The following is a 122,305-nucleotide window of genomic DNA, read 5'->3' as shown; positions in this document are numbered from 1 at the left end:
CTACAGTGTTAACAAGCATTTCCTTTGATTTGACCTGGTGACCTAGTTTTTGACCCCAGATGACCAAATATCAAACTTGTCCATAATTTTATTGAGGGCAACATTCTGACAAAGTTTCATTAAGATTAGGCCAAAATTGTGACCTCTAGAGTGTTAACAAGCTTTTCCTTTGATTTGACCTGGTGACTTAGTTTTTAAACCCAGATGACCCAGTATCAAACTTGTCCAAGATTTTATTGAGGGTAACATTCTGACCAAGTTCCATTAAGATTGGACCAATATTGTGACCTCTAGAGTGTTAACGAGCTTTTCCTTTGATTTTGACCTGGTGACATAGTTTTTGAACCCAGATGACCCAATATCGAACTCATCCAAGATTTTATTGAGAGTAACATTCTGACCAAGTTTCATTAAGATTGGGCCAAAATTATGACCTCTAGAGTGTTAACAGTCAAATTGTTGACGACGACAGACGGATGACGACGGACGACCACAAAAGCTCGCCTTTGAGCACAAGCTAAAAACAGCAAATTCTCATGCGTTTCCAGAACACATTCTGTGTCAGTAATTAAGTTTTAAAGCCTTCTTAAGAACTATAGCATTTATTTCCAGATACCTAAAAAAATAAATATTTTTTTTGTTGTTGAACAATCTGGAGGCCAGTCCCTTTAAATACAAAGTTTTCTAGTTGAACATTTATTTCAAGATTCATTGTTAAAAGTAATGGACCTGTAATGACAATCTGCGATAACCATTATATACCCTCCATATGCTTCGGCCTTTAACAGAAAATTACTTTTCATAACAACCCAAGAAATGCTGAAATCGGAGGATATGTAAAGGGATGGACATCATGGATCTGCTACCTTAACCTTGTTTTTTACCTTAACCTTGTTTCTTACTGTCCACCCCCCACCAACCCCCCGCCCACCAAAGATGGAGCAAATGTCAAAGGATCTGACATGTTAGTGATAATGATCAACGAATGAAGTAATGCTTACAACAATGAAGGTTGTTCTTTTGCTCTGGATTGTCCATATTTTGCATAAATCCATTCACTCAGAGCAATTTGTTTTTATCTAAATATTTCAGCTATCACACATCAAGCAACAGTGACCACCGCTCAACCAGGATGAGGGTTTGGAGCTTCCAGCAGTGTACAGCCCTCTCCTGGTATCATGTGACGACTCGAAGATGTGACACCCACTGACCAGAATTCAGTGCAATCAGCTGATGAAGGCTATGTGAGATAGCCCATATATCCAGGCAAAAACAAACTGCTCTGAGTAAATGGATTTATTAACAAGAGCTGTCCGTAAGACAGCGCGCTCAACTTTTCACAGTGCTTGACTCTGAATTAGAGCTTTGCCAGTAAAAAAAAATCCAAGTTAAAAAGGGACATAACTCTGTCAAAATTCAAATCAGAGTTATTGGAATTGTGTCTCCTGGTGCTGACTTTGATAGCAAATAAATACTTTGAGTTTCAAGTCAAAAGCTTAATAGTAACAGAGATATTTGACTTTATCAAAAATTTTAACAAAAAATTCTAAGTTAAAAAGGGGCATAATTCTGTCAAAATTCAAATCAGAGTTATGGGGATTGTTTCTCCTAGTGTAGACTTTGATGGTAAATAAATATTTTAAGTTTCAAGTCAAAACCTTTGATAGTAACAGAGATATTTGACTTTATCAAAAATTTTAACAAAAAATTCTAAGTTAAAAAGGGGCATAATTTTGACAAAATTCAAAACAGAGTTATGGGGATTGTTTCTCCTGGTGTAGACTTTGATGGTAAATAAGTATTTTAAGTTTCAAGTCAATAGCTTTGATAATAACAGAGATATTTGACTTTATCAAAAACTTTAACCAAAAATTCTAAGTTAAAAAGGGGCATAATTCTGTCAAAATTCAAATCAGAGTTATTGGAATTGTGTCTCCTGGTGTAGACTTTGATAGTAAATAAATATTTTGAGTTTCAAGTCAAAAGCTTTAATAGTAACAGAGATATTTGACTTTATCAAAAACTTTAACCAAAAATTCTAAGTTAAAAAGGGGCATAATTCTGTCAAAATTCAAATCAGAGTTATGGGGATTGTTTCTCCTGATGAAGACTTTGATAGTTAATAACTATTTTAAGTTTCAAGTCAATAGCTTTGATAGTAACAGAGATATTTGACTTTATCAAAAACTTTAACCAACGGCGCCGACGCCGGGGCAAGTGCAATAGCTCTACTTTTTCTTTGAAAAGTCGAGCTAAAAATATGAAGTTGTGCTTGATTTATTTTGAACAGCTGACCTGTTCTTAGAAATCTGGACTTTAGCCAACATTTGAAAAGCTGACAATTACAAGATATTATTTTCAAGAAACATTCTATCAAATCAAATTCAATAAACAAATCGGGAAATTTTCAACAATTTTTAATATTTCATTTTCAATAAATACATAATATTCTATGATTAAAAAATGTTTTGTAGAAACATAAACGTCTCTCCGGCATGCACACAAATTTGTTTTATGGGGACACATTTCCGTCAATTGCATAATTTCAAACACGTTTCTATAAAACAGTGGTTTTTGTCCCAGACATTGAAATAAATATATACAGAAATATAGCATAATGGTGAGAATTTCTTTCTAAAGTGAGAAAACGTACAATATATCTTCCAAAAATAGCAACACTTTATTTTTTACAAATTAGATAAGTCAGTTAAAATCTCCAGTACAAAAGTTGATTATGTGACCAACAGTTGTCACAATATATGACGACCTTTATTAAATTAAAGGTAAAGATGTATCACTACAATCTGAACCATGATTCTTTAAGGACAATGTCAACACATTCAGAATTAAAACAAGAGGACCATGATGGTCCTGAATTGCTCACCTATCCCCACATGACCCAGTGTTGAACTGAGTATGACGTCATTATTTCTATTATTTGACATAGTGACCTAGTTTTTGAGCACATGTGACCTAGATATCATCAAGATAAAAAATTCTGACCAATTTTCATGAAGATCCATTGAAAAATATGGCCTCTAGAGAGGTCACAAGGTTTTTCTATTATTTGACCTAATGGCCTAGTTTTTGAAGGCACGTGACCCACTTTTAAATTTGACCTAGATATCACCAAGGTGAACATTCTCACCAATTTTCATGAAGATCTCGTGAAAAATATGGCCTCTAGAGAGGTCACAAGGTTTTTCTATTTTTCGACCTACTGACCTAGTTTTTGACCGCACATGACCCAGTTACAAACCTGACCTAGATATCATCAAGCTGAACATTCTCACCAATTTTCATGAAGATCCGTTGAGAAATATGGCCTCTAGAGAGGTCACAAGGTTTTTTCTATTTTTAGACCTACTGACCTAGTTTTTAACCCCACGTGACCCAGTTTCGAACTTGACTTAGATATCATCAAGGTGAACATTCTGACCAATAATCATGAAGATCTCATGAAAAATATGGCCTCTAGAGAGGTCACAAGGTTTTTCTATTTTTAGATCTACTGACCTAGTTTTTAACCCCACGTGACCCAGTTTCGAACTTGACCTAGATATCTTCAAGGTAAACACTCTGACCAATTTTCATGAAGATCCAGTGAAAAATATCGCCTCTAGAGAGGTCACAAGGTTTTCCTATTTTTAGACCTACTGACCTAGTTTTTGACCGCACGTGACCCAGTTTCGAACTTGACCTAGATATCATCAAGGTGAACATTCTGACCAATTTTCATGAAGATCCATTGAGAAATATGGCCTCTAGAGAGGTCACAAGGTTTTTCTATTTTTAGATCTACTGACCTAGTTTTTGACCCCACACGACCCAGTTTCGTACTTGACCTAGATATCATCAAGATGAACATTCTGACCAATATTCATGAAGATCTCATGAAAAATATGGCCTCTAGAGAGGTCACAAGGTTTTTCTATTTTTAGATCTACTGACCTAGTTTTTAACCCCACGTGACCCAGTTTCGAACTTGACCTAGATATCATCAAGGTGAACATTCTGACCAATTTTCATGAAGATCCATTGAGAAATATGGCCTCTAGAGAGGTCACAAGGTTTTTCTATTTTTAGACCTAATGACCTAGTTTTTGACCCTATGTGACCCAGTTTCGAACTTGACCTAGATATCATCAAGGTAAACATTCTGACCAATATTCATGAAGATCTCATGAAAAATATGGCCTCTAGAGAGGTCACAAGGTTTTTCTATTTTTAGACCTACTGACCTAGTTTTTGATGGCACGTGACCCAGTTTCGAACTTGACCTAGATATCATCAAGGTGAACATTCTGACCAATTTTCATGAAGATGTTATGAAATATATGGCCTCTAGAGAGGTCACAAGGTTTTTCTATTTTTAGACCTACTGACCTAGTTTTTGATGGCACATGACCCAGTTTCGAACTTGACCTAGATATCATCAAGATGAACATTCTGACCAACTTTCATAAAGATCCCATGAAAAATGTGACCTCTAGAGTGGTCACAAGTAAAAGTTTACGGACGCACGGACGGACGACGGCCACCGCGTGATCACAAAAGCTCACCTTGTCACTTTGTGACAGGTGAGCTAAAAAAACATATTACAGACAACATGTAAGTAAAATATACTTTGTAGAAAAAGAACCTACAAAACAGTAAGTCAGAGAAACTGTATGCATAAAAAATTTAATAAGTGAAATAATAAAATATTCTGGGCCTCATTTGTTGTCAGCCAATCCAAAAAAACAACTTCCCACATATTTAATCAGTCAATTGCTGTTTGCAATGGTCTACCAAAAAATACTACCTAATAGCATACAGATTAGAATTAAAGGGACATGCTTGAAGATAAACATAAAAATCTAGTATCATTCAAAATAGGATAAAAATATATTACAAATATTACAAAATACTGAAATGATAAATCAATGTTATATCTGCTGACTAATTTGTGTTGGTGTGACCTGTAGCCCCACAAACAAACTATTCACAAGCTTATGTTACACAAGTTCACTTAGATTTCTTCTATTCTTGTGTGTGTGGCACACACTTTTGACAGTTTCTCTATGTATTCAACATTACTTTGCATATTTCATATACATACTGATTTCCCAGTAGTTTCCAGACCGAAATCGCTATTTTTTGCCTGTAACTTTCAAACAAAACATAGTAGACACATAAAATTTTCACAGAAAAAACCTAGGTTCTTCATTAACACCATGTAGAATTCTTATTACACTTGCGTTCATAACACAAATGTAGATGAGGCCTCAAAGAGGGCAATTAATTCCATTAATATTAACATCACGCTAAAATGACGGGATGTATTGAGCAAACTGGCAATATTACAAAAAAGAAATTAAGAACTTTTAATACAATTAACAACTATTTTCTAAAAAACAACAAGTCCGGTCTCAGAATTGGTAGTCTAACGCCCTGACCACTCGGGCATGGACACTGATGCTAAAAATTTGATTGATAGACGGTATAATAGGTAAATCCCTGTCTATTTTGGTTCCTATTTTTAATCGATGATTGAATGCCGTAGTTAAAAGAAAAGGTCGAATTTTTCTGACTTTCGTTGTTTTATTTTATTACTATCAGTATGTTTTTGCTGTAGTCTTTAAACGGGAGCATCAATTGACTGATGTTTACCTTCAAGGGACCTCAATTTCTGCGCATGCGCACTGTAACTGGAATTCCCCTGCGGATGACAATCACTTTTGTAAACATTACATCAAAGTAAGTTAAAACAACCAGGATTTTCAAATAATAAATAAGTTTGGTAATGCTAGGTTTTCGCTGCTAGGTAAAGGCAACAAATGTCTAGATAATATGATATTGTTACCCAGATGTTTTACTATGGCATAAAGTCTATACAGTACGAAATGTGAAAGGTCCGGAAAACTACTTGGGTCCGGAAACTACTGGGAAACCAGTATCCCCTAGAACTCACTGAATCATTATCATTAAATTCTTTATTAACATGAAACCACTAAAGAAATTTTTTGAAAAATTGCACAAATCTAGGGGCATGTCACTTAAAATCTGCATAAATAGCAATCCTGTTACTAAACATACATACATTTAATTATCAATATATAAATATTCATAAAATATTGTGTACTGAAATTTACATTTTGCACCAAAAAAGTCCTATTGCATTTTCAGTTGCAAACATGAAACAGAAAAACATTCATACATATTATGTATAAAGCAAGATTTTATTTACAATCTTGAGGTCTGAAATATATTGCAGTGCATTCAAATTGTATTTAAATCAACCTAACTTCTACTGACCTTGCTAAAAGGTGAAAATGTCAAAAACTTACTATTTCAAAAAGCAATATTTCAAAACATTACATTGAAAACAAGTGGGAAAAAACTGTTACAAAAATCAAACAAAAAGATATAGCCATCTTATTAAATAGAATAAAAGGATTTTAGTTCAAGATACAATTTACAGTTGAGGTACCCCAGTAACACTGAAAATTTCATTTTGACTAACAAAATAATACTTTCTTATTTTAACTTATAAATACCAAATATGGTAGTGTCAATATAACCAAACAATGATGTCAAATAGCTTAAATCGATTTCAAAATAAAATTTAAAAATAACTGTGTTTCATCACATTATTCGTTGATTTTTGTAAGTTTTCACTTTGGTTTAGAATACAGAAATCTCTAACTGATAACGTTTTTTATTATTGATAATTCTTCTTTAATTTAATGCTGAACCAAAAAATTTAAAACGTGTGTAGAAAATCTTGGTAACTGGCAGGCTTGGTAACATTAATAAGAATCTGTAACTGGTTATGAGTGTGGATGGAATGTTATGCTCATAGCTGTAGTACGGTAACAAAAAGGCTCTGCCAAGCTGCCATCAAATCAACAATCTGAGAGTCCGATATTCCTACTCGGGTGCCGGCAACCAGACACATTCTCTTCCTTGCATAATGTATTACACTTGTACTACTAATGACAGAGAATTAATTAAACAATTGAGCCGCGCCATGAGAAAATCAACATAGTGGGTTTGCGACCAGCATGGATCCAGACCAGCCTGGGCATCCACGCAGTCTGGTCAGGATCCATGCTGTTCGCTAATGGTTTCTCTAATTGCAGTAGGCTTTAAAAGCGAACAGCATGGATCCTGACCAGACTGCGCGGATGCTCAGGCTGGTCTGGATCCATGCTGGTCGCACACCCACTATGTTGGTTTTCTCATGGCACGGCTCAATTTTTGTCTGCACTAATTTCATTACTGTAGTAGTATATGAGTGTATGCATTAAATTTTATTCATAAATGTAGTTGATTACAAGGTTATTTATTATCATCCAGTATCTGGGATGTAAAATGTGTTTTGCCATCATTGTTGAAACTTAGACAATATTGTACGTCATTATGACTCAATGAAACTTCAGAAAATCATATACTTTTAATTCATTCTACAAACATACCCAATTCTCAACAATTCACTGAGGTACACATATATGCATGTACTGAACATGTGAATTTTGAAATGACATAAACTATTAACTAAGAACACTTGATAAGAGTAACTGACAGTTGTGACTTTTTGAAAAGAAATAAAACATCAAGTCTGATATAAACAAAATATAACTATACAGTCACCTGAAATCACTATGAATACAGTGTAATAGATAAAAACAATGTAACAGTGATGCATGAAATATAATATATATGTCAACTATAAACAATCTGTATACAATTTGTTCATTGATCTTTGCCTAGAAGTTCAATCAAAGAGTGGAGAATCTCAGAAATTTGTCCAATTTGTAAAACACATAATTTATGCCCCCTCACACAACCCTCTCCCCCCATATAATGTTCTGTTGGCAGTAACTTTTTTCCATGTAATTTTCACTCTGAATCATTCTTTGACCTTGACCTTTGATCAAATGTTCCTGACACAAGAGGAATTCTAGAACAAGAGGGATCATCTACTATTCACTGGATATATAATTTTATGAATGCTGACTGATGTATGTCAAAGTGGGAAAAATGTTTTCAGCCTAAAGGCCACAGAGTCCATGACATCTGACCTAATGATCTTTCAATTTAAGATCTTCTACTGACCTGAGGTAATCATCCTACGAGTTTCTGGCATCTGCAGGTCCAAGCGTTCTCTTTAATTAATTACTAAAAACTGTTTTCAGTCTCGATGTTACTATAACCTAGACCTTTGACCCTAGAACAATGTGGTCAGTCATCTGCTGACTGCAGGCTATCGCCAGGTAAGCACTCTTTTATTACTGATCATAAATCGACACCGGATGAATCACACAACATGAGCAAAACAATATACCCCCATCTTCTTTGAAGGGAGGGCACAATAAACAATGTGAAATTATCTATAGCCATTCTGTATATCTGAACAATATTTTTATTCTAATCTCTTCAACAACAGACAAAAAACAATTTAATGATCATAGACAATTCCATCTATGCGATGGGTAATGGAAGTACAACAATTTTGTTAATCTACATGAATACTATTAATCTCTAAAATCTTACAAGCAACTAGATAGAAAATACAGTGAAACCTGTATATAAAAGCCATTCTTGACAGAGCCTTGAGTGGCTTTTATTTGCAATTGTCTATACCTAAAGGTTTAAATTGAAAAAGCATCAAGTGGCCTTTAAAGCGAAGAGTTTTTTATTCAGATTTAAGGTGGTCTGTATACCTGTTTTGTTTTTTTTGAAAAGAATTGCTACTTGATTATGTTGTTAACACAAAGTAATACAGTCAAACCTGTATTAAAAGACCTGTCATGAAATACTCTCTGTCTACAGGTGGTCTTTATGCAACGGTTGAAAAAAACTGCCATTTTTGAAGCAGGAAATTAATCCTGTGATAATTAAAGCTGGGTAGCTTCTGTTCACAGGTGGTCTTTATGCATATGTTAGGAAATAAATCTAGCTATAATTAAAAGAAGGTGGCCTCAGTTCACAGGTCTAATGATTTTTTGCTTCTGTAGGAAGATACAAAGAAACACTGACATGAATAATTCATGTTATCCCTGACCATTTAAACTTATACTGTCTATGACTGGATTGCTTAAAATCATACGTAAGTCGCACGTTTTGCTCATGTCCTTTCCACTTCAAGCGATTAGTGTTGTTCTGTATTTCCAACTTAGAAGTGTTGTTAACAGAGGATATATAGTATTATCCAACATATACTGATGAATGCAGTCATCTGTCCATACAACATCCAGCCAACACTATAATTATCATCATGTATACTTCTCCTTTGGTGTATGTGGTGAATAAAATCTTTGATCTAAATTGACCTATCACAGAAAGCTAAAGACCAGTTTACAGTACTGGCTGGGTTTCTAATGAGGCTATAATCCATTAGTTCTTTGAGCTATTATTTCTTTGTAGTGGTCTACTAATAATTTGAAATACGACACTAGAACTCCTGACATGGCCTGGTCTATTGCAGCTTGCGGCAGCCAACCCTGAAACAAAAATCAAAGTCTTACATGTTTCCGAAGAGCAATTTTTTTTTGACTGGTCTTGTAAAATCACTGGTGCCTGCTATAAGAATAGCCTTGAACTTTTACACAAAAAAAAACCCACATGGTTTTCATTGACTTACCGTATGAACCAAAGTATAATGAACAGCGTATAAAAGCAGCCACGATTCCAAAATCCTGAGAAAAAATAACATTTTTGGTCTACTTTTTGGTTTACTGTTTTACAAAAACCATGGTTTTTTTAACCTATTGTAAGAGAAACATTATATTCTTATTCAAAGCTCATGGCTTTTGCTGCCATAAACTTGCAGGGAAATGATTCTCTTTTGGCAAAAATAATTTAGAAATAAAAATTGTCGTATCTGGTCAGATAGGCAAAAAAAATTTATTTTTGATATGTTTTGTCATCTATTTATTATGTGATGAAAAATTCCCAAGAAAACAATTTATACACAAAAGCTTTCTTAAAACATATTTTTAAAACAACTGTGTTTTATATCTGATTCCTATATATTCAATGTATGTATTTCAGTTTACACAGATTTATTTTCACTTTAGTTACAGAAAAACATGGATCTTTTCTGAATCACTCTCAAGAAAAGCAGAACCATACTAATGACCTCAGTGAGGTTCAAACTCTTGACCGTTGGTCAGAGCAGGAAACACCTCATCCACAACTAAACCATTTAACTTTGTTAGCATAAAAGATCAAGGTCTGACCAGAAATGGATAGAAGTGCATAATTACAACTTATATAATCACAGGATAATTTTTTCTGTAAAATATGAAAATCCATGAATTTTTGTCCTAACAAATAAACTATAATAATTCTTGCCAACAAAAATGGACAATTTACAGTACCGGTTTTCGCCGATATTTTCGGGTTTTCAAGCTGGAAAAAAATGTTAGAAGCTCTACCTTGGTATATATTACGCATCCCTTTGAGAAAATGAAAAAAATCGTAAAAAATATATATATTTAGAATAAACGGAGGTATAACACCAACCTTAAGATTAGTGTTTACTATCCACGTAAACAAGCACCGATCTGGTTCATTCTCCACGCTCTCAAATACCCAACCTCCGGGACCATTATCTCCTCTGAAATAAGTTAAAATGTTTATGATATAATCATATATTAATATGACAGTCTTCTTAAAAAATGTTTATCAAATATATTTCAGAATGGAGAACACTGAATGGTTTTCTCCAGCAATTTTCTCTTGTCTAATTCTGAGAAATCATTCATATGGGAGTAATTCTCATGGTTAAGTCAATCCATGAAATCCAATGCTAATGAAGAAATTAGATTTCCATTCATTTTATGAGCAAAAATTGAAATCCACACATTCATATCCCTACGAAATAACTGTTTTTACCAAAGCCGCAGAAACTTGTGCCAAACAAATTGAATGATTTAACAGTGCCAGCTAAGATGTGTATAAAATTTATAACATCTACATGTATCTCAATTACATTTTGTGTGCTGTACTTTCAGCATTAAAAAGTAACTCGACATGATTTATATTTCATATGTGAAATATTTTTCTTTAAAACACGAGTGATGATAACAGTGTATGACTAATACATCCAGGAAAGGCTTGACTGAATAATATTATAAAGTGCAAAAAAGGGACAAAATTTCAAATCAACAAACTGGACATGAAACTTTTGATATGTGCATGCAAATTATGTTGATGTTGTATACCAAGTTTCATTTGAATTGGACTGAAGCTTAGTAGGAGCTGAGTACGCAAGTCAGCATGACAGACAGGCTAACATGGCTCCTGGTCTTTAACATCAGGAGCATAAACAAAACATTCAAAAGTTGTCATGCTTTTAATGGCTATGTAACGGACAGCAAACAACGAGACATTTATGATAAAGTCTGTCTATATCTCTCAGATCAGGAAAGTCTTGTTCACGATATACAAAAACAAGAGTACCACCTACAGGTGCCATCGCTCGTCTGCAGGTGCTGGACAATATGTAAGAAAAGAGTTATGGTTCAGATTTTCAAAGTACAAAAAGGGCCATAATTCTGACAAAATGCATATCAGAGTTATGGTTCTTGGCCTACATGGTCCTCTATGATGATTAGTGTGCAAAGTTTCAAAGCTGTAGCTCTTACAATTTTTGAGGAAAGGTGGATCTATACAAAAATTTTAACCAACACCGACGATCAAGTGACAACAACACCTCTTCGATTTTTTCAAAAATCAGACAAGCTAAAAATTATATTGGTATAAATTCTGATACTAATGATAATTTGTAGCCTGCATTTTAAACTAAAGAGAAACATTTGATGCGCATTTTACATGTACCGATGTTAGGACACTTATCTGGTATTGACAGATTCTTGTAGAAATTAAGATCAAGTTATAGGAGAGGCTAATCCAAACAAGATAATAAAAATTGTATAACTGCTAAAAACCAAAAGATCTAGAAGAAAATGAAAAAGTACTTGTTACATAAACCTTTATTAATATCATCTTAAAAAGCATGTCTCTAATCGTAACCTATTTCTAACATTTGCTATATGTGTAGACCACTACTTTATATTTAAAGATAAAAAGCTGGTTTCCACTAATTGGCCTCAAAAAATTATATATAAAACTAGTGCAAAAGAATTCATATCCAAAGAGGTGATATCTACATAAAATTTTGAGGAAGAGTGTTACATAAAATTGTATCTCTACCATTAATAATAGTTAATAATTATAATTAATTATTAATAGTTAAAGATGATTGTCAACTCTATTGGTCATAATTATGGTGACTTTTCAGCTTTTGGTGGTAGAGGAAAACCTTAAGTGTCCGTCTGGATAGTATTTAACCCTTACCATGCTGGACACGATTGGTTCTGCCTTTGCGACTTGTGTAGATCATGATCAGCCTGCACATCCACGCAGTCTGATCATGATCTGCACTGTTTGAGTAATGTGAGTAAGTACAGCTGACAAGATAAGAACAGCTACTGTCACGAGATAGAAACATAGAAGAGATATAATACATTCTACAACAAGACATTAGATTTAGTATGTAATATACTGTTCACCAATGATATTTATATACTTAAAATATGTTGTTCATAATTAGTTGGTTCCTTTTTATGCAAAATATGTCTCCTCCAAAAATGCACATTGTAGTTCTAATATCAAAGAAATCATTTATTACATGGGCATAAAATTTTGTGGGTTTAGGCCAAAATTGGACATAGATTTGTGGATTCTATGTTTATGGAATTAAAATAATATAACAGGACAGTTATTTTCTTTGGGGTTTTATTTTTGTGGACTAATGGAAGCAAAGTCCATGAAAATTAGTCCCATACATACAGTTATGATTTTTATATAAACAAGATGATATTTGACCTCTATATATAACCTTGAACTTAAATATACATGACTAAAATTGACTTATCATGGAAATACTTGTGTCAAGTAACATAATACTGAGCTAAAAATGATGTTAAGCAAACACGAAACTGTAACTACACGACCTTTGATTTAACTGAAGGCCCTCAACATGGCTAAAAGGTATGCTCTCTATATTGTTTCTTGGAAATATCTGTGCAAAGAAATTCAAATCTTCTCCAAGAGGTCAAAAAGTTATAGTGCTGTCACGTTTGATTCATACCTACAAATACAACCTTGTCATTGACCAGACATTGCTCAAAGATGCCTCTTAGCTAGTAAAATATCTAATAATGCAAAATTCTTTTTGAAGGCTTTTCTTATATTTCACTTTGTATGGACATAATTATCACCTGACGTCAAAATAATGCATGAAACTATAAAGTTTGAAAATATATGTCACACAAATGTTTTCGAATATTTTTGACAAAAGATCATTGGTTTACAGCATAATATTATGTATTATACATATTATATATATAGAGATATATATTGCTAGTAGCTTGTGCAATGGGAGAGAAGCACGTCTAGGAATCCTCATACCTCACATATTTTTTCTGCACAGGCATATCTGCATGAGGACAACCTATACCATATGATATATACATGTCTGGTTCTATCTGCAGCCATTGGCGAACATTTATAAAATCTCGTGCCGAGACGAGGCCGCCAGCAGCCTCAGCCGATATGTTGTACGTTATTTCAGTATTGTCATCTATTACCTGAAGCGTCTGTAAATAAGATACAAAACAGCATGCGGGTTACACACACATTTATACAAGATCTACGTCTGTTAAGTTTTTGTATCGACACGTACCTGACATATTTTTTAGTAGGAGGCATGTCGGAATGGGTGGTACTGATACTGACTGATAAATACATTGAATTGTTGTAACACATCCACTGACGCAGACTAACAAAATCTCGTGCTGACACGAGACCACCCGCACCCTCAGCTGCAATATTGTACGTTATCTCCGTGCAGTCATCAACCACTTGTAACGGCTGCAACAAAACGCTAAATGGCTGCAAACTACATATTCAACATAAAATATGGTATATATATTAGACAACTGAAAATTGACACTCATCCAAAAAAATCATTTGACCCTGGAAGTTTTCATATTATTTAACTGATGCCAAAAAGTTATTCTGTCTTCCCAGTTGATTATCAATTGTGAGTCACAAAAGGCTTATATACACCAGTTTTATCAACAAACATGATGAGCAATGAAGACCCTAAGTTGCTCACATGACAATAATTTTCTAGACTTGATTTGAAAAATATGCATTTAGCATTCCAGAGAAAAAGTCATCTACAGGTAAGGCAGATATCAGAGAGGTCCACATCACAATGCTAGACAGTAAGTTGGAGTCATTTTGTGCAGCAGTTTTAAAGGAAAAAGATGTTTAAGTAAAAACGGTGATGGGAGAGGCATGCTGGATCATCCACCTTCATTTGGTTCTGAAGTGAATTAAAGAATTAGTCAACTACCCCAATTCTTTCCAAAATTTGAACCTGCTTATCAATTTTCTGTTGCCTTACATAGTAAGCCTAAGAAGTAAATATCTAAACTAGATACTATTTCATAAGGCACTACTTATTATGTCTACATGGCTATAGATTCACTATAACTTAAGTTAGTGTCAAAGCCATATGTCAAACAGTTTACACAAAATATGAACTAATACGAAAAACTTAACCAAGATTTGTAAGTTAAAAGGGGCCATAATTCAGACAAAATCCTTGATGGAGTTATGTACTCTTGCCTAGAACTGGACATGGTGATGGTACAAAAGTGTTGAAGTTTCAAAGCTTTATCTCAAAAGATTCAGTCAAAATGTGGACTGGTACGAAAAACTTAACCAAGGTGTGATACAGAAAAGCTTTCCATGTGATTAAATATTTTGATATGGTATCTTCAATCTTGGCATTCTTTGCCCATTAATACAGCTCAAATAACCATGTGGCTGTGCTTACCAGCCAGGAAATGCTGAATGTCATTATGGGTCCAACACCTTAGGATGAGTAACAATGCTGCAGTTCTGAAAAGGTATTGTGAACTCAATAATAAACTGATACTTTGCTGCTAGCCAAGTCTATAAAATTGAGTTATGAGACCAGTCTATAAAACTGAGTTATGAGACCAGTCTATAAAATTGAGTTAAAAGACCAGTCTATAAAACTGAGTTATGAGATTAGTCCATAAAACTGAGTTATGAGACCAGCCTATAAAATTGAGTTATGAGACTAGTCTATAAAATTGAGTTATGAGACCAGTCCATAAAAAAAAAAGTTCTGAGACCAGTCCATAAAAAAGAGTTATGAGACTAGTCCATAAAAAAGAGTTCTGAGATCAGTTTATACAAGAGGGTCATGGTGACCCTGGATCGCTCACCTGAGTAATATCAGCTACATGTTTCAAATGTCAAACTGATGACAAAATATTAAGAAAGTCAGTAGGTCACATTCATGGTCAATGAAATTCAGTTTTATGATTTGTGTGCAAACTGTGTATGTCATCAAAATTTCAAGGCTGTATCTTAAAAAACAAGAAAGTAGGTCGGTCAGTAGGTCAAGGTCACAGTCAAGTGACATCATATTACTTGGGGTCATCAGGTAATTATAATTAAACAGTCTTGGAATAGGATCAGATGATTGTTTAAGTATTTTTCCTATGTAACACACATAATAACTGAGTGACCCCAGGGCGGGGCCTCTTTTAACCCCAGGGGCATAATTTGAACAATTTTGGTAGAGGACTACTAGACAATGCATCATACCGAATATCAAAAGCCTAGGTCGTATGGTTTCAGACAAGAAGATTTTTATGCTTTTTCCTAGTATATAAGTCTATGTAAAACTTGGGACCCCCGGGTAGAGGTAGAGGACCACTAGATGATGCTACACACCAAATATCAAAGCCCTAGGCCATGTGGTTTTGTACAAGAAGCTTGTCAAAGTTTTCCCTATATAAGTCTATATAAACCATGTGACCCCCGGGGCGAAGCCATATTTGACCCTAGGGGGATAATTTGAACAATTTTGGTAGAGGACCACTAGATGATGCTACACACCAGATATCAAAGCCCTAGGCCCTGTGGTTTTGGACAAGAAGATTTTTAAAGTTTTTCCAACCAGAGTTCTGCATGGAATTCAATTCTTTGAATAATTTTGAAAGGGAACCACCCAAGGATCATTCCTGTGAAGTTTGGTGTAATTCTGCCCAGTGGTTTTCAAGAAGAAGATTTTTCTAGAAAATGTTGACGGACGGACGACTGACGACGGACACTGAGCGGTCAAAAAAGCTCCCCAGGAGCCTTTGGCTTAGGTGAGCTAAAAAAGAGTTCTGAGACCAGTCCATTAACAAAAAGAGTTCTGAGACCAGTTTATAAAACTGAGTAAGGAGACCAGTCTAAGACTGCAGCTATGTCACTGACTCACTGGTCAAATTCTGGATTGACTACAGAATCAACCAATCAGATGCTGGAGTTTAAGACTGGTCTGCTTACTCAATTTTATAACCTTTGGGCTTGTTATATATGTATCTTTCCTATCTTGTATACACAGTAAATTAAGGACTTGCCAAACTATCTTTGACTTATTTCCAGAGTGTGTTTACATTTCATTTTACTCGAAACATCTTTCTAGATATAAGTATAACTAAAACATAATTGAGCCGTGCCATGAGAAAACCAACATAGTGGGTTTGCGACCAGAATGGATCCAGACCAGCCTGCACATCTGCGCAGTCTGGTCAGGATCCATGCGGTTTGCTTTCAAAGCCTATAGCAATTACAGAAACCGTTAGCAAACAGCATGGATCCTGACCAGACTGCGCGGATGCGCAGGCTGGTCTGGATCCATTCTGGTCGCAAACCCACTATGTTGGTTTTCTCATGGCACGGCTCATTTATGGTGATATAGAACAGTTGGTTATAAATATACATTGGATTTTTTAAAACAAATCCCAAAGAAAGCTGTGACAGACTAAAAGCAAAGAGATATAATTTATGGGAGTAGTAATCAAACATGCAAATCTTTGTAATGCGTAAGTATATTTGAAAACTTTGTATTTTCTCAAACTAAATCTTTTAAACATGTGAATTTGCAAAAACCTATAAAATGTTTAATATGCAAATTAAAATATATCTGGGAATGCTCATACTTGACACCTTGTATTCTTAAATCAGTCATTAGACTCTCTACTTTTAAGTTTCTCCAATTATAATACCTATGAGATGGTTTCTTAAGAAGTTGATTACCAAATACTCACTCTACTTTCCAGTATAGTTGGGTTCCATTTCGGAGAGTCATTTAAGGTATTCACCATATCTTGCCAGAGATCATGTGGAGCCATGTCAATTACACCCTGAAATAAACAGATAATTGCTACACTACTACTATCATTAAATTTCTGACTCAAAGGTTGTAAAGATGTTAGGAAACCTAACGCTCAAATCTAAAGCATTATATTGACTCTGAGCATAATTCTGAAAATGACCCATGGCATCGCTGCAACTGGAAACTGGTCTCATAACTACGGGCACAGCATCCATAATCCTGAAACCAGTCAATAGCAAGGTTGTATTGTGAGAAATGTCTCAAATATTATTTCTTTTTTTTTCACATTAAGATACATTTTGTTGGTTTGTTCTGTTGCACTGACACAATTAAGGTCATATGGCAACTTTCCAGCTTTGATGGTGGAGGAAGACCCCAGGTGCTCCTCCGTGCATTATTTCACCTGGGTAGAACCACCAGAACCACTGACCTTCTGTAAGCCAGCATTTAATATACCAGCACAGTGATTGCAGAATGTGATTTCTGATATTATTTCATGTTTCTTGTAGTAAGAGTAAATAAAAGATGAAAAACTCTAACCACTGCCAAATGAATGGCTTTTAAATCAATGATTTCTTTTTTGTAGACAAACTAGCATCAGACCGTTTGTTTAGTTCATAGGAGATAACTTCTACTGCTATTAAAATGTTATGCAATTATGTCCCTTCCCTTGTTAGTTTATATGTTTAGCCAAGTTTTATTGAAATGATTTAATCATTTAAAACTTTAACTATATTCTATTACTGTGTAGTATTTTAGGGATGCCCATATTAGGAGTAGTATAAAAGCTACATAATATTATACACAACACTGTTTTTTATATCCGGCAAAAAAATAGAATCAGAGAAAAGATAGATGTGTGAACATGTCTTAGGTCAACACAAAAGGTAGCCTTTAACTTGTTTTTACTGGGATTTTTTCAAGTTTATCTGAACTTAAAAGTGTTATATGAAATACTGTTTAAACAAACTGATAACAACTTGTGTAAACAACTGGCAACCTTTTTTTTTGCCAAGTTTTAGACAACTATAAATTATGAATTCTATCTGTTTACCCATTTCTTTGTTTAAAATATAAATGTTAAGCAGGTAGGGCCACTTGTAAGCTTATACTAAACCTTGGCAAAAAATGGATACCGTATTTGTCCTCTTTGATGTGCCTTGTGCAAGTAAAGTTGCTCTTAAGACACTTAAAAAAGGAGTAAACTTTCAGATACTGGATCAGATGTTTATGGACTACCCCCTAAACACTGAGCTATATACAGCTATATAGAGTGAGTTTGAATTTAATGAGAGTCCCATCTGCCTGTTAAGGCACTGTACAGCATTACGCTATGTATAAGTATGGAACGCCGACATGTAACTGGGCAAGAGAATGTTTGAACCCAACAGGTAAAGATAATGTGCCTCTATGCAATTTCCATATAACAGAAGCAAAAAATTCAACTAATTTTGAAGCCAAAAATGGGTCACTGTTCACAGAGAATGAGACCTAAATGACAGTGACCCAAGAGACGTGGTTGCTGACAATACAGACAGTAGCAAGGGTCTCTCTGACAATTACAGCCATATAGAAGAATTTCCTGACTGTTAAAAATGAAGACAAAAGAAATGTGTCTCAATTATTATTTCATATAAAACATACAACATATTACAAAGAAGAAGACAGCAATTCTAGTCTATATTTCTTGTAATTAAATCACACTCTTCTCCTTTAGTTTACTTTTCTTGTGCATTAGGACAATGTTAAATTAAAGCAGTTTAAATCAAACAAACTTGTTTCTTAAATTAAAGGGTACTTCAATACTGGAATTTAATATGTTTACTAAAATATTGTTCAATGGATATTACGATATACTGAATCAACAAGCAAATTTGATCAATTGGTATCCCCCGCCGAAAGGGTTTGTGGTGAGGAATGGCAAAAAAATTTATCCGGCAAAAAGTTAAAGATGTTAATAAGATGCAAATAATTTCATTAGTCAAAATCAATTTAACAGAAAACAAATGTTTAATTAAAGAGTACATAATAAATGTATGATACTTTGATCCTGACTAAAGAATTTATTTTGAATGGGATATGCTTACTGTAATAAGCTTAGCTTTTAAAATTAAATGCAGTTAATTGAAATATGAGCTTGAAATTTAACTGGAACGAAATATTGTCTTTGAGTGGTTTGGCCCCAGGTGTTGCTGTTTAACATGTACATGTGAACTTAAAAGAACAGATGTCCTTAAGAGAACACAGGTAAGATATCTTGAACATGACTGAGGGCAAGGTTTGTGCAGTCACAACTTAACATGTTGAAGGTTTGAACATTTAAAAAAAAAAAAAAAAAGGAATGAAAATATAAATATATATATGTATATATATTTATTTTTTTAGGGGGTGTGGGGGTGCGGGGGAACGGGAGAGGTAACAAAATTTCACATGCTGATTATAAATATTGAGGGGGGGGAAAAAAAAAAAAGGGTAAAAGGGTGAAGTTTAGTGGGGGGGCAGAGGATGCATGATCAGTGGTGGGCTTGACTGGGTGGAGGATTGAGGTGGGGGAATGGTACAACTTGTATGTTGATAAATAATCATGGAGGGTTTGAAAAAAATCTAAAGTAAGAAATGATTTTTTTTTATTTATTTTTTTTTGGGGGGGGGGGGGGGGGGGGGGGGGGGGGGGGGGGGGGGGGGGTGGGTTGGAAAGGGGTTGACCAAGGCAAGTGGGCGACCAGGTGTGGGTGCACAACTTCACATGTTTATAATAAATGTTCGCAAAAAAGAATGAAAGAAATTTAATGAAATTCTGCCAAATGGTAAGTTTGTTATGTACAAATATGTGGATTTTTAGATAATTAAAGGGCAATAACTCTTAAGTTACAAAAGAAATCCATACGAAATTGTGTGTGCACAACCACATTATAGTGCTCTAAATTCTGTTAAAGTTTCAAAGTTCAAGGTCAAATATATCAAAAGTTATGATGCAGAAATTGCCATATCTACAGTACCCTATACAGATAACACTAGAAACTTCTAAGGGCCATAACTCTGGTGTTACTTGGGCAATCTGTCTGAAACTTGATGGGCCCCATAACCTCATAGTGGTGAACATGTATATGAAGTTTGTTTGAAAAAAATCTAAAATAAGGAATGAATTTTTTTGTTTTTTTTTTGTTTTGGGGGAGAGGGGGTCAGGCGATCGGGAGGGGGAGGGGTGTGATCAAGGTAAGGGGGTGACCAGTGTGGGTTCACAACTTCACATGTTTACAATAATTGTTCATGGAAAAGAATGAAAGAAATTTAATGAAATTCTACCAAATGGTAAGTTTGTTATGTACAAATATGTGGATTTTTATACAATTAAAGGGCAATAACTCTTAATTTACAAATAAATCCAAACAAAATTGTGTGTACACAACCACATTATGGTGATCTAAATTCTGTTCAAGTTTCATAGTTCTAGGTCAAATATATCAAAAGTTATGATGCAGAAATTGCCATATTTATAGTACCCTATATAGTTAACACTAGAAACTTCTAAGGGCCATCACTCTGGTGTTACTTGGGCAATCTGACCTTAACTTGACGGGCCGCAAGAACTTATAGTGGTGAACATGTATATGAAGTTTTAAATAAATATTCCCAACCATTTCCTAGATATGGCTCCGGACAGACGGACAACGCCAAAACTATATCCCTCCGACTTTCGTCGGGGGATAACAAATGTAGTGGTGACCAAATCTTTAACTGAAATTTATTTTTTGCGGGGTATGTAAATTAACATAGGAGCAGTTATAAGGACATATACAGTACTGTATATCATTAATAAGGTGGGGGACTAATTTTCGTGGATTTCGTGATTGAGTCAATCCACGAAATTTAATCCCAACGAACAAGTAAAATTCCCATTCATTTCATGTTTAAAAGTTGAAATCTACAAATTCATATCCCCATGAAATTGCCGTCTTGACCAGAACCACGAAATTTCATGCCCATGAAATTAAATGATTTTACAGTAAACCCAACAGGGAATAATCATTAAAATCAACAGATTTGATAGATATATATTAACATATTTTAAAGTTAATTATTTTAGTCTGCTTTCTTTGTCATACAAAGAGGAACACAGTCATGACACTACCACGGTTCAATCCCATGACAGCGGACTTACAAAGGGGAAACTATACTACAGGCAACCTGCAACAGGCAAAAAGGACCTGGTACACATTATATTTGAAGGTGTAATATTTACCTGAAGTTTGAAGATTTTCCTGCCAAATTTTTTGATGTTTTGACTGTATATAATCCCTTCTTGCAGATTTTTACCCGTTTCTAATTTCCACCCATCCATACTAATCATTTCAAGAAGAGCCGATTTTGCTTCATCAAGTAATTGATTGTAGTGTTCTGCATCCTGAAACAATAAATGAATGCTGTTTTTCAGTAATTTACTATAAAGTAATGAATTTAACAGTTACTTACAAAAACTAATGAATTTGACAGGTATTTACTACATTCTAATGAATTTAACATTTATTTACCACAAACTGATGAATTTAACATTTATATACCACAAACTGATGAATGAGTTTAACATTTATATACCACAAACTGATGAATTTAACATTTATTTACTACAAACTGATGAATTTGACATTTGTTTACCACAAACTAAGGAATTTAACAGTTATTTACTACAAACTGATGAATATAACATTTATTTACCACAAACTAATGAATTTAACAGTAATGTTGTCTACAATAAACTAATGCAGGTACCTTAAGTAAATTTTTAAACAAAGGATTCTAAAAATACACAATTTTATGTCCACCCATTATTATCCCCGTACAAAGGCAAAGGGATATAGTTCTGGCATTGTCCGTCCCCCCTTCCATCTGTCTGTCCGTCTGGAGCCATACCTAGGAAGTGGTTTGGAATATTTAAATAAAACTTCATATACATGTTCACCACTATAAGGAAATGTGGACCGTCAAGTTTCAGTCAGATTGCGAAACATGCCCCACCCCCTCCAAAAAAAAGAAAAAAAAATTCATTCTTTTTAAAAAAAAATCATACCTTCCATGAATATTTATCAACATGTAAAGTTGTACCCTTCCCCCACCTTGCTCCTCCACCCCCTCCCCCCTCCACCCAATTTTTTTAATTCCTTTTCTTTTTAATTTTTCAAACCTTCCAAAAACATTTGTTTTCTGTTAAACTGAACCTTACTAATGAAATTATTTGCTTCTTAGTAACATCCTTAACTTTTTGCCAGATATATTTTTTTGCCATTCCTTTGGTGGGGGATACCAATTCATCGACTTTGCTTGTTATCATAGAATGGGTATTTTTTGAGTAACTTTTATTTTGCAGTTTGACAGACAACCTGTGTTTATAAGAATTTGACCTTTTTTACAGATGGTTATACTTCTGAATATAAACCATAAATCCAACTCTTAACAAATAAATTTTAACAATCATAAAACTACCAGCATGCAGCTAGTATTTGCTTTTTTCTGTGAAGGTTTTGTATGAGGGGGAGGGATGGGTTATTACAGAAGGATGTTTATAAAGGGGTAAAAGATATCTATCAATTATCTTAAAGACTTTCCAAATGAAAGAAATTTGTTTATAAAATATACAGTAAACCTCGCTTATAAGGAACAGCTAGGGACCTCTAAAAATTGTTCCTTATAACCGAGGTTCCTTATATCCGTATAGCGAACTAGTTCCTTGTTACCGAGGTTTGTATAACGAACACAATTTGTATAGCGAACACTATTTGACTGACGTTTCATAAGGGCTAAGTGTTCACACTCCGTGCCGACCTTGAATCTTTATGTGAGAAAGTTGCATTTCTAGTACCGGTCCTATCCTGGAGAGATGGTAAGGTAAACTGCCTGCAAGTATATGACTGAGTGTTGAAACGCGGCGTTAAACCTAAACCAAGCCAAAATGTTCGTCGGTAAGAATGACCGTAATTTATGTTTATTTTTTGTCGTAATTTCTATCTTCTTTTTAGAGAGCGCTACATGATGACTATAAGATATGTTGCAGTTACTCCCCTTACTTTGCTTGACTTCATGTTATCTGAATAGTCATCAATACTAATATAAAATAAATGTTCAATTTTTTATTACAAAAATGTTAAATAAGACTACCCATTAAAAATTAAAAGTAGGTTATTAATGACATACAGTGTATTACTACTAAACAACGGTGCCATACATACGGACTGAAGTGTAAATTATACCTATGATTTTGCTATTGTCCATTTTAGCACCTGCTATAATTTTTACAATTGGAAATTTGGTAAACTGGACTGTTTGCCATTGTTAATCACGTGTAATTAGCACATTTATTTAGGATTTTCGTTCACTATTGTTAACATAAAATACCCAATACATGTAACTGTCGAACATGATCTTGAGTAAACATAGTCTACTATCGTTTAGTATTTGGTAATTTAATGATATTATATATTTTCTTTTTATTGTATCCTTGAATTAACAAACTAAAGATCATAGAAATGAAAGAATTTGTGTTTATTCATGTGCATGAAAGCTGACGTTGCTCTGACGTCATCAGTGATTCTCATGTTTATTTCCGGTTTTCAATAATTTTTATTCTTTTTGTCTGTTCGCTATAACCGAGGGGTTTTTCATTGCATTTCGTACTTTGGGCCTGGAAAAAGTGTTTCATATAACGAGTGTTCCTTATAACCGAGTTCCCTATAACCGAGAATTTTTACATTAAATAAAGAAGGAATTAGATAGGGGAATTGAAAACTGTTCCTTATAACCGAGTGTTCCTTATATCCGAGTTCCTTGTAAGTGAGGTTTACTGTATGTTATACTTTTCAAGCTGATTGTCAGATACTATTTTGAATTATCTAATGTGTTAAACTTTTCAATATCATATGTGATAGTAATATTGTCTTTTTAAAAATTTTACTCAAAGGTTGCCGTTAATTCATAAAATGATTTTTTGTTTCCATATGCAGAGTCCAGATTTCATTCTATGTTATCCTGAAGAAATGACTTTATGCCATTACTTACTGTTTATCAAATGTGCAGAACTACCTTAAAATATGTGCTGTGTCGCAGTGTAAAAAACCATCTTTTAAATGACACTAGACTACACAGATGTGCAGGCTGATCATGATCTACACTAGTTGCAAAGGCAGAATCAATCATGTCCAGCATAATAAGGGTTAAACACCTCTACTTTTTATTCAAATTGAACATAATGTAGTTTATGTGTCCTGGTAACAACAATCAACATACATGCATGGTAACATGACTGGTACAGGCTAGACTGTCATTAACATTGTAGTTCTTTACAGAGTCCTACCCAGGGACAACTAATTTAATTTTCAGTTATTTTGAAACAAACATAAACTTGACCTCACAGTCAGGTTTATTTCCAGTATTTGTTTTATTTATTACTTCAGGTCACAGCATTATCTATACCATTAGTATTATCAATGACAAATTTACTAAAAAAATTGTTTGTAAAATATCTTAACAGCATGACTGTGTGCCCTTATAATTATATTTACAGAGCTAATTTATTTTATAAGTACAGGGTTCTTCAGAAATTGTTTCCAGTGACAAAAATTACTAAATATAATTGATATCTCCATGAAAGTAAATTCATGAAGCCTTTACATTTTTCAGTTACCCCCTAAATTAGAAACGTTCTCTAATGATAAACTACACTTACACACTTACACTTGCTTTTTACAAATCGCTTATCTTTTGAGTCCAAACAGGTCCATCTTTTATACATCAATAATCATACTTTCAAACATATAATAGATTGATTTGCGAAAATCAATTTTTGATCAAAATTTTTTATTTCTTTATTCTGTTGGGTTTAATGTCGCACTGACACAATTATAAATCATATGGTGACTTTCCAGCTTTAACAGGGGTCCTGAAATAAGCTGTCCGAGTTGTCCGATTCGTGGATTCCTCGGTCCGGACAAGCAGTTTTTAGAAGCTGGCTTGTCCGGGGACAAGTAAAATTTCTGTGGTAAACATTTTATGAAAACGAAACTAATCGGCGTCATCTGTGATTTCCGCATGCCTAAAGGCAATATCTAATCTGTTTGTGATCATTTATGACCCTTAAATTATCAAAACAAAAATGTATGCAGCCATTTATAGACACGTGGACTGGTTTACTACATCATTATTGGAAAATTATACGTGAAGTTGAAAATAAATGCCAGTCTGGGGATTCCCGTTATCTACTTTCATTTTTGATTTTTAGAAAATCGATAAGCTAGGTTGGCGCTATGTAAAAAAGTTTAGTAGCCAAAATTTGTGGCTTAATTTTTCGAGTCGATTGTTTTGACATTTAACAACTCGGACAGCTTATCTCTGCACCCCTGAAAGACCAGTGCAGTATTCAGTGAATGTTATGGGACCAGGGTAGAAATTCTAGGCATACTGAGATTATTTTTGTCAATGGCATGTGTTCAAGTGTTCTTAATTATTCTCTACACACTAAACTTGCTAGTCATAACATATTTTCAAGTGGATGTTCTAGTCACTTAGCTTGCTAGTCATAACATATTTTCAAGTGGATGTCCTAGTCACTTAGCTTGCTAGTTATAACATATTTTCAAATGGATGGTTCTAGTCATAACATAAAAACTTTATATGGGTGGTTTTCAAAATAATGAAGCAAAAGTGTGACATAGGGGTTAAAAATTCAAACTCATTTCTTATGGTGGTCACCTATTTTTTATGATAGCAAATACTTCAAATTTGAAGGAAATAACTTTAGGAAAGTGTTGAGAAATGCCAATCAGAAAATATTTCAGCCTTTAATTCGAAAGTTCAGTGAATTTCCAGTAAGATGGGTGATAAATGTTGCATGGTTTTATGACAAGGAAATATGTATAACAGTATTTTTTTCAACATAAATGATAAGTAATGGGTGTATGTGTATGGTTTGAAACTTATTTAATCATATGTTTGTGGACATTGGTTTTTAAAATCACCCTTTCTGCAAATATCTGACATGAAAATAAACCTTTACCTAGAAAAATTGTTGCAGAATGCAATATAACTAACATATAATTATAAAACCTATATTTTTCTCACATTTTGCATGTTTATAAACCACATGCCAAATTTCAAGAATGTCCAGTAATTCTAATTTCTAGAATTGTCAACTCAAAATTGAGTTATTTTACAGATGCACAGGGGACACATACTGAAAGTCAGTGTAATATTCATCCATTATTAGTTTTCTATTCATAAAAAGACTAACGGTAATCAACTTTAGACAAATACTATTAAAAAAATAGTTTATTCCACAAAATAACTACAAAATTGAAAATTTTCACTACAAAAACATGAAAATTCAACAGAATGTAATGCTTTAAATGAAAAATAAGTGACTTTAAATATAACTAACACACTGAAATCATTTAGTTTACATGAACTGCTTATTCAGAGTAGAAAAATGACAAAATGCCATGCATGATAAAACGGAATAGTAAAATTCATACATACTTTATAATTTTACTAAAAAGGGTGCACAGGGGACAAATTGTGTCAAAATATTTATTCATAGAATATGTTCATGGTAAGTAAAATTCTTTTAACTACACAATATTTACTAGTGAACATTTACATATGTAGGTAAACTTAAGAGCTTAAGAAGCAATAAACTTGATGTTTCCACTTATAAACTTGAAAATTGGCAACTTCAGAAAAAAATGCAAACAATGAATTTTAAATTGTCCAGAGTTTCTTATATAATGCTAAATTATCAAGTAATGCCTAAATTTTGCATTTACACTGCTAATAATATAGAACTGCCACCATAAATTACAGTAATGCTATGATAATTGATATATGTGAAAAAAGGGTGCACAGGGGACGTCACTTTTGGCTTTGTGAATATTTAACAATCTGTAATATGTGAAGTTGAATGCTGCTTTTGTATCTGTTGTAACTCCCTTTCAAGGAAAATAAAGTAAAATCCCATTTTATTTAAAGAATAAAAGAAATCTGACACTTAACAATTGAAAAGGTGCACAGGGGACATTTTTAGGTGTATAGAAATTCATCAAGTTTTTGAGAAAGTTGATTTATTAAAGAAAAAAATCATACTGTGTCTTCACAGCTGAAAGGATAAAGATCTTAGAAAAACATTAAGACTTTAGAAAAGTAATAGGGTTATGAAATTGTAGTGTTCAACAGTTTAATTTAGTATTTTTTTCACTATTTTTTGTGAAGGGGGTTCCATCACAAGATGTGAACTATTGGTAACAATAAGATGTATAGTATGAAAAAGAAGTATTTTATTTAAATGTGCAGAGTTTAAGTTACATAAAAAAGTCAAAGCTGTAACAATAAAGCATGATTTTAAAAAGTAAACTACAGTTGAAAGCTATACTTCATGTAAAATGTCACACTTTTTTGGGTGCACAGGGGACAAAATTAGCTATATATTTTAATATAACTTTAAAACTGCTTGAGCCATCAAGATAAAATTTCACACATTTATTGATTACATTGATTTGGATATAATTTGCTCCAAAACACATTCTAAAACTAAACTGAATTAAAGTAAGGTGAGAGAGAAGAAAAAGCTTCATTATTTTGAAAACCACCCATATAAGTCAAAATAGAAGTCAGCAGAAGTGTATGTTTGTATTATTTGTTTATTTAGTAATGATAATGCTGATCCTTTCCTTTTTAAACTAAAAAGTACGGACAAGTTCTTCTTAGGTACGGACAAGTGGATTTGTGGGCCCAACTTGTCCATGGACAAGTAGACTCTGAAAATATTTCAGGACCCCTGGCTTTGATGGTGGAGGAAGACCCCAGGTGCCCCTCTGTGCATTATTTCATCACAAGCAGGCACCTGGTAGAACCACTGATCTTCCGTAAGCCAGCTGGATGGCTTCCTCACAAGAAGAATTTAGCCCTTAGTGAGGCTTGAACCCACACTGGTGAGGAGCAAGTGATTCCAAGTCAGTGACCATAACCACTCAGCCACGGAGGCTTCGATTTTTTTTATTATAAGTGATCATCACATTACCAATATGATAAATACTTTGGATTAACATAAATTATTAGTTTTTAATCACTTAAGCAAAAAATATTAGTTCGGTTGGTAAAGTCGCTAAACTGGACATAAACTGCTCAAGGGTGATTTATTATGGAATTGTCATAAAGAACCTGGTAGATTTTAGTACATGCCTCATATATCATGGCACATCTCTGGTGTACAGACTACAGCAGTTGAGGATCAGAGAATAGAGAGGCTGCAATTTCATACCTGTAGGGGTACGCGTATATATACTACTTTATGCAAATAATGTCAGACCTGTCAAAATTCAGAACACTGCAAGCTTTTCACAAATATACTCTATACATGTACTGCCAACTTAAACATTGTTCTAAACATGTAGGTTTACCTGAGCCAGTGGTTCCATTAGTTATTGGCCAAATTTAGCTGGTGTATTTTTTTATTTAGGATTATAAAGAATTTTCTACACAAACATTTATGCCTCTCTAATACGTCAATAATCATGTTGCTATATATAGCACTGCTTACCTCTACCCTCATACAAAGTTACCCTTTAGGTTTTTTGTATTAAAACATTGCCTCCATACGTGCATGCTGGGTGCTTACTACGGATGCAGACGTGCTCTTTTGGTGCAGTGTCGGGTTCCTAGTGCCAAGAACTCAAAAGAACACCTCTTTCTACATTTTTTTTTTTTTTTGATTTAGTCACAGATGTCATATGGCTACTTCCACAGAACTTATAGCGTGTGTTTATGGCTTACTTTACAGTAAAGCATGGACAATACTGTACTGTGGTAGAGCTGGGCAACTAAGCAGGTGGTCGCAGGTGCATTCATCTGGTGCAAGCATGGGTATTCCTGCTGCCCAGATCTCAAAGTACACGACTTACCGCAGAACTAATGGTACTAGTCACACTATACAGTGAAGCATCACTTGCCTTTCTGCTGGTACTACTCGTGATTGAACTCTGGTCATGGTGGCGGCGGTGATGGTGATGATGGTTGTGATGGTGAGTACTATGACCATGTTGAACTCCATGAAGATGATCCCCTTCATCTTCAGATCCTGAGAAAAAAAAGAACGTGCATTTTGAAAGAAGTCGGAAACACTTAAACATAATGCTTATTTTTAGTATTCTCTAAATAGTCAAGCTAACAATACATACTGTAAAAAGTTGACTACATATCGCACATATACAACCTCGCCAACCAATTTCAATTTTGAAATTAGCAGACTTTTAGCCTTGTGAAATCATTATGATTTTACAATATATAAATCAAAATTGTAATCCTAAACCATTTAGATTCCATAGTCATAGATTAAAAAATCAAATAACTGAATTATTGATACTGATACAATACTGTGTTTAATGTTTCACAGGAAAAAGAATTGTTATTGATTAATAAAATTGCCTTGTCATTTCTCACTAGAATGTTATTTACATATTAAATACAATGCTTATATTACTGTTTGATCGACCGGTTCCGTAACAGGATTTTTCACAAACTACATCATTCTAAAGGCTCTGAGAGTGGTAGTTAAAGAATCTTTTTGAATTTTTTAAAATATCTTTTAGAATGTCATTTATTGCCAATAAAGTAAAAATCAGGCAAAATCGAAATTTTGAAAAAGAAATTTTTATAGAAATTTAACAAAATTTTTGCATGGAAAAATGTTGCTTTTCATGCTAAATACCAAGCTATCTTTAAAGTTTTACAGCTATCTTTCAACAAATAAAGCCCAAACTGATTTTTCTTATTTTTGTGTATACAAAAAGGTTGAAACTTTCTGTTACAATGTAAAATGACCCCCAAAAAATCATTTTTTGATGATAAATTGAAAAATATTCAAGACACTTTGAAAACTTAAAAGTACCTATTACAACCCTCTGAGTGTTTTAAAGAAAAATCAAGGAAAAATTTTGTTGCTGAAAAGGCAGATCAAACAGTAGTATTGATTTAAGCTGCCATCAATTTCAGGTTTTCTTTTCAACAATTTGTTGCTACATTGTTCATGTTTTTCTTTCCTGTGCAGGTCATTTAGTTAATAATCAATTAACTAAATGGACAATTCTATTTAAGTTAACATTGCTGACTTTACAATAAATAGCAGAGATGAAGTGGTGACAAAAATTTCTATGCAGACTTTATAACTGCATATAAATCAAAGGGCGATAACTCAAAGTCATTCAATTATTAAATCTTTAATAATGCATATCTAGGCTTGATAATGATCATTCCTATGAAGATTCATCGAAATCCCACCAACAGTATTGGGAGAAAATTTCAAAAATGACATATAAGGGGTCATAACTCTGCAATATATAACCTGAGAGAGATCTGCTGAAAATATGCACAACTAGGCTTAATACTACTCACTCCTGTGAAGTTTGATTGAAATCTGGTGAGGGGTTATTGACAGTGAGTGCTGACAAGCTAAATGAAGACTGACAGACAGACAGATGGACAGATAGACAGTGAAGGCATAAACAGTAATATGTCTTCCCAAATAATTGGGGCTGGTGGGGGGTTGAGGGGGGGGGGGGGGGGGGAAACAATAAATTGTTTGGTAGTGTTTGCATAAATAAAGATCAGTAGTTCTAGGAATTAACGAGTTATACCACTTCATGACTTTACATGTAGGGAGATAACACTTCAGTATTTCCCAGTATCATGATTTTAATAAGGATCCTATATGATATTTTGATAATTTGTAAAGTACTTCTGTTCAGAGAATTCAAGTAGTAAATTTTTGTATCCATTTATAGTATTAAACCGATACTTTATAAACTACCAAGGTTTTTTCCTATGAAATCTACAACGTTATCAGCAATGCTTTGCCTTTTCCCAGTTCACCTGAAGATGTTTTGCCATTTGTTTATCACTTTTGTTATATCAAGCACTGGCATTTTATTATAATCAAACAAACCTTTTATACCTGCAAGCACTTGTCCCTACCTTAATTTAATTCTATGTATTTAAAGCATGCAACTGTAGCTCACAATTTTTCTTATATTTTTTCGGTAGAATTAAAGTCCCATTAAAATTTCTTCACAGTTAAACTTTGAAAAAGCAACTAGCTCACAATTTTTCTTATATTTTTTTGGTAGAATTGAAGTTCCATTAAAATTTCTTCACAGTTAAACTTTGAAAATGTAGCCTTCAGTTTGAACTGATGGGCAAATAATTTTTTGCAAAGAAATTTAAGAAGTTTGAAAAATATCATAAATGAGTAAAACATGTGTGACAATTTTAAAAAGATAAACAAATTTAACATTTTACTGTAGGAATAACCATGTTTTTTCATGTCTTAACATCTGCAAAGTCCTGAGGGATTGGTTGGTGGGTGGGCTCTTGCTGTGAAATGGTACTAAACACATACTAGGATAAAGTGGAAGATGAGCTGATAGATATATTAAACATGTTTATTATTTAAAACTGATATATGGATGAACACGTTTTTTGCATAAATATGTTTATATCATTTATAACTGATATACTGATGAACACATTTATGATATAAACACATTTATCATTTACCACTGACATACGGATGAACACGTTTATCATTTATAACTGAATACAGATAAACACGATTAACGTGTAAACACGTTTATCATTTATAACTGAGATACGGATGAACACATTAATCGTATAAACAAGTTTATTATTCATGACTGATATACCAGTGAACACATTAATTGTATAAACAAGTTTATTATTCATGACTGATATACCAGTGAACACATTTATCGTATAAACACGTTTATTATTTATAACTGATATATAGATGAACACAGGTCTCTCTATTCATGCGACAATGATCTGTCCGTAAATAAAACGTTTTCATTTTCTTCATCAGTAACTAGCTCACACATTAATTAAATAATAAATGTGTTTATTTTGAACTGCTCAACTAACACATCATTCAGTATATATTCCTGACACATTAAAACCTGTACCAAAATATTAGTTATTCAACTGTGATGAGAGATAAGCAAACAATCATCAATAAAATTTAATAATGAACGATAATTGGAAAAAGGTCATAAATCTGGATCATCACAAAAAACACATTCCTGTAAAAGATTCCTTAGCTCTTAAATCTTGTTCAACGGTGTCTCTTTGGCAATTTGATGGGCACTCATGAAGCAGGTTTAGCATTTTGACGTTGATGCATGCAGTTAAAAGACTACATTCTGCAGTTTGTTGAGGGACAAAGTTGCATATTTAAGTAAACTACTTCAGAATTCCTAAATTATAGCAAAAATTCACACACAAAATTAAGCATCATTCTTTTCAAAAATGACAAATAAATGACAAATATAGACCCAAAGGTATCTTCTTTAAACATTTTCTTTTTTTTTTCTGTCATTTTTTCCGACACTCTTCCATTAACCCGTATCATGTGATTGCGTATGACACGACTTAGTCTGTCCATCTGTGCAGTCTGATCATGATCTGCACTGATCGCCATTCAGACAGTATCTTTTTGGTAGCATTCCTTTTAACAATTAATGGTACTGTCCAAATTGAAAGATTGACAAATCCATTATAGAAATTTAGCAGGGTAAGGATTAACAAAAGCCTTTTATCATGACTACCCAAGACCCTTACAAATCTTCTTTAAAAGAACATATTAAAATCTTTTTATTTTTTTCTGTCATTTACCACCACTATCAACACTAGCCTCTTCCATTCACAAAAAAAACCTTTTATCACAACTACCCTACATATTTAGTACTATTTATTGGAACCTTTAATCAACACTTCAAATACAACAATAAATACTAATCAATACAGTTTTTAACACCTTAAACTGCTCAACTGATTACCTTTCTTTTTCTTCTTCCAACCCGAGAACAATCCATGCATTTTTAATTTCTATAATAAATAATTCCTTAACATACAAGATGGTAATTCCACTATTAACCAACTTTTCTGACCTTTAACCTTAAAACTTTTATAACCATTTAAAGTTGACATGAAGCACTACCCCATGACAACTCCAAATACATAGTAAACATTAATTTAATGACAAGTGTACCACAGAAATCAAAGATTTGGGCTATTAGAAAAAGTACTGTCGTACTATATATAGACCAAGCCTTTTCAATAAATACCCAATATACCCTGATATTTTTCCAATATTTAGCAACTATCATGGACTTGTGAAATAAATGCATGTAACTGCATGTTTTGATTTCAAGTCAATATTTGTGACATTTCTGCTATATACAGATTAATTTAAATCTTGACCTGACAAAAAAAAAATGTACAATTTTAACATTATGAAATGATAAATTAAAATGAAAATTAAAGTTAAAATTTTATATTTTTTATTTATTTTTAACTGCTTTGAAATGCCTTTTAGAAAAAAAAAAGCAGATTTAAATCATTATTCTGAGTATTTCTAAGTGTCATCCAAGTTTACAAGGCACAGACATTTCTTCAGTATATCCTCAAGATTCTATAAAGGTGAAATAGTTTTGGTCTAAATGTGAAATATAACTTCTTTAACTTAAACACTTGAAAAAATCTTCTGATTAGACTGAAATCCCTGCATGTATTTTTTTTTTCAATTTTACAGTACAGCCATTATCAGTTTTTCAAGCCCTGGTATTTCATTTAAGTGTTTGGTTGCTAAGCAATGTTTCCCCAAAAAGTTTTTAATATTGTTGGTCCTAATTTGTTAAAGGAAGTGTTTCATCCATTCAATAAAAATCTTCTTTACAGTGGGATTAAAGGTGGGTAATCAGACTTTTGTCGAGTAACGGATTTGTTATTAAACTTTAACATCCTATGGTGTTTAACATGTTAGATTTTAAATATGCCTCCAATGCCAATGTAATTACGCAATCTCTGCATTTGATGTATCATCCAATCAAAAACTATGTCTGTTGTAAAAACAAGTCAAGTTAAAATAAAAAGGAAAGTGGAATACTGTAAAACTGTTAATATCTGTGGGGGATTGATTTTCAATACCTCAATCCACAAAATTAATTCCCAACAGACAAATAAAATCTCCATTAATTTTATTTCAAACATATGAAATAAACAAATTCATATCCCAGTGAAACAGCACATTTGGTCAAAACCTCAAAATTTCATGGGCATGAAATTAAATGATTTCACAGCATGGTATTTTATAGCAATTTCCAGGTTCTATCCTGATCTGGCATCTTTTTAATTAATTAATTATTACCTCAACAAAATGTGAGAAATATTGTTACTATATAGAACAAGTTCAATTTTTCTTCCACTATGCCACCAGTTTATCCCCTTAAAGAGATATTTAAATGCTTAAACAGTTGCTACGAAATTTGCATAAAATCAATTTTAATCTATACCATTTGCATTTATGAATATTGAGTTTGTTGAAAAAAAAAATCAAACAATACCTATAACGTAATAATATACCAGTGCTTCACATGCAAATCAAGCTAACTCACATTTACGCATATCAGATAAAACAATTTATCATTTATAAGCAATGTCATGCTCATAATTCAAAAAGTACGTATGTCCTGAAACAATGTGTAAGTTCACTTAATAGTGATACAGTCGAACTTCGTTAACTCGAACTTGATGGGACCAGCAAAATTTGTTCGAGTGATCGGTTGTTCGATTTATCAAACAAAATTCATTATACAAAGATTTTTCACCGGGACCTTGCGACAAGTTTGAGAGGAGGGTGGTGTACAAATTAATTTTAATTATCTGAATTCGAGTTAACGAAGAATGACTGTACTTTTATGGAAGTTTGGCCCAAATCCCTGGAAAAGTAAGGAGAATGACCAGGGCAAGCCTTTAATTTCTGATGTGCAATACACAGAGTTCTGTAAAATTTCATTGGCCATAACTTCTTAACTTGTTTTGGTACATGTACTGTGAAATCACATATTTTCGCTGGGTCAAAATTTGGCAAATCTGAAATATTGAGTTGTTAGCAAGGTTTTATATTTTCTAAACTGTAAAAAAAATTCTGCTTGTTTCAGCTTTTTAGTAAGTTGGTGTCAATAAGCGTTACCTATAGAAAGGTATGTGTAACTGTTAAATGTATATTTATCTATGATACTAGTGCCGTAAAGATCGATCTCTATTAATTGATGGATGTTTTAACGCATCTAATTTTCTGTAAACCGTGTCAGCTCCAAACCTCTAATCTACATCCCGAGGCATAAATGTCATTGTTTAATTAAACACACTGCAAGCACACAAAAAAAGGTATTCTATGGGTTCTAATTTAAACAGTTAACCTGTTTATTTTCAGGTGCAGTCAATTTCCTTTTGCGATTTTCAATGTCTTTAAATCTTTCTATTCGTCTTCAAATGATACAATCACATAATAGTTACGGAAAATCATAGACAATATCCGATTTTAGTAACAATGATCATTTCCATTTGATAAGCTGAGGAATGTTTGTGTAATGATATTTTCGTGATAAGCATTTTACTGATGGTTAATATTTACATGAGAAATAATATTTGCGGGGTGAGGGAATTCATGATTATAGTAAAAATTAAACTCTGGAGAACATCTCTACTTTTACAGTATATGTAGAGACAGACCCTAAAATTTTCAACAATAGAAATACATAAAATTAAGTCTAGATATTGATTTCTAAGTCCTTGAACAAACCAAAAATGATTTTACAAATGTGAAATTTATGATAGTTTTGTTAATAGCAATAACAGAAGTTTCAATATTAATTTAAAGATGTGATAAGCAAAGAATGACAACTGAACTCTTGCCTAATAAGCAGAGATATCTATTAGTTTACTTCCCTTGCAATTACACAATTGAGTAAAAATGAAAATGGTTTAAGACACAATATCATATTACCTTTTTGCACAACAAAAACATTTAAGATTTATTCATCTGTGTTTGATTTACCCTTTAAAACCAACAAAGTTTACAGCTGTAGGTTCAAAGATTCTTCAGGTATTGATTGGAAACCAAATGGTCTACCAAAGGATTGACTTGACCATGACAACATACCCTTATTCGTTCAACAAGTGGGATGGAAGGGAGGGGGCGGCCAACACATGTAAGGGACATGTCCAACAGCTGAAAAACACAGACACAGAACCTTCAATGAATGTGCATGGTATTTTTGCTCAGATCATTTATTGTTTCTCTAATAAAAACACCCAGGTTGTACACCAGCCAAACTGCATCAATGTATGTTAGCCATTAGCCTGCTGGTGGCAAGTGATCCTGCGATTGCGACCAATGCAGACCATGATCACCCTGCATGTCCCTGCATGTCCGTGCAGGCTGATCATGGTCTGAACTGTTCACTATTCAGTCAGTAAATTTTCAGTGAACACCCCTTCAAATACCGGTAATAAATGGTAATGTCCAAATTGAACAATGGACCAGTCCATTTAGAAATTTAGCAGGGTAAAGATTAAAGCATATACAGCTAAGCTCTCAATATCAAACCGCTGAATAAGGGAATCCCCAGAATTAAGTTAGTCCCTGAATTAAGACAAAATGTCTTAGCCTCGAATAAGATGTTCTATTGAAATCCTGAAATTTTGTAAGTGTCAAGTGGTATTATTATACAAAAGGGATTGGGTCTGTTGTTAAGTGAGCTTAACTGATCTAGTACTTAGGTATTCATTTCCCTTTAACAGTACATCATAGTCCGGCTAAAATTTCCGGGATTAAAATATGTCAAACAAGAGCTGTCAGAGGACAGCAACGCTCAACTATTCAACAGCCTTGTCAACTGAATGAATATAAGTCGAAAAAGGGGTATAATTTTGTAAAATTGCAAAACATGGTTATGGAACCTGTACAATGCATATCAGCTAATGACAATGGACAATTGTGTAAAGTCCCAATCCATTCCCATAAGTGGGTACTGAGAAACCAGCTTAGTACAAAAACTAAACCAAAAACTGCTAAGTCAAAGAAGGGGCATAATTTTGTAAAAATGCAAAGCAGAGTTATGGAACCTGTGCACTGCATGTCATATCATGACAGTGAACAAGTGTGTGAAGTTTCAATCTATTCCCATTAGTGGGTACTGAGATACCAGCTTACATACAAAAACTTAACCAAAAACTGCTAAGTCGAAAAAAGGGGCATAATTTTGTAACAAGAGGGTCATGATGACCCTGGATCGCTCACCAGAGTAATATGTTTCAAATGTCAAACTGATGATTTTTAGAAAATTTTCCAATGTACAATCAAGTAACCCCTAGGGCGGGGCCAATTTTACCCCGGGGGTCATGATCTGAACAAAGTTTGTAGAAGTCGACTAGGCAATGTTACATATCGAATATCTAAGATCTAGGCCTTCTGGTTTATTTTAAGCAAATTTATGAAGATTTCCCTATGTACAATAAAGTAACCCCTGGGGCTGGGTCAATTTGACCCTGGGGGGTCAAGATTTGAACAAATTTTGTAGAGGTCCACTAGGCAATGATACATGTCGAATATCTAAGCTCTAGGCCTTCTGGTTTATTTTTAGAAAATATTGAAGATTTTTCTATGTACAATCAAGTAACCCCATGGGGCGGGGCCAATTTGACCCCGGGGGTCATGATTTGAAGAAATTTTGTAGTCTACTAGGCAATGCTAGATGTCAAATATCTAAGACCTAGGCCTTCTGGTTTATTTTTAGAAATTTTTTGAAGATTTTCCTATGTAAAATCAAGTGACCCCTGGGGCGGGGTCAATTTTGACCCTGGGGTCATGATTTGAATAAATGTTGTAAAGGTCCACTAGGCAATGATACATGTCGAATATCTAAGCTCTAGGCCTTCTGGTTTATTTTTAGAAAATATTGAAGATTTTTCTACGTACAAACAAGTAACCCCATGGGGCGGGGCCAATTTGACCCCGGGGGTCATGATTTGAAGAAATTTTGTAGAGGTCTACTAGGCAATGCTACATGTCAAATATCTAAGACCTAGGCCTTCTGGTTTATTTTTAGAAATTTTTTGAAGATTTTCCTATGTAAAATCAAGTGACCCCTGGGGTGGGGTCAATTTTGACCCTGGGGTCATGATTTGAATAAATGTTGAAAAGGTCCACTAGGCAATGCTACATGTGAAATATCTAAGCTCTAGGCCTTCTGGTTTATTTTAAGAAAATTTTTGAAGATTTTCATATGTAAAATAAAGCGACCCCTAGGGCAGGGTCAATTTTGACCCCGGGGGTCATGATTTGAACAACTTTAGTAGAGGTCCACTAGGCAATGCTACATGTCAAATATCTAAGCTCTAGGTCTTCTGCTTTTTGAGAAGAAGATTTTTTAAAGTTTTCCTATGTAAAATCAAGTGACCCCTGGGGCGGGGTCAATTTTGACCCCGGGGGTCTGATTTGAACAGATTTTGTAGAGGTCCATTAGGCAATGCTACAAGTGAAATATCTAAGACCTAGGCCTTCTGCTTTATTTTTAGAAAAATTTTGAAGATTTTCCTATGTAAAATCAAGTGACCCCTGGGGCGGGGTCAATTTTGACCCTGGGGTCATGATTTGAACAACATTAGTAGAGGTCCATTAGGCAATGCCACAGGTCAAATATCTAAGGTCGAGGGCTTCTGGTTTTCGAGAAGAAGATTTTTTAAGATTTTTCTATATAAAATCAAGTGACCCCTAGGGGCGGGGTCAATTTTGACCCCGGGGTCATGATTTGAACAAACTTGGTAGAGGTCCACTAGACAATGCTTCACACCAAATATCTAAGCTCTAGGGCTTCTGGTTTTTGAGAAGAAGATTTTTAAAGTTTTTCCTTTCGGTTGCCATGGCAACCAGAGTTCTGCATGGAAGTCAATTCTTTGAACAATATTTAGAGAAGACCATCCAAGGAACATCCCTGTGAAGTTTCATCAAAATTGGCCTGTTGGTTTAGGAGGAGATGTTGTTTAAAGGAAAGTGTGGACGGACGGACGCCGGACGGTGAGCGATCACAATAGCTCACCCTGAGCACTTTGGTTTAAACAATATTTTATTCAGTATAATTACAGTTGTTACAATAATACATATAGCAACATTAAGGATTGAGTAGGAAGCTATATTAGCTTTTTTAAAAACTCTCCTCTGGTGAGCTAAAAATGCAAAGTAGAGTTATAGAACCTGTACATCGCATGTCAGATCATCACAGCGAACTAGTGTGTGAAGTTTCAATCCATTCCCATTAGTGGTTACTGAGATACCAGCTTACATACAAAAACTTAACCAAATCAGGACGCCGATGCGGATGAACGCATTGGCGAGTTCTTTGGACAGTCGAGCTTAAAATGAGGAAACTTTAAAAATCAGAAAATACCTCACTTCACCTTTTAACAAAGTTTCAATACCTGCACATATCTCATCAAATCTGACTTTTTTTTTCACAACTGTTTTCTCCAAAAAACAGGGAAGGTGAAAAATCTCATTCCTACATTTATTGTGTTTAAAAAAGCGGTACCAAAAGGCCTCCTCCATCACTGCATGATCAATTTATTCACTGCACGATCAATTTATTCACAGACTTTGTTAGGCTAAAATGCATTTTTCAAGGGGACATAATTCGCAGGTTTAAAATTACAAAGATCTAAAATACGGAGGAATTTTATACGTGGAATTCGATTATGTGTATACTGTCGGAACTACAATATTTGCCCATATTGATTTCACAGTAACTGAAATAGTAATATCAGTACCTGGCAGTCTAGGTCTTGTGGACCGACTTCCTTTTTTGTTTTTATTGGGTTCAACATAACACCGATAAGGTGACTGTCCAGCTTTGATGGTCCAGAATACCCCAGGTGCCCCTCCGCGTATTATTTCATCAGAGAAGGTAGAACAGCTGACCTGCCTTAAGCCAGCTGGATGGTTTCCTCACATGAAAAATTAAACACCCCGAGTGAGACTCGAACCCACATCAGTGAGGGGCAAGTGATTCGAAGTCAACTAGAGCTATCACTGAAGGTGATGAATGTACTCCCCGCACGCACTGACACAGTACATTGCAATCTGACGCACACAAGATTGCACAATTATGTGGACTGTATGTATATAGACTCTATAATAGTATAGTAACAAAAACCAAACTCTCATAGCTCTGCAGAAAATTCTTCTGAAAGAACCTAAGATGCACCATATACAAGACAGTTTCATTAAATTGGGTGCAATGGTTCGGGAGATTTAGCGTGCCCAATATTGCATATGCAGACTCCATGTATATAGCATAGTAACAAAAAACAAAGTCCTATAACTCTGCACAATATTTATCTGAAAGAACGTAACATGCATTATGCACAACTAGGTTTCTACTGATCACTTGTGTGAAGTTTCATTAAATTGTGTGCATAGGTTCAGGAAATTAGGCATGCACAAGACTATGGTGTACCATTTGGGTCAAAAGTCTGAAATCGCTCGAGCGATACCATAATACACGGTAAGCGTGTAAATTTACACGCTCACCGTGTAAATTTATATGTTAAGCGTGTTTTTTACACGCTTAGCGTATAAATTACACGCTAAGCGCGTAAATTTACACGCTCACCGTGTAAATTTACACGCTCAACGTGTATTTTCGTTGACCCGATTCTAGATTTAGAATTCGGGCGAATAGACCAATCAAAATTTAGTTTAGAACTGCAAAAATGACTGCATTCACCGCGGACCAGTAGTATGATCGTCTTCTGTATCCATATGAAAAAATACAGACAGCAGTAGTTTCTTAAACGAGTGTATATTATTAAATGGGTAATAATTCATATCTACAACCAAATGGAGAACAATTTCATTGAAAAAATATATACTATTTATTTCCGGGTAGCCAACGACCGGCTGCGCGAAGTCCCAGTTATGTATATGATGCGTACCTGTAACTAACAAACTTACACTGAAAAGGATAATAATTTATAACTACAGCGAAATGGAGAATTATTTCATTGGCGAAATGAATAATATTTATTTCTGGGTAGCCAACGACTGGCTACGCGAAGTCCCGGTAATGTATATGATGCGTACCTGTTACTTACAAACTTATAAATGATAAACTGATAGTAATTTATAACTACAATGAAATGGAGAATAATTTCATTGACGAAATGGATAATATTTATTTCTGGGTAGCCGACGACCGGCCGCGCGAACCCCATGTAATATTTATCATGCGTACCTGTAACTAACAGAGTTATTACTGAAATGAATAATAATTTATAACTACAACGAAATAGAGAATAACTTCATTCACAAAATGGATAATATTTATTTCTGTGTAGCCGGCGACCGGCCACGCAAAGCCTAGGAAATATATATTATGCGTTTAATTTTTTTTTATTAAACTTCGAGTTTAATCATATTTTATTGCTTATTACTGTTTACATTTATACTAACAAACATCAAAAATGTACATGTACAGCCAAGAAAATAAACAAACAGGTCGGGCCACAAGTACATGTAACTATCAAACTTATTACTAAAATGGATAATAAATACAACGAAAGGGAGAATATTATTTCATAGCCGAAATGGCTAAAATTTGTATTACTTAAATGGAAAATAATTATATATGGAACATTTGAAGATCAATTATTTAAACCAAAGTGTTTCTCTTATTTCCTTGCTCGACCTCGCAGAACTTACAACCTGCCGCAATAAGCATGCATGATACTTGTAATATAATTAAAAGTGGAAGTTGAAAATGAAAATGAAATAATCAATTAAATCCAGCCTTTCATTTTGTATCCACTTATACTAAAGTGGGGATCAATTCATTCCGTATTCAAAAATAGTAATCATCATAGAATTGTTATTTATCATTTCTATTGATTTTTCGAATTGCAAGTTTTTATTTGAAAATATCAAATGGCAGCGGTCAGATTTAAGAGAGAGAGAGAGCGAGAGAGAGAGAGAGAGAGGGGTGGGGGAGGGGGGGGGAGGGCGTGTAGCAGGGAAGGGTGTTCTAGACTTGAAATCTTGTTCTATTTTTTTGCGGAATTCATCTTTATCATAATTATTCTATTAAATTACGGATAATGACGTTGCGCAGCACGATATATTTTCGATAAGAAAATGATCCAGCATGTAAATATAAGAAATTTATATTAGCAGGAAGGTCTAATACGTATCAGGTGTTCCAGATATTAGGTATTTCCCATCAGTAAGTAGTTAAAGTCCTTGATTCATATCTAACGAATTTACATTTTTGTTACTACACTTTCATCGTTTTGAAAATAATATAGATTAATCCTTCCAATTAATCTTGTTTATTCTGGCTAAATTCCAATTTAATTGTTTGTTTGTAATTTTGCATCGGTTGTCATAACGCTAAGTTGTTGCTATGGTATGTATCGCGAGATTTCGTAGCAGACGATAATTTATAAGTAAAGTCACGTGTTTGCCGTGCTTCCGATTTGCCATTCAGCACGAGGCCGTTTTAAGAACAAGACATAAATACCAAATATGCTAAGCGATAGTTATGCCACGTGGCAAAAAACAAGAAGTGTTGGGTACCGGCAAGGTATAAGAGAAACGCCGCAGATGGGATGGAGAATGTTAGAGGTAATTTTATCGACTTCCAGCAAATTATTTGAGTCTCACGGTCTCGTGTGTCAGCAGTCATTTCGTAATAGGAAGACAGAAAATTCTGTCCTTTATTGAATGTAGTAATCAAGCTATTACCACAGATTACAATTCGGTTTCAAATTGCGGTACATAGGACCGCGTAAACAAAGGAAATGAGACTTTTTTATTACTCAGATTTTATGATGCAGAATATTAATACTACATGTTTACTTTAGAATGTTATTACTTTGCATGTTCATTCGAGCTTAACACACACAATGTATATATATATATCTATATATAAAAATAAGTAGGGGCGAATTGAAGGGTGCGGTGGAGTTAGTGGATTTCACTCCTAGGTTTCAAACACCGGTACGATAGAATGTCGTTTAAACAACTGTTAATACAATATTGGTTCAATCGAACGTCGAAGGGATACGTTACATACCTTAATTCAGCCAGACAAATTGCGTGAACTGCTGAATCCTTTTAAAATTAGTCAGTATCCTATAAATCGGAATTGCGTGAAATTTTATCAAAATATTTTAAACAAATAAATTTATTGCCCACAAAAGTTAGGTCACCACGTTTGTTTATAAATTAGAATAGGGAGCTATGAGGGCATGCATTGAGCGGCGGGTGACCGTAGCAAGCAGTAGGTACATGAAAGAGCCCTTTATAGGAAATACCCGTAGAGCAGAAATTTAGTAATCAACCAGACGAACACAGTTGCAAGTGTCAGCTTTGCGCAAGTAATAAACAGAAACATCGCGATCCGTATGCGCCGCGTATATATACAACGCGCGCATGGTACCTTCGTTTTACTATTAAAAGTTTAATATTTCTATCACCACTTGTGAAATGATAAAGTTTGAATTCTATAGCTAACAGTTAAAATAAGATAATGAAAGAAATACAGACACAATTCTACAAAAACGGTCGATTTTAATGAAATTGCATGCTTACGAATTTATACAGCGCGTTCTTTAATTTTTCGTTTGTCCAAATAATAAATAAATGTAACATACTATATGCATAAAGCTCAGATGTTGGACTGCAAAATGCAAAAATCAGAATGGGAAAATATTAAATAATGAACGTATTGCAGCAATTTAAAAACTTAGCGTTAACTGCTATTTAGCAAAATTTTACACATGTTAAAGTACATACACTGTGTAGTGCGCTTTCCTTGATTAATAATGGAATGGTCCGTTATCTCGGTAGTGTTATTCAGTAAAAATAGTAATTCAGATCTAAATATAGCTAGGTAAATCATTTTGATCACCCTATTTGGCTGACGAGTCTATAAATAGAATTTTTGCGACTTAGCATAAAGTGTATTAACAGGATGTCGTAACGCTTTGGTAAGTTTGAATTGATTTTATTATTGTTGTTTTTAGAAAATATAGGGATAAGCAGTTCTTGTCAGTCAAAATAATTCGACTGTCGGATTGTTGTATGTTTGTGATTGGCAGTCCAAACGTCAAAACTGTTATATTAAAGACCAAAATAATGGTTCACAGTCATATATAAGTGACTGGTTTTATCGCCTGCGGGTAGGCACAGTACTGTACAAATATTGGTTTATATCATCAGAACAATTTGTAATTTTTTATTTTTACATAAGGCAATGAAGAATTGAATTCCTCTTCTGATAAATTTAAGTTTTATTGGAATTTATGTCCAATTCGTGAAATAATCGGAAATTGCTTCATTTATTTTGGTCATCAGAGTGTTTGACGCGAGTAGGGATATTGCCCACATATATATTTATACGGGTGCTAGTTTCTTTATAAAAATAAATAAATAAATAAATAAAAACATGAGCTGTCACTGGTGTTGGATGGTGCCCCACAGCGCTTTGGTCTTGTGGCCCTGACCTTTGACCTGGTGACCCCGGGGTCGCGGGGGTCGTATACTCAATAAGTACTTTCAGCATGTGAAGTTTGAGCATCATGGGTGCAGTGCTTCGCGAGTAAGGCGTCTTCAGGCACAAAGTTGACGTGGCGGGCGAGCGATCTAACTAACGGTCTGACAGTTGAAAACTAATATTAATCCCTAATAATTTAAATTTTAACAATATATAAGTCTAATGCGATATTTGGTACAGCAGCATTTCAAATTATTTGAAGACGAACAGTATAATGAAACAATAAGAAAACATACAACATGATAATGTGATATTACAGTACTTTATTCAAAATCGAAGTTTTGATATTCGAGGCATTTTATAATACATTGCTAACTTGAATAGTACTTTGTATCACTTCTAAAAACTTGAACATACTTGGTCTTGTAGGGTAATACTTGGAATTTGTTTAATATAATGGTTATTGGTCCAAACTTTTCCGGACCTTGTTCTGACTAGTTGTATGGTTTTCTTTTTCTTTGTTTGTATGTTTTTCTGGACTATTTCGCGTTGGCGAAACACAATGTAACAATACAATTTAAAAACATTGTTCTCGAACGTATCAATTCGGTTCAAATCATAATGCATTCATTTGAAACTAATCGTTGTTATACTTCGGATACGATCAGTATACCTTTTGAATTTAACAACTGAGTCGGCCCTAACTCATTCGAAGGCAAATTCGAGTTGGGAAGGCCCACAATTTGTTAATAAAAAATTAAAAAAAAAAAAAAAAATGGTAATCACGCTACTCGATATCAATTTCCGGTGTTATTGCGCAAGTGCACATCTTTCCGTAGGTTTAAGACTTTTTAAAACTTTTAAACGCATAGTTTTTGTATTGGCAAGGCTACTGATTTAGCTAGAAAAGGAATCTTGGGATCCGTCTTTATGGCTAAGGGGTACCTGGTAAGTATATGGTACATGGAAATACCTGGTTACTGTATGGTACCAAATGGGTACCTGGTTTTTATATGGTACATGGAAGTACCTGGTTTGGGTATGGTACCAATGGGGTACCGGGTTCGTATATGGTACATGGAAGTACCATAAGGTTTTATGCAGGTGGCGCTCGTTGTCATATGTCATACACCTAGGATTTGCATGTCACACATTCAGTATTAATGTCATCTTTTTAACGAAGAATAATCGGAGACTTTATAAGGTTAACCCGAAGTTACCCAGTAATTTGTCCGTCGCTTGCTGGTGCAAGAGAAGTGTGTGTCTTTAGGGCTAAAAGCACGCGATACAATTGCTTGCTCTCGGATAATAACAGTTCAGTCCGTTTTGGAATATTATCATGGGATTCATTGAATGAACGTGTTCTATAACTAGTATTGTAAGAATATTTGGGGGAAATAAAAAGAAATTTAAGTTATTTCTTTGTTATTTTGTGGCGGAAAATTCTTACGTCTGGGTGCGACTAGGGCATGCCATACTGAGTTGTTAATCTGGTTCGTATATGGTACATGGTGTACCTGGTTATTGTATGGTACCAAAGGGGTACCTGGTTTGTATAAGGTACATGGAAGTACCTGGTTCGTATATGGTACAAAATGGGTACCGGGTTCGTATATGGTACATGGAAGTACCTGGTCCGTGTATGGTACAAAATGGGTACCGGGTTCGTATATGGTACATGGTAGTACCATATGGTACATGGAAGTACCTGGTTCGTATATGGTACAAAATGGGTACCTGGTTTGTAAATGGTACATGGAAGTACCTGGTTTTTATATGGTACCAAAGGTGGTGCCTGGTTCTACCTGGCTTTGGCGCAACGAGGTTCAAATTATCTAAGGCATGCCCGGGTCGCACCCTTTGTGAGGATTTTCAACTTCAATCGCCATTTAACGTTTGAAGTTGTAAGCCACTATGACCGTCTTTCAATCCACACTTACCCTAAACGAAAAATAAACTTGTGTTTATAATCGGAAGTGTTTTTATTTTCTTTTAAACATGAAAGCTTAGGTTATATGATGGTACGTCAACCTAGGAATTCTATCCTAGAATAATATAGATTAATCCTTCCAATTAATCTTGTTTATTCTGGCTAAATTCCAATTTAATTGTTTGTTTGTAATTTTGCATCGGTTGTCATAACGCTAAGTTGTTGCTATGGTATGTATCGCGAGATTTCGTAGCAGACAATAATTTATAAGTAAAGTCACGTGTTTGCCGTGCTTCCGATTTGCCATTCAGCACGAGGCCGTTTTAAGAACAACCCGCCCACCGCACCCCTTTTTTAGCATAATTTAAATACTATTTCGTTTGTTTTATGATACTATAGATTTTCAATCAATAATTATATGGTAAAGCATTAGGCAGTTACACGTTATATGCAATACTTGCCTATTTGCAACATTCTTGTTACTTTTTTGCTGCCGAGTTTTTCTCACTCTTTCAGAATGCTTTACTTTTTATGGCATCAGATGTTAAAGCACATGAGTCAAGAAACGCTATAACCAGACAGAATCGACACAATATGCTACTTTTGAAGTTCAACATCATAGTATCGCTCAGAAGCCAATGATTATATCATTCAGCCTTATTCGGAAGGATCACAGGATACGATGAAACCAGTGACACTGTGATGGAAATGTATTCTGTACTGGTTCAAAATATCTATATTGACCGTTAACATTCACCAGCGTTAACTTTTACTTGTGTTTAAATGTGCTTATTTAAAGAACTTGACACTTTAAGACATCTTTGCCTAATTGATGATTTTGATTACTTATACCATTTGTAATCAGATGTGCATGGTGACATTTAGAAATGATGTGAAGTGCCTGCGTTTAGGAGATACATATATTCCTGTTTGTTAACTTTTACTTAGGTTTAAAGGTGCTTATTTGAAACACTTGACTCTAAGACATTTTGCCTAGTTTATGATTATGATTACTTATACCATTTGCAAATCAGATGTACATGGTGACAGTTATAAATGATGTGAAGTGAGTGCGTCAAAGAGATACATATATTCCTGTTTGTCATTTTAAAATTGCTTAGCTTGTTATCTTAAGCCGGTACCAGAACTTATAACTTTAAACTCTAAATATTTTCTTTTACTTTCATCTCTTTTATTTATTTTCTCTCTTCTAATCTTTCTTCTGTCATACTGGCGGAAGATTCTTACGTCTGGGTGCGACTAGGGGATGCCATACTGAGTTGTTAACTGTCAATTACTAAATCTTTTTGCATACTCATGGGTCCCTGACCAGCCGCCACCATTTACCGGGGTTGGTGACACTCGTGGGTTCAAAATTCAATTTTTTCTGGTTCATTTTTTCGAGCATATAAGAATTGGCCAGAGAGCGAAAAGGGCTAGGCGTTCTTATAGTTGCTCAACCATTTACATAGGTTACATTTGTTGTTATTAGGTTTATGTTGCGCCAATGGTATCTGGTTCGTATATGGTACATGGTGTACCTGGTTATTGTATGGTACCAAAGGGGTACCTGGTTTGTATAAGGTACATGGAAGTACCTGGTTCGTATATGGTACAAAATGGGTACCGGGTTCGTATATGGTACATGGAAGTACCTGGTCCGTGTATGGTACAAAATGGGTACCGGGTTCTTATATGGTACATGGTAGTACCATATGGTACATGGAAGTACCTGGTTCGTATATGGTACAAAATGGGTACCTGGTTTGTAAATGGTACATGTAAGTACCTGGTTTTTATATGGTACCAAAGGTGGTGCCTGGTTCTACCTGGCTTTGGCGCAACGAGGTTCAAATTATCTAAGGCATGCCCGGGTCGCACCCTTTGTGAGGATTTTCAACTTCAATCGCCATTTAACGTTTGAAGTTGTAAGCCACTATGACCGTCTTTCAATCCACACTTACCCTAAACGAAAAATAAACTTGTGTTTATAATCGGAAGTGTTTTTATTTTCTTTTAAACATGAAAGCTTAGGTTATATGATGGTACGTCAACCTAGGAATTCTATCCTAGAATAAATGTCCATTAAATTTCCAAATATATTCTTATAGATTTTAGAATACTAGATATCTTGTGAAATTTTTATTTTCGTTTCACAAGACAGCTCTGCCACGTGATATATTAATCCGTGTGCGTTCATATATAGTGGCATTGATGACCGAAGGCATTAAATTGTATCATATCAAAGCCATCTTATATGCTTCAGTAAATTTTATGATCCGCTCTAATTAGGGAACCTCAAAGGGATCTTGATAACCTAGGTGACATATGTTTTATCATGTCATTTTGCATAATAGTTACGTAATGATTTCCGGTAGATCACTTAAAACAGCAACTTCAGTGACATGGAGCCGCTCGATGCCCCCTCCCTCCAATTATGTACATGTCATTCAGGTCGGAGAAAAATAAATACTATTATTATTTATATATATATTATTTGAAGTTGTAGAAAAAATAGATATATGATAACAAATGACATTTTTAAAATGTAAAGTACAAGTTTTATATGTGTATGATGTGTGGAATTAGACTGGAAATGCTTGTTCTTTTCTGACGAAAATAAGAATAAAGCAGGCTTTTCAGGTGAGATATGATAAAAAATATACATGTCATGTCTTTAATCAAAGCATATATACTGTAGAATAAACTACTTGACTGAAATCATCTTTACAGTGGCAAAACAATTCGTAATATAATGAAAATATTATGTATGTTTCCTTAACAGTAATAATTCAATCATAAACTTTATAAATATCTTCCTTTGTAACATGTATTTTGATTGGCAAATTTATTTTAAAGTGTAACTCAAGCGAGCGATACACGCTAAGCGTATAAATTTGTACGCTAAGCGTATATTTTACCCGGTAAACGCGTAAAAAATACACGGTGAGCGTGTACTTTTATAGATCTACCGATTGAAATACACGGTAAGCGTGTAAATTTACACGCTAACCGTGTATTATGGTATCGCTCAAGCGATTTCAGACTTTTGACCCAAATGGTACGCCATACAAGACTGCATATGCAGACTTTATGCATATAGAATAGTAACACAAAACAAAGTCTCCAAACTCTGCAAATTTTTTTTCTAAAAGAACCTAACGTGCACCATGCACAACTACTGTTGTTACTGATCACTTGTGTGAAGTTTCATTAAATTGTGTTAAGGGGATGAGTAGAGTTGGTGCGCACAAGATTGTGTCTACTGACAGACAGACAACCTGAAACCAGTACACCTCCTTACAACTTTGTTGTTCGGGGGATGCAACAACCTTAACTACTCGGACACTACGGCCCTGTGCTGACTTACCTTCAGGCGTGTTAACAGGTGAATAAAATTCCCTTGTATCTTCTACTGAGTACCTGTCTGAACGTTGGTGGGACAGTAATGGTTCTCTTTCATCGTCCGAGTGGTGAGCTGAATAATAAATATTTAAGACTGCATGACACCCTTCATAAATATTATAGCATAAATGCATTATAAATCATTATACAGTCATAACAAGTGCTGTCTGTTGACAGCGCACTCGACTATTAGAAGAATTGATGTAAGTATGGGTTCCCAGTTGTTTTTCGAATGGTCTAGCTACAAGAGGTGATGACCCTGGATTGCTCCAGTAATTGGGGCTACAGCCTCTAGAGTGTTAACAGGCTTTTCCTTTGATTTGACCAGGTGACCTACTTTTTGACCCCACATCATGGCATAAATATCATCAAGATACCGTAGATACCCATGTATAATACGCACCCATGTATAATGCCCCCCCCCACCCGATTTTAGCCCAAAATCCTGGGAAGAAACATTTTTGGTCAATTTTGAGGTGGATGGACACCGGTAATAAATTTTATCTCCGCGGTGGAGAGCAGCATCGGTCTCGCGGTACTATCGATTTTTGTTTTCTCGAAAATAAAACAAGTAAAATATTAATATATTTGCTCCTTTACCTTTTTTAATTAACTATTTTGAATAAATAAATAGCAGCTGAATCAATATTTCAGAATGGTATCTTTCAAAATGACATGAGCTTCTCAATTCAAACCGATAACAAAAGGTGTGATAGTCTTTTTGTCACAATCAAATAGCCAGTAATTACCGGCAATTAACGTATCACCTCGTGTCAATTATGTTGTTCACAGTTTGATCTTGGTTAAAGATAATTCTCGATCTTTAATTAGTATCATAATTTTTGTGATGAGGAGTAGTTTCCCTTTACCAAAATGGCGAACATCGGTAACAAACTTGTTTTGAAGTTGGAAAATTATCTATACCTGTGTATTATGCGCACCCACGATTCGGGGGTGGTCCAGGGGGGTCAAAAAACTGCGCATTATACATGGGTATCTACGGTAAACATTCTGATTAAGTTTGATGAAGATAGGATCATAAATGTGGCCTCTAGAGTATTAACAATCTTTTCATGTGATTTGAGCATGTTACCTAGTTTTTGACCCCACATGACCCAGATTCGAACTTGACCTAGGGATCATTAAGATAAATATTCTGATCAACTTTCATGAAGATAGGGTCAAAAGTATGGCCTCTAGACTGTTAACAAGCATTCATTCCTTTGATTGAGTGGATGACCTAGATTTTGATCCTACATGACCCAGTTTCAAACTTGGCCTAGGGGACATCAAGATAAACATTCTGACCGAGTTTCATGAAGATAGAGTCATAAATGTAGCCTTTAGACTGTTTGAATCCACACGAATTGACCTTGGAATCATCAAAATAAAACATTCTGACCAAGTTTTATGAAGAGAGGGTCATAAATATGGCCTCTAGAGTTTTAACAAGCTTTTCATTTGATCTGAGAAGGTGACCTAGTTTTTGACCCCACATGACCCAGTTTAGGAAATGGCTTAGAAATCACTAAGATAAACACTCTGACCAAGTTTTATGAAGATAGGATCATACATGTGGCCTCTAGAGTGTTAACAAGCTTTTCGTATCATTTGACCGAGTGACCTAGTTTTTGATCCCACATGACCCAGTTTGGAAACAGGCCTAGGAACCACTAAGATAAGCATTTTGACAAAGTTTTATAAAGATAGGGTCATACATGTGGCCTCTAAAATGTTAACAAGTTTTTCCTTTGATCTGACTGGGTGAACTAGTTTTTGACCCCACATGACCCAGATTCAAATTTGACCTAGATGTCATCAAGACAAACATTCTGACCAATTCTCATGAGTTTCAAACTTACACTGTGGACTCTAGTGTTGACAAGATTTTCCTTTGATCTGGCCTACTGACCTAGTTTTTTACCCCACATGACCCAGTTTCACACTTGATTTAGAGATCATCAAGACATCTGACATATTCTCATGAGTTGCAAACTTCAAATACGGTCTCTCTAGAGTTTTAACAAGATTTTCCTTTGATCTGGCCTAGTGACCTAGTTTTTAAGCTCACATGACCCAGATTCAAATTTGACCTAGGGGTCATCAAGCCAAATATTCTGACCAATTCTCATGACTTTTAAACTTAAACTGTCGACTCTAGAATGTTAACAAGATTTTCCTTTGATCAGGCCAAACTGACCTAAGGATAATCAAGACAAACATTTTGACCAAGTTTCATGAAGATAGGGTCATAAATGTGGCCTCTAGAGTGTTCACAAGCTTTTCCTTTGATTTGACCGGGTGACCTAGTTTTTGATGCCACATGATCCAGCTTCGAACTTGACCTAGAGGTCATCAAGGTAAACATTCTGACCAATTCTCATGAGTTTCAAATTTAAACTGTGGACTCTAGTGTTAACAAGATTTTCCTTTGATCTGGCCTACTGACCTAGTTTTTGACCCCAAATGACCCAGTTTCAAACTTAATTTAGAGATTATTATGTACTTTTGCCTAAAACTGTTTCAAAGCTATATGACAAAATGTTTTGTCAAAATGACTGGCACGAAAAACTATATCAAGGTGAGACACCAACATCAACGCCGTTGTGAGCAGGATAGCTCTCCTTATTCTTCAAATACACAAGCTAAAAATTATACTAACACACCTTGCAGCATTTTGCTTAAAAGTTTAAGATACAAAATTCGAAAACTTGCATAGGCCTTTACAGCGAAACACTGCTTGAGGATCTATAATATGGATATAGTGCCATGTAAGGCTCAGAGCAGAAGCAGTGGTCCAGTGGTAGCCAGTTTGAGCCCCTGCTCCTCCAACTAAAATGACTAACATTGGGATAAGAGTCCTGTATGCTTTACATCAAGCATGCTAAATGACCTGGGAAGCTTCTGGAATTGGAACATCTTCTGTATCTTGCACTATCCTCCCAGTAACATTACTAACAGTTTCCTGGAGGAGTCGCCCATATAGGTTACCAGTGGCGACTATAAATATGCTTACATTCAACTTGTAAGGCTCCCATATTTACAGAATTTCGCAAACATTTACATGATCTTTCAAACAATATCATTTAAATGGCCTCTAGTCATGACTCTAGATGGCTTTTCCTCTTCTATAACGGAGCCATCTAATATCATTTAAAGTAAAACACTCATTCAGTTTTATGAGCAAAGACTTTAATGGTTCAGAGGATGATATTTTTGTTTAACCAAGTAGAAATTTTGTAAACGTTTAAACTTTGCTCAAATGCTTTGTTCTGTCGGGTTTTGACTTACAGGAACAGTTTTTCTACACTGTATGATTAAACCCTGATTTTTTTCAAAACTTCTGAATATAGTTAAAAAATTTAGCAAATCATAGGGTCATATGAAATCATATGGTCATATGCTGGATTTTTTGCTAAACAAATTTGAAAAGATTGGACCTCTCGCAAGTTTTCAAAATGAGAGTCTATGGGAATATCACACTTTTAAACATTTTTGGTGAACAGAAATATTTCTACAACGCAGATTTTAATGGAACTTTTCAAAACTGTAAATCCTGATATTGTATTTAATATGTTGAAATAACATGTGTAGGTCTGTGAGCTTATTTTTGAGATATTTGCCCACAATTTCAAGCAGATATGCAGGCATTAAATCGAATTATTTTACATGTCAATATTTTTTGTTATCAAGTTTTATCCGGAGAAAGATAAAAATGATGTCATTTTCGTAAATGTACATGTGGGATGACATTTATATGCAGGATAATTTTCCTTTCCATAAGCCAGATTCTAACATTATATTATGTTGTGGATGAATGGCGTTAGGACTTCCAGTTTAAAGATGCAGAACTATCGTAATACATCTCACCTCTTTCTAGGTCACTCATCAAAATGGAAGAATTTTTCTTCTTCTAACTAACAAATAACATGTCTCCATTAGCATCAACTTTAAACATACTGCAAAAATAATTAGCATCTGTCTGCACTTAAATTTGTGCCAAAACATCTTTTTACTTGAAACTTAAAATGTGGAAAATTTACAGATAAAATTAACCCTTACCATGCCGGACATGATTGATTCTGCCTTCGCAGCCAGTGTAGATCATGATCAGCCTGCAGATCCGTGTACTCTGATCATGATCTGCAATGTTCCTATTCAGCCAGTTTCTTTTTGGTAAACACCCCTTTTAACAGTAAATGGTACTGTCCAAATTGGACAAGTTCATTAGGTAAGGGTTAACAGAGGTTTAATTTGTTTCTTAGGATTGAATTTTGCAGATTTATGCATCCACAAATTAAGTTCACCATGAAAAAGTGTAATGGTTTTAAACGCTTAACCTTTACCCTACTATATTTCTAAAATGGACGGGTCTATCCTTCAATTTGGGCAGTACCACTTATTATTCGAAGGGGTGTTCGCTGAAAATTTACTGACTGAATAGCAAACAGTGCAGACCATGATCCATACAGGCTGATCTTGGTCTGCACCGGACACAACGGCAAAATCACTTGCAGCCAGAAGGCTAACGGTTAAATTACTACTTACTTCTATGTCTTAATCTTTTTTCTGTAGGTACAACCTTGAAGTCCAGCATCCACGTTTCAATCCAAGCCAATACAAAGCACACTATTAATACTATATAACTGAGTGGATTCTTTCCACCTAATAAAGAATCATTGAACTGAAAAGACAGTATAAAGAATGTATTAGCAAGAGATGTTTTCAGTCCTGGGTATGCAGGTAGCCCTGTTGCTTAGCTTAGAAGGGACAGTACAGATCTACGGATCATGGGGTTGTAGGTTGTTCCCATGCGAGGTGTATGTTCTCTGTGTTGATTTGATAAAAGACATTGTGTCTTAAATTATTCGTCCTCCATATCTGATTCATGTGGGGGAAGTTGGCAGTTACTTGAGCAGAACAGGTGATATATTTCAATAACTTCAGCCAAAATCCCTTGAAAACTGTAGAAGTCATGTGGGGAAAGATTTTGGGAAAGACGCAGAATACTGACTCCTATAGGCAAACACTTGTTATTATGAATATGTTATTATAAGTTTCTAGATCAATTATATAACTTAATTTCAATTTATCTCAAACATGTGAGAGTCTCTTTATTTTAGGCAAGCAAGCACACATGGGCAGAACTACAAACCTTCCAAAAGTCGGCTGGATGACTTCCTCACATCCCTCACCAGGTTCCTAACTCACAGTGGTGAGGACCGTAAGTTACAAAACAAATGACCCTAACACTTGACTTATCAGGCCCCAAGAAGGTGTCATTTTTATATCACAAAGATAATTATTAATACCCCCACAGCAAATAAAATATTCTTACCTCAAACAAAAAACATTTAAAAAGTAGATATATACATGTCATACTAGTTGATATCTGAAAATAAACAAAATATAAATGTAACAAAAGACCATGAGAACTCAAATGAGTACCAATTATAAACACTGGAACCAAAGTAGAAAAGAAATTGCTCCTATATTCATATCCTAATAAATACATTAACCCTTTCTATAATGAAGTTGTCCATCTTTCAATTTCGACAGTACTATTCATTGATAAAAGGGGTGCATAACAAGAAGTTACTGAATGGCGAACAGTGCAGATCATGATCAGACTGCACGGATGTGAAGGCTGAGCATGATCTGCACTGCTCGCAAAGACAGAATCACTTGCCGCCAGCAGGCTAAAGTTAATATGATATCAATTTAACTAAGAAAATTGAAATACCTAAATGCACTGAAACTTGGAAAATTTCCTTTCATGAAACTGAAATTTCTCAATAAATGATCTCAGCAATGTTTGACACATGCCTTAGTCCAAAAAGAGAATGTATCTCAAGACAAGAGTGCCAGAATGTCACAATATACACCCGTCATAGCAAATTTTTTTACACTAGCACCTGTATTTGCATATGATGGAATTTTTTTGGTCAATTATAAAAAAGTTATAATATATAAGTTATTCATAGAAACAACAAAGGGAAGTTAATCCTAAAAAAAAATCAATAATAGTAATAATAATTCTACATATTATAAAGTCCACACAAAACTCCATACCAGATAGAGATAGGTCAAAATACACCTAAAAACTGGATGAAACATGCATGCTGTACCACAGAAAAAATGGTCTCTACTTTTCCCTACGACCAGTAATAAAAAAGTTACAATATAAGCTATTTATAGCAAAAACAATGGTGGGTGGTGAACATTTGCCCCAAGTTACATCAAAATCCCTCAATGCATGAAAAAGAAATGCCCCAGACAATGTCATTCTTAAATTGACCTTTGACCTCTAAGTGTGACCTTGACCTTAGACCTAGGGACCTGGTTCTTGCGCAAGACACTTTGTCTCATGATGCAAACATTTGTGCCAAGTTACATCAGAACCCCTCCATGCATGAAGACGAAATCTCCGGACAAAGTTTGTGGATGCTGCCCGCACTTCCGCCTGTTCCCATAATACGTCCTATCTTTCAGATGGGCGTATAAAAATAATAATCAGAAATGAAAGTACTAAAATGTGTATGTCCTTTTCATGCTTAAGAAGTATACTAGGTCTGAACTAGATGAATGCAAGAGATGGAGTCGAGTACAAAAGGAAGAGTGATGACTGGATGGAATAACAGACAATTCAAACACTGTATGCCTCCCTCGCCTTCAGCAAGGAGGCATAAAGGAGGATATACACTTTTTTCAATACATCACAGATAACAAATGTGCAGCTTGACCATACTCAAACAAAAGGCTTTGAAATTCCATACATTCAAATGTTCTACCACCCTACCTGTTGACCACTAACGTTTTTTTCTCCTCCACTCTATTACTGACATTAGGTAGTCCATAAGGACAGAGTACTGTAAGGCATTTCTCTGAGTATTTTCCAACACAGTTTTACATTTGGCCTAGATGTCAGAGTCAAAACAGTGCAACCGGACAGGAACATAAACCCTGAACCTCAGCGTACCATTTAAAGTCTCATCCATCAAAGCTATGGGTCACTACACACATTCCCAAACAAGCATTCATCCAGTAATAAACAAAAATACTTACAGCTATAACCCACCAGTGACTTATTCTAAAAAGAGCATATGCCAGCATAATAAATGTAAACCTAGCCGTAGAAATCATCTGAAATAAAAAAAAATATAGTCACATAATAAATAAACCACAAGGAAAATCTTTACAGAATTCTGCTTGAGCCCGTGCAAGGGGGCATGAGGGGTACTGCAAATTCCAACAGTCTGCTATCATGTTACTTGGTTTCATTTCATGCTTCCGAAGGACCTTCTCATAGATTTTGTTATGTTTGGTAATTCAATTTTTGCATCCCATTCAACTATAATTACAAATTCACATAGCAGTTTGCTTGCAAGGTTGACAAACTATAAGTTTTGTAAATAACAGCTTATTATGCAATCCACAAAATTGATATTTAGTCTCTCATATCGTAAATCAGACATTTTATAGCTACGCCTAATTACACTAAAATTTTCTTGCGACCAAAACATCAAGGAATTTTAAAACTGTCAAATAACAAGTGGATTAATCTATGCTTTAAGCCAAGGGCAAAACTTTTCCATAAATAAATTTTGCAAGTAAAAAAATCGACAAATATTTAACACTTGTGAATAACTTTGATTTTACAGTAAATGTTTAAATATGATTTGAGCCGTGCCATGAGAAAACCAACATAGTGGGTTTGCGACCAGCATGGATCCAGACCAGCCTGCGCATCCGCGCAGTCTGGTCAGGATCCATGCTGTTCGCTAACAGTTTCTCCAATTCCAATAGGTTTTAAAAGCGAACAGCATGGAGCCTGACCAGACTGCGCGGATGCGCAGGCTGGTCTGGATCCATGCTGGTCGCAAACCCACTATGTTGGTTTTCTCATGGCACGGCTCATTTATGTGTCTTCTAGCCAGAGTTGTTCACTTCATTCAAACAAGGATATTAATATTATCACCTGAATACAAGTTTTTTTCCTCCCATTGTTAATTTATCCAGGATATGTTAATTAAAGTGAAGTGTTTACAGGCAAAAATGAAGTTATCTAAATATTTGTTAAAAACTGTGTTTTGAAGAAGTTGCGACTAAAATTACAAAATTAATGTGTTAAGTAGAAGGATTTTGAAATAATCTTTAAACAAATAAGAAAACTGATATATCGAAAGTTTTTTAAATACTCTCCATTTCTCACTGTCAACTACATATTTTAAACTAAAAAGTAATGAAAGACATTCAAATTATTCAGTCAGCAAATTTTCAGTGAACACCCCTTTGAATTATAAATGGTATTGCTTAAATTGAACGTTGGATCAGTCCATTTTAGAAATTTAGCAGGGTACAGGTTAATGTTAACTGTATACTTGCGTTAAACGAGAGCACAAGGAAATCCCTTCCTTCCAACACAAATTACTGTTTTTAGCTGATAAATAAAAAAAAATTGTACTATAAAGACAAACATACCACTGTATCAAACAATGATGCCTGAAAAGTGTAGTTGAAAACTTGGTCTTCAAATGCCTTCCAAATGGGTGTTTTCCCTATCAACTGAAATACACATTATTACATCAGTTTAAATGAAAATTAACCATATTTTTAGACAAGAGAGTCTACAAGTTCAACCTTGTATGCATATTAATCTCTTCAACAGTAAAACCCATCTCCTGAAATTTATCTGATTTTGATGAAATAGCTTGCTACGTGTCATTTCAAATTTAACATGTACCACTAAATCCTAAAAATACCAACATAATAAAGTTTTAAATCGTAACATCTACATTATAGCAAACTAACTAAAGCATATAACTGTTACATTTAGCTCTATATACCATTTTTTTCTTGTGTAATAGGAGCCATTTTTCAATAGTCTCTCAAATATGTATCCACATTAAGTAAGCCAGGCTAGTGTTCCTGAATTTATTTTTGCTTGACAGTGAGTGAATCACATTTTAACCTTTAGCCTGCTGGCGGCAAGTGATTCTGCCTTTGCGACCAGTGCAGACCAAGATCAGCCTGAACATCCGTGCAGTCTGATCATGGTCTGCACTGTTCGCTATTCAGTCTGCAAATTTTCAGTGAACACCCCTTCAAATAATAAATGATACTGCCCAAAATGAATGATGGACCAGTCCATTTTACAAATTTAGCAGGCTAAGGGTTAAGAAGCCAATTTGTATCACTCCCAAGTCTCTTCCTGGAAATTAATACCAGTACTGGTGTCACTGGATATGGTTGTGACCCCTGCTGAAGTAGGCCAACCACCTCCTACTCAAGCACTGGACGTATTATTTACAATTTCACAGCACCTTCTACGTAAATTTGAACTACAGCTATCACTGAAAGTGATTAATACCCCAACAACACCCCTTTTATCCAGTGCACATTTTGCCCAACACTCTTTAGTTTAAGGTGCAACTCTTCGTTTGGACAGACCCTGAAAACAGTCTTTACACCCATCTTTACTTTATGAGGGGCCTCTGGCCGAGTGGTTAAAATTTTAGCTTCAAATCACATGCCCCTCACTGATGTGGGTTTGAGTCTCGCTTTGAATTCTTCATGTGAAAAAAGTCTTTCAGTTGGCTTATGGAAGGTCAGTGGTTATACCCAGGTGCCCTTCCATGATGAATAATGCACATAGGGGCCTTCCTCCACCATTAAAGCTGGAAAGTCGCCATATGACCTTGTGTCAGTGTGACGTTTAACCCAACAAAACAAACAAACAAAATCTTAACTTTATGGTGATTCTGTGTAAGCAGTTTCAATGAAAACCCTAATGGTAGCATATGAGTGAATCTCTGTAATGTTTTGAAGCATCATTATAAAGAATTTGATGAACATACCAAGATGCTGTTTACATATATTCAGGCACAACCTTATGACTGACCGTAACGTAACTCCTACCAACCTTCAAACTACACTTGTTGGCAGTAGTATAAGTATCAAACATACTGCTTCAATTTTTTTTCTTAACTTGGTGTAAATTCCCATCATCTTCTTTAATTATATTATAATTATAACAAGTAACTTACTTGTGTATATATAACCCAAAGAATGAAAGTTAGAATAAGATCAAATGTCGTGAACAAACAGAAAGTTCTCCGAGCAGGAGACATCTTTCCTCCCTGTGGGTCCCATTCTCTCGACAGTGACTGTGACTGTGAATGACTTTCATCTGGTATACTGTAGTAACTGAAAACAAAAAAGCACAGGCAATATAACCAGCTTTGGAAGTGACCAGCAGTAAGTTCCGGATGACCATCAAAACTTCTTTAACCCTTACCATGCTAAATTTCTATAATGGACTGGTCCATCTTCCAATTTGGGCAGTACCATTTATCATTTGAAGGGGTGTTTACTAAGAATTTACTGACTGAATAGCGAACAGTGCAGACCATGATCAGACTGCACGGATGTGCAGGCTGATCTTGGTCTGCACTAGTCGCAAAGGCAGAATCACTTGCCACCAGCAGGCTAATGGTTAAACAAGACTGCCAAACTGTCACAATATACAACAATCACTGGGAATTAATTGTTAGTTTTAAAATACTCAGTCTACTTATTAAGCAGACACAGTCAATTTTTTGCTGTCAAGTTCAAGGGTTATAACTCTAGAGATACTTATCCAAACTGGCTGGTTATCAATTTTAACCTGTATTTTATAACTATACATATTCTATATAATTATAGTAGAGATCTAAGAAATCTTAGTAGTTAAGGGGACACTTGCTATTCTGAGTAATTCAACAGCCATAAACTCCAGAGTAACAGGGTCTATCCCCTGATTATCAAAGAATGTCCAAATATTTATTATGCCCATAAGTACCCCTCAAGCTATTGATCAGACATTGTTCATTTTTGCAATTATGAGTAACTAAAGGGCAATAACTCCAGAGTCACTGAAACATATTATGCCTAAATCTACTGACCAAGTTTGGTGAACACTGGATAAGAACTGCTCAAGCAATTGATCAGACACTGTTCATTTTTGCAATTTTGAGTAATTAAAGGGCCATAACTCTAGGCCTTCTGAGACATATAAAGCCTTGATCTAGTGACAAATTTTGGTGAAAAAGAGATGCACAAGCTACTGATCAGACATTGTTCATTTTGCCATTTTTGAGCAATTCAAGGGCCATAACTCCAGAGCCTTTGAGACATATTATGGACATAAACATACTAGCTAAGTTTGGCAAATACTGGATAAGAACTGCCTTAGTAAGAGAGCAGACAACTTTTGTGGATGCCACCCTCCTGCCTGCCGTATGTGTTCACATAAATTAATACATATACATCCCATTTCACAGGTGTATAACTAGAGCTATCATAGAGGACTATTTCAATGCTGGATAGTGAAATAGGGCACATTAGAGGAAGCTTGATCTATCACTGGGTTGTTTATGATCCAAATGTCGATTTTGGCCAATATTTGAAGTCTGAGTCAAATGTTTTTGGTAATAACAGCGAATCAAATCATAGTCCACTTTAAAAATTACTATTTTAAGTGTTCAGAGTGAATCGATTCTAATGATCATATAAGAGCTCTTAATTATTTTTAAATGTCAGAAAGTTCCTACAATACTATATAATTCACGAGTTCTTAATGTTGTAAGTCAAAACAGATAAATTATCTTGAAGTCTTTGATTAGATTCCAGCAAAAAAAAAGAAAATTTTGTTTTATTTCATATCTAAAATTTGAAATATAAAATTGATGTCCCCACAAAACAGCTGGCCCAAACCAAAAAATTTCAAGCCAACAAAATTAAATGATTTGACAGTTTACAATATAATATCATATTAAAAGTATTTCGTAAGAAAGTGATAAAAACCCTGTTACAGATCAACTTAATAATCAAATAATTATAGATAACATAATAACACAATCTAAATGCAACACTGTTCTAAATAAATTTTATCTTTCAAGGCAACAGTATCTTTTTTTTTACTGAAGGAAAGGAGCATAACTCCGTACTTTCTAAAACCATTTTTAATTGAAAATCAAAGTGTACATACTTTGTTCGTGTTGATACTCCAGATTGAGTTCTATCCATGGCTGACTGAGAGTAAACCATGTCCCCTCTATCCTGAAATTCATACAGAGAAAGTCATCAATATGGAGAAATTAACAATTCTGAAACGATGTCACATCAAATCTATCAATTCAAAATAAGGATCGGATATAAAACTGTTGCAATGATTAACAATAAAGCTTACACTCGCTTTTAATAGGGATTTATTTTTGCTATATCTGCTAACTGTCCCGTAATATGTCGCGGATATAAAACCTTGCGAAAATGGTATTTCTGCTGTATACGTTTCACAAGACATTATTCTACCTCATGTGTAATTATAGCATACTTTTAGCGTCTCTAAAATATCTGTTAGTACCGTAATACCAAGTAAATAGGTAATAATTGAGCAGCACCATGAGAAAACCAACAAAGTGCATTTGCGACCAGCATGGATCCAGACTAGCCTGCGCATCTGCGCAGTCTGGTCAGGATCCATGCTGTTCGCTAACAGTTTCTCTAATTGCAATAGGCTTTGAAAGCGAACAGCATGGATCCTGACCAGACTGCACGAATGCGCAGGCTGGTCTGGATCCTTATTGGTCGCAAATGCACTATGTTTGTTTTCTCATGGTGCGGCTCATATTTTGTTTTGGAAACATGTCAGTATCTGTAAAAATAATAAATCCAAATGCTTTTTCATATAACTAAATAAACTGCAAAATATAACTCAGTGGTAAATTAAGTACTACTCATCGATACTTCAAAAAAGGAAACATACTAATCAAAAACTGACAATAGATTACCTACTAATACTTAAACATAAAGACAATTTACAATTACATCAAGGACTTGTGTCCTTGTTTTCACTTACTGTCTGAACACTTTTTTCAGATTTAATGTATTTCATCTCATAAAGTACATGTGCACCTGCTAATAGAATTTAACAGTTGTTTTCAGAGTTCCATAAAGTATAATGTGCACCTCCTTATAGAACTAAACACTATTTCTCAGATTCCTAAAAAGTGCACAACTTTGTGTACCTACTTATATCATGTAACTGAACAGTTTTTAGATTCCCATTAAGTACACGTGCACTTGATTATAGAACTAAACACTTGTTTCCAGATTCCCATAAAGTACAATTATTGAGCACCTGCTTATAAAACTAAACACAATTTCTCAGATTTCCATTAAGTACATGTGCACCTGCTTATAGAACTAAACACACTTATTCAGATTCCTGTAAGGTGAACATTGTCTGAGCATTTTTTTCAGATTCCAAATACATCCTCATTCATTTATTCTCATATACATGTATGCACCAGTTCATTCAACATAGATCTATAATCAGTCTGAACACTTCCTATTCTGTATTTTAATTTCATCCTATAAAGAACTGTCACAAGCACATTTATATTACAACCATTGAAAAGAACACATTTTATCATTAATTTTCACTTGTTACCATATGTACGGGTATATCATATATCCATTTAAAAACTTAAGGCAAGAGGTTTAAAAAAAGATCCTGTATTTAAACTTCCTATAGATTTGTATAACATTTGTTGCTCAAGATACTTGAAAAGAAATAATATCAGTAAATCTGCATCAAGGGGTGACTAGAACGTAATCTATATTCAAGATACCATCGTACAAAAATTAACAAAAATATGCAAGGAGTGTCCATTTTAAAACTAAAGCCAGCATTTTCTTCCTTTTAAATATACAGGTACTTTCATGATACACCCACTTTGAATTTTTGCAACAAAATAACTTGGAATGGGTAGTTTTTAGTGAACTTTTCGAAAACACATACCGGTAATATAATAGGGTCATTATATATAATAGTTGTTGGTTTCGTTTTGTGCGGATTTTGTTAGGTCTGAATCTCACGAAATGCTGGTGTTGAGTGTGACTTAGCCTGGCAGATCATGATAATGTTTTAACCCTTACCGTGCTAAATATCTATAATGAACTCTTCCATCTTTCATTTTGGATAGTGCCATTAATTGTTAAAAGGGTGCTTACATATTGACTGAATTGCGAACAGCGCAGATCATGATCTACACTGGTCGCAAAGGCAGAATCAATTGTGTCCAGCATGATAATGTTTTAATGACCTTTTTGTTACATTTCAGTCAAAATTGACTATAATTTTGATAATTAAGACTGAAAACTCTATTTATACACATGGCATGTCGATAAGCCATGATTAAATCATTTGACTGAATATTTTAGCCTATATCCGATGGAAGCTGAATACAGGGTTTTGCATTTGTTAGTAAAATACATCCTGTATTTGAGACAAAAAATTCTTAGACCTGTATACATACATGTACAATAAACTTCGTTATTAGAACAGCAGCTCGATCTGGGATGTTTGTATTCAGTTTGCACAGATTTTGCCAGACCTATATCAAGCGACACGCAAGTACCTAACTTGCTGCGGCTGTGTTAAATCCACTGAGCAGAGTAGATTACATCCTAATGAAATGACCCTCTCATAATATATACTGTTACAGTTTTTTTTACCTGAACCAAAAAACTGACTTCCAATAAATTTCATCTAGAACAAAGAACTATATCATCATTATCTACCGGGTAGTGAACATTTATAATTAATGAAAGCATTTTAAACACAGGAAAAATATGGATGCACTGTGTTCCAACTTGGTGAAATATGAATTTTAATTTCTGTTTGTTCATAATTATATATTGTGAAATACAGGCCATTTTATACAAAATGTATAAGTATACAATACAATCAAAATGTATACAGACTGGTGATTAAAAAAGATACATTCAGCAAGACAATTTTGAGAACTATTTATAACCCGAACATTCATCTACAGGTTCAGGTATTTTATTACCTGACTTCTCAACTACTGGTTTAGGAACTTCTCATCTTCACATTTGGTATGATTTGATAACAGACATTGTGTCTGAAAATCATTTGTCCTCCACCTCTGATGCATGTGGGGAAGTTGGCAGCTACTTGTGGAGAACAGGTTTTTACTGGTACAGAAGAACACTAGTTAGGTTAACTGCCTGCCATTACATAACTGAAATACTGTTGAAAAATGGCAATAAACTCCAAACACAAACAAACGAACAGCTCCAGGTTTGGAAATTAACTTTAATTGACTGCATATCTACAGGTTTGTATAAAGAGTTAATTTTAATGTTTAATTTTGAGACACATGTAAATTTGATCTTAATACATCCCTTGATTAGATACAACTGATAACGGTTATTGTTTCTACACTAAGGTTCAAGCTCAGTTTCACATAAATTTCATCTGATAAAAGATAACAGTACATATTCACCTACATATAACCAGCATTTGTATAAGATTAATTAATGCGATTGTTAATTGAAGTATGATTTTCATTTACATATAATTTTGATTATTTGCATTATATCTAGCAGCTATACTCAGATTAGGTCTGACAACACATGGTTAAAGCAAAAAGGCCAAATAACAAAAAAGAGCAATGCTACATGCCATAATATTGAAGGTGACTGGAATATTAAAGCGTTGATATCTGGGTTGTTGTTTAATTGACACCCCACCAAGGAAAGGGGAAACAGGTGCTTCTCTATGTCACTGCACATGTTCATATTTTGTGCAGGGATGAGCAAAATTTATCATGTTAATTGTTTATTTCATTTTCATTTTTGTTGGAATATATTTGACTATTGTAACCTGTTTTGAACTTTAATTAACATTACTTAAACAGGTTATCAGCTTACTGGTCAGCAGACAACACTGACTGAAGTTCCTACTCCATACTTTTCAATATGAGAAATGCATATTTGTAGACATGATAGCCATTATCTAAATGCTTCAGAGTTAACTGCCCTTGGTATCTGTTTTAAAGCACCAACTGAGTGAACTTCCAACGACACTTTTACAGTTGCACTTTATGTCTTTACCCACGTGCAAACTGTCATAAATGACAGACTAAAGTGACCTTGTATATTATTCAGTTCATTAAAGAGTTGTTTTGTTGGAATTTTAAGTGTAACACGCCCTTTGAGAGGCACATTTTTTATTTTCACTGCCTTAGCCAAGTTTACACAAAGAAAATAGTCAGTGTGTTAAAGACTGTCTCTATTTCAAATGTGTATGATTTTTTAGCTCGACTATTCGAAGAATAAGTAGAGCTATCCTACTCACCATGGCGTCGGCGTCGGTGTCGGCGTCGGCGTCGGCGTCACACCCTGGTTAAGTTTTTCGTACCAGTCCACATTTTGACAAAGTCTTTTGAGATAAAGCTTTGAAACTTTCAACACTTGTTTACCATCACCATGTCCAGTTATAGGCAAGAGTACATAACTCTGTCAAGCATTTTGACTGAATTATGGCCCCTTTTGCCTTAGAAATCTTGGTTAAGTTTTTCGTACCAGTTCATATTTTGACAAAGTCTTTTGAGATAAAGCTTTGAAACTTTCAGCACTTGTTTACCATCACCATGTCCAGTTGTAGGCAAGAGTACATAACTCCATCAAGCATTTTGGTTGAATTATGGCCCCTTTTTGACTTAGAAATCTTGGTTAAGTTTTTCGTACCAGTCCACATTTTGACAAAGTCTTTTGAGATAAAGCTTTGAAACTTTCAACACTTGTTTACCATCACAATGTCCAGTTGTAGGCAAGAGTACATAACTCCATCAAGCATTTTGACTGAATTATTGCCCCTTTTGACTTAGAAATTTTGGTTAAGTTTTTCGTACCAGTTTATATTTTGTGTAAAGTGTTTGACATATGGCTTTGAAACTTTTATATCTTGTTCAGTATAATAGTCTCTATCAATAGGCAAGAGTACGTAACTCTCTCATCTTTTTTGGCTGAATTATGGCCCTTTTTGAACTTGGAAATTGGTTCTGTTTTGTATATGTCCATGTTTTGTCAAGACTATTTGACATATGGCTTTTAAACTTTAAACACTTGTTTATCATTATGATTTCCATCTGTAGGCAAGAGTACATAACTCTGACAACTATTTTGACTGAATTATGGCCATTTTTGGACTTTGAAATTTGTTCAGTTTTTTTTTTTACAAGTCAGTGTTTTGTCAAAACTATTTGAACTGTGGCTTTGAAACTTTTAACACTAGTTTATCAACATGATTTCCATCTGTAGGCAACAGTACATAACTCTGTCAACTATTTTGACTGAATTATGGCCCTTTTTGGACTTGGAAATTAGTTAAATGTTTCATATAAGTCCATGTTTTGCCTAACATATAACTTAACATATTTGCCATCATGGTCACACATTGCCATTTAGTGCAAGACTAACCGAAATCCACAAATACAGGAACATTTTTTGTTTAATCCATTTTTTTGTTTAGTCTGAAAATCTATGGAAATATTTTGATCCCATTCTTCAATCAATTCTTCGAATAGTCGAGCGCGCTGTCATCCGACAGCTCTTGTTTTTTCATATTTTCACCCAATTTCCATGCTGGCTTTTCAAGTTTGCGTAGGTATTAAATACCTCTTTACTTTTGTATCAATATATCAACTTGATGTTTATGCTATTAAAAGTAATACAGTACTACGTCTACATAGACAAAACAACTACTTTCATGAGTGCTTTTGATGGTCAGGCAGGGTTCTTTTAAGTGGGGAAGGGAGCTGTGCGTGAAAGAGTAGGGAGTTGGGGGAATCAAAGTCAATAACAGATACTCTACTCAAAAATGTTCAGTAATGTTTGGCTGAGGCTATCTGCACATTATGACATTTTTTTTATCATGCCAATTATTTTCATTATTTGCACGACAGTTTGTGCATTGATTATTTACATTATTTGCATGACGATTGCATCTGGACAGTCATAGCTATTGTTATCCATAAAACTAAACATACGGTATACATATGTAAAATTTATTTAAATGTTTTTCAGTTTTTTCCTGTTTATTTGATCACAGTACCGATTATTTGACAATTTGTAGCATGCCACCCTTTAATTGACAGTATGCAACTGCAGTTGTCTGTGTATACTTCAACTTTATTTTTTCTGCAATTTAATAATTAATTCATTGATTAATTTGATTAAATGAAAAACTGAAATGAGAATTTGTAATATCACACTCTTTGCAATTCAACAACTGTTGATTTAATACATAATGCTAACAAAACAGTTTTAACTGTGATATACCTGCCATAGCTTCTTCTCAATCTAAACAGCATACATGTATTGACATGTCGCCATTAGACGGCTCTGATCGAGGATCAAAAGGGGTAACCAATACAGAGCTTTATGTACAGATCTATGATATACATTATGCCAAAAATAACAAGAGCTGTCATAGGACAGCAATGCTTGACTATTCAACAGCCTTGTCAACTGAATGAATACAAAGTCGAAAAAAGGGCATAATTTTGTAAAAATGGGAAACAGGCTTATGGAACCTGCACAGTAATTATCAACTCATGACAGTGGACAAGAAAGAACCTTGGCACTCATTGCATGTCATATCATGACAGTGGACAAGACTTAGCGTGTGAAGTTTCAATCCTTTCCCATTACTGGATACTGAGATACCAGATTACATACAAAAACTTAACCAAAAACTGCTAAGTCGAAAAAATGGCATAATTTTGAAAAAATGCAAAGTAGATTTATGGGACCTGCACAGTGAGTGCATGTAAGATCATGACAGTAAACAAGTGTGTGAAGTTTCAATCCATTCCCATCAGTGGGTACTGAGGTACCAGCTTACATACAAAACTTTAAACAAAAAGTTTGAAATCGAAGAAAGGGCATAATTTTGTAAAAAAAAAACAAAACAAAAAACGATTAACGCTATTTTCACTATTCTCCATATCGTCATTATAGGATAAATCCTGTTTTCCCATATTAGCCACCAATAAATACCTGTTTCTGGTTTTACGGTGAGGGAGCTATTGGCCATTACGCTGTGTAGTGCTCAGTAGTGTTTGAGATTATTCTTTTTTCAAGGTTTAAACAAAGAAAATGTATAAAAAATATTGCAGATTATCATAAAACATTAATTGTTGTAGTTCAGATGTAGCAAAAATATCCCCAAAATTTACTTTATTTTTGAAATTTTATCGTTTATTCTAAACTGCCGCTTCTGTGGCTCGATACCGAAGGTGTGAAATTATTCGCATTTTTCAAGGTAAACATATTTTTGCAAAAAATTTGTTGCCGAGGTCGTGAAATAGTATTTCCATTGTGAGAAAGTAAGAACTTTCCTAAATCTTTATCTTCTGGCAAAAATAATTGCTAATATTGTACACGGTCATTATATCAGTTTATCTCGCAGCCCCCCTGACCCTATTTACGGAAATACTGGAAAATGGGATTTATCCTATAATGTTGATATGGTCAATAGGCTTTTGGACAAGCTAGACAAGTCCAAAGTACTCATTTTTTATTTTTCTACCCCACTGTGTTTGAAATATGGCAGTGGCTAGAGAACCGGAATCGCTTCCCTAGACAGCGAACTTATTCAACCGGTTCTCTAACCAAAATACCTTGCATAGGCTAGGGAACCATGAATTTTATTTCTATGCATAATGTTGCTGAAATCGACTTTGTTTTTTGGTAAGTGTCATGCATATTATAGTCTTAATTAAATTTACCATGCCCTTTCATTTATCTGAGTTTACTGTCTCCGAAAGAGTACTCGCGCATACCGTGTCTGCCATATTGGAATGATATAAATTTGTACGAATGATTTTGACATTTTTAAATGTTATTTGCTTGAAACATGCGCTATGTTTAAATTGTTTAAATATAACATAAATAATATTAGTTTGTATTTGCGTAAATACAATTTTATAGATGTAGACACTAACTTAATTGCTATTAAATCTTCATGCGGATTATTTGATCACTTAAAATACTAGTTTGTAACAACTTGGCAGTTCACGTTCAGAGAAATGTGATCAATACTAATTAAAAGAAATTACTTAATTCGTTTTGTTTCTTTAATCTAACTGTATTTCTGCTTGCTCCAATGTCGACGATTTCCACATTCATTCATATTAGTTTATTTCATCATTCCAATATGGCAGACAGTATGCTGCGGGTACACTTGGAAACACAGTAAACTCAGATAAATGAAAGGGCATGGCTTGCTGAAATTGTAAAATTAAGATAATAACTTACATGATACTTACCAAAAGAAACAAAATGTATTTAGGCAGCTTTATGAATAGAAATAAAATTCCAGTTCCCTAGCCTATGCACGGTATTTTGGCTAGAGAACCGGTTCCGGACGAATAAGTTCACCGTCTAGGGAACCGATTCCGGTTCTCTAGCCACTGCCTTGAAATACTGAAGATAGTATCTTACCATTTGCTTTCAATATCATAATAAACTATCCAGTGTATTTTTTGTTTCACTATTTATAAAGCAAGACAACACAAATGAATCATAATGACCATCGTATTATCTCATTACTTATGTATTATTACTAATTGTGAACGATACGAACGTGATCGAGTACGAACAGCTCGCTCATTAAAACAAAAAATAAAAAGCTACGTACTAACCCTGTTCAGAGACATGGTCTTAGTGCATATTCAACAACAAAACATTCTTGTCTCCCTCTGTATTATGGTAAGTCAACCGGGAAGATTACACAAGATCATGTGTCACTCTCTTCCTTGTTTTTGACTTCGATCGATCGCGACGCAATCTACTTTCGGTTACCGCACAATACAGTCTAACTGCCCGTATTCGGTCTTTACCGTAATTGCATTGAAACGATGGTCATGGTGAAGCTTGGTCAAAAAATCAATTTGCACAGACTTAAAATTACTAGGTCTAGATGTATTACGTTTCAAACGTCAGAAAGACCCTGCTCATCCTTGCATTTATAAATGACCTCCCACAAAATATTCATTCTAAAGTGCGTCTATTCGCAGATGACGTTTCAAACGTCAGAAAGACCCTGCTCATCCTTGCATTTATAAATGACCTCCCACAAAATATTCATTCTAAAGTGCGTCTATTCGCAGATGACACTGCATATATGACACTCAATCAAATCACAGACACTTGGGGGTCAGAACACAACCCCCCCCCTCCCAGGCCGCCCCTGACAACCCTCAGTCAATATATTTTCGTCTTTTAAAACAAACTGAGCACATGTCTCGATCATCCAACAACTTCTGTTACCATTTCAACGTGTTTGAAAAATTTCCATATTAGCTCTATCAATGCTAAAAAAAAAAAAAAAAAAAAAAAAAAAATGAAATTGTTGTATGACCGAGACATGTGCTCAGTTTGATTTAAAGGGCGAAAATGTATTGGCTGAAGGTTGGCAGGGGCGGATTGGGAGTGGGGGACATGTTCTGACCCCCAAGTGTCTGTGAATCAAATACCCGCTAAAACGATCTTAAAACTATGGAAAAGTGGGAGTTGGACCGAGATATGGAATTCAATCCTTCCAACCAAATCAATATTATTTTTTCCTATGAAAACACTATCAAAACACCTGAAAAACACTGTCAAAACCTTTTTTGATTGGTGTTTGTTAGTGCGTTCCATTAGCAATCCATTGAAACAATCAAGAAATGGTTGTAATGGATAGCTAACGGAACGTGTTCCATTAAATGCATCGCGATTTCGAAGCAAGTTATTAACTTTAAAGAGTCATTCAGAAGGGCCCGAGGCTTATATACCTCTTTTATCTGGAAACATACGGTTTTAATCCCTGCAATTTACAATTCACAGCGTATCTTCTAGTTGCCATGGTTATGTTATGTAGTCACATCTTAGGAATAATATAGAGGGACATAAGTTAGTGCATTTTTGTTGGTAATAAGAATAGATGATGGACAGGATTGATTTATTGAAGAGGAATTGATGGTTGCTATTTCATTCATTTTCTATATTAATTTTCTATGAGTTACAAAAACAGGTGTTTTCTCAATACAAATAGATCTAAATGCATGATTACATTGTAATTTATTGAAGATTTCAATAAAATAATTAAGTGCAATTATGACAGATTTAAATTCCAAGATAATAGTTTTTGAAATGCTTGTTCAAATGGAAAACTTACTGTACAATATTGTGTGAACTAGCTGATTTAGTGTATATTTCTCAATCTTTGTCTATCCATATTTGATAATGATTGAATTTCAGTTAGCTGGCCTGAATTATCCAATGATTTGTGTAGACCTGAATCGCAGTGATCATATAAATTTTGAATGATTGCTAACTTTGTATCTTGTCATGCATAATACTGTCCAAAGAGCTATAAAAAATAAATAGACCGGCAACTTGAAAGGCATATTGAGCAAACCTCGCCAAAAAAAAAACCCGTGACAACTGAATGAGATCTCGTTTACCGGAAGTGACGCGTTCTCCATGCGCCATTTTGTATGCGAAAGCAATTATTCATCGGTAAATTAATTATCACCGTATGACCACGCTTCTTTTGATGGTAAGAAACGTGTACTTCGTGTCTTAAGACTATTTCATATTAAACTAATGTTGTTTTAGAAGCTAACATGTATTTTAGATGTAGTTTTAAATGTACAAATTGTAACTCCATGTTCGCCGATGTTTGTTTTTACTAAGATAACGCCGATTCACGCTCTGACACGAGATCACGCGATATTACAGCCAGTTGCCATTCTGTGTATTTTATACTTCTTTGTACTGTCACGGTACGGACTTGGTCACGTTATGGGAGAAAATGTGTCAGGCAGCCGGTTAGCTCAGTCGGTACAGCACTCGCCCTGTATGCGAGGGGCCCTGGGTTCGAGCCACGGACTTACTGCACATTTTTCTCACCCTGTGACATATGATGCCCAACGAGGGACAGTGGCATGCTTGCTTGGTCAGTCTTACGACGCTTGCAATATTATGTGCCTCCGGAATTCGAGGACGAATTTCCAATTTGTGGGGGTGTATGTCACGGTACGGACTTGGTCACGTTATGGGAGAAGATTGAGGCAGCCGGTTAGCTCAGTCGGTAGAGCACTCGCCCTGTGAGGGGTCCCGGGTTCGAGCCCCGGACTTACTGCAAATTTTTCTCCCCCTGTGACAATACATTATTGTGAAAATGGTCTAACACTTCTAGCAGAAAGGCCTTTTCAACAGTTTCTGTTCAGTGCATCTCTGCAAATCCAGGCTACACATGTGTAACACAGAAACAATTTGCCGGTTTCTGTTGAATACAGACTGTTGTTAGGAATGTATCTGTTTGATGAAATGCATTTCACTGAGTGATATGTTCCATATTAAGTGATCCATTAAGCGATCTATTATGCGATCCATTAAGCGAATTAGCGATCCATTAGCAATTGGAACATGGTTTTCGTGGTGTTTATTAAACTAACAACTCGCTTGCGGATCAGGGTTTTGGTGGCATTTATTGAGAGTGTTCATTGGGTCTTTTTTGTTTGTTTGGGAAGTATCAAGTTATCCATGTCAAAAGAGGGAAACATATCCTGTTCCCTCACAATACTACCTGCATAATACACTATTAGAATCTGTCACCTCAGCAAAATACCTTGGCGTGGATATATCTCTTGTGGGACGCCCACATAAATAGGTCAACCAAAAAGGCAAATCGAACTCTAGGTTTCCTATGCAGGAATATAAAGGTTAACTCCAAACCACTTAAGTCCATGGCATATCAGACCCAAAATAGACCTAACAGAAGCGGTCTAAAGACAGGCAGCGCGTTGGGCTATGTCCGACTTTTGCCGCATCTTGCACCTCCAGTGTCACTGTCATGTTATACAGCCTAAAATGGCACAGGCGCATTGACTTCCGACTCCCTCTTATGTATGAAATCTCAAATCAACTAGTTGCAATCCCGTTGGAAAATTATCTCATCTACCTAACAAGACAATCACGCCATTATCATCCACTGGCTTAGAGGTTAATCTCTACATCCACTGACTATTACAAATATTCCTTTTATCCCCAGGAATAATCTTCCACCTGACATTCCCTTCCTTCCAACTCTGAGCAGTTTAATGCCGCTATTTGCAACACACTTCAACACAACTTTGCTCCTCACCACTGTCATTTTAGCAAAGTGATCTGGTTGCAGTAGAGACAGTGTTTATATTGTTGTTATTTTGTGAAGTTTTAAACATATGTTTTATTTGCTTTATTTTATATGTTCAAAAGGAAGGTGCTAAAAGGCCACACAAACGTTATAGAAAGCTACTAGCATTCATTAATTAAAAAGGCTTTTAGTTCAGATATGGTAAAAATGTATATATTTCATCGATATATTTTTATTCTTGCTGCCAAGATTATCACCTTCTATGCAGTTAACTCACATTGCAGTGTATTATATGTTTGTCAATTTCCCTTTTACATATGTGCTTCATTTTTACAGGTTTGTGCTTATATGTGCTATATATGTAAGTGTTTTTAATCATATAACCATATCATTCTTAACCCCTGCAACGTAAATGGTTTAATATGCTTTAACTATTCGCTTTCCTCTTTGCCGCCATAGTTTTGTTAATTTCTGGTTTCTTTGTTTGTCAGAAAAAATTCCTCAAGACAGTCAGATGTAGGTCTATTGCAATCTGTGTATGAATATCAGAATGACAGTCAAATCTTTATTTGCGGTGACTTAAAAATTGGCTGTAGTACATTGATGAGTTTTTCGCTGGAATAGATAATGTGGTGCAACGAGACGTTATAGATTTTAAATCAAATTCATATGGCGACCACCTTATTCAGTTTCTTATAGATTGTAGTATGTGTTTGCTAAATGGTCGCAACTATTTGCATAAGGACTTTACTTCAATTTCGTCAAAAGGTAGTTCTATTGTTGACTATTGTATAGTTAGTCATTCAAACCTTCAACATTTTACAGAGTTCAGTGTTATATGTGTCTGACTTACTGAGTAAGATTGGTATTGGAAATATTACAGCAAGAAAAATATCTGATCATTCAGTTATTTCATGACGGAAAATAAATGTTGGTTCATCATGCTCTTGAGTCTGGTGAGACCGCGCCACGTTTTGATAAATTTAATGTCAAAAGTGTCCCAGATACTTTTTTGTCTGATGATAGTGTTTTATCGGAAATAATGCTGAGCAGGACATGAGACTGCAGTGTGATATTAACACGGCATATAATGGATGGTGTAGTATTGTTAGACATGAAATGTATGATAAATTGCCGTGCAAAACTGTATCTTTTACTACAAACACTGTTAGGAGTAATAAACAGTCAAAACCTTGGTGGAAGCAAAAGCTTACAGACTTGTTTAAAGCCGTATGATGCTGAACAAAAATGGCTGAAGTGTACAAACAGAGCGCTAAAAGTCACATTAAAGCACGATTTTGTGGCTAGTAGGAAATTTTTTGAGGTTTTATTGGTATAAGGCACAAAGTGATATGTTGTTTAATTTGCAAAAAGATCAAACTCTGTTCTGGAAAAATATTGGTAAGGTTGGAATTGTGTCTGAGAGTAATAATTCTATTCCAATGCAGGTATTGCTTGATGATAGTAGCATTTCAGATGATCTCAAAACAGTCCTTAATATTATAAATGGAAACATGAGTTTTGTAAGTTGCTCAACAAAGCCACTGTTGAGCCTAGTTCACATGCACTGCCTTCAAACACAGCTGATTTAAATCTTGATACAGATATTAGTATTTTTGAGTTTGCTAGAGCTTTGGAAAGGGCTAAATTAAATACAGCTACTGGTGTAGACCAAATTCCATCAGAAGTTTTGAAGAATGATGCATCTGTACTTGTTTTACATAGTTTATCTAATGTCTGTTTTGAAACAGGACAAATACCTACCACTTGGTCTAAGAGTATTATAAACCCTATACCAAAGTCTGGCAATAAAGACAAAAGGGATCCTATGTCATTTCGTGGTATAACATTAGCCTCTACCATGTATAAAATATATAGTAGTATTCTTAATGAAAGAATTGTAGAATGGACAGATGAAAATGATCTCATCGTTGAAGAGCAAGATGGTTTCCGTTATAAGCGCAGCACTGTTGATCATCTGTTCAGTCTCACAAATGTCATTGAAACGCGAAAGAAAGGTATAAAAAAACAACCGTCTGTGCTTTCATAGATTTTCGAAAAGCGTTCAATTCCATTGACAGAAACCTTCTTTGACATAAGCTGTCTGATGTTGGCATGTCAGCCAAAATGCTCGCAGCAGTGAAACCATTATACATTGACATATCATGTTATGTACGCAGCGGTGAAATCATTATACATTGACTTATCATATTGTGTACGTGTAAATGGATTTCTAATAGACTGATCGACATGCCAATATCAGACAGCATGTATTAGGTATAAGGTCGTCCGACAAAAACAAGAATTATCAACGTGGAAACCACAAGTCGCCCAAACTGACAAATGTTGCAAGCTCGCTTTGACTAGTGGAACTATTGTCTCACAATTTTATCAACTTGCGAACTCATGAAAATGTGCCGTCGATGATATTAATACTTGCCTTTTTCAAACGGCGATCTGACGCAAATCGTCGGATAACAGATTTGATCAACTTAAAAAAATGATCTTGAGATCTAGCTAAATTTAAACTTTATCTCCCGTAAAAAAATAGCGATGATAAACAAATACCTGTTTCGTCCTCACATTATTTACAAATATCTGATTTTTGTAAGATGAAACCTGTATTATTTAACAGTTACACTTTTCGTCTCAAATGTTTTCAAACCAAATCTCATAGATATTTAAGTTTCTTGACAGTGATGTTAGATGTTGGATTTCTTTCCATGTAAACCTCTTCGATTACATTAAAGTGCTTTTAAATTTAAACAGTTCAATGATTTTGTATGAATATCAGAATGACAGTCAAATCTTTATTTGCGGTGACTTAAAAATTGGCTGTAGTACATTGATGAGTTTTTCGCTGGAATAGATAATGTGGTGCAACGAGACGTTGTAGATTTTAAATCAAATTCATATGGCGACCACCTTATTCAGTTTCTTATAGATTGTAGTATGTGTTTGCTAAATGGTCGCAACTATTTGCATAAGGACTTTACTTCAATTTCGTCAAAAGGTAGTTCTATTGTTGACTATTGTATAGTTAGTCATTCAAACCTTCAACATTTTACAGAGTTCAGTGTTATATGTGTCTGACTTACTGAGTAAGATTGGTATTGGAAATATTACAGCAAGAAAAATATCTGATCATTCAGTTATTTCATGATGGAAAATAAATGTTGGTAATGTAATGCAGCCTCATGCTCTTGAGTCTGGTGAGACCGCGCCACGTTTTGATAAATTTAATGTCAAAAGTGTCCCAGATACTTTTTTGTCTGATGATAGTGTTTTATCGGAAATAATGCTGAGCAGGACATGAGACTGCAGTGTGATATTAACACGGCATATAATGGATGGTGTAGTATTGTTAGACATGAAATGTATGATAAATTGCCGTGCAAAACTGTATCTTTTACTACAAACACTGTTAGGAGTAATAAACAGTCAAAACCTTGGTGGAAGCAAAAGCTTACAGACTTGTTTAAAGCCGTATGATGCTGAACAAAAATGGCTGAAGTGTACAAACAGAGCGCTAAAAGTCACATTAAAGCACGATTTTGTGGCTAGTAGGAAATTTTTTGAGGTTTTATTGGTATAAGGCACAAAGTGATATGTTGTTTAATTTGCAAAAAGATCAAACTCTGTTCTGGAAAAATATTGGTAAGGTTGGAATTGTGTCTGAGAGTAATAATTCTATTCCAATGCAGGTATTGCTTGATGATAGTAGCATTTCAGATGATCTCAAAACAGTCCTTAATATTATAAATGGAAACATGAGTTTTGTAAGTTGCTCAACAAAGCCACTGTTGAGCCTAGTTCACATGCACTGCCTTCAAACACAGCTGATTTAAATCTTGATACAGATATTAGTATTTTTGAGTTTGCTAGAGCTTTGGAAAGGGCTAAATTAAATACAGCTACTGTGGTAGACCAAATTCCATCAGAAGTTTTGAAGAATGATGCATCTGTACTTGTTTTACATAGTTTATCTAATGTCTGTTTTGAAACAGGACAAATACCTACCACTTGGTCTAAGAGTATTATAAACCCTATACCAAAGTCTGGCAATAAAGACAAAAGGGATCCTATGTCATTTCGTGGTATAACATTAGCCTCTACCATGTATAAAATATATAGTAGTATTCTTAATGAAAGAATTGTAGAATGGACAGATGAAAATGATCTCATCGTTGAAGAGCAAGATGGTTTCCGTTATAAGCGCAGCACTGTTGATCATCTGTTCAGTCTCACAAATGTCATTGAAACGCGAAAGAAAGGTATAAAAAAACAACCGTCTGTGCTTTCATAGATTTTCGAAAAGCGTTCAATTCCATTGACAGAAACCTTCTTTGACATAAGCTGTCTGATGTTGGCATGTCAGCCAAAATGCTCGCAGCAGTGAAACCATTATACATTGACATATCATGTTATGTACGCAGCGGTGAAATCATTATACATTGACTTATCATATTGTGTACGTGTAAATGGATTTCTAATAGACTGATCGACATGCCAATATCAGACAGCATGTATTAGGTATAAGGTCGTCCGACAAAAACAAGAATTATCAACGTGGAAACCACAAGTCGCCCAAACTGACAAATGTTGCAAGCTCGCTTTGACTAGTGGAACTATTGTCTCACAATTTTATCAACTTGCGAACTCATGAAAATGTGCCGTCGATGATATTAATACTTGCCTTTTTCAAACGGCGATCTGACGCAAATCGTCGGATAACAGATTTGATCAACTTAAAAAAATGATCTTGAGATCTAGCTAAATTTAAACTTTATCTCCCGTAAAAAAATAGCGATGATAAACAAATACCTGTTTCGTCCTCACATTATTTACAAATATCTGATTTTTGTAAGATGAAACCTGTATTATTTAACAGTTACACTTTTCGTCTCAAATGTTTTCAAACCAAATCTCATAGATATTTAAGTTTCTTGACAGTGATGTTAGATGTTGGATTTCTTTCCATGTAAACCTCTTCGATTACATTAAAGTGCTTTTAAATTTAAACAGTTCAATGATTTTGTATGAATATCAGAATGACAGTCAAATCTTTATTTGCGGTGACTTAAAAATTGGCTGTAGTACATTGATGAGTTTTTCGCTGGAATAGATAATGTGGTGCAACGAGACGTTGTAGATTTTAAATCAAATTCATATGGCGACCACCTTATTCAGTTTCTTATAGATTGTAGTATGTGTTTGCTAAATGGTCGCAACTATTTGCATAAGGACTTTACTTCAATTTCGTCAAAAGGTAGTTCTATTGTTGACTATTGTATAGTTAGTCATTCAAACCTTCAACATTTTACAGAGTTCAGTGTTATATGTGTCTGACTTACTGAGTAAGATTGGTATTGGAAATATTACAGCAAGAAAAATATCTGATCATTCAGTTATTTCATGATGGAAAATAAATGTTGGTAATGTAATGCAGCCTCATGCTCTTGAGTCTGGTGAGACCGCGCCACGTTTTGATAAATTTAATGTCAAAAGTGTCCCAGATACTTTTTTGTCTGATGATAGTGTTTTATCGGAAATAATGCTGAGCAGGACATGAGACTGCAGTGTGATATTAACACGGCATATAATGGATGGTGTAGTATTGTTAGACATGAAATGTATGATAAATTGCCGTGCAAAACTGTATCTTTTACTACAAACACTGTTAGGAGTAATAAACAGTCAAAACCTTGGTGGAAGCAAAAGCTTACAGACTTGTTTAAAGCCGTATGATGCTGAACAAAAATGGCTGAAGTGTACAAACAGAGCGCTAAAAGTCACATTAAAGCACGATTTTGTGGCTAGTAGGAAATTTTTTGAGGTTTTATTGGTATAAGGCACAAAGTGATATGTTGTTTAATTTGCAAAAAGATCAAACTCTGTTCTGGAAAAATATTGGTAAGGTTGGAATTGTGTCTGAGAGTAATAATTCTATTCCAATGCAGGTATTGCTTGATGATAGTAGCATTTCAGATGATCTCAAAACAGTCCTTAATATTATAAATGGAAACATGAGTTTTGTAAGTTGCTCAACAAAGCCACTGTTGAGCCTAGTTCACATGCACTGCCTTCAAACACAGCTGATTTAAATCTTGATACAGATATTAGTATTTTTGAGTTTGCTAGAGCTTTGGAAAGGGCTAAATTAAATACAGCTACTGGTGTAGACCAAATTCCATCAGAAGTTTTGAAGAATGATGCATCTGTACTTGTTTTACATAGTTTATCTAATGTCTGTTTTGAAACAGGACAAATACCTACCACTTGGTCTAAGAGTATTATAAACCCTATACCAAAGTCTGGCAATAAAGACAAAAGGGATCCTATGTCATTTCGTGGTATAACATTAGCCTCTACCATGTATAAAATATATAGTAGTATTCTTAATGAAAGAATTGTAGAATGGACAGATGAAAATGATCTCATCGTTGAAGAGCAAGATGGTTTCCGTAATAAGCGCAGCACTGTTGATCATCTGTTCAGTCTCACAAATGTCATTGAAACGCGAAAGAAAGGTATAAAAAAACAACCGTCTGTGCTTTCATAGATTTTCGAAAAGCGTTCAATTCCATTGACAGAAACCTTCTTTGACATAAGCTGTCTGATGTTGGCATGTCAGCCAAAATGCTCGCAGCAGTGAAACCATTATACATTGACATATCATGTTATGTACGCAGCGGTGAAATCATTATACATTGACTTATCATATTGTGTACGTGTAAATGGATTTCTAATAGACTGATCGACATGCCAATATCAGACAGCATGTATTAGGTATAAGGTCGTCCGACAAAAACAAGAATTATCAACGTGGAAACCACAAGTCGCCCAAACTGACAAATGTTGCAAGCTCGCTTTGACTAGTGGAACTACTGTCTCACAATTTTATCAACTTGCGAACTCATGAAAATGTGCCGTCGATGATATTAATACTTGCCTTTTTTCAAACGGCGATCTGACGCAAATCGTCGGATAACAGATTTGATCAACTTAAAAAAATGATCTTGAGATCTAGCTAAATTTAAACTTTATCTCCCGTAAAAAAATAGCGATGATAAACAAATACCTGTTTCGTCCTCACATTATTTACAAATATCTGATTTTTGTAAGATGAAACCTGTATTATTTAACAGTTACACTTTTCGTCTCAAATGTTTTCAAACCAAATCTCATAGATATTTAAGTTTCTTGACAGTGATGTTAGATGTTGGATTTCTTTCCATGTAAACCTCTTCGATTACATTAAAGTGCTTTTAAATTTAAACAGTTCAATGATTTTTTTTTATCAAAATATGAACATTTCCATTTCTTTCAGCATAAACATGTGAACTAAAACTTTCTGCCTCCATTACGTTTTCTTATTAATAGAAATTTGAAACATTCAAATTGTTTTAAGACAGATTCTGCTCAGTTCAGCCAAATTCGTTTGAGTCGCACCATGAGAAAACCAACATAGTGCATTTGCGACCAGCATGGATCCAGACCAGCCTGCACATCCGCACAGTCTGGTCAGGATCTATGCAGTTCGATAACGGTTTCTCTACGCGGATGCGTAGGCTGGTTTGGATCCATTTTGGTCGCAAACGCACTATGCTGGTTTTCTTATGGTGCGGCTCAAATTTTCTAGAAAAAAATGACTGGGTCGATAAAAATATATGTATCAAAATCTAAACGGTTTTGTTTCGCCACTTACATATTTTGTGGGGTTTTTTTTGTCGGTCTGACTAAAGTTGTAAGTTTGTCTGACTGAATGCCCAGCATTTTTGCGAAGCCTGCTGTTACGTATAGTGGACGTTTGAGTATAAGGGATGGAGTGATAATTTATGCACCTCTAAAATACACTGGCTGCAGACCTGACATTCTGAGGTACATTTGTGGTGCAAATTTGTAATGTTTTCTTTCACAAAACTCTCATGAAAACCACAACTATCTGATGAGGACTAAATCAGTGCGTATATAATTAACGGTAGGCACTGTGCTAAAGCTTTAGAAGGAACTATTTAAAGCTGAATGATTTGGAAAAAAGCTTATATTATTTATTTATAGTAAAACACCGCCGATGTAATTTATGTTGTATAATCAAAAAGGACCAAAACTATTCGTTAAACACTGAATCAGGGTGTATGTAAACAATAACTGACAGTGAAAAAGGATTATTTTTGGACTTGACAAAAGCTGAGTATTTTGCAAAAAATGTTCTTCTGGTTTATATTAAGTATTCCTCAGATGCCACTTTCTTTCCATTATTTTACACATTGATAGCAGCCACCATCAGCACATTGAGAGCTTTGATTCATAACATAGTAAGATGCAGTTATCTGCCCCACATTACCCAACTATAGGAAGTGTATCCGAGAGGAAAGAGGCCTCACATTTCATAATTTAATATATTTGTTTAAAAAAATAGATATCATGAGCTTCTCGAATTTTATAGAGCTAATGCGAATGAATTGTTGGAAATTTCTTTTGTAAATGACTGTCTGCGGATTGGTACAAAAGTAAGCTTTCAAGACCGCTTCATTCGGGTTGAATGTATATAATACACTCTTCATTCTGGCAGATGTGAGGAGAAAAGAAGCAGGTAAACATATCACTCAATAGGGATTTTTATGTTTCTCTGAGATAGATTTTTGTACCCCCCGAAAACAAAGTTGTAAGGGGGGGGGGGTATACTGGTTTCAGGTTGTCTGTCTGTCTGCCTGTCTGTCCGTCTGTCTGTATGTCCGTCTGGCCGTCTGTCCGTAGACGCAATCTTGTGCGCACCATCTCTCCTTATCCCTTTGACAGAATTTAATGAAACTTCACACAAGTGATCAGTACCAACAGTAGTTGTGCATGGGGCATGTTAGGTTCTTTTAGAAAAAAAATTTGCAGAGTTATGGGACTTTGTTTTTTTGTTACTATACTATATACATAGACACAATCTTGTGCGCACCATCTCTCCTCATCCCCTTGACACAATTTAATGAAACTTCACACAAGTGATCAGTACCAACAGTAGTTGTGTATGGGGCATGTTAGGTTCTTTTAGAAAAAAAAAATTGCAGAGTTATGGGACTTTGTTTTTTTTGTTACTATACTATATGCATAGACACAATCTTGTGCGCACCATCTCTCCTCATCCCTTTGACACAATTTAATGAAACTTCACACAAGTGATCAGTAACAACAGTAGTTGTGCATGGGACATGTTAGGTTCTATCAGAAAAAAAATTGCGGAGTTATGGGACTTTGTTTTTTTGTTACTATACTATATACATTGACACAATCTTGTGCGCACCATCTCTCCTCATCCCCTTGATACAATTTAATGAAACTTCACACAAGTGATCAGTACCAACAGTAGTTGTGCATGGGGCATGTAAGGTTCTTTTAGAAAAAAAAAATTGCAGAGTTATGGGACTTTGTTTTGTTTTGTTACTATACTATATACATAGACACAATCTTTTGCGCACCATCTCTCCTCATCCACTTGACACAATCTAATGAAACTTCACACAAGTGATCAGTAACAACAGTAGTTGTGCATGGGGCATGTTAGGTTCTTTCAGAAAAAAAAATTGCGGAGTTATGGGACTTTGTTTTTTTTTGTTACTATACTATATACATAGACACAATCTTGTGCGCACCATCTCTCCTCATCCCCTTGACACAATTTAATGAAACTTCACACAAGTGATCAGTAACAACAGTAGTTGTGCATGGGGCATGTTAGGTTTTTTTCAGCAACAAAAACTGCAGAGTTATAGGACTTTGTTTCTTGTTAACATACTATGTACATACAGTCTGCATATGCAATCTTGTGCGTGCCTAATCTACCAAACCCTTACACACAATTTAATGAAACTTCACACAAGTGATCAGTACCAACCCTAGTTGTGCATGGTGCATGTTACATTCTTTTAGATAAATATTCTGCATAGTTATAGGACTTTTTTTTGTTACTATACTGTATACATACAGTCTATATACATACAGTCCACATAATTATGCAATATTGTGTGTGTCAAATTGCAATGTACTGTGTCAGTGCATGCGGGGGGTACATTCATCACCTTTAGTGATAGCTCTAGTTTAAACAGTAATTGTACTTAATGGGCCATAAGCACCTAGGTACAGCCAATGGCCGTTAGGGTAATGATTGTGTCTAAAATTGATAATTTCTGTTGTAGTGCATACCATATGAATGAACATTATCAGGCATGCTACATGTATTTCCTGATGTTCAATGAGCATATGTCCAAAGAATGCATGGCACTAGTACCATAAATAAAAGGATTCTTGAAAAATAAGGCTAGAAAAGTGTGGACTTTGAAAATGGGGTATACGAAATTAAGACAATATGACATAGCTTCTAAAAGTCTGTTTTGATAGAAAGAATTCCCCAAAAATGACCTCAACTTTGTACATATTTTAAACAAATGCATTTTTGTTATATCTTGTAAGGTCAATACGATAATTTACAAAGCTATAGAAAATGCATAATTATATGAAAATAATAAGTTTCTGCATATGAGCTGGGCGAAACATTTACCAATCACAGAATTTCTTCTAACTTTGGATATTGAAGGACAATCATCTGAAACGAGGATATGTAATCAAAGGTCACTAGTATCGAAAAAGAGTTATCTGCCCTATAAAACATCATTTTGTTGGTTCGGATACATACATACCGCTGCCAGGGGCCTCCACGGCCGAGTGGTTAAGGTCATTGATTTCGAATCACATGTCCCTCACTGATGTTGGTTCGAAACATCGATTGGGTGTAGAGTTATTCCATTTGGCTTACAGAATGTCTGTGGTTCTACCAAGGTGCCTGTCTGTGTAAAAATAGTGACCGGAAAATCACACGGGGCCCGTCTTCCTTGAACATTAAAAGCTGGTGTGACGTCTAACCGAAGACAGATCAGACCGCGGCCGCTCAAGACCGAGAAACTTATCTTCTACTAGAGCAGATACATAGCAATCTGATAAATAGGACAGAGCGAGGGACAGTTCTCAGAACAGAAAGAGAGAAACGTGTCTAGTTTACTTAGCATAAACAGCTTGGTTCTTGAACATGTCCGCGAGAAACAGTACTAGTCTCTTCTTTCCTCCTTGAATAATAATACCACGTCGTGTAAGAATTAAACCAAACCGACTTCATATCTTGAAAAATGACATCCGTGACAATTTGATAAAATACATTGTGTCTGAAATCATTTGTCCTCCACCTTTGATTCATGTGTGGAAGTTGGAAGTTAAATGCCCGTCGTTGTATAACTGAAATGCTGTTGAAAGCGGCGTTAAACCCAGAACAAACCAAAACACTTAGTTTCTACAGTTAAGATAGTTATCTAGATTTATGTCTTTAAAATTATACTGAAAAGGGACTGATTGTTCATTAATCGAGGAAGGGCATAATTGGCCTACCAGTCATCTTGTAGTACAGCTGTAATATACCTGTATTATCAGAGTGATTTTCATGAAGTTTATATGTGGATAGCGGGGTGGGGCGGAAGTAGGGCACTAGATTGTTATGGATCTTCAAACAATATAAAGAAAATCAACATGCTTAGTATCGTTGTCACTGCAAACGAGATACATGTAGTTTTTGAAATAAATCATAATCATTACAGTGTATACCAGCAAATTAGCCCTATTTTGGGTTCTTCAAGTTATGAAGAAATTAGTCCAAAAGCTGACTCGATGACATAAATTCAAATTCCGTAAGAGGAATGGATTAGGCACTGTCGGAAACCACTCATTTATCACAGACGTCGTGGTATTGAACAGATTATCAATGTATATAAGGAACAGTCTCTCTGAAGTGCTCTGTGAATTGTGTGACAGTTTGCCATTCAGGTGATCTGACAAATTTGCGACTTCAATAATCGTCCAGAAGACAATTTCGAAAAACCCCAAAATAAATCTTCAGCTTTCAATCTGCGGATGCGCAGACTGGTCTGGATCCGTGCTGGTCGCAAACCCACTATGTTGGTTTTCTCGTGGCACGGCTCATATATATTCACTGCTATATTAAGTTAAAGGCAGACACCCTCACAGTTTCTACACAAGACATAACAAAGATTGTCCACGAAGAAATAGAAAACAGTACAAGAAAATCCCTGCAAGACATTAACCAAAAGAACATGCAGATATTACAAGAAGCCAGTAACGTCATAACAAACTTGCAATCAATCACGAGCAAAAGTATTGGAGATATACTGTCAGCAAAGGCTGTAGCACTAGGAGAGGTATAACAAATGCAAAAGAAAGGCAGTCGACGAAGTTAACACAGAAACAAAACGCATAAAGAAGAAAATCACCGATGACATTGATAAAAGTAAAGATGACTCATTAGCTACAGTAAAGAATGTAACAATGGCATCCGTTGCAGAAGTTTCGCAGCAATCAAGCGAAATAATCGCAGAATGGAAGCAAAAAGGATACCAGTAACTGAAGACAAGTAAGTTATTCAATTTGGACACACAAATATATCATACTGGTAATGTCCGAATGGATGGATGGATACTATAGGAATCATAAATCTAAACATGGAAAAACATTGTTTGAAGAAATTACTTACAACATTGTGATGTTAGGCAAATTATGTAAATTCAATATGTTATATTTCTTGGGGACATTGGTTACGAGATTATGCCAGTTCTAAATATAACCCGAATGTGAAAAATACAGCAGTTTACTAAGTATCATTTTGTGTCTTTATTTTAGGTCTGACCGAAGATCTTCTATCATTTTACGAAGAGGAGCACAGTACGATACCAGTTTCTCCACTGGTACCTCAGGAGGATGCTGACATTCTACAGTTCTTTGTACCGCCGAATTTGGAAATAGCTGAATCGAGAATATGCGGTAAAAATAAACCAACACCAATACATTTATACAGAAATATGTTTATGAATAACGCGTCTATATGCCGTAATATCTATATTTCGGCACAAGCAGGAATGGGAAAAACTACGTTAGCCAAACGGATTTGCATGATATGGCGTCATGCAAAAAGTGGCAAAGAAAATGGTGATCATATTCTAGAATCTGAAATAGAAATGATGAGACATTTTGACTTCTTGTTCTTTATACCTCTAAGAGACGTTCACGGACAGGAGTGTACAATCGATGCTATGATTAGCGGTCAAATAATTAATCACCTGTCTTTGTCAAGTCAATACCATAAATCTTTCGTAGAAAGACTCTTTCACGAAGAAAAAAACATTGGTTATTCTTGAAGGATTAGACAAATGGTCTCATCCGCACAATTCAAATTGTGGTAACTCATCTCCGATACCACATAGACCGTCACGATCAAAATGCACCGTTTTGTCAACGACAAGACCCCGGAAAATCTACGAGGCTCGAATAAAAAATAGTAAAGTTGATAAATATATCATTATGAAAAGGCTTGTCAGTAGTTCTAAGGAGAAATTAGTTCATAATGTTGTGTTCAGTTTAACGGGAGAAAAGAAAGATGAACTCATAGTCATTTTTATTTATATAAACGCGCTACCAAACACTATGGAAAAATTAAAATGCATCATGCTCGTTGATGTTTCTATTTTGTGTGCAGCTTTAAGAAGGCTTTTGGGGAGAGTAGAGGGGCTCCGAAACGCTGTGAGAGTAATGTTGTGGTATTGCAGTATAACACCATCTGAAGAGGTTGAAAAAGTCAATGATGAGATAAGGCACTCAGATAATCATAGAGTGTTGCAGGATTGGAAAGATTCAGAAAATGTCTACATGTTTAGTTTTAAAACACTAAACGTCGCCCAAGAAAAGGCAGTTACAATACAATTGTTTTCTATAATGACAATTATTAAACATACGCTTTCAATACTAGTAGTTTGGTGTTTAATCGAATAGCAGTTCTTGCTCATTTACTATGAATACCCACATTCTTAGAAGACGATCATTGATTGTCTGTCTGTCTGTCTGTCTGTCAGTCGGCACAGTAGACCATTTGGTAAATAGGGAAACCTTGGGCTCACAATGACCAAACTTCATAGGATGATCACCTGTGGTCAGTAGATGATCCGTTTTGTAATGAGGATCAGTAGGTCAAAAGTCAAGATCACAGGGAGTTTAGGACTTATTATCTAGAGAATGTTATTGTCTAAAGCCTTCAGACTTCAAAGAATAATTGTCTGTTGGCAGGAAATGACCTCTGCTGTTTGTGGTCACCAGGCCAAAGGTCAAGGTCATAATGACATTGAGACTGAAAAAGGGGCCGCTCAATATTGAACGCTTTGGCATACAGTCATTTAACTTCATAGGATGATTGCCTGTGGTAAGTAAACTACCGTATGTTTTGAGGGGACAGTAGGTCAAAGGGCACAGTAATCATGGCATTGAAAATGATTGTCTGCGCAATAACTAAAGAAAGTTTGGTCCACCAGCGTAAAACTTAAACAGTATGATTGTCTGTGGTCTGTAACTGATTGCTATTAGTTTGGACTCTGAGTAAGTGCTAGTTCGAAATTCAACAACGTGAAAAGTTGAACTATGCCATCTCGATCTATGACTTTTTATTTAATTCAAATTTGGATCTCAGAGCGTACCCGAAATTTAATACCAGGTCTAAATGCCAGCGCGTAATTAAAATCTTTAAAAACTGAGTTTCCAACTTCAATCCGACTGAATAAAATATCAAGTCAAGCTAAAAATTCGGCCTCATTTAAAATTGAATCTCAATCTTCGATTAAGTCGAAATTAATTGCTAGCTTTAAATTCAGATTTCTTTTAAAATTTGAACTTCGATCTAGCTGGCTCAAAACGCAAAAGCTGCTCAAAATTATTATTATTGAAAATATTAATTCAAATCTTCGAGCAAGCTATCTCTAATTCAACAGTTAATGCTTATTAAAGCAAATGTTTCCTGAACCCTCACCTTTGTGTATTTTTACGCATGCTTAGGTTGCCGGGCACATGATAAAATGGTACCGGCCTTTGTAACTGAGTTCTGAGCAAAGTGTCACGGCTTTTAGGAACGTCCAATTTTCCAGTACGCTACAAATTTTGACTGTAACTGTTATTGCAACATAAGATAAAGGTTAGAGACCACCAATTCAAAAAAGTACAGGGGACTTACTGGGAATGAGGTAAGTGTATACCTGAGAAATAAGGTAACGTCTGTGTGTTCTGATTGGTCAGTCATGTAAACAAACCCAGGAAGTGATTATTTTTTCAAAATTGATATTTTTCACTGCATTTACAGTATTTTACTATACATTTTGACACAAGTTGCTACATTTTATGTGTATTGAAAAAACGTTTTATCAAACGAATTTCTCCTGCCATGTCAATGATGTAAACAGGGGTCATCTCATTCACACGAAAATTACTTAAATAAAGTATCACTATTCAAATGTTTTTCGTCCGATATTTTAGTAGAACTAAGATAGTTCTTGAAAAACTTGTAATTAGATATACATGTTTCGATGTATGGAAGGCCGTACATGCCATAATGTTACAATGTAAGTCTATGGGAAAACAATTGGTGGTCTCTAACCTATAGATAACCTAATTTACTTGACTTGACGCTATTCAATATAAGACTAATATACTCAAAGCTTGGTTTTTGTTTTTGGTTAAGCGCCATTTGTCAACATTAGTTCAGTTACTTAACGGCGTCAGTACGAACCCAAACGATTTCAGACACTGTGACTTTTATCAAATCGTAACGAAGAGCGCATACCTCACCTAGAAACCGAACTCATGACCACACGATCCGTAGATCTGGGCTGTCCCTATTGCAATAAGCGGGCGAGCTCAGAGTTGAAATAAAGATTCCACGAAGTCTGGAAAACTCCTTTTTGTACATAAATTAATGCGCGGATATTTAAAAAAAAATATGATGCTATTCATGCTGCTCCACGTGCACGATTTAGCTGCAGCGAACAGTGTGGATACCATTGCTGCTTTTTATATTTAGATATATTCAAACATAAAAATACGACATGAGAGGTTATTTTAATTTTGATATTGTCCATTTCCTTCACCTTTATTACTAAGTATCCCGTGAAACAGCTTTTGGGATATTCATTTCAAAGCAGGGCTTGCAGTCATGTTTCGGTTTTTAATTTTTGAAATATTACTATTACCAAACGTTTAAGGCTTCTCCAACAAGGATTCCTTTATCAAATATTCCGCTTTTTTTTCACAGTCATACTGAATTAGATATAAAAGATAAAAACAATCTGAATTCAAGGAACATCACTAACTGATTTTGTAGAGATGTAATTTACAAACTTGTATAATTTTTGGGCAAGGCAATTTCCGATCGTTATTTATTGAAATTTTCTAATTTGTTTTCAGAAAAAAGCTATGACTGTATTACAATTAGGTCTTGAATGCCCCCCAAAAGGCCGGCCTGGTTTGAAAATTCTCCGGTTTTTTGTCGTGCCCTTAATGGTACGTGTTTTCTCTTTGTGCTCTGGTTTCTGCCAATTACCCGAATACATACGCTTATTGTTCCGTGTGTTTTGATTTACATATCTTTGTATGATTTTTTGTTTTAAAATGTGTTCCTATGGTTATTGTTAGTGTGAAAGGAACTCACCTGGTGACGTGTATTTTTGTTTACACTTTTTACACTGTCATGTAATATAGGAATACAGTGGGAGTTAAAGAGTGAGATTTGGCGCTAAACTAGTTTAAACTTGTTGGTTTTGACACTGACCATTCCAAGACGGCGTTGCCGTGTCCATTATGTATGCTTGTTACTTCTGTGCTTTTACTGCTGTGTTTAGCTGTGTTTATGTATGCATGAATTTAGTCAGTGTGCACGTTTATACATGCTATGTGTAATACTATATGGGTGACTGCGATCTTTTAATGTGGCCTTTCCTGTCTAACTTTTGTCCTTGTATTTTTGGTTGGTCTCACGCTTTGAAGTTTTTTTTTCTCTTACCGTTTATTTTTTCGCAAACATAAGTACTATCGTACGGCGACCATGAGAAGCCACATTATGCTGTACAATAGTAATGATACTATGTATCTTGGAATACAGTTGTCCTCTGATGCTCGCAGGCGCAATATATCTATGCAATCTACAAATTACTTTGCAGATAAGACAGCTGATGTTGAATCAAACAGACACCACATATCATACATTTGTTCAAAGATACTGTTTATTGGAAAATACGCAGAAAAGGCATTTTCTGTTTTGCGTTTAAGCCAGTTTGATGCTAGCTCCTCTATTTTCGAACAGACAGTCGAGCGAAATGGTTGCTGCATTTTTGCCGCAGCATCCCAATCTAAACATCGCGAAGTATTGTCTTTTTCTTTCCCAAATGCAAGTTAACTAATATATATATATATGACTCTGTATCCTTAAGAAATAATTTATAGCAAAAGAGTGCTTTAACACTATTTATGCATGATGGGTGGTTTCATAGTTGTAATAAATCATTTCATTTTACACTGCACGTACTCATGTTGTGTTAAATGGCTTCACATTGAGCTGCATGGTGTCATGTTTTGTTGTATGATTGCATAGTACGGTGCATCGCAACAAGTTTTTCAATGCATCGTTCCATGTTTAAATAGATGGAATGAAGTTTTGCATTAAATGGTTTCAAAATATAATGTGTTGAATGCAAATCTATTGGACGGAATGGAGTTTTAGACTTGACGGCGTTGAAATGCACTGCACTGACTAACTTGTTTATGAATGGATTGTATATTTACTAATTTTGGCGGTAACCGCCGCCCATAGTATCTCACAAAATGGGCTTATGCTTATGATAAATCTCTGCCAGGAGTATTACATATGGACTTGCACATGTACTTCACTGTGTAGCTCAATGACCAAGGTACATAACCTATAGTCAATAAAATAATAAAACAATAAAATAATAAAGAAATTTTAAGTAACACTAGTCCCACTAAAACCCGGTTTTCAACAATATTTACCCTGTATAGGATTATCAAAAAGTAATTTGTATCTATTCATATCATCTGCACAAACCATTACGGGATCCCTAGGGACAAACGGTTGAAAAGAAAAAAATATCATAAAATGATTTTTATAGTTGGCCATAGTTTTAGGAAATTGTGACCTTTTATGACAAAGATTGTCATTGCTTGTCAGCTAGCTATGCTAATCTTTAAGTATGGATCAACTGCGGACATATCAGCAGACTGACGTTTGCTAGAGGTCATTTCAAGGTCACAGTCATGTCACAGGTCAAAAGAAAATTTTATAAATATTTATTCCCCAAACGCATTCCTTAATACTATTAAGTATTAATACTTTTAATGTTTTATTTATGAAATTGCATTTTAGCTATTTCAGGCAACACTAGTATTGATTACAAGCTTTGTGCTTTTGATAAAGCCGTAATGATTTTGCTACACATTTGAGAAAAGTGGCAGAATCAACACATATGTAAACTACTGGAATAGAGTTGTAATTAGGCCTAAAATATTGTTTGTTTCCGGAAACATGCCCCTAAAATAGGGAAGGTAGGTAAGATTTTTTTTTATATTTTCCTTGCAATGTGAAAAGTATAAAAAAGATAACGAAAATATAATTTTTTCCAACGGCATAAAATCATTCAGGGTCGCTGCAAAATTTTACGATGGGTTAGGATAAAAGAAAGAAACTGTTTTAGGCCTTATACTACACAATTGAGAAAAGTGGCAGTAACAACACATATGTCACAAGTTTCATAGGCCGGTTTAGATTATACTGGAGAGGATGTGAACATTTCAGTTCATAATGTCTCATGACCGGATTGAATCATTTCGTTACCTTGGTTACCTTGTTGTGTTCTATGCTTCCAAAGGATTTCTTGTAGATTCCTTTCAGAGAATAAAATACACTTAATTAAGTGTTTGAACTTGCAGTGGTCATACAGATGATACATGTAAAAAGTCTTTTTAAAATGATTAGCGAAGAAACTGACAATTTTAAGGTTATAAGGCACGTTTAGGTCTTTCTACAGGATGAACTTTAGTCTTCTTCATTGTGGGTGTATCAAATTTAGTAAATCTACTCGAAGTTATTTGCTTTACTTCTCAAATCCATTATAAAATTCATCAGAAAAAAATTGCAGCTTTGTATAAAAACTAGAGCTGTCAGTGGACAGTGCACTCGACTATTCTCAGTGCTTGATAGTATCATATAAGCTATGAGTAAAACTTTAACATTACAATAAGCATATTCTAAGTCGAAAAGGGGCCATAATTCAGTCAAAATGCTTGATAGAGTTGCCTCCTCCATTTTACAGACTGGGGCCATGATGGTAAACAAGTATGTAAACTATCAAAGCAATATCTCAATGGACTTTGAAAATATTTGGGATGGTACGCAAACTTTAACATATTCTAAGTCGAAAAGGGGCCATAATTCAGTCAAAATGCTTGACAGAGTTGCCTTCTTCTTTTTACAGACTGGAGTCATGATGGTAAACAAGTATGCAAAATATGAAAGCAATATTTCAATGGACTTTGAAAATATTCGGGGTGGTACGCACACTTTAACATTTGTGTGACGCTCACGCTCACGCTCACGCAGATGCCGGGGCGAGTAGGACATCTCCCCTATTCTTCGAATAGTCGAGCTAAAACTAGCAAAAATTGGCGAAAAAGATCATGTTCCTACTCTCGTAGACCTTTATCTTGGTGTAAAGTTTATATTATGATCTGCAAGACGTAATTCACGAAAAGCCTTGTTACGGAATAGGTGGAGCAAACAGCAAGTGTGTGATAAAATTGCAAATATTTGAAAGTGTTAGATGAAGAGACCTTCTTACATATCACTACTAATAATACATTTATTTCCTTGCGTCTGAAATTCAAGTATCAACATTAATTTCCTGTTTAGTAATAATTGTTTTATAAACTATATAGGGAAAGTTCATAACTTATTTAAACATCTTAAGATTGATTAATTGTCATATTTATTTATGTCATAATTGTCATATTTATTTATGTTATAATTTTGATTAAGGCATTTTACGAGAAATAACGATAAATGAGCAACTGCAACAATGGTGTTAACAGCTTTGGTGTTCATTGGATTGCTCGTGCGTTGTTTTGGAGTTGCTGAACTTCGCACACCACAGGAACACAGTTGCAAGAGAGAAAATAATGCGACAGTGACTTGTAATTTTATACCAGAAACTATTCCTACAGGAATTTGGAACGTGGTTTTGAATCTTGAACTATCTAATGATACAGTTTTATACAATTCTACTTTCATACCTAGTGGTTGGGGAACAATAAAGTGTTTGGATCTACGAGCTGATTCAGTTAATAATAACGAATTGACTCTTACTGATAATTGCTTTAATGGACTAAAAGCCTTGCAAGAATTGAACATTCACGTTAAATCTCCACTTTTCTTGTGTTCTTATACATTTCATGGATTAGATAACGTGACTACATTAAACATGAGCGGAAGCATTAGGCTTACAATGAATGAATTAGTATCAGCTCTGAATGGATCCAGTAAATTATCACGATTAACAAAATTAGTCTTGTCGTACTGTTCGCTGGTAGGGGATAACATTGTTCTTGATGACAAATTTATGCAGGTTCTTCAGTTGATGAAAATATCTTATTTAGATATAAGCGGTGTGCAGGTAGCCGAAGCTAATGTGTCAGCACTTTTTAAAAGACTGAAGTACTTGGAAGTGTTGAATATGTCAAGCATTTCGTTTGGTAATATTATTTTCACAGACATATTACATCAAGATGATATAAAACACATCACAACTTTTGATATGAGTTATGCTACGCTTCCAAAGAAATCAATAAATTTGCCCCCAGGAAAATTTGTTCTATCAAACTTCAGTGTTATTTTTTCTAATATTCGTGGCTATAGTAATATTAGATTGTTTTTGACGCCAAAGACAGTGAATTTCAGTGGACTTCTCCCGGGCAGGACTTCTTTTTGAATACAAAATTGTGCTGTAACACCTAACAAAAATCCTCATTTGTTATCAAAGGAATTAATTATTCGTCAGAATAATCTAAGACGTCTAGATATAATACTTATTTGCGAGAGGTTTCATTTTTCATCTTTTGAACGCATTGATATATCACAGAATCAGTTAGAATTTCTACACCCGTACTCTTTATCATGTATGCCAAATCTCCAGAAAATCGATTTATCAAGTAATCAGCTGATTAAAATGGCTCGAGAGAGTAATACTGCGTTCGAAAATATGTTTTCACGTCTTAAATTTTTGAAAAATATTAACTTGTCAAACAATGACTTAATAACGATACCTTTAAGAATGTTCAGGAGCAACACAGAAATTGAAGTAATTGATTTTTCCAACAACAGATTGGACCAAGTCCATTTTACATTAATGGGATTGAGAAAACTCCAAGTTATAAACTTGCAAGGAAACAACATTTACACTTTGGATACATTGTCAATTAATAATTTAAAAAGTCTCCGACACGAAAATGTCACCGTTGATTCACAAGTTACCGTTATTTTGAAGTCGAATCCCCTATCCTGTTCTAACTGTAAAGCACAGCCTTTCATATCTTGGCTTTTGTCAACAAAACTTTGTAATGTAACTGCACAATCATTAGTGTGTTCAAATGAGAAAGGTGTTTCGGAACACGTAAATGAAAACACACTATATGAGGTTGAGAAGATACGTGAAAGACAAAGAAATATCATTATAGCAAGTGTATCAGCTGGTGTTCTTGTTCTTATATCATCCGTTGTATTCTTGGTGGTTTACATAAAAAGGAAACATGCAAGTAAAGTACAAAATAGGGTAAATGTTATAAATTTGTTACGTAAAGGCGAAGGAAATTACGAATTTGCAGTCTTCCTTGCATATAGTAACGACGATGAGGATTTTGTGAATACATATATTTTGCATTCGCTGAACGAAAATCTCCAGCTGATGACGGGTATAGATAGAGAATTAGTCTGTACCGGTGACCGGCATTTCCGCCCTGGCTTCTACGTGCACAATGAAGCGTACAGGCGTCTGGATACAGCGTCCGTCATGATAGTTGTTGCTTCTGACAATTTCTGCCAAAGTGCTTTTTGTCGAAATGAACTTGACCAGGCCTACGTCAAGAGGAAGCCAATTGTTCTCATGTTCATTGAGCATATTGACCCAGAAGTTATGATCCCAACAATGAAAGAGTTATACCAAAAGAATGTTAGAATATTGTGGACCGTAGAAAATGGCGAATACAAGATAAAAACGACATGGGAAAATGTTTGTTTGTCTATTTTAGATCTGATACATTAATATGTTTTGTATAATAAAGCGTATGTGTTAGGTTTTGTGTATATATAGATAGGTATCATTACGATATACATTTATGAGGACGCCTTCCAGCTTGCCTGTGGAAGATAGGTTGTTCTGCCCAGGTGCCCGCTCGTGTCTGAAATAATGGTCGGAGGGGCACCTTGGGGACACAAGATTTATTTCATATTTAGGGCAAATGTGATTCATATATAATGTCAGTGTGTGTATAAATAACCTCGTATTATGTAGATTGATTTTTCATTTAAACTTTATATTGCGTAAATCTAAATGTTTGTAATTATAAAACATTCAGTTGTATTTTTGGTATATGAAATCTTCGCGATTTTGCTGAAATCTTTTTTATATCAAATTTGTAACATAAATATAAAGAAAATTACATTGCATTATCCTGATTTATATCTCATATCATTTTGATTAGCTCTTGTAACCCAATTAGTTTTTGTGTTTTGTTATGGCATCCTTCGCCGTAAATATTATTTTTTTTGCGGACACCTTTGTTCTAATTCTGAAAAGTTTTTGTGGCCGTTATTGTGAGGATACCATGAGAGACATGTCGATATTGCAGTATAGCAGCCAATATGTACGTGACAACTGTTTTGGCGTCCAGTACATTTCCAATTTGAAATGTTAAACAAGTTAAAGCATAGCAAAGGTTCCTTCTAGGGCACATCTGTATAAATATATAATGATCATATAAAGTTTGGTTGCAATGTCTGTTTTATACTGCCAAAAATGTCAAGTAAGTATTTACGCCAGTTATTGAACATAAACTGTTAAATCCAACAACAAGTTAAATCTGTTACCACTTTCAGTAGAGTAAATACGGCAATAAGACATTGACCCGGTCAATCCATTACGATTCGAAGCGTGAATTTGTTAAGCATAATTAGAGGGTCGCAATGGGGTTTGTTTTCACATATTAACCATGCATTTGAAGGTAACGATAATATTTAGTTGTTTACATTTAAATTTGCTGATATATGTCAATCTGGTCGACTGAATGTGCATATGTTATGTTCTTCAAGAATGGAGGAGATAAAAGAATCAATCAATCATCCCCGGGTTTAGTAATATGTAATCCATGGAACGCGTTCAGTCAGAGAGTCGCCTCAATTAGGAAAGAATAGTTTAACGTCAGAAGTTATTTCTAAGGTCACGGAGTTTAATTGGCCAGCTTGTAATTTATCAGTAGCTCAGTCAAGTGTGACTTATCGAATTAAGATATTCCTTCTCAAGAGAAGGAACAATAAAGATTCTTCTTACTTGTCTGATATCCATAACTTTTGTCGATATGATAGAGAAGGTAATATTTTGAAAGAAAAATAAATATCATTCATTTAAACAAGTGTTTCAGCTGGAGTTCTTTCGTTAATAATTGAGTTTGTATACAAAGAAAACAAGTTAGATTTTATAAAGTAACGAAAAGGTATTTCTTGCATTTAGTAACGATGGTGAGGAACGTACAAACATGCATATTTTACATCAGCTGAACGAAAATCTCTGACTGATGACATATGGTAGGGAATTTGTAAGAGTTGCTCCTAGACTGTGATATATATATATATTTTTTTGTATTTTTTATTTTCAATATTGTGAATATAGCCAGTCAATATCATATGATACTCTAAAATAGACTGGCATTTGTCACCGTTTTGTAAAATAAAAGAAAAATTACAAAAATCGAAATTTTGTTACAAATTCATCAGTCTAGTGGCAAGTCTAGGAATTAGTTTGCAACGGTGGCCGGTATTTCTGTTCTTAATCCCGTATTAACAATAAATCGTTCAGGTGTCTAGATACAGCGACCATTTTGGTAATGATTACCTCCGACAATTTCTGTCACAATGCTCAGTTCTGAAAAGAACATGTTCAGGTTTGTAACATGAAGAAATCAGTTGTTTTGATGTGTTTTTCCAGATAATGTACGGCACTGTTACCTATAATGAAAGAAGTATTTTTTTTTGTTTTTTTTTAAAGTGCTAGAATAGTCTCAATTTTGAAAAATGGTCATTACGAAATTAAAACAACACACAATGTTTGGTGGTCTGTTTTGGATCTATAGAAATGGTTTGACAAAAACTTATTTTGCTCGCTTTGAATATTATCTACATAAACATTTTTTATTTTATATTTTAAGGTGAGATATTCAAAGCACTCAAAATGCATATGTAACATGACCATGTTAGACATGGCCAATCCCCCCGCCAGGCATATTATAATTGAAGGCTAAAGTTCCTGGTAAGTTAGTGTCTGAAAGTATTTTTTTTTTTTTTGGGAGAAGCTTTGAAAAACCGTTTAGTTGTGGTCCACATCACGGGTTTTAAAGATGTGGAGGAAAGAATTATTCAGTGGTGAAGTGGTTCACTGCTAAGTTTTATTAATTTTCATGAACAGTATAGCTGTATGATGCTTTTCTATACGGCTACTGTAAAAAGAAGGAATGGAAAGCTAACAGGGAAAAAGAGTGCCAGAATGTCACAATATATGCCCGTCACAGCAAATTTCTTTACTCTAGCAGCTGTATTTGCAAATGGAATTTTAATTTTGTGGTTGTTTAGTAATCATTGTGAGTCTTTTGTTTTTCTAAGTCCACAAAAAAACTCCTTACTCCTTGTCTTAAAATACACCTAAAACTGGAAAGTAACATCCAGGTTGTACCACAGAAAAGTGGTCTTGTTTTCTCCCTGTGGTCAATTATAAAAATGTTACAACGTAAGTTATTTATAGTAACAACTAATGGAAGTTAATCTTAAAAAAAAAAAAAAAAGAAAAAAAAAAAAAGAAAAAATTGTAAGTCCACACAAAAATCTTTACCAGGTAGAGATTGGTCAAAATACACCTCAAAATTGGATGTAGCATGCATGTTGTACTACTGAAAAGCGGTCTCGATTTTTCCCTACGACTAGTAATGAAAAAGTTACAATAAAAGCTATTTAAAGTAACAACAAAGGGAAGTAATTCTAAAGAAGGGAACTGCGCATGACACTTCGTCTCATGATGGTGTATAATTGTGCCAAGTTACATCAAAATCCCTCCATGCATGAAGAAGAACTGCTTCGGACAAAGTCATTCTTTTATCTGACCTTTTGCCTCTAAGTGTGACCTTGACCTTAGACCTAGGGACCTGGATATTGCGCATGACACTCTGTCTTGCGGTGATGAACATTTGTGCCAAGTTATATCAAAATCCCTCTATGCATGAAGAAGTGCTCCGGACAAGGTTTTCATTCTTGTATCCTTTGACCTCTAAGTGTGACCTTGACCTTAGAACTAGGGACCTGGTTCTTGCGCACGACACTCCATCTCGTAGTGGTGAACATTTGTGCCAAGATATATCAAAATCCCTCCATGCATGAAAAAGATATGCTGCAGACAATTTTTTTTAAAAGAAAATATGATAAAGGGGAATAACTCAAAAAGTAGGCAAGGTAGAGTTATTGTTCTTGCACACTGCACTTTCCCCTAATGTGTTCTATCAGTGTATGAAGTTTGAAGGAAATCCCTCCAGTACTTTTGGAGTTATGCTCCGGACAAATTTTTTTAAGAAAATATGATAAAGGGGAATAACTCAAAAAATAGGCAAGGTAGAATTATTGTTCTTGCACACTGCATTTTCTCCCAATGTGTTCTATCAGTGTATGAAGTCTGAAGAAAATCCCTCCAGTACTTTTGGAGTTATGCTCCGGACAAAATTGTTTAAGAAAATATGATAAAGGGGAATGACTCAAAAAATAGGCAAGATAGAGTTATTGTTCTTGCACACTGCACTTCCTCCTAATGTGTTCTATCAGTGTATGAAGTTTGAAGAAAATCCCTCCAGTACTTTTGGAGTTATGCTCCGGACAAAGATCGTTGCGGACGCACGGACGGACGGACGGACGCACGCACGGACGGAGAGCATTTCTGATATCCCCTTCGCCTTTGGCGGGGGGATAAAAAAATTATTAGTAAATATAACTTTAAGGCCCTGAACTCAAGTGGACTCCAGATCGTACAACAAAAGCAAATCACAGTTTCAGACATCAGGATATTATTGCTATATTTCTCAAGCATAACTTTGATATTGACAGATTGTATGACATGTTAACACATGAGAGTTACATTTTTTTTCAGTTCAAAGTTGAAAAACATCTGAATCGGAGTACCGCTTTATATTTAACAGTTGGGAAGAATGAATTTCTCCGAGGTGTATTAGTCAAGAAGGTAGGACATTTTTATTGCCGGGACGGCCCGGGTTCGATGCCCGACAACAGACATGTTTTTCTTAATTTTGCATCTTTTAAGATAGCTCAGAAACGAACATTTACCAAGTTTCAGCGAAAATATCTTATACTTTTAAAGGTATCGCAGGATTGCACTATGTGAAACTGGCAAAAAGACGGACAGACGGACGGATGGACAAATGGGGGCAAACCATAAGTAATCACTAATGTCCTTTGAAAGGGTACTAAAATACATTTAAGCAATAAGATTAGCAAAAGAAAATTGTAACGTTTTAACAACAGCTTATTGGATTATTTAATGTTTTAACCATGTACTTGAGAAAAACTTGGTAATTCCCAACATAGATTGGACCGAACGTTTGTAACTTTAAATAGATTAAGTAAGAGCACAATGAATGAACATGTATTTTAATATATTAAGTATTAATTTTATTTACTAAAGTGATGATGCGTATCCTGTATAAATTAATTGGCAGTAGCCAGTTTCGCATTTGGCCCGGGTACGTATTTTACATAAATTAGACAGATGCACTTTAAAGGCGTTTATTTATGATGTTTATAGAACTGAGGATTCCTGCTTACGTTTTTTACATAAATTAGACAGATGCACTTTAAAGGCATTTATATTCAACAGGTTATTTATGATGTTTATAGAACTGACGATTCCTGCTAACGAGTAGCTATTGTGTAAAGTAAATTTTTCCTAGCTCCGTGTAGACGGCCGGGTCTAAAGTCTTACCTGAGGTAACGGAATTCAGACGAAATGGAAACGGTCATCCATCCATCTAGATTCAGCTCAAAATTGCGGAAAAAGTAAACGGTTATAAGACATTTTTCTTCCAACCATTATTTTCGTCTAGTCACATGCTTTAAAAACATACATGTGTTTTAGGTCAGTCATTTGCAGATAATACGGTACAGGTCGCGAAAGGTGTGCATTTCGGGTCATTTTTGCCTCAAAATTTAGTGTCCTGAAACCTGCGTTTTACTCGTTTTTATCACAGAAGCAAAATAATCGGCAGGCTGAATTTTGGATTTTTCATTATTTTTTTCCGCACTGGTATCAGCGCAGATTTGTGGAATTTTCAAATCTACTGTCCCTTGCCCCCATAACGTTGACAATCGCAGTAAAATCCTGTTTAAACAACAACAACAACAACAAAACAACCCCACAAAAAAAAACACATAATATTTATGTAATATATCATTATATGTGTGTATAAAATAACCGCAATAGTAATAAACTGCAATCATGTTAAAGAAGTGGAAAGAAACAGAATGCCTTTGTAGTTTGACGGCAATTCAAGGAATTTAGCAGAGATTAGACACCAGAGAGTTGAAAATGATCTACAGTAAATGATTTGAAGTTGGTTCGTGTAAAACCCGGAAGAAATTATCGTAAAGATTATTTTAGATAAAAGTTATATTTACAAAACAACATTTGTTTGGGTTATCAAAAACGCAATATTTTCTTTTGAAAACTGTAATGTGCTAACGAAATAAAATACGTTCGTACCGTAGAAATAAACGGAAGAAAGGTGTTTTGCGCCGTCATGTTTTTTCTATTGAATAAAAAAACGTAAAAAACATGTACATAGACCGCTTGGTGATTGCAACAAGTTAATAAGCAAGTTAAAATACTAGAATGTTAATGCAATGTTTTGTTCAATATAATAAGTTGATGAAACAGATAACAGTATGATAACAGTCAAAATGTTTAATAAAAAATGATAACATACTTTTCGCAAAGAAGAAATTTATTTTCAGATTTATTTGCTTGATTGAATTTAGAAGGTAGCTATCAACACAAAACAATAAGTACATGAAATAAACATATACTAATGTATGTTTTATTTTTACTGCAATTACTGATGCCTATTTTTGTTTGTCAGGTAAAGATGTACTAGTTTACGTTGTTGTCTTGAGTCCGTAAAACAGACTCGAAATGAAACCTGCTTTTGTGCCTGATTCAACATGTAGTCCTTTAATCTGTCCTTCACTGTACAACCGACAACACGAAACTCCATCTATACAATTGCAATGAGAATATGCCAACGCAGAAGGCATCATCCATACACAGTTCTTTACATCGTGACATGTCGGCCTTTTTATCGTTATCATCCTGTAATCCACGACGGCCGTGTTAACAAATTCTATGGAATAGTTGACCTTATCCGCAAAGATGTAACTTTGCCAGACAATAGTGCCATCTGCCCTTGATGCATTGTATCTTGACGAATTAATTTCTTTAAACATGTAATATGTTTTGTAGCCAGTGACGTTACGTGAACATATAACACAATAAGACATATATATTGCAACACATTTAACATATTGCAAGCACTGTTCAAGGCAGTTTGAAATTGATACAGCACTTTTGTTCATTGTGGTTGTTTGCAGCTTAGTGTGTTCTAGTATAATACCTGGAGCTAACTCTCTAAAGGACTAAACCTGACCACTGACTTGGAGAAATTGGCAATATTATATTTTTGATTTTCGATGTTCTTTCGAATACGAGAATGATCAATAGTAAGCATTTTCATGTATTCGTCTGTGAAAAGTGTTTCAATGGACGCTAATTTATAACTGGTAGGAACTGGACTTGTTTTAACTTCTGAAGCCCAAGTCATTGCATCCCGATTTGCCGGCGGTGCTGCCCCTTTTGTGGTAGTTTTTGTTTGCATCAATTTTGAGAATTCTGAAACCGCTTGTCTGTGAGAAGAATATAAGTTTAAACCACCCCAATACTAAAGAGCCCCAAATAACTAGCCTCAGCAGCAACATTGATATCGCTTTCGGTTTTCTTTCAGATTGGTAAACCTGCGCCGACATTGTATATTTGTATGTGTTACTAGCCCCAAAAGTTACTTCTGTTGGAAAATGTGTCCCATATTTGTCTAAAAAATCAATATATGTCTGATATTGACCGTCGCTTTTCCGATGTGTGTTGTTCAGTTTATGCAGACATTGCATAAACACGTCATCGAAGCGAGGAGCTGCATCAACAATTAATTTACTGAAATAGTAATGGCATTTTGCGGTCGAAATTATATATAAATTTTCGCCCTTTGCAATTTCGGACGAAAATGTTTTTTATCCAGCACTCAGAAAACTTCACACTCAAGCCACCTCCTTTAACATGTGCGGATGTTGCAAAGCTTTTGCAAACTCGAATTTGTATCTCACAGTTGTGGACGAAAACGAAGTAATACATGACACGTCAGAAATTATCACAAGTCCATCTGGGACACTATACCTACAGTCTGCCGTCTGGCCACCGGATGAATAATCGGCCCTGAATATTGGTAATGTAAAACCGGGATCATGACCAGTTGCAAGGGGATATCCTCTCAATATGTTGTAACCCAACAGAGCGTAGTCCACATCGGCAAAAGACCGCTTAAGATCAGACCCTTGACAATTTTGGTGAAGATTGTCCGGACTTATTACTGAAATGAAATGACAATTTAAAACATTCACGAGTAAATAATACTAAATATATGATTGAATTACCTTAAATTCTATTTACTCAAGTGGAAAGACCAAGTCAATTCAACTAACATCGCCTATACTTTAAACGACGCCAACTTCAATGATTTAGTAAGTATTTCAATGACAAAATACATTTGTACCTTTTGCGTAATGATTATATAAAATACCTTCAAAGCTAATGATTATAGAATCTGTGAATCCTTTAAGCGTTCTTAACATTGTGCAAAAACCTGTTCACATGGAATTACATGTTATCTCATACGTGTAGTTTAATTTCATAATGTGTAATAACCTGCTAGTAACGCCTCTGCTAGTTGATATTTTCCCTTCAATGGAACATCCTGATGGGACTGTCACGTAACTTTTTTAAATCAATGGAATAGGATAAGAAATATCTGCAAATATATATTTCCTTTAACGGATTATGCTTTTACTGAGTATAATATTTCATTGCATACATATGTAAAAAGTTGTCCAGGAAACGGCCAATGCCAAATAATAGCGGAATGGCATGCAGTGTTATATCCGACTGACTCTCCATCCAAGCATATTTTCTGTATATTAGGAAAAATCAGTGTTATATTCACTAAGGTCCTTAAATTCATTGCCCATTGTCCAATTTTATTTAAACCTGGAAGACATATTTATATCAAGATTGTTGCACGTGGAACACAATCATCTCCCTGCACGGTTAATGTTTTGAATATTGTACTTACTCTTAAATGTAACTCAGTTTTATGATTATTTTGTGATTACGTAATATTGCAGATGAACTAATCACATGCTAGAAGTTCTTGTTTACCGAGATGATGATATAGGTCAATGTCCACGAGTTATCAAGATAGTATGAGATACTGTACTTCATTCTCTGCTTATGTAATGTTTGCTTTATCCACAATAGGATCGTTTTGTCCAATCATTAAGTGAAAACATTACTGGCTGTAGCGCTCGTTACCTATTTTCTACATTTAAGACCTGTTATGACTACCAGCAGTTAGCAGTAGAGCAGTCATAGCAGTAATACTGTTGTTACTGCTGGAACGTTGTAGCAGTAACAGCAGTATTACTGCTACTACTGCTGGAAGATATAGCAGTAGCAGCAGTATTACTCTATAACTGTTGTAACGTTATAGCAGTAACAACAGTATTACTGCTGTTACTATTGGCAGTTTTAGCAACAACAACAATATTACTGCTGCTACTGTTGGAAGTTATAATACATAATATACACAATAAAATATCAATAAAATGCACACTGCCACTTTATAAAAGAGTTATAAGAGACTTTGGTTGTACTAAAATGTTTTATCTCATCAAATTTTTGATGCGCTAATTAGCATCCATCTCTTAGCAAGAATTATAAATGAAATAAAACAAACTGAAAAAATCATTTAAATATGAAGAGCTGTCTGCAACACAGCGTGCTCCACAATTCGGCAATTTGAAAGTAAGATGAATTTATGTCTCAATACAAGATCTCTACTTAAATACAAAATGTATTTCTATTAACTAAGCTTTCGAGAGAAAACAAGTAAGGAGAACACCTTGATGACCTTGACCTTATGTGCCTAGCCCCTACATATACTTTGTATGCTGGACAATGTTTATGTGAATTTACAATAAAATACAAGCAATAGTAACTAAGATATTTCAGAAAAACAAAGGTTGCCGAAAAAAAATAACCTTAAAAATGACCGAAGTATAACACCTGAACCTTGCGTATAATTGGCCCAGCCCCTGCACATACTTACTTTGCATGCTGAATAATGTTAATGTGGAGTTAAAGTAAGATTTAAGCAAAAGTCACAGAGAAAAGAAAAGGTTGCCGAAAATCTTTAACAAGAAAAAAAAAGCGCACGCCGACATCGGAGCGCTAGTCGAGTAGCACACATTTTCTTCGAATAGTGGAGCTAAAAAGCACATTAGCTCTTTTTTACAGAGGTAACCAGCCATTGGGACGCCCAAATTGAGATCTTCCGTAGGGTCGAAGTTAAGAATTTCTGCAGTAGATGCTGGATCTTCCACTGTGATGCAGAGACTAGTACCGTCAGCGAATAGACGTATATCGGCATTTAAATCAACGACAATGTCATTAATAAAGATGAGAAAGAGCATGGGTCTTAAGATTGACCATTGGGGTACACATGCACGTAAATAGTTACAATGTGACTTTGCTTCAGGAATGACCACTCTTTGTCTCCTGTTACTCAGATAAGACGAGAACCAACCACGAAGACTACCAGTAATGCCAAAGCGTTTCAGTTTGTGTAATAACCACACTCGGTCAAAAGCCTTACTGATATTACAGCTCGGACCTCCTTTCTAGAATCAATTCCTTCGGGGAAGAAGTTATGCAAATAAGTAAATTGGTTGACAGTAGAATCTCCTTGCAAGAAACCTGATTGAAATGAAGTTAGAAGACTGTGTGAGGATAGGTGGCTGTAGACATGCCTGAAGACAACTCTTTCGCAAACCTTACCTATTGTACATAGAAGATACATAGAAGAAATATGGGACAGAGACCATGTATGCGTAAAACAAAGAAAGACCGTTCATTTTGCAAATTATTGTGCAATATTCCATGTTATGCATGGAGGAGCTTATGTTAAGATACATTCATTTATTGATTTCAGAATGTAGTGATCTCAAATAAAATCAAAACAAAACAAAAAGTACAAGAAATATATATGTTACGCCAATGTTTGTTTTATTCTGTATATTCTGCACACAAGGCGGCCATTGCTATTAAGTGATAACTATTTGTGTTTGTCATCTGAAGATGTTCTATGCGAAGGTGATATCGTCTGGATTCCGTAAAATCATTTCGAGTGAAATTTTTTAATTAAATCAGAATAACAAGACAATGAAAAACACATGCCTTCTGTTTATGTATGTGGTTTGAACGTTTTTAATTTCTTAAGAACGTAACAGTATACAGAAAACAACATTATGTATATTTGATAACCTTAACCGAGGTTTGTTTTACGCATACATATGAAGGTCTCTGTCTCAAATATCTTTTTACGATAATTCCTTCCAAGGTTTACACGCACCAACATAAAGTCATTCAATGTAGATTAATTTTTATTCTCGGGTTTCTATAATTTCTGCTAAATTGCATGAATATAATACAGCTCGAATTCAATAAATTTTTAAAGTTGCTATCAATCTGCCAGCAAACCATTCAATTGCAATTTATCAAACGATAATATTATGTTTCAGAAGCAGACATATAAGAATGTGTAAGCTATTTTCTGTTACCTCTAAATATCTATAATAAGGCAACAGAGATAATTTAAGAATGATTCTAATCCTTTTTAATAAAATGATTAAAGCATAGGAAACTTAGATTGAACCATTTTTCTAACTACTGATAGTACATAGTTTTTTTTTCAAAATATGTTTTATAAAAATTCTTTTTGTAAAATACAGTCTGATATTTGTCATTATGAAGTTAATTAGTCTGAATTTCAAGTAAACGTTTGTTCTAAGTCAATTTTACAGAACAAACAGTGGCATAAATACCTGGAAAGGTAGCAGAACATAGAAAGTCTATATATTTTACTAACATCTAATTTTGAAAAAAAAGGATAAAAAAGATGATGTGTACGTTATATATCATATTGTATAAGTGTATTAGCAAGTTAAAATATGAATTATCTGATCTCATTATGTAAATATACAGAGTTGTAAAACATACAAAATTGTGTAATTACAAGAATATTATTCATACATAGACCTTCATCTATATAAGAAGGCTTTCGCAATATATTTTGCAGTTTTCCTGATTGTCTCGGTTAATAAGTAACACGGTTTATCCGCTTTGCTTTTCTGCGTATAAAAATTGTCGGTTATTTGATTATCAAACACTTCCAGTCTTATATGATTATAGTTTGTACATTCAATGAGAAAGTGTATTTCATTTTCAATTTGATTTCTATTACAATGAGTACAAAGTCTTTCCTCAATTTGTTCACCAATACAGCGACCTGTTTCAGCCCTTAAAGCTAAGATACCGGATCTCAATTATGTCATCACCAAGCGTTCATTCTTTTTAAGATTTAACAATACGTCAATATTTTAAATAATCTATATGTTCGTAATTTTTGACTATTTCTCAAACTAGTGTGCCATTGTTGTGGGTACAAAGCGACCGTTCTTTCATTTGCTATATTTAAATCTATCTGTGTAGCATAGATTAAGATCCAGTAAGATTGCAATAGTTTTCATTTCGCTCGACCAGTTGTTACGACAAATTTCATAATCGAATAAAAACGCTTTCTTAGGTAATCTTTCGTCACTCATAGTTACAAGTTTATTCCAATAACGTACCATGTTCATCCATTTTCGAAATTTACCTGGCAACCAACTTATATCCCCTGTAATCGCTGTGACTGGTTCGAACCTGTGCACTCCCAAGAAGTATCTAACGGCTCTGTTTTGAACATTTTCCAGACTTTGATAATCTTTGTAACCCCATATACTCGAACAGTAGTCTAACATTGGAACAACACAGTTATTGAATAACTTCCCAAAGGATTTGAACCAGATTTCTTTCGAATGTACTTTATTAATCGTACCGCCTAAATGCTCGCCCTCCAGCTTTACTGAAAACTTGGCTGTGTAGATTGTAGTCTGCTTTTTTACTGAATACTACACCCAGATATTTATATTCACTTAATAGTTTCTAAGATATTATTACCAATTTGGTGTACAAACTCTGATCTAGACCGTCTGCATTTCCGAAAATGAACACATTTAAACGTTGTAGTATTATTCAACACTCTCCATTTTCTTACACCAATCATGTAATGAATTGAGCCGTGCCATGGGAAAACCAACATAGTGGGTTTGCGACCAGCATGGATCCAGACCAGCCTGCGCATCCGCGCAGTCTGGTCAGGATCCATGCTGTTCGCTAAGAGTTTCTCCAATTCCAATAGGCTTTAAAAGCGAACAGCATGGAGCCTGACCAGACTGCGCGGATGCGCAGGCTGGTCTGGATCCATGCTGGTCGCAAACCCACTATGTTGGTTTTCTCATGGCACGGCTCAATTTAACTTTGCCTGAAGATCATTATCGTTATTGCCTATAAGAACAATTTTGTGGGCATAGAAAAGAAATGAGATTTTAGCATTTCCGACAGATACCCCATGTCCAAACCATTGATGTCTGCAACGAGGTCGTTGATGAACACCGCAAAAAGCGTCGGAAATAATGTATTTCCTCGGACGACTCCCGTTTTACAATCGAACCATTGTGTTAGGTTTTCATTTATTCTGATACAGGACTGTTTTTTTTTTCCATACATTGATTTGATTGTGTTGTATGCTTTTCCATCTATTCCAGAACGTAAAAGTTTGTAGAGGAGCATTCCTCTTTCGACAAAATCAAAGGCCTTGCTCGGCTCGATGAAAGCTGCATGGACTTTGTCATTGTTTCTAATAATTGTATTTAATGTGTACACATGATCTTCACACGATCCCTCTTTTCTGAAACAATTATGTTCTTTTGCAAGACACTCATTTTGTTCTAGGGATGTAGAAACGCGTTTATTTATTAAAGAGCTATACAGTTTACTTAAGCATGATTGAAGACTTACACCGCGGTAATTTAGTGGAACACTTCTGTCTGAATTGACGTCTTTAATGATTGGACAAAAAAGCTTTTCACCATTCGCTAGGTATAAGTCCACTATCGAAAATCAATTGGAATAGCTGGTGCAATACAGCGATAACAGGGGGTCGAACGTATTTGGGTAATCTGACGTTTTAAGCGAGAGCTAAAGGTTAGTTGACTCAAAATGGCCGATACAGGCGAAAGTGAAAGTAAGTTAGTACAAATTTTACCTATTTTATGTCAAGTCTGCTAATTTAAAGAATAAAGTCGTCCGTGCATCGTGTGACGACTAAATTGGAGAGTATGTTACAAGTTATAACAACGCGCGATCAAGCGTGTTAAAAAAATATTGAATGCGTAAGTTGTTGTGTTTGCAAACAACACGTGGACATGCCATCTGAAATCATGAAATATTACCGTAAAATGAAACATAGAGATTATAATTTAGTAAATAAATGTTGCTAACAAGCTATATGGCAAAATGAATTACAAAAAATGTGACACGTACTTGTGGATTATATAAAAAAAACGCATTCACAAAGTGTAAGTACGTTTCTTGGTTAATTGTACGCATAAAATATCGTTTGTTGAAGCGGATAAATTGTGAATAATTAGAAATATCGATTAACGTTTTAAAAACTGAAGAAGAATTTATATAAAAAAAAACTAAGTTTTATATCTAGCTCCCGTGCATCTCAAGAAAAAGTTGAAAGTAAATAATTATATATATGACAAAAAGACATGGTGTCTGAACTTATTCGTCCTCCACCTCTAATCCATGCTGAACGAAGGATAAGTGTGCACTCACACAAAAATGTGATTTTTTTTAGCAAATACCATTTCTGCATTACATTTAATTATATTGAGTGTCTTTTCATATTGATTTATTCATATGGAAAAATTAGACCCATCGAGTTTTCAGACGAGTGAAAATATTTTATATAGCGCAAAGAAGGAGCCGTTTACTTTATTTAAATTCATGGAAAAAGTATTATAGGTATTTTAGCTTTGCAAACAATGTGATAATATTCAATGCATTGTCTTTCTTATGAATATTTTATTTTAAAAATGAATTTAAAAGAAAATGGTCTTTTTTGCGTATACTTTATGTCTGTCTATCTACAATTAGAAATATAGTAAAATATGGATAATTTGCTGACATTTCTTCTGTTTAACAAAGAATAAATAGATTCTTATGTGTGCTTAAAGACCTTTGCAAACGACTTAGTAATCTATATTCATTTAGCTATTGTTTCATACTAATTTCAAATTTCTAGGTGAAGAAGAAAATGGTCTTTTTTAAGCATTTTGCAGATAAGTATAGGTTTTTTTTCCTTATCGGAAAGACTCGAACATTCTCGTATGTTTCCGTCAATTCTTACGAAATTTAAGCTCCTTAACGGTAAAGACTGATATCTTCTCACCCGCTAAACAGCACACATGTACGGATTCATAAATTAGTGGACGCTCCATAATATGATTTGGTTACAGCCAATAGTCAATTTTAAACAGCTTGAGGATCGAAGTTCAAAATTTAAAGTTAGAAGTAGAAAATCAAAATTCAAATTTTTAAAGGATTTCGAGACAGAATTGAAATTAGATTCAGCAGGATGACCGAAATTCAAATATTCTGAGGGGAGCGGTCGTCCAGTGAATAATGTGTTCTCATATGACACCAGTACTGGGTTTTCCCGGAAGCAGGCTGTTTAAAAGATAGTTTCACATTCAATACCAGTTTTAAATTCGATTGCTTTGAAAATTCGAGCATGCTTGAAATATAATACCGATAATAATCTATTTAGATTTTGAAGAAGGAGCTGTGTTCAATAAACGCTTGATGCCCCGGTGGCATCCTTGTCGATACAAAGCAACCTAAGTCCAAAACGAGGTCAAATTCAAGGTCAAGGTCAAACTGAGGTCAGGCGATGTCTGAAGATGAGGAATGGTCACAGGTTACATCTGCATTAGTATGAAGTCATTCTAGTAAGGGGTATTGATGCTAGACGAAACGGTCCCATTTGGTTAACCTCGTACGGATGGACGGACGGACGGACGAACGAACGGGCGGACAGGACTATCACTATATGCCTCCCGCATCAGCAGATGCCGGGGGCATAAAAACTTGAATTTCGATATATTCGATCTTGCACGATTTTTATTATACCCCCGGCACCTACTGATGCGGGAGGCATATAGTAATTGTCCTGTCCGTCCGTTCGTCCGTCCGTACGAGGTTGCCCAAATGGGACCGTTTCGTCTAGCATCAATACCCCTTACTAGAATGACGTTATACTAATGCAGATGTAACCTGTGACCATTTCTCATCTTCACACATCACCTGACCTCGGTTTGACCTTGACCTCATTTTGGTCTTAGGTTGCTTTGTATCGACAAGGATGCAACCGGGGGCATCAAGCGTTTATTGAACGCAGTTTCTTGTAATCTTTGAATCTTGAGCAGATCGCAGTTTCAGTATTATACTGAAATTCAGCTTTTCAAAATTTGAAGTACGATTTTCGAGATGGCTCGACACTGATTGCTTGCTCGGTATTTGACTTTTTCATTTCAATATCAATCTTGGAACAGGCCGTTCATTCAATACGAGATCGAAATTCGGCTTTTTGGAATATTATAAATTTCGATCATTGCGCTTGCCCGAAATTATTTCATAATCATGAACATCAAAGAAAGTATTATAAAAGCGAGTTTCCATCTGATTGTAAGAAAGTAGAAATTATTTTTGGAAAGCCATTGTTTGGTTTTATAATAATTTGTTTGTTAAGAATACCGTTATAAATGGTATTCTGATTAACCACCAATAGCCATTTAGGTTTCTATTTTCTAATCTATCTTTGCAATCACTGTAAATTAGACTTAACAATATCCCTAAATCCATATGATCAAAAGTATTAATGTAACGGCACATTGGCGAAGAAGGGTTAGACATCGGCCTGAAATACGGAGTAGGCCGAAAACTAGCGAACAGTCTTGACTGCCGATTTACCTGGCCAAACGTATTATCGGCTTTTGTGGTGATTTTCACGATGGGTCTAATTTTCCCATATGAACCGAGTTGAATAAAATGCGAGATTCTGTCGAACATTTTCTCAGTTTTATTCAACAAATTTTAAAAATACAACACGGAAAGTCACAAATGTAATGTCTTTTTATCATTTGTTTTCTTTCTTTGGTATTTAAAACAAGTTAATTTGACCATTACGTTTCATAAATTTTAAACGATGTCGACGTGAAAAGTTTATTACATAAGTGTATTATCAGTTTTCATGCCCCCCCCCCCCCCCCCCCCCCACCACCCTCCCCCACACACACACCCCTAGCCTCGAAAAAGGCGGAGTATATTGTTTTGCAGATGTCTACCGTTCGGATAGTATGTCGGTACGTATGTACACAAATCGGTTTCTGGATGATTCTTTAATAACGCTTGAGCATAGGATCATGAAAGTTGATAGGAATATTGGTCATGACCAGCAGATGACTCTTTTAGTAAGTCAACGATCAAGGTCACATTGGCCCGAAACAGTTAAACGGTTTCTGCATGATAACTCAAGAACGCTTTGTCATAGATCTAGAAAGTTAAGAGGTAGGTTAGTCATGACCAGGACATGATCCATATTTATTTTGAGGTTAGTAGGTCAAAGGTCAAGGTCACAGTGACCTTGAACAGTTAAACGGTTTCCAGACGATAACTCGAGAACGCTTGCGACCATGAAAGTTGATAGGTATGTTGTATATGACCAGCAGATGATACTAATTAATTTTGAAAACAATAGGTCAACGGTCAAGGTCGCAGTAAAGTCGTCATCGGCGAAATGGTTTAGGCATGGGATTTGGGTCCTCATCCCTTGTAGAGAGAGGGGGACCATATTTCTTAAACCATTATTATCTTATGTCAGTATTAAATGCATTCTCATGTAATGTTGTTATATTTTCTGGTCCTTTGATCTACCCTTCCTCTTGGGGGTGGGGGGTGGGCACCAGTTAAGTAGAAAGTCGTCATCGGCGAAATGGTTTAGGCATGGGATTTGGGCCCTCATCCCTTGTAGAGAGAGGGGGATCAGAGGGATCTCCCCAAATGATTTTGTTATATACAGGTATGAAGTTGTGGCCTATTGTGCATTTTCTGGTCTAAAGTTTAATATACCCTCCTCATTTTAGCCGGTTCAGGGGGCTCCCCATGGAAATATTTGAAATACAGGTATGAAATGGTGGCCTCTGATGCATTCTTTTGGTCTAAATTTTACTGTTCGGGGGTGTTCCCATCACTTTAGGAGGGTAAAGAGGCTCTCCCCCTGGAAAATGTTGAAATATTGGTATTAAATGATGGTCTCTGAATCATAATTGTGAGAAATATTACTTCTTTGCCAAAATATTCGGGTGCAACTTTGATGAGTACTTTAGGTAACTTGTTAGAAACTTGGGGATAGCGTGCTTCACGAGCCACCTTGGCCTGGCCCTGGATCCGGGCCTCGGTTACTCTTATAGACTTTATTACATGTTTCAAAATAATGTATTTTTCTTCTGTATTATATTTTATCAAGCAAATATATATTTCTGACATCATGATTTCTGTTACTTCTTGAAAGCTTGATGGTATTTGATGACAGTTTAAACTAAAAAGATATTCAGTTGTAAGCTTTGAAAAGTGCTTTTGCCAACGTATTCGGGTTATTAGGGTTAGTGTTCTTACCTTTGACATTGATCTTGAAGCACAGTACGTATCATTATGCTTAATATAAGGTTTTGTTAAGATTTCTTGGAATCCCTTGAAATTGTCAGTAGTCATAACTTTGTGTTCTGAACGATTAGAATAAATAATTAACATACAGATTTTCCTGTTCTTCCAATTTGGACCATGACATAATTGTATGATTCTTTACATGATATGTTTTATTAAATGCATGAATGACTACATACATTTCTGATATCATGACTTGACTAATGATAGTGATGTGTGTTTGACAAATATTTTGACAAAGAATTACGTAGACTTTCGTCATAACTCCAAAACGAAAACAAAAAATATATATATACAAAAATCTCTCTTCTAAAATTTATTTCATTTATTTACAAAATTTAAAGCGTGTGTACCTTATATTGACAGCGCTATTGAAATCAGAAAAAGGTAAGGTTTGGAAACACAGGCAAAAGTATCTTAGTGCCATTTTAATTTCTGTCATGTTATGTGTTTTCGAAGAGTTTTTGAAATCTTATTTTTTTTAAGTTTTAATAGGCTTTGTACAAAATTATGTATCATTATACAATTTCTGTGAAGACAAGTGCATAATGTAGAAATTCTGTATGTATTACATATTGACATAACCAGTCAGTGAACTTACTTACACAAATGTGCCCCAGCAGATACTTAAATTATATATTTGTGCGTTTGAATTCCAGTGGAACTACACCTGTTTGTCGTTGCCCAACCTCATCTTTTACTTGTTACTCTTACAAGAAAATTTAATTTGCAGACAATAGATAGAAAGTGAAAGTATATACTTTATAATTTTCAGTGTGGTATATTTCTAAATAATTTTTTATGAAAAATATCATGCAATTTTGGATCACCCCTTGTACATAATTATATGACTATTAGAAACGTTTCCATTGGCTGGCAACTTATAAAAAAATCGTCTCACTATTTTGTCATTCCTCAATAAATTGATATAAGTAAATCAGTATTTTTCCTACATATGTTTTAAAAAAAAATCAGATATAAAGGTAACATATTTAAAAGTGTTATTAGATAAGAAAAACAGCAATATTTGACAAGTGCGTTTGTATATTTCATACCTACTGCATTATTTTAACTAAATGCACAGTAAGTTACTTATTTTTGAAATATCTTATAAATATAATGATACAGTAAAATAAGTGTAATGAAATGGTTACGTAAAATAAGTTGCATATAGTCTTTCCTCAAACTAAACCAATAACAAAGAAATATAATTATGCTGTTAAAAGTTTTGTTCATGTTTTGCAGCAAAATTCATAGTGATTTATATTTAAAATCTGCCTAAATTTAAAATCTTTCAAATAATTTGAAATAATAAATCAAGTTTAATGAAAAGGTAACGTAACTTGAGTTAAGCATGCTACATATTGATTTTTTTCTTAAATGATGTGTTTAAGAAATATTTAATTGTCATATAATACAGTTCACATAATACAAATTCATTCGTATTATGTTTAAAATGATATACAAGTAATGTATATGTTGAATGAATTTACAGAGGGTCAATTTACCTCACCCACCTAGCCTCGCCTTTATTCCATAATAATGCCTAAAGTGTTTGTTTACAGGTAAAATCCAATAAAACATAAATCAAATTCGACTATAAAACAATTTTGGTAATACTTGGTTGCTTAATCTTCTGGAAAAAATAGATTCAATGTGTTGATAAAAAACAATTACAATTTTCTCCCCATTTTACAATTATAAATGCGCATATTTAATACAAAAATTGATATTTCCTGCAAAAAACCTTATTTAGGTATATAGTCTAACACGTTTGCAATACAAATCAATAAAGAAACAAGAAATAACCTTACTTACCATATTCTAACACACTTTTTACAAAATTTGTGCAATAGGCTTGGTAGCCATGCGGCGGCCATCTTGAATTTTGGCCGCCATATTGATTTTGAGGTTGGGGTCTCGATCAAATATTAAAGGCAATATGTCAAGCTATAATCATGCAAAGCGGTTTGCTTGTAGAATTATCTGAACGATTCGGCCAATTTTGAGCTCTAAGCACTCTAACTATTGCTTACAAAACTGCGCATACTGATTGTGCTTTATTTCTGTATATCATACTTACCTTCTTTGCAGTTTGCAGTTCACATGATCAGTGGCATCTGGATTATTGTGATCTATAGCGTAAAAGTGAACAAACCTTATATAGGGAGTACGGACATATCATTTGATGTCGAACATATATTGTGAATCGTTTTAAGTTTCGTATATTTTAAATGAATTCGTAATGTCATATGATCTTAATTACATATGTGTATATTGTGCATCCGTTTAGTTGAAGTTTTCTATACATGTAGAAGACATTTCGCATAGATATGTCTCACAAGAACCATACATTCTGTCTGGCTAAGTGACAAACTTAAGCAGAAACAAGCGAAAATGAAAGTAAAGCAAGTGTTTTAATGCCATGGAAAACAATTATGTAGGTAAACCCTAAACAGTTTCTGAGGTTTAGTATAAAATCATCAGCTGTAATTTTTACAAGTACATGTTTATGTCTCAAAAGAACTGTCCAGCTTTTAACAGTGTTTAATGTTGGGAGGAAAACCCCGGATGTCTCCTTCGGACATAACTTTAGGCATGAACTGATGCCTGGATAAAGCCGTAAATTGTTCAGAAAGCCAACCTGATGTATGAACTGATACCTGGATAAAGCCGTAAATTGTTCAGAAAGTCAACCTGATGGTTTCCTCACAATGAAAAATGAAAAAATAGACACCTCGTGCGAGGTTTCGAACATACAAAGATACAAGCGGATACAAGCTAAAGACTATGTCTCAGAGGTATACTAGATCTGAGTTTCATATTTGAAAATATGAACAGTTACTACATATAGTTTAGGTAAACATAAAGTAACAGGTTTATCTGTATTAACAGTACTATATGCCCTAGATTTAAATAAGACGTAATGCATGTATAGCTAAACACAGTATAAATATTTGCTGCTATTACAAAAAGTTTAGCCAATATTTAATTGACACTAAATCTCAGCATACCGGTACATGTATATAAACTGGATGTTTGGATGTTTTAGATTTAACCCACCACTTCAGGCGAAACACTTTGCCACATTTAAGCCCCTAATTGCGATACTAAGTCAAAAGCGAGATTCTGTTGTGCATGCAAGTTTCTATGGCAACTACAGAGCGCTCGTTTTCTACAAACATACCTACATATCACTTTGCCCATTGAACCTCGGTATACTCAATTTGGGCATGTCGGAATCTGTTTGCACAAAGGATCACCCGCCTGACTGCTATTCAAGTATCAATAAGATGCAAAAAAAACAGGTCAGTGGGAGAATAAAAATGATAGTCTTCCGTTATCTCAAGTAAGAAAAACGTGACTGCTTACGTGATTTCGAAGACTTTATTAATGGTTGCAATAATATCTATCAATTTATATCCAGATCTGAATACAGAAATACTTTTAGCAAATTGCGCAGTTTAAATTTGCATTTGCCAAAATTAGATGTTTAATGACTAAAACATGTTAAGTTTCCCATAAGAAAACTTGAAACGTTTGCAATATGTGCATTAATAAAAAAACTTGCCAAAATGTTGATGCAGATACAATGCATTAAATCAAACACTGACGAAGATTTCAAATACGATTACAACAAAAACAAGCAAATTCGATGAATTGGTATCCCCCGCCGAAAGGGTTTGAGGTGAGGAATGGCAAAAAGATATATCCGGCAAAAAGTTAAGGATGTTAATAAGAAGCAAATAATTTCATTAGTCAAAATCAATTTAACAGAAAACAAATGTTTAATTAAAGAGTACATAATAAATGTATGATACTTTGATCCTGACTAAAGAATTTATTTTGAATGGGATATGCTTACTGTAATAAGCTTAGCTTTTAAAATTAAATACAGTTAATTGAAATGCGAGGTGGGGGAATGGTACAACTTGCATGTGGATAAGTATTCAAGGAAGGTTTGAAAAAAATAAAAAAATCTAAAATAAGGCATGAATTTTTTTTTTTTGGTGGGGGGTGGGGGGATGGCGGGTGCGAGGGGGTTGGGAGGGGGAGGGGTGTGACCAAGGCAAGTTAGTGACCAGGTGTGGGTGAACAACTTCACATGTTAATAATAAATGTTCAGGGAAAAGAAATGAAAGAAATTTAATGAAATGCTGCCAAACGGTAAGTTTGTTATGTACGAATATGTGGATTTGTAGACAATTAAAGGGCAATAACTCTGAAGTTACAAAAGAATTCCCTACGGAACTGTGTGTGCACAACCACATTATAGTGCTCTAAATTCTGTTTAAGTTTCATAGTTCTAGGTCAAATATATCAAAAGTTATGATGCAGAAATTGCCATATTTATAGTACCCTATATAGTTAACACTAGAAACTTCTAAGGGCCATAACTCTGGTGTTACTTGGGCAATCTGACTGAAACTTGATGGGCCACATAACCTCATAGTGGTGAACATGTATATGAAGTTTTTTTGAAAAAATTATCTAAAATAAGGAATAATTTTTTATTTTTTTTTTTTTTTGGGGGGGGGGGGGGGGGGGGGGGGGGGGGTGTGTGATCAAGGTAAGTGGGGTGACCAGGTGTGGGTACACAACTTCACATGTTTACAATAAATGTTCATGGAAAAGAATGAAAGAAATTTAATGAAATTCTACCAAATGGTAAGTTTGTTATGTACAAATATGTGGATTTTTATACAATTAAAGGGCAATAACTCTTAATTTACCGAATAAATCTGAGCGAAATTATGTGTACACAACCACATTATGGTGATCTAAAGTCTGTTTAAGTTTCATAGTTCTAGGTCAAATATATCAAAAGTTATGATGCAGAAATTGTCATATTTATAGTACCCTATATAGTTAACACTTCTAAGGGTCATGACTCTGGTGTTACTAGGGCAATCTGACTGAAACTTGGCGGGCCGCAAAAACTCATAGTGGTGAACATGTGTATGAAGTAATATAGAAATATTCCCAACTATTTCCTAGATATGGCTCCGGACGGACGGACGGACGGAAAGACGGACGGAAGGACAACGCCAAAACTATATCCCACCGACTTTCGTCGGGGGATAATAAAAACAACCAAGTATACCTTTAAAGCGGCATGTCTCCAGATCGTTCGACAACAACAAAAAAATATTTGTTTTAGATATCTTGAAATAAATGCTATATTTCTTAAGAAGGCTTTAAGAAAACTTAATTACTGACAAACTTTATGTTACGGAAACGCATGAGAATTTGCTGTTTTTACTACTTTTTACGATGAAAATCGAAAAGCGTTTGTCACGCTTTTATTCCAGGTAAACTGTCTCGATTATAAATATCTAAATTTTGAAGTCATTATTCACTACTTCAGCTATAGCGCTATTGGTTACGACGACGGGAAAATGTTTTTATTGCCGCGGCGGTCCGGGGTTCGATTCCCGACGCGGTCATCTTTTTTTCTTGATTTGGAATTTTTAAAATATTTTAGAAACAAAACTTCATATTCTAATGTTCATAATATGACCAAACTTCAATTTGAAAGATAGATTATTTTTTAGCCAAATCTGGAGGCATGCTCCTTTAAAGTGCGAGGTATCAAAAACTTACCAAAATTCTGATGCAGACGCAATGCATTAAATGAATTAATGCATTGACGAAGATTTCAAATACGATAAAAACAAAAAAGCTACAAAACCTAACAAAACCTAGTATACCTTTAATGTGCTAGGTAACGTTCCATTCATTGCCTATGTAGTCTTGATTTTGTGGAGGATATTAAATGAATAATGAATAAATAAATAAATAATCATAGTGACAGCTTTGCACACGGTTCGAATATTCGATTTTTTCACGTGTGTAGCAGTTAGATGCAGTTACCCAAACTGCCATAGTGTTAGGCCCCTTTGGCGTGAGCGGGTCTTGGCAGTTGTACAATAAAATATATCATAGAATGACACAGTGTTTCAGTGACACAAATATTTTGAAACATAACCATATATCTACTGTTACTATTGATGTCTAATGTACGAAAACAGGGAGTATATTGTGTAGAACAATTCACAGAACTCTGATTCTTCAACGTTCTAAGTCTCAGCCGTGCTAGAGCGATACACAATTTCACGGTCAAGTTAAGTAGGACTCTTAATTGTAAATAAAGTGTACGAAAAATGGTTGTATTCTTCAAAATATCCTGGGCTGCTCGAGTTGCAGTTTTTGCTTTTAGACAATGTCACGATCCCTGCCATTAAGCATGAGCGGTGTGCTAAACTTTGATTTTAAATGATTACCTCCGTAATATGTAGTACAAATGTGACAAACAAAATAGATTAATGCTGGAATATAGCAAGAGAATGCATCTCTTGCCTAAAACATTCACTAAATCTCAATTTTCTGGGAGATGGAGACCCCCTCCCTCACCTACATCATACTCGCAGCATCGCTGCTTTGTTCGTAACTATACTGCTCATATCTAGCGTACAGTTCAAAACCATCCAGGTACGCTCCCGTTAGTGACTGATTCATTACCTCCTACAGCCTAACCCCCCTTACCCTTCGATTTTTATTGCATATTTGGCATTTTTATTTTTCACTTTCTCGGATAATCTGCAGGCCCGCGCCTGCAGTGCCTTATAGAAGCTACGCCACTGTTAATAATACTACATATCTTGCAAAATAATGCAGTAGACCGACGCGAAACCCCGCCCGCCAGGTCGATTAAAATGGACTTATATCAATGCGGAAAGAATCTTGCACCAGTTAGTTTCAAAAGACGGTGTTAATATCACGTCTTTGAAATTCGTATAGTATATTTCTTCACGGTCATCAGTAACTGATATATACAACAGATATTTATTTACACTATCAATATTAATGATTAAAGGAAGTTATACTTCACGTCCGTGCCTCTGTGAATAAACATATTTTTTTTATTTCTCAACAAATATTTCAAAAATGGCTAAGGCTGTTCAAAGGAAAGTGTTCGTTACACGGAAAGTGCCACAACCCGGAATCGAACTTCTGGAAAGGGCTGGATGCAAGGTAGAACTCTGGGACAGCGATGAGGCGATTCCAAGGGAGGAGCTTATACGTGGGATATCCGGTGCTCACGCTCTGTTCTGTATGTTGACGGATCGGATTGATGGCGAGGTGCTGGATGCTGCAGGTATGTATCAGACTTGGTTTAATACGTTGTCGATTGGGTTATGCGGGCCGTTATCAGATCTTTTTATTTAATTAATTTTGAAAAAAAAAACAAAAAAAAAAACAGAAAAAAAAACAAAAAAAAAACTAGAAAATAATTAACAAACCTGTTTATGATTTTTGTATATAAATTCATTTTAGAGACTTAATAAGATATCTGCATATAACATGGCAGATGCTGGTTTGAAAGGAACGTGTAATTAAATATAATTATATAGAAATGATTTCTTGAAGTTTCTAAAGACGAGCCATGTAACACGTGGTTTTCAACTAGCAAGTTACTAAGTTAGTAAACTCCAAGCCCCTTTGACCCCTAGTTGCCGATCGTCAGGTAAATCAAATACGAAGAAAATCTATTTATAATGGGTGTATTTATCGGCATGATGATTTTTTATGCATCATCATGAAGACAGAAAAATAGTTTCCCTATTTGGTGCGATGAAAAATAACGTAAAATAAGTAAGACACATAACGTTAGGAAGAAATAAGGTACACCTCGAATTGATCCTGTGTTTACGGTTTTAATATATACAATCAAGAATTTGATGTCATATTTTTCGAGGAATTGTGTTGTCTCGGCTTTCGAGCACAACTGAGAGTGTGTGAGATTTGCCAAATGTCTGAAAATTTTTGTATCGTAAGAGTAAATTTCTGACTCTTCACACCAAGAAAATG

At 34.8% G+C, this 122,305-nt stretch overlaps 2 protein-coding genes across 6 annotated transcripts in view; one reads left to right on the top strand and one right to left on the bottom strand.

Moving 5' to 3' along the window:
- Positions 1–2,401: 2,401 nt before the first annotated feature.
- Positions 2,402–70,756, bottom strand: LOC123560787 (steroidogenic acute regulatory protein-like). Of its 5 annotated transcripts, none has more exons than XM_053552905.1 (14): positions 70,597–70,756; positions 62,067–62,137; positions 60,085–60,244; positions 58,520–58,603; positions 57,104–57,181; positions 55,377–55,430; positions 54,587–54,722; positions 50,004–50,111; positions 29,206–29,381; positions 21,510–21,671; positions 17,199–17,294; positions 13,739–13,926; positions 10,513–10,606; positions 2,402–9,488 (listed from the first exon to the last, which is right to left on the bottom strand). In XM_053552905.1, exons 1-14 carry the CDS (start codon positions 70,609–70,611, stop codon positions 9,372–9,374), a joined length of 1,539 nt encoding a protein of 512 aa, XP_053408880.1. In that variant the 5' UTR covers positions 70,612–70,756; the 3' UTR covers positions 2,402–9,371. The 5 variants fall into 5 exon arrangements, with proteins under 5 accessions (XP_053408880.1, XP_053408882.1, XP_053408879.1 ...); XM_053552907.1 differs by having other exon boundaries at positions 70,593–70,741; XM_053552904.1 differs by lacking the exons at positions 13,739–13,926; positions 70,597–70,756 and adding exons at positions 13,465–13,652; positions 62,937–63,606.
- Positions 70,757–121,101: 50,345 nt separating this feature from the next.
- LOC123560368 (glyoxylate reductase/hydroxypyruvate reductase-like) overlaps positions 121,102–122,305 on the top strand; it is a 6,710-nt gene continuing 5,506 nt past the window's right edge. Inside the window, exon 1 of the mRNA XM_045352565.2 lies at positions 121,102–121,592. Within this exon, the coding sequence (XP_045208500.2) occupies positions 121,382–121,592 (211 nt within the window). The 5' untranslated portion in view covers positions 121,102–121,381. The remainder of the gene's footprint in view (positions 121,593–122,305) is intronic.

Source organism: Mercenaria mercenaria, chromosome 10 (genome assembly GCF_021730395.1).
Source record: "Mercenaria mercenaria strain notata chromosome 10, MADL_Memer_1, whole genome shotgun sequence".
NCBI lineage: Eukaryota > Metazoa > Mollusca > Bivalvia > Venerida > Veneridae > Mercenaria > Mercenaria mercenaria.
This window is presented reverse-complemented; position numbering and strand designations above follow the sequence as displayed.

What these genes read in the sequence shown, in the direction of transcription:
- LOC123560787 (XM_053552904.1), bottom strand. Translation starts at nt 62,972, where the DNA reads ATGAAATACATTAAATCTGAAAAAAGTGTTCAGACA. An exon ending in GTGCAGAAAAAATATGTGAG is followed by an intron (nt 10,607 to 13,464) that starts GTATGAGGATTC and finishes AACTTATTTCAG; the next exon opens with AGGAGATAATGGTCCCGGAG. An exon ending in TAGTAAACACTAATCTTAAG is followed by an intron (nt 9,489 to 10,512) that starts GTTGGTGTTATA and finishes TTTTTGTTTCAG; the next exon opens with GGTTGGCTGCCGCAAGCTGC.